The 107,489-nt window shown below is 38.7% G+C and overlaps 4 protein-coding genes, 1 non-coding gene and 1 pseudogene across 8 annotated transcripts in view; 3 read left to right on the top strand and 3 right to left on the bottom strand.

The window, feature by feature from the left end:
* Window positions 1–4,777: 4,777 nt before the first annotated feature.
* KLHDC1 (kelch domain containing 1) lies at window positions 4,778–57,233 on the bottom strand. Its single transcript, XM_004738735.3, has 13 exons — window positions 56,724–57,233; window positions 42,477–42,547; window positions 41,690–41,807; window positions 41,144–41,262; window positions 34,528–34,606; window positions 32,875–32,958; window positions 28,798–28,881; window positions 28,266–28,324; window positions 23,355–23,467; window positions 21,388–21,460; window positions 16,529–16,613; window positions 14,811–14,863; window positions 4,778–6,154 (listed from the first exon to the last, which is right to left on the bottom strand). Exons 1-13 carry the CDS (start codon window positions 56,856–56,858, stop codon window positions 6,031–6,033), a joined length of 1,197 nt encoding a protein of 398 aa, XP_004738792.2. The 5' UTR covers window positions 56,859–57,233; the 3' UTR covers window positions 4,778–6,030.
* A 7,230-nt stretch (window positions 57,234–64,463) lies between these two features.
* Window positions 64,464–92,574, top strand: POLE2 (DNA polymerase epsilon 2, accessory subunit). Of its 2 annotated transcripts, none has more exons than XM_004738733.3 (19): window positions 64,464–64,559; window positions 67,706–67,806; window positions 69,334–69,409; window positions 72,187–72,264; window positions 72,407–72,500; window positions 76,774–76,848; window positions 78,927–79,010; window positions 79,592–79,648; window positions 80,523–80,571; window positions 81,200–81,272; window positions 82,026–82,198; window positions 83,382–83,471; window positions 83,642–83,696; window positions 84,487–84,543; window positions 84,628–84,705; window positions 86,512–86,620; window positions 87,911–88,087; window positions 90,004–90,071; window positions 92,452–92,574. In XM_004738733.3, exons 1-19 carry the CDS (start codon window positions 64,492–64,494, stop codon window positions 92,468–92,470), a joined length of 1,581 nt encoding a protein of 526 aa, XP_004738790.1. In that variant the 5' UTR covers window positions 64,464–64,491; the 3' UTR covers window positions 92,471–92,574. The 2 variants fall into 2 exon arrangements, with proteins under 2 accessions (XP_004738790.1, XP_004738789.1); XM_004738732.3 differs by having other exon boundaries at window positions 84,484–84,543.
* LOC123390623 lies at window positions 69,829–69,924 on the bottom strand (annotated as a pseudogene).
* LOC123390596 lies at window positions 90,590–90,755 on the top strand. Its single transcript, XR_006605143.1, has one exon. It is a non-coding gene; the product is annotated as a U1 spliceosomal RNA (small nuclear RNA).
* Window positions 92,575–98,102: 5,528 nt separating the features above from the next.
* DNAAF2 (dynein axonemal assembly factor 2) lies at window positions 98,103–106,701 on the top strand. 3 transcript variants are annotated; one of them, XM_013055898.2, is made up of 4 exons: window positions 98,103–100,299; window positions 103,652–103,795; window positions 104,422–104,484; window positions 104,595–104,672. In XM_013055898.2, the coding sequence occupies exons 1-3, from the start codon at window positions 98,470–98,472 to the stop codon at window positions 104,437–104,439; spliced, it is 1,992 nt and encodes a 663-aa protein (XP_012911352.1). In that variant the 5' UTR covers window positions 98,103–98,469; the 3' UTR covers window positions 104,440–104,484; window positions 104,595–104,672. The 3 variants fall into 3 exon arrangements, with proteins under 3 accessions (XP_012911352.1, XP_004738786.1, XP_044925060.1); XM_004738729.3 differs by lacking the exon at window positions 104,422–104,484 and having other exon boundaries at window positions 98,113–100,299; window positions 104,595–106,701; XM_045069125.1 differs by lacking the exon at window positions 98,103–100,299 and having other exon boundaries at window positions 103,679–103,795; window positions 104,595–106,701.
* A 297-nt stretch (window positions 106,702–106,998) lies between these two features.
* MGAT2 (alpha-1,6-mannosyl-glycoprotein 2-beta-N-acetylglucosaminyltransferase) overlaps window positions 106,999–107,489 on the bottom strand; it is a 2,548-nt gene continuing 2,057 nt past the window's right edge. The window contains exon 1 of the mRNA XM_004738728.3: window positions 106,999–107,489. This exon is cut by the window's right edge and continues 2,057 nt beyond it. The gene's annotated coding sequence lies outside the window, so the exon portion shown is untranslated.

Below are 107,489 nucleotides of genomic sequence, written 5' to 3'. Positions count from 1 at the left end.
CCCCGCAGAGCGGTTCCTGGCATCTCCGCTCGCTGAGCTCTTCTGGCTCAGCAAAGATCTTAGTGCGGCATCCTTCACCCAGTTTGGAAATTGTCCTCAAAAAGTACATCAGGGGCGCCTGGTTGGCTTAGTCCTTAGGCATCTACTTTTGGCTCAGGTCATAATATCAGGGTCCTAGGATTAGCCCCACATCGGGCTCCTTGCCCTGCGAGAAGCCTGCTTCTCCCTTTCCCACTTCCCCGCTCGTGTTCCCTCTCTCGCTGTCAAAGTTAAAAAAAGAAAAAAATTACATCAAAAACCATTGCTGCCCAGCCCTTCAGGGAGGATGGCAAATCCTGTTTACACACAGTTACTGTTTTGTCTTACATTTTGTAGGATACATTTAAATTAGGTAAAGAAAATGAAGAATTACTGTAACCGAAACTTGATTCTTCACCTGTCAGGGTTGGACCAAAATACATCTTAAATCCCCAGAGTCATGGTGCCTCTTTACTTGGATGTGTTTGGTAGGAGGAGTCTGCTTCATCCTGTCTTTTCCCCCCACTTTCACGCTGGGACCACTACTTGGGAGAAATACTTTGAACAATAACAGAGGCTTTCCTGACTCAAATATTCATAGCCTAAAACTCTTTCCCTAGTCACTGCCCGTATGATTACAATTTATCAAAATTTGTAGGATGAGTGAAAGCAATGCTTAGAGGCAAATTTATAGCACTGAATGCATATTTTAGAAAAGAAGAAAGATCTAAAACCAATCATCTTAAGTTTCCATTTCAGGAAACCAAAGAAGAGCAAATTAAATCCAAGTGGAAGAAAATAGTAAAAATTTAGAGCTATATCAGTAAAAATTAAGAAATAAGCAGAGAAGACGAAAAGCTGGTTCTTTGAAAAGATCAATAAAATCAATAAGCCACTTAGCCAGGCTAAGGAAAAAAAAGAGAAAAGATATAAATTACTAATATCTGATATGAAATAGGGGACAACACTGCAGCTCCCATGAACATTAAAAGGATAGTAAAGAGTTATCTTTGATAACCTAGATGAAATGGGCCAAGTCCTTAAAAGACACAACCTGCCAAAACTCACATAAAACATAGACAATCTGAATAAGCCTAGGTCTATTAAAGAAATTGAATCAATAATAACCTACCAAAACTGAAAACAACAGGCCCACATGGGTTCACTGGTAAATTCTTATAAACATTTAAAGAACAGTTATCAATTTTCTACAATCTCTTTAATAAGTTAGAAGCAGAGAGAATACATTCCTAACCCATTTTGGGGCCAGCATTGCCCTAATATATTTTTTAAGGTTTTATTTATTTGACAGACAGCGAGAGAGGGAATATAAGCAGGGGGAAGTGGGAAAGGGAGAAGCAGGCTTCCCGCTCAGTAGGGACCCTGGGATCCATGACCTGAGCCACCCAGGTGCCCCACATTACCCTAATATTAAAACCAGACACAGACATCACAAGAAAAGAAAATGACAGGCAAATATTTCTCATGAACATAGATGCAAAAATCTTTACCAAAATATTAGTAAATCAAATCCAAAAAATTAAAAAAGAATTATATGCCATGATCAAGTAAGCCTTATCCCCAATATGTAAAGCTATTCAACACTGAAAAAGCAGCTAATGGAATCCACCATATCAGTAAGCTAAAGAAAAAACAAATGATCCTATCAATGAGGCAAAAAATTATTTAACTCCTATTCAGGATAATAACTCTTGGCAAGAGGCGGCTGGGTGATTCAGTCGGTTGGGTGTCCGACTCAGTTTCAGCTCAGGTTATGGGCTCCCTGTTCTGTGTGGAGTCTGCTTGTCCCTCTCCCTCGGCTCCACTCCCAGTCTTGCTCTCCTCTCTCTCTAATAAATAAAAATAAAATCTTTACCAAAATTCTCAGCAAACTAGGAATAGAGAGGAACTTCCTCAACTTGAAAAAGAACAACTACAAAACCTACAGTTCCCATCATACTTAGTGGTGAGAAACTCAAAGTGTTCCTACTAAGATTGGAACAATGAAAGGATGCCTCCTCTCACAGCTACTTTCCAACACCACACTGGACTGTCCTCACTTGTAATTACCTGTGTAGGAAATCCTAAAAGAATTATTCTGGCACATCCAGACAATGGGATATCATTCACTGCTAAAAAGAAAGGAGCTATCTTTTCAAGCCCTGAAAACATACAGAGGAAATTTAAATGCTTATTGCTACTGAAAAACACCAACTTGGAAAGGCTACATACTGTATGATTCCAACTATATGACTGTGGAAAAGGCAACCTATGGAGTAAAAAGATGTGGTTGCCAAGGGTTAGTGGGGAGGGAGAAATGAATGAACAGAGCACAGACCAATTTTAGGGCAGTGAAATGATTTTATATGCTACTATAATGGAAGCTACATGCTGTTACACATATGTCTAAACCCGTAGAATGTATATCACCAAGAGCGAACCCTAATATAAACTTTGGATTTCCAGTGTGTCTTAGCTTGGCTGCTATAACAAAGTATCACAGACTGGATGGTTTGAAAAACAGACATTTATTTCTCCTAGTTCTAGAGACTGGGAAGTCCAAGATCAATGTGCTGGCAGATTGGATTCTAGGTGGGGGTCCTCCTCCTGGCTCACAGATGGCTGCCTTCCCATTGCCTCCTCTTTGCCCCTTCTTAGAAAGACAATAACCCCATCATGGGATTACCCATGATTACCCATCCTTACCCTCACAACCTCATCTAATCCTATTTACCTCCTGAATACCCCACCTCCAAATACTACACTGACTGAGGATCAGAGTATCAACATATGAATTTGGGGGAAACACGAATATTCAGTCTGTAACAGGGTGATAGTAAATGTTCTTGCTGTTCCCACGCGCTGGACTGTGTGAAAACCTCATCGAACCGGAAATTCCCATACAATCACATGAATACACTGAAAAAAAAGTGTGTGCACGTCTGTTCACACACACACAAGATGGGCAGAGAGCATAACGCATCTTAAAACTGCTTTTCTTTTGAAATGCTCTGATGTCAAAAAATTTTAACTTGTCAGATAGTATATACTATCCTGAAAATTATTCTCTTAGTTTATACTATTTCTCTCATACACACATACAATATAAATAATGTATTAGTGAAAGCATTACTTTGTGCCCAGAGAGAAGGCACAAAGTTCTAAAGAATAATTTTATACTTCTGTCCATAGGCTAATCATTTTTTAAAGGTGTGTGCGCAAAGATACTATTTGGGAAAAAATGTACCCTAACTTTGATGTGTTATTGACTATATCATACTAAAGATGGTAATACTCAAAAGAATTATTCCTGACAATGGGAAGAATTTCCTGAGAATATCCATAATATAGATGGCCGGAAATCTTTTCCCTTGAGAACCAGATTAGAAACCTATTCTGTGAACCGTCTGAAAAAAAACAAACCCAAAAACCTCTCAACCCCTGCAGAGTTGTTTTTCAAACAGGGAGCCTGTGATGGGAGCTCAGAGAGGAAGTTAGGAGGTGTTGCTGTCTTGCTGCTGGGGAGATCAGCAGCACAAAAGTTGACAGTAAAGCATCAGCTGGAGAGAAGTGAGGAATTAACACTGCTTGGCTTTGAGACTTCAAAACAATTCTGGTTTAAGCCAACTTTTGGAGCTTGAAGGTAAAGATCAGAATGTTCTGCCCTTCCTACTAATGGGGCTCCTACCTCAGGACATACAAGTACTCAAAGCAGCAAAGTATATTAAGTCAAAAGTTTTGTGTGCCACAGATAATAGATTTCTGTTGAAGCTTAAGTGATAGTTTATTTTGAGGGACTAATCCAACTTTTAACCTTCTAAGTGCGGTCCACATACACAACGGGATATTACTCAGCCATCAGAAAGGATGAATCCCCAACTTTTGCCATCAACGTGGATGGAACTAGAGGAGATTATGCTGAGTGAAATAAATCAGGCAGAGAAAGCCAATTATTATATGGTTTCACACATAAGGAATAGCACGGAGAACATTAGGAGAAGGAAGGGAAAAATGAAGGGGGAAGAATTGGAGGGGGGAGATGAACCATGAGAAACTATGACTCCAGGAAACAAACCGAGGGTTTTAGAGAGGAGGAGGGTAGGAGGGATGGACGAGCCCGGTGATGGGTATTAAGGAGGGCACGTATTGATTGGAAGAATGGGTGTTATACACAAACAATGAATCATGGAACACTATATCAGAAAGCAATGATGTACTGTATGGTGACTAATATAACATTTTTTTTTAAAGTAAATCATTTCAAACCGGAAGTGCTTTTCTAAGAGGCTACAGAAGGCATCTGTATAATCTAGAATTTAAATTCACATGATCCACATTTTAAAAGATGTTCATTCCATTCACTTTCATCTATCACAGTTGAATAGGTTTTGATATTTTTCCCTTAAAAATGCTGATAACAGAAGTTCATATAATAATTAATTCTAAGATGTATATTGCCTGAGAGATTCGTTTTCTAAATCTGTTATTCAGCCTAAAAATAGTAAAGAAAATTAAAAAAAGAAAACTTACACTGAAATAGTTTGCACCATCAACTCTAGTGACTGGTTCACACTAATGAAACTAGGAAAATAGTATATCTATATAGTTCATATAATAAATAAAATGTAAGCACAAAGTATTTCAATACATAAATAAAAGCTTTACACATCCAAAATATGGTGTGTGTGTATATATATATATATATAATATATCTGTAAAATTTAATTAGCTACTATAATTATTATAAATTACATATTATTTCAATATAGAAATATATTCTCTCTAATGTTTTAAATTTTAGGGATAACTTGAATGGTGCTGTTATGGAGAATAATTTCATGTACTAAGCTTTTTAATAATTCATTGTTATTAGTAATTCAATGGAAGGGTATAACTGATAATATGAGTAATTTCTTAATTATGGCAAAAGTACTGGTTGAAGGAATATAAAGACAAAGACAGTGGGCCATTTCCGTAGAAGCAGTTAATACTGACAGTCAATAGAAAGAGAACATATTTCCAATATGGTGGGTCTTTGAGGACCAGCTCTGTAGGATGGTATGGGCCGAACAGTAGGGTTTCTATGCAGGCAAATTATTAGGTGACCATCTCATTTCATTACTTACAGAAACTACTTTAGGAGAATTCTTCCAAGGCAACAATGTATTTTAATGTGTCTGGAAAGTTAATATATCTACTGCTTCTCAATATTTCAAAGTCTGTATGATAAATATACCTTCACTTTAGATATTTTAAAACATGGTCTTTATATCTACCAATTTGGACAAATTAATGACTTACGGGTAATGGAGAGATAGTTGAAGACATTTATTCTGCTCCTCAAGTAAAGGTGAGGAAAAGTTATGGTTATGTTTAACGAGAGACTTTGCTAGGTAAGCACTGAAGGGCAGGAGGCCAGTACTGAACACATACTAGTGTTTGCCCATTTTATCATTTTGCCCAGATGGATCAGTTATTCAGAGAGATGTTTTTAAATAACTGGGCTATTTAATGAGAAGCTGTAGATAATTTTAAAGTGGTTTGAGAAAATCCATTCTTTCTGAAAGTTGATGTATAGTGTTTTTATCTATCTATCTATTATTGTGTTGGGGGATTTCTAGAGTCCTTGGGTTATTATCTCATTCTTGTCAAATTCATATAAACTTTCCGGTAAAGAGTACACCGTGAGTTAAAAATCTCTTACAACTGTACTTACTTTCAGAAAGTATATTTCTTCCTACAGCTTATTAGGAAATTAGTTTACAAATATAAATATAAATTAATTTTCCATTCACATCTTATTCCCATATATTCCATGACATATAATCACTTTAACATAGCATTTTTGCTTCAGATTTTATCTTCTAAATAAAGCCTCCAATTTGGGGGGTAAATATACAGTCTGATTAAAATGTTTACACATGTTAAATATATAGAGTATATAACAATTTAATTGCTAGTGATCCACTGATACTTATTTTCTGTTTCTTCTTTTTGGGCTCTTTGTTCTTCTCAGTGATTTGCTGCAGTCCAAAATGTTATTTTTTTGACTACTTGTTGCAGAAGTTTAGGAGGTAATAAAGATATCTGACTTTCTAAAATTAAAGCATTTTTGCCAATGCAGTCAAGGCATGACCTGTAAACAAAACATAACAGAATTGTTAGTTTTTGAACCTGAAGTTATAAAATATTTATAGGTAAGTATTCTTCATAAAAATGATTATAAAATTTTTACATGATAATGTATTTCCTCTGTATTGTTTGGAACATGAGAAGATACACGTTCTTCCCAGAACACCACAGTAATTGCGTATTTTTATAGCATAGAGGCCATATCTGGCCAAAATCCAATAGAAACAGAAATTACAATTTACCATGGACCGTGCGTAATGTTATTTAAGCAGAAAAGACTCAGACTTAATATCAAAGCAGTGTAGTCTATAGCAGATGTTTTTTTCATTTATCCTTCCAGTCCAATAATCATTTAATCTTCTCTGAGAACTAATCTTTTTCTTCTATCACCCTAAGGTGAATTATCTAATAACCATTTTTATGCCGCAGGACCCGGTCCTCCCCCTTCCCCATTCTGTAACTCACTGCACTGGCACACTCCACTTACACTGACCCAGGGAGAACAGGTCTGAGGAGAGGAATGAAGGGAACAGCAATATAGAAAGAGCCCAAGAGAGACCACCTAAGGTCCACCCTTTCTGGGTACCTCGTTCACTTGTTGCCTTTGATTCTCCTAGACAGTGTGTTCTTCCAAATACAGTTCCCTTTTTATCTTCAGCTATGTTGAAGAGGATTTCATATTTTAAAACCAAGAGAAACTTGCTTGTGAACTATCAAGAAAGCATCTATTTCAATGGATAAACTTTTTTTTAAAAGATTTTATTTATTTATTTGACAGACAGATCACAAGTAGGCAGAGAGGCAGGCAGAGAGAGAGGAGGAAGCAGGCCCCCTGCTGAGCAGAGAGCCTGATGTGAGGCTCCATCAGAGGACCCTGGGATCATGACCTGAGCCTAAGGCAGAGGCTTTAACCCACTGAGCCACCCAGGTGCCCCAATGCATAAACTTTTAATCAAAAAGGTAAGTAAATCTTTTTAAAATCTTGTAAAGATAGATTCATTTGATTCTGCTGTAGGTAACCCCAGTTGTAATTTTATAAGGACTTACACTCTAGATATTTCAATCTTCTTCCTTACTTTCATGAAGCCTTTTTTCTCTACCCTGTGACAACTCTAAGGAGAATGAAAAGCAAATGACACAAATCCTACACTTGACTTAAACTTAACTTAGCCACTCTGGTAACACAAGAACTCCTGCACCCCTACCACGACCATGGGGAGGTGGAGTGGAGAGTCAGATGGACTCCGTCATTACTGTTCATTCACTGACACAACAAGTATTAATTTGTGTACACAACTTAGGAAGAGGAAGCCCAATTTTGAGGAAACCCCCATTTCAACTTTTTTTTTTTTTAAGATTTTATTTATTTGAAACACAGAGAGAAAGCATAAAGGGAGAAGGGAAGGAGCAGACAGAGAGGAAGAAGCAGATTCCCTGAGCAGGAAGCCTGATGCTGGGGCTCCATACCAGAACCCTGGGATCATGACCTGAGCCAAAGGCAGATGCTTAACTGACTGAGCCACCCAGGGGCCCCCGACTATTTCACCTTCCAAGGAGATTACAATTTAGTGAAGATAAACAATGTTGTGACTAGGATAACATGAAATTTCCATGCCAGGTACAGGATTCTAGGGGACTCAGAGAGAAAGAATAACCAGGACAACTGCAGCAAGGAAAACCTTCCAGATGGGACGTCCAAGCTGAGACCCTGAGGGTCTCAACAAATAAAAGTATTCCATGATAGAGGAACCACACCTGCAAAGCCCTAGAAATGAGAAATAAGATTTATTACAGAAACTGCAACTGAGAGGTTCAAATATAGCTCTGGCAGAGTATGAGGGGTCAGGGGACATGCGAAGAAATGAGGTACAGAGATCCATGGAGGCTGGGAACATCATGGTAAGGAATCTGCAGTTAGTCTAAGGGCATCACAGTGTAAAATGTGCATTTGCCTTGATCCACCAACATCCTTTGTAGGAATTTCCTCCTGAGAAGATATGCAAGTTTTCCAAAAGCATATACAAGAATATTATACACATAATTTTTTATAATAGCTCCAAATTTTAGATATCCTGAATACATATAAATAGACTAGTAAGTAAATTATAACTTCCACGAAATAGAATACTGTATAGCCATTACAAACATAAATGTAAATCTGTAACTCACTGAATGATTATATATCTACATAAAATATGCCCACAATCTGAGTTTCAAAAGCAGACTATAAACAGGATGCATAATCTGACCCTTTATACCCAAGTGAGTGCGCACACACACACCCTGTGTATACTGCTTTCGCTAAGGTTTGAGGGACTTCTTAGCATGGTTAAATCAACAACATTTTTCATTTTAAAGTGTGGAAGGAGAAACATCAAACTGCTAACAATGATCATTGTAGCTAACAGCTTTTTTTTTTTAACCATATATTTTTTCATATTGTATGAGTTTTCTTGGTAGACACATTTTATTTTTTATCAGAATAAATAACAGGTATTTTAAAACTATGTATGTAACGGCGTGCGTGTACGATGCGCAGGACCCCCCAGATCCATCAGATCATGTCAGTTCTCTGAGAGGAGGAACCGCGGCGCACCCATCCTAGCCGTCTTTCTTTCCCCCACTGTCTCAACACCGTAAGTGCTAATGTCTTCTGACTGAAATTTTTAAAATAAAGAGAGGGCTCTGGCTGCGCTGCGGGCGGCAGGTTGTGGTGGATATGCCTCACACTAAGCCACTCAATTCCCGCTGGTTTAGTTTTAAATTCAAGGCTTTTAAAACAAAGACTTTTTAAAAGTCACCTCCACACCCGAGGTGGGGCTCCAACTCACAACGCCAAGATCAAGAGTCGGGGCTCCACCGACCTGAGCGAGCCAGGCGCCCCTTTTGCAGTCTAGCTCCGGTGCTGGCCTCGGGGAGATGCAGTGCTGGGGCGGGGGGTGCCCCGGAGAAGCCCGCGGGGGGCCGCCTCCGTCCCAGCCGCCGACACCGGCGCCGGCGGCCTGCGCTCCCGGTTACCCGCGTCTCTCCGCCGGGGCCTCTTCCCCACCACCGCTCCCCGCCCATTCGAGCTCCGTGCTTTCTGGAGCAGCGGCCACACGGCCAACACCCTGCCCGCGCCGGCTTCCTCGGCTTCCTCGCTCTAACTGCTCTCTCGGCCGCGGCTCCGCGCAGCCTTCCGGAGAGGAGCGCAGCCCGCCCGCGCCTCGGCGAGCGCCGTCCAGGGGCTGCGGCCGCTGCTCGCGCTCCTCGGCGGCCCCGGGGCCGCTCCCTCCGCCGGCCGGGCTCGCCTCTGTTAACCGATTGCTTCTCCCCGTCCCTGCGGACTTCGTGTGGAAAACCCGTTTGGTCTTCCGAACCTCACTCAGGACAGAGCCGCCTCCGAGATCTTCCACGTCCATCCTCTACTGCAGCGAGACCGGAGGGAGCAGGCTCCCCGCTGCGCAGAGAGCCCAAGGCGAGGCTCGATCGCAAGACCCTGAGATCGCCACCTGAGCCGAAGGCAGAGGCTTAACCACCCAGGCGCCCCCGGCTTTACCTCTTTTTGCTGCCCGCCCAGTGCGTCTGCACTTCGTGCTCTGGCCCGCAACTGGACCCCTCGCCCCGCGGGCCTCGGTGACACTCAGCTCCCACAGGGGCGGACTCGGCGCCCCGTCCTTCCCGCGCGGCCCACCCCGCAGCCTAGTGTGGCTGCAGCGGAGGCTGTGTGGGCTGACCTGCCCTCCCGGCCCGTTCTCTTCAGCCTCGGCGGGGCCGCGAGTGCTCGGCTGTGTGACCGGGTCCTCGACCACACCTTCTCCAAGCCACCGCGGAAGGGATCTCCAGTCTTCCCCGCGCCTCTTACCTTCGTATGTCACCTCTCCTCCTTCCCCGACGACCTCACTACCAACTACAACTTTCTCAGCGCCCTGTCCCCCACGCCCCAGCCAACAAATTCCTCTGCCTTTATATTCCTACTTCCCTCATTTTAAAGCATTCTTTCCTCAACAACTGATTCAGTTAGCTGCTGACTAAAATCCATCTTCTCAAGACCCTGCTCTGACAATTTTTCCTTCATTTTCTTGCGCTTCCAACAACTGGCTGCTGCTTCCCAGCATATAAACAAATACAGTCACCTTTCAACAGCGACAGGGTTAGGGGCACCCAGGTCCCATGCAGCAGAAAAATCCACACATAACTTTTGACTCCCCCCAAACTTAATTACTAATAGCCTACTGTTGACTGGAAACTTTATGGATAACATACTCAGTTAATATACATTTTGTATGTTATATGTTATATACTGTATTCTTACAATAAAGGAAACGGGGAAAAAAGAAATGTTACTAAGAAAATCCTAGGAAGGGGCGCCTGGGCGGCTCAGTCCTTAAGCGTCTATCTTCAGCTCAGGTCATGATCCAAGGGTTCCTGGAGTCGAGCCCCACATCAGGCTCCTTGTTCAGCCGGGAAGCCTGCTTCTCCCTCTCTCACTCCCCCTGCTTGTGTTCCCTCTCTTGCTGTGTCTCTCTCTCTCTCTGATAAATAAGTAAAATCTTTAAAAAAAAAAAAAAAAGGGAAGGGCGCCTGGGTGGCTCAGTGGGTTAAATATCTGCCTTCCACTCAGGTTATGGAGATCAAGTTCCGCATCCCTGCTCAGTGGAAAATCTGCTTCTCCCGCTCTCCCTCTGACCCTTTCCACTGCTCATTCTGTCTCAAATATTTATTTAGTATTTATTAGTCAGAGAGAGAGAGGAGAGGGAGCACAGGCCGACAGAGTGGCAGGCAGAGGCAGAGGGTGCAGAAGGCTCCCTGCCGAGCAAGGAGCGGATGTGGGACTCGATCCTAGGACTCTGGGATCATGACCTGAGCTGAAGGCAGCTGCTTAACCAACTGAGCCACCCAGGCATCCCTCAAATAAATTAAAAAAAAAAGAGAGAGAAAATCCTAGGGAAGAGAAAACACATTTACAGTGTTGTGTGGATTTATGGGGAAAAGCCTGTGTACAAGTGAACCTGTGCACCTCAGACATGTGCTGTTCAAGGGTCAACGGGCTCCTCACTCTTCCTGTAGCCTTGGTGCTGCTTGGGAGAAATGATCCTTATGATTATGGCCAAACACCATAGCACTTTTAGATCCAGATATTCTGTGACCTCTTTACAGTTAGTAGTCTCTCTGTCTTCAGTTCTTTCCTCCCTCCGTTTTTCATTTCTCATTTCCAGTATCTCTTGGCAGTATCTCCTGGTTCACCTTTCACTTCCCTGGTTATTCTCTTGTACCTCTTTTCCTCTAACTCCTCAGATATTGAGTTCTTAGCGCTCAGTTGTTAGCTTCATCCTTTTTTTTTTTTTTTTTAGATTTTATTTATTTATTTGACAGACAGAGATCACAAGTAGGCAGAGAGGCAGGCAGAGAGAGAGAGAGAGGAGGAGGAAGTAGGTTCCCTGCAGAGCAGAGAGCCCGACATGGGACTCTATCCCAGGACCCTGAGATCATGACCTGAGCCAAAGGCAGAGGCTTTAACCCACTGAGCCACCCAGGCACCCTGTTGGCTTCATCCTTACTCTTAAAATTCTTTTTAGGCAGAGCTACACAAGCCCATTTATAATTCAGTGATTCTTTTTTTTTTTTAAGATTTTATTTACTTCTTTGACAGAGAGAGTACGCACTAGTAGGCAGAGTGGCAGGCAGAGGGAGAAGCAGGCTCCCCAATGAGCAGAGTGCCAGATGTGGGACTTGATTCCAGTACACTGGGATCATGACCTGAGCCAAAGGCAGGTGCTTAACTGATTGAGCCACCCAGGCAACCCCATGATTTTTTTTTTAAAAGTAGGCTCCCTGCACCAACATGGGGCTTGAACTCATGACTCTGACATGAGGACCTGAGCTGAGATCACGAGTTGGATGCTTAACCAACTGAGCCACCCGAGAGTCCCTATCCTCCAATGATTCTTTATGTCTATCACAGATATCTCTCCATATACTTATCTAGTTAATGAATAGCTCCATTAAAGATGCCATAAGTACTTCAAGCTCAAAAGGTCCCAAACCAAATTCATCTTTCTAAGCCATCCCACCTTCATACTCAAACGCATCTTCATAGACTCCCTATTACTAATTCTTCCCTCTTCTTTTCCTACCAAGCCCATTCTACCTCCATCCCTTCACCAGCCCCATGGCCACTTTCAAGATCAGTCCCACACTTTGTGTTTGACCCCTGTAAGACTCTATTAACTTTCCTTACACAGTCATATAACCCTCTAATCTCTTATCCACATTGTTCTCAAAGGAGCTTTCTTATTTGTAATATGATCATCTCATTCCTCTGCTCCAAATTTTTCAGTGGTTCTTGATCTCCCACAAGATAATGTAAATTCATCTGCATGAAACACAAAGGCTCTAGATGATATACGGTTTCTGATTTCTTGTCCAATTCCCTACCTCATGCATATGTCTGGGAACGCTCAAGAATTCAGTTTCCAGGACATATATATTTGTGTATCTTGTACTAACACCCTTGCACTGCTTGTTTGTAGCAAACTGTCTCAAACTTTTCCTCTTCTGCAAAGATTCCCCTACCCCTCACCATCTTAACCACATGGGTAGAAGGTCTTCTTTGTCAGTAGTCCTATTAACTTCGTATATGCTTCTCTTAAAACAATTTTATTTTTCTTTTACAGTTGTTGAACACCTGCCTTCTATATGACTAGCAATTTAAGGGAAAGAGCATGACTTTTCACTTCATAGTATAGTGCCTTCCCATGGCAGGCACTTGAATACTATATTGTTTGGTCCCTGCGTATAAAGAACTTACAGTCTACTTAGTGAAAGTAGTTATGTTCACAGCAAAAGTTAAGTAACAATACAAGACAGTATAATCATGACATCTGCACTTTAGAACTATGGGGCACCTAGGTGGCTCAGTAGGTTAAGCCCCTGCCTTCGGCTCAGGCCATGATCACAGGGTCCTGGGATAAAGCCCCGCATCGGGCTCTCTGCTCGGTGGGGAGCCTGCTTCTCCTCCTCTCTCTCTTGCCTCTCTGCCTCTCTGCCTACTTGAGATCTGTCTGTCAAATGAATAAATAAAATCTTTAAAAAAAAAAAAAGAACTATGTTGGGGTCTTCCAAAAATTCCTAAGTTCAGGCCCTGCCCCAGACAAATTAAATCATAACACATGGGCGGGGAACACAGGCATTACTACTTTTTGAAGTTCCCTATGAGATTATATAACATGCAGTCACAGAAGGAACCATTGCAGTAATAGAAGGAGGGGTCGGTTTCTCTCTCTCTCTCTCTCTCTCTCTCTCTAATAAATAAAATCTTTAAAAAGCAAAACAAAACGGAACAAACTTGGTCACTGAGCAACTTCTACTTCACTCAAATCCTTCCTCCTGACCCTCACAAGAAGAAATGGGATTTTTTAAAAAAGATTTTATTTATTTATTTGACAGAGAGAGAGAGAGATCACAGGTAGGCAGAGAAGCTGGCAGAGAGAGAGGGGGAAGCAGGCTCCCCACTAAGCAGAGAGCTCAACGAAGGGCTGGATCCCAGGACCCTGGGATCATGATGTGAGCTGAAGGCAGAGGGTTTAACCCACTGAGCCACTCAGGCACCCCAAGAAATGGGATTTTTTTTCACTATCTTCCAACTAAACCTCGTATATACTCCTTTTAAAGCAAGAATGTATGAGCGAAGACATCGTAAGTCACACCACCAATTATAACAGCTTTGGTGTTAAAAAAAAAAGAGAGAGAGAGAAATTCTACTAAATTAATTGCATATATATGTGTGTCTATTATTGGACACACTCTGATTTCAGAAGTTAAAATATGGGGACGCCTGGGTGGCTCAGTTGGTTAAGCAGCTGCCTTCGGCTCAGGTCATGATCCCAGCGTCCTGGGATCGAGTCCCACATCGGGCTCCTTGCTCAGCAGGGAGCCTGCTTCTCCCTCTGCCTCTGCCTGCCATTCTGTCTGCCTGTGTTCGCTCTCTCCCCCCCCCCTCTCTGATAAATAAATAAAATCTTTAAAAAAAAAAAAAAGAAGTTAAAATATGAAATATTTCAGGCTTAGAATCAAGGAAATATAGTAAGTTTAATATTCCCATATAAAAAATATGCTTGTACTATATATTTTAATTTTTAAAAATCACATTGGTGTATGGTTCACTATTGTAAGTTTGATTATACTTTTAGGAAGATATAAACATTTTCCTAAATTCAAATCATAAACTACTTGAAAAGTTATCACACTTCTCAAAAAGGAAGATGAAAGAAATTATCATATCTTAATAGCATATACATATCATATCTTTTTTTAAAAAATATTTATTTATTTGACAGACAGAAATTACAAGTAGATAGAGGCAGGCAGAGAGAGAAGGGGAAGCAGGCTCTCCACTGAGCAGAGAGCCCGATGTAGGGCTCAATCCCAGCAACCTGAGATCATGACCTGAGCCGAAGGCAGAGGCTTTAACCCACTGAGCCACCCAGGCACCCCCTACTTATCGTATCTTAATAGCATATAATTACATGCTATTATACCTTAATATAATATATTAATATTTATTTTATATATATAGCATATACTAATAAGATATGATAATTTCTTTCATCTTCCTTTATATATATGTATATTTGTATATAGCATATATATATATATATATATATAATGAATTTACTTACCTGAATAGTGAATAAGGCTGTGTTTGAAAGATCAATAAATCATTACAGTGGCCCTAATCAACATAAAAAAAGAATTACCAAGGTGTTTAAAAGAATAAAAATGCATTAATAATTTAATATTTTTATTTTGTAAATGTAAAAGAAATTATAAGCACAAATAAATCTCTCCCCCTAGTTATTCATACACACACACACAAACCATACATATACACACACTGCTAGCCACACAAACTTTGGTAGGCCACTACCATTTCTCAGTGACCAAGTTTTTACCTAACCACAACATATACAACTGCAAATTTAAAATTCAGATACATGTTTTTCTCTTAGAACAATGAGCTCAAAATGAGAAAAATAGTGATTTTCAAGCTTTTTTGTTTTTAAGGATAACTTTTCTCTTCCAAATGACTCTTACTTTAAAATCTCTTTATCTTGTCTCTATTTTCCAAATGGTCCCAGGAGTCCCTGGGAATTCTTCATTTGGAAATCTCAGATCCCAGAAGATTTTTTGAATAATGATTCTCTCATCTAAAAGTTAATGTGGAAGAATCAACAGAAAAATGTCCCTAATCCTTTCAAATAAGCCTTTAGAAATTCATAATTTATGATCATGATTTTAATCAGGATTCCTGTTTTAATGATAAACTCTGTATCCTACCAATTTCTAGTGCCAAGAAAAAGAAGACAAACCACAAAATTCGCTTTTCAATTAAATGCAAAGTCGTGGTTTTAATCTTTTTGTTGAAACACTGAATTCTCACCCAAAGAAAGTTCTCAGACTTTCAATGTATGAAACGTTTAAATTGGAGGCTTCAAAACTATAAAGTAAACCAAATCCCCTGGAGAGAAGCCAGCTCATTTCAGGGTTCGCCACTTGGCAGGCACAACTCTGGAGATAACTATGTCTAGAAAGATGTCAGGGAGAGTGCTGGCACCAAAATGGCTGGATTCTGGCTGGTGCCTCCTGTCCCTGCCAGTTCTGAGTCCCGCTGTTCCCAGATGTCCTACACAAACCAGAGCAACCAGTCCTGAGCTGCTGTCCCATCACAACACAATAGGAGCGTGGCCACCTTGCTCTGAAATTCCCAAGGTGCAAGGAGTGAAAGAACAATACTCTCCAAATGCTTTTCATTTATTTATTTGACCTTAGTTTTATCAAATTTTAAAACTGCAATGCTTTACTCTTAAATATAAGGTGGGTAAAGCTGTGGCAAAAGACACATAAAGTAAAAAGAAAGTACACTTAAAAATTTCAAGCTACTTTCTTCTTGATGGGAGAAGTTAGCATTGATTTTCCAGTTATTAGGTGAGGTACCAATTTCATGGGGACTTACTACTATACTTAGTAGTTTACGTATACATTATATATATTCTTATGAAATATCAATTATAACTTGGAAACATTTTAATCTAATAAAATTGCAAACACCCATACTATCGTGAGACTCAGGAAAAGAAGGTCACCTTTTAAAAGCTCTTAATAACTTGGCTAATGAGGTTTATCATTAGTCAAACTAATGAGTTTGATTTGTTAACTCAAAATATCCTGAAATACTTCACAAAAGCTACTCATTCTGAAGATTAATCACACTATCAAGTAACATTTCATATTCTCCTATATTTGGCAATGTGGGAATAGCAACAATTCTGCTGAATAGCCATTTAGTTAGAAAAACAAAACCACTCAGAGGAAATAGTTAGATGTGAAATTTTCTTACTGTATCCAAGGAAAGTAAATCATCTTTGCTCCCACCAAATACCATTATTTCATTTTCTTTCCCCAAACAGGCTGTATGCCATAACCTATAATTGAAAATTATAAGCAGAGTAAAATACTATGAAGAAGGAAACTATATATGACATATAAATCAATTTTAAACTGCACAACTTCACATTTAATCTATTTCAAAATGGGCATGATTGAATTTGAACTTTTGGCATATCCTAAAAGAGATTTTGAAGATTCCTCTAGAATCACTAAAGCATTAAATTCTCATTAAATCACATCAATTAAGGAGATGACCCCTAATAATTCTTTTCTATTATATCCCCCAACTTTTTTCTAGCCTCTTTATCTTATAGTTATTATCAGTGAAATAAAATTAATTTAAAAGGAACTGATCATCCTATTGCTGAAAAATGGAACTTTCCCCTAATTTTCTTATTATTATCTGCCACGTTCCTGTTTTCATCATTTTTGGCTTTTCTTTCCTGTTCTCTGTTCCCCATCCCCTAACAAACCCAAGTTGGCCATCCCTTCACGCTAACAGTGTCACACTACTTATCACTCTGGGCACAGAATACCAGAATTGTTCCTTATTTTTCTGTCTCTAGTCTCTCTCAGCTACACTTGGCTGTTAAATAATATTTCTGAAATGTTTTTAACCACGGACATGTCCTGATCAGGAAGCAACTGTGCCATTTTTCTCAGCCTCATATATATGATCAACAATTATTTCTTTTTCTCATAATTCTTAATTCTTGGCCCCTCCCCCTGCAATGAACCCTCTCTTCCTCCCAAGTTCATTATTTGCATCCCCTAAGAGAAAAGCTGATCTGTCTGTAGGCTTTTGCTCACCCCATTTCTTATGCTTAAGATGATAAGTCATTCTTTCAGGGCCTTAAGCACAGGTTCAAAATCTCCAGGAATCATCCAAATACCCAAACAAACCGGCTCGGTTACCCTCCCTGGTTAGCACCTTTGAAGATTTCCATGTTTATTTTATAATCTTCTGACTTACGACAGAAACTGCTCTATATACTACTTTAATTATCTCATGTGTGGATCTTCTAAAGGTCACACGTGAGGTCCTTAGATCAAAACTTGCCAGTGGTGTGCTGGAAGGAGCTTACCGGCTCGGTGAAACCAAGTCTCTGTCCAAATCCACGTTCAGTACCATCTCAGTGGGAGCCTGAAATTGGCCATGGTGGGCACCAGAAAATACTACAAATTAGGGCTTTTTGTTTTGTTTTTCCTGGAAAGCAGTCATTTAAGCCTTTACCAGCACACCACTGCAACTTGGGAAATCTAATTATATGCTTCTCCTTAAAAATGCCTAAATATGGTATTTTGCATCCAGTGGGGGGTCAAAAACTCTAATTAACAAAAGGAAATGCAAAAAAACACTATAATGTATTCAATTATTAAATAAGTTATTTCGTAGGAGTAGAGCATCTAATGTTCTTTCAGAAATGGTCTGATAGTTCATAGTCATCTCCAATTTCACATAATTTAAAAAGCATAAACATATGTTTGATAAAATTCAGTACTTTGGGGAGCTCTAAATCTCAGGACAAAAAGGTACATGTAAAGTTCTCAATTTTAGAAGATAAATTGAGAATTTTACAAAGTCGTTGCTTTGACTCTGAATTTTGATGACTTCCCTTAATAGACCAAATTATTGAAGCAACAGACACCCCAGTTACACATTATCACTTATTTTATTACCACATCACTTATTTTTAGGACATTCATCCTTTTCACTTAACTCCCACGAGTGCAAACAGTAGGATTATGCACAATTGGCTACATCAAGTACTTTCCTCAAACGATCACTCACACATTCAATAACAGTTGCACTCGGCACCCAGGATAGAACTGAGTCATAAGGGATTTTGTTTCGGAAATGCTCTGCCCAATTCTCCAACTTATATGTTAGAACATAAATTGATGTAAGTCTTCACTGACACCCAGATTATGGTGTGAGCTTGGGGACGAGGAGTTGGATAAAGGAAATGGACTACAAGGAACATTTAATTTCTGGGAGAGGAAGGCCGTGTGTAACCTCGGCAACAATCATGGGATCCATCAGGAAGTACTGGAGGCTCCATAAGTCAATGCTATGTTGGACTTCTTCTATAGACATGTTATTAAAAAAGGTCCTTGCTGACAGCTATTTATCCAGGCAGTTAGATATGGCTAGAGAGATGGCCTTTCAACCACGCCTTGCTCTAAGATGCGACCTGGAGAAGAGAGTGCAATGCTACAAAATGATGGTTTTCGACCAGGGCTGATTTTGCCCCCAAAGGACATTTGCCAATATCTGAAATAGTTTGATTGTCACAACTCCAGATGTGTGTGTGAGGGGGGCACAGTACTACTAGGCTTTAGTGGGTGAAGGCAAAAAATGCCACTAAACACCCTCCAGGGCATAGGACACCCCTAGTAACAAAGAATAATTTGGTCCAAAATGTCAATTGTGCCGAGGTTGAGAAACCCTGCTGTAGGATTACAAGAGGAGAATTGGGCCATTTACATTTCAAATTATAACTTGAAACAGCACAAAATGTATTTAGATGTTAATTAAATTCTCACTCATAAAAAATTAGTACACATACATATATATATATATATGTTCTCCTTACACTAAACTGTATCCCACCTGTTCTCCTCCTCACCTCATACCTGAAGATAGATCTGCCTCTGTCTTATCTGCCTTAGGGAAACTCTGGCCTGGACTTCATCATCGAAGAACACTGGAAAGCCTTTCCTGCCTTGATTTTGGTGACATCTAGCTTGCAACCTGATGTTTGTCTATAGACTGATAGTTTATGTCCTCTCACAGCTGCTCTAAACTTATCACCTAAACATTCTAATAAAGCATATTATTTACATGACACATCAGCTGAATTCAAAGAAATCTCTTTACATAGCTCAGTTCTAACTAATATCATTATTAATAATAGTTGTGTTGCTCTAAATACTTATTAAGGATTGAGTTATAAAATAGGAGCAATTTAAAAATTAAACATATTCTTACTAACATTTTGGTCCAAAATTACTGCAGTCATACATTCAAACAACTGAAAGAGAACTAAGAGCTTTTCTAGTCCAACTCCCTCATTTCGCAGCATGAAGAAATTAATGCTCAGTTTTGTTAAGTGACTTTCCCAAAGCCAAAAAGCTAGTTAGCCAAAAAGCTGAGCAAGGACTAGAACACTGGGTTCCCATATTTTAATATACAACTCTTTAAGTTAAAAATGCATTTCAAAAGATCGAAATTGCTAAAATAATACATTTCAATGCATTTTTATACATGAAAATATAAGAATCATGTATGTAATTATGATAAACTCTGTTTTATGCATATTAATATAAATATAGACACTGAAAGATATACAAATTCCTTTATGCCTTTATCTCAAGTAAGTTACTTGTCATTTATTAAACTTCTGAAATGCACATGACTCAGTTAACTTGACACTTGTATACATAATCTATAGCAAAAAAATTTCTGAAATACATGGCATGCAAAAGAGTAAAATCTATTACTAACTGTAATGATTATAATGTGTTGACTCTGAATTTCCTAAGAATTTATTTTTATTATACTATTCTCTCAAATTAGAAAAAAAAGTATTACAATTCTAATATGGTTTTCTTTGTACAGTTGACCCTTGAACAACACAGGGGTTGGAGCAGTGATAGCCCCCAGAACTGAAGATTGACATACGATTTTTGGCTCCTCAAAACGTAAGTACTAATAGTTAACTGTTGCCCAGAAGCCTTACCAATAGCATAAATCCAATTAATACATATTTTGTATGTAATTTGTATTATGTACTGTATTCTTACAATAAAGGAAGCTAGAGAAAAAAAAATTATAAAAAATGAGTAAATAAATAAAAAGCAAAATCAGACCTACAAATACAGAGAACAAAGTGATGACTGAGAGAGGAAAAGGGAGTGGGGAGGATGGGCAAAACAGGTGAAGGGGATTGGGAGATACAGGCTTCCGGTTATGGATGAGTAAATCGTAGGAATAAAAGGTACAGCATGGGAATACAGTCAGTGACACTGTAGTAGCATTGCATAGTGACAGATGGCACCTATAACTGTGGTGAGCATAGGTTAATGTATAGAGCTGTTGAATCACCATGTTATACCCCTGAGACTAATGTAACATTGTGTGTCAATTACTCACATTTTAAAAAAGAGAATGTTATTAAGAAACTCATATGGAAAATACATTTATAGTACTGTGTTTATTTTTAAAAAAATGTATGTAGTAAGTGGATCCATGCAATTCAAACTTGTGTTGTCAAGGATCAATTGCAGTATGATCATTCATTGTTTCTACAACTTTTACTCTATAATATACGACAAATAATTTACATGTCTTTTTTTAAAAATTCATATTAATGACTACATCAGTTAATTAAAATAATAATCTTCCATCTATTTGATCAACATTAAAGTAATCTTCTAATTAAATTGCAAAAAACCTCTTCTAAAAACAAATAACTACTAAAGCCAACCTCATCCTTGTCTACTTATCAAAAATATTAACATTATATGATACTTCCAATTTCTTAGCCTTTTCATATTATCAGGCAAGATTACATTTACATAAAAGTAACATTTTTAAGTATGCAAACATGGATGAAAACAGAATAGACCATATCTAACAATCAGACATAATTAAAATGATAACTACTTAGGTAACATCTAGCTTATTTGAAAGATATCTTTCTTGATTATTTACAATTTTAATGTCAAACACTATAAAATCAGTGCTATATTTTAATACTTCAGAAATTCTTAACTATTTTACTAGTCATTAACTTCTAGAGTTACCTGGGTCTTGTTTTAGGTAAGTGTGTAAGTTGTTTCCAACCATTTGTTATGACATTATAAATCCAACCATCACCTGCAATTATGACAGTTCAGAAAGTAAGATTAGGTCTTTAGTATAAAATTTAAACTTTTTCCTATATGCTATATTTATATATATATGTACATATATATGTATAAATATGCTATATTTATACAACTGTCTTTTTTTGTGTGTATATATATCTTCTCACAAAAATTTTCAGAGATATACACAGGTAGAATGACCATGATAATGCACTCTCACATACCCCAAATTCAACAACTATCCAGGTTTTGTCACACATGCTCCATTTATCTCTTTTTTGTTATTCTTGTGGCTCAGTTACTCTAAAGCAAATCTTAGCTCTCCTGTCATTTCCCCCGTATATACTTCAGTAAACATCACTTTAAAAAATATATCGTTTACAGAACAACAATGCCGTTATCTCATTGCCACAATGCCATTATCATAGTCAACAAAATTAATTCTTGGTATCACGTAATACCCAGAAATTAAGCTGGGTCTGTACAGGAGGTCTCTGACTGCACTAAGTTAGGACAGGGAATTCCCCACATGTCCGTGACTAAAAACACCAAATAGGAATTAAAAACATTAAAGCTCAGGGCGCCGGGGTGGCTCAGTTTGTTGAGCGACTGCCTTCAGTTCAGGTCATGATCCTGGACTTCAGGATCGAGTCCCGCATTGGGCTCCCAGCTTCTTGGGGAGTCTGCTTCTCCCTCTGACCTTCTCCTCTCTCATGCTCTCTCTCACTCATTCTCTTTCAAAAAAATAAAATCTTTTAAATAAATAAATAATAATAATAAAAACATTAAAGCTCAAAAGACATGATATTAAACAACCCCTACTGAAACAAATAGATGTTAGTTTTTTATTAGACTCCAAATCTCTTTTAATTAAAAACCTTCAAATTGGAGAAGCATAATCATTTGCAATACTTAATACCCCTACTAGAAACTCCTCTGTTTCCCTAGCCAGCCTCTGGAATCCCTTTGTTGCTTGACAAATAGTTGATGATCAATAAATTGCTGTTGAAAAATAAAAAGTTGTTTCCAGATCCTATATGGAAGTGTATAAATCAGGTTTCTTATGAAAACCTCTCTAGTCATAGAAAACTGAGTTAAGAAAACACAAAACACCTAACATCAAACTAGAGCGTGGATATTCTTAAGTCATTTGTCTATCCTGATGCACAATTTTACTGCTGGAAAAACAAAAACAAAACCCCAGCATGACAAAACCACAGCCATTGGAATCAGCAATGACAGGAGTTTAAAGTTTCTGGCTAAGCACCTTCCTTTATAGTTCTGGAATAAAAAAAGGAGCAACTGGCCTCCCACCTTATATTTCCAGAGCCTTCTGGGGAAGACTGTTCTTCTAATCCCCATTCCAGGCTACAATGTAAGTATCTGGATCAAAAATCAGGAAGGCACAGAACCACAGAATATTACAGTTGAAAGGGGCTTTAATTCATCTAGCTTCCCACCTTTCCTTTTCTATATACCTAGGAAACAGGAGAACGTGGAGAGCCAAAGGTACTAAAGCAAAGGGGTCTTCTAATTCTTTTTTTTTTTTTAAGATTTTCTTTATTTATTTGACAGAGAGAGATCACAAGTAGTCAGAGTCAGGCAGAGAGAGAGAGGAGGAAGCAGGCTCCCTGCAGAGCAGAGAGCCTGATGTGGGGCCTGATCCCAGGACCCTGAGATCATGACCTAAGCCAAAGGCAGAGGCTTAATCCAATGAGCCACCCAGGTGCCCCAGTCTTCTAATTCTTAATGAAAGCATACAGTTGGGGATAAATGTAAACCAGAAAATGAAAGAAAGAGAGAAAGGAAGAAAGGGAGGAAGGGAGGAAGGAAACTTATATATCAAATACACTTAAGAAAAAAGAATGAGGTAATAATTGTAAGCTAAACTTTAATTGACTTACTTAATGGAATATTGTCTGCACTTAGTCCACCAAATAGAAAAAGTTTATCATCAGCTATTGGTGTTAAAGTATGCCATGACCGATGTTTGGGGTTTTCTCCATTAACAGGAATCCTGTGGTAAGGGGGGAAAAAAATCTAGTTACTGTGTTAGTCAAAATGAAAGTTTCCTCATACTTTTCTAAAAAGCTGCTTTTCCTATCTCCAGCTGCATTAAGATTAAGATTTCAAAAACATTCTTGGGGTGCCTGGGTGGCTCAGGTCAGGATCTCAGGGCTCTCTGCTCAGCAGGGAGCCTGCTTTCCCCTCTCTCTCTGCCTGCCCCTCTGCCTACTTGTGATCTGTCAAATAAATAAAATCTTTTTTAAAAAATTCTTTAATGATGAATTTAAATTCATCTAATTCTTAGATGAATTTAAACAATCTTTTCATTTAGCTCTATGCCACTTGGTCACAGAACACAAACTGAAAATTACAGTCAGTTCCCAGTGCGTGCTTCATATCATGTCGTTTAATCCATATAACTTTTTAAGTTTTTCAACATAATTATTTTTTATGTCTGTAACTTTTTACTGTGGGCCCATGTTTAATTTTATATTTTTAGCTGATTTCCTCAAGGATATTATGGGATTTGGGTGCTGTTGCTTTTACTTTGGTTTACTTCCCTTACAATTTCCCAAAGCTTCTTTACCTGAAAATGCTAGCTACTCTAGCTTCAAAATAAAAGTATGCAGGGGCACCTGGGTGACTAAGTCAGGTAAGCAGCTGCCTTTGGCTCAGGTCATGGTCCTAGAGTCCCAGGGTAGAGGCCCATGTCAGGCTCCCTGCTCAGTGAGGAATCTGCTTCACCCTGTCCCTATGGTCCACGCCCCTCATTATCGAGCTTTCCCTGTATCTCTCTCTCAAATAAATGAATAAAATCTTTAAAATAAATAAATAAATAAATAAAAATAAAATAAAAGTAGGTCTGGGTGGTTCAGTCGGTTAAGCATCTGCCTTCTGCTCAGGTCATGATCCCAGGGTCCTGGGATTGATCCTGGCATTGGGGTCCCTGCTCAGTGGAGAGTCTGCTTCTCCCTCTGCCTCTCCCCCAACCCACCCTGGCTTGTGCTCTCTCACTCGCTCACTCTCTCTTAAATAAATAAAGTCTAAAATACAAAACAAAACAAAAACAAAGACGTCACAAGAAAAGAACATGACAGACCAATATTGGTCATGAACATAGACGCAAAAATCCTCACTCACCAAAATATTAGTAAATCAAATCCAAAAACTTAAAAGAATTATACACCATGACCAAATAAGATTTATCCCCAGTATGCAAGGCTGTTCAACACTCAAAAAGCAGCTAATGGAATCTACCATATCAATAGGCTAAAGAAAAATCAAATGATCATATCAAAAGCAGCAGGAAAATAGAAGCATGGCTTCCTGCTCATCAGGGAGTCTGCTTCTATCTCTCTCTCTCTCTCTTTCCCTCTGTCCCTCCTCACTGCACACACACTTGGAAGTAAACCAACCAAGGCAGACACTCAACGGACTGAGCCACCCAAGCACCCTGGGTTTATAGCATCTCTCTCTCAAATAAATAAATACAATCTTAAAAAAAAAGTTTGCAAGCCATTCCAGGTCCAGGATAAACCTCTAAAAATTTCAAATACTGTCCTATTCTTAAAGAAATAAAAACACAAGTTCAAAAGTTTAACTTGTGAGGTAAGGGGATACGATACCATTCTCCAGCATTCTGGAATGTTCCAGAATAATATGGGCCATTTGTAAAAGATATAATTATTTTTTCCAAAATGGAAGTATTTTCATGGTTTGTGTTGGCTATAAGAATCATTTTGGTTACAAAAGATTCAACAACCACAAAAGTAATTTTTTTCACAAAAGTATTTTTAAAAAGGAGAGTTCTCTTATAATCCTGTCCTCCAGCGATGCGAAATAATAATAATTTGGTATATATCTTTCTAGGTTTTAATGTACATATAAACATATTTATTAAAAAATATAAATGGGGGGGTGCCTGGATGGCTCAGTGGGTTAAGCCTCTGCCTTCGGCTCAGGTCGTGATCCCAGGGTCCTGGGATTGAGCCCCGCATCGGGCTTTCTGCTTGGCAGGGATCCTGCTTCTTCCTCTCTCTCTGCTTGCCTCTCTGCCTACCTGTGATCTCTGTCTGTCAAATAAATAAATAAAATCTTAAATATATATATATATATATATGTATGTGTATACATATATTTTATATATATATAAAAATGGGGGGCGCCTGGGTGGCTCAGTGGGTTAAGCCTCTGCCTTCGGCTCAGGTCATGATCTCAGGGTCCTGGGATTGAGTCCCACATCAGGCTCTCTGCTCGGTGGGGAGCCTGCTTCCTCCTCTCTCTCCACCTGCCTCTCTGCCTGCTTGTGATTTCTGTCTGTCAAATAAATAAATAAAATCTTTAAATATATATATATATATATATATATATATATGGATCATATATTCTGTTCTTCAACTTTTTTCATTCAATTAACATGTTGTAGAGTATTTCTGTAAGTATAACTTCCTTTGGTAATGGAAGCATAGTAGCCACTGCGCAAATGTGCAATAATTTAAACAATCCCCACTTGGAAACATGAGGGCTGACCTCCAGTTCTTGCTTTTACAATAATGTTGTAACACAAATCCACACATGAGCACGCATCCAATTATTTATCTTTGGAGAAACTCTGGATCAAAGTAGAAATTCCATTTTATGTTTTTTTTTTAAAGATTTTATTTACTTATTTAACACAGAGACAAAGAGAGAGGGAGAGCACAAGCAGGGAGAGAGAGAAGGTGGCTGCCCGCAGAGCAGGGAGCCAACAAGGTGGGGCTCAATACCAGTACCCCAGAATCATGACCTGAGCCTAAGGCAGATGCTTACCTAAGCAGGCATCCCTGGCTTGCATACTTGTTTTTTATTTTACATTTTAAACATATTGCCCCCCTCATTTTACATTTTAAATATATTGCCAAACTACCTTCCAGAAAAACTGTACCAATTTATACCCCCACTAATAGTCTTGTTATAAATGAGCACACCTTGTTATTTATAATTATTTTTTATCTGATAATTGAAAACTATTATTTTTAGTTCCATTTCTTTGATTGTCTATAAGGTTGAACACCTTTTAAAAATAATTTTGGGGGGCATGTGGGTGGCTCAGTTGGTTAAGTGTCTGCCTTTGGTTGGGGTCATGGTCTCAGAGTCCTGGGACTGAGCCCTGTTTGAGGCTCCTTGCTCAGTGGGGAGTCTGCTTCTCTCTCTCCCTCCCCTTACTCATGCTCTTTCTCTCTCTTTTAAATAAATAAATGAAATCTTAAAAAAATAAAGTAATTTTTGCCCATTTGTATTTCTCCCACGAGTTGCTCATTTATGTTCTTTGTCCACTTTTCTGTTGGATCATTTGTCTTTTTCTTACTGATTTTTTGTTTTAAAAAAAATTTTTTTTTAATTTTATTCACTTATTTGACAGACAGAGATCACAAGTAGGCAGAGAGGCAGGCAGCGAGAGAGAGGGGGAAGCAGGCTCCCCACTGAGCAGAGCGCCTGATGCAGGGCTCAATCCCAGGGCCCTGGGATCATGACCTAAGCCAAAGGCAGAGGCTTTAACCTACAGTGACCCAGGAGCCCCTCTTACTGATTTTCTAAGTTCCTATGGCTTTAAGCCCTGTAAAATATACTGCAGGGGCACCCAGGTGGCTCAGTCAGTTACTCATCTGCCTTCAGCTCAGGGTCTTGGGATCCAGTCACACACTGGGCTCCCTGCTCAGCAGAGTCTGCTTCTCCTTCTCTCTTTGCCACTCTCCTCACTCATGCTTTCTCTTTCTTTCTCTAGCAAATAAATAAAATCTTTTTTAAAATACTGTAAATATGACTTTTAGTTTTTTGTTTGCATTTTCCAATTTGCCTTTTAACTTTGGTGAAGTTTTTTTTTTTTTTTTAAGATTTTATTTATTTATTTATTTATTTATTTATTTATTTATTTAAAGGGCACCTTTCTGGTCAGTCAGTGAAGCATTTGTCTTCAGCTCATATCATGATCTCAGGGTCCTGAGATCGAGCCCCATGTTGGACTCCCCTTTCTGTTGGGGAGTCTTGTTTCTCCCTCTTTCTGCCTCTCCCCACTGTTCGTGCTCTCTCCCTCTCAAAAATATGAATATTTTTAAAAATAAAGATTTTAACTTATATATTTGAGAGAGAGCACAAGCAGGAGAAGAGGGAGACACAATCTCCCCTTGATCCCAGGACTTGATCCCAGGACTGCAAGATCATGACTGGAAGGCAGACACTCAACGGACTGAGCCACCCAAGCACCCTGGGTTTATAGCATCTTTAAAAAAACTTTCTCCATTGCAAGATTTCAAAGATAATCTGCTATAATTTTTTTTTGGCCATTTCAATTTCATTTTTAATAGTATTTCTATTTTAGAATAATATATAGCTCTGATTCCATCTCATTACACAAACAGCTGAAGTGATAGCTAAATAGATTTATTCTATTGTTAAATATATCCTTTGAACCACAATTAAAATCTGGCTTTTCCCTACTTCGTTATGTTTACTTGTTATGACCCCAATAAATTGTTCCTTCATTTCTTCTTCTGACCAGTTCTCAAGAATACTTTGTACAAAACCAGTACTTTTACATAATCAATTTTCAACTGCTGGTATTCTCATGTTTTATTTAATTTAGTTAAAGAACAAACTCTGCATTTAAATCTGTATATTCCTTGCTTAGACATATGATCTGAAGGAAAAAGATACTAGTTCAGTTTTAGAGACTCAGATTTGGATTATGATCCAAAAGACAGAGAGACAGACAGACACACACACACACACACATGCCTTTTGATTAAAATATACTTAAATCTCATACTTACCTTCCAGACCAAGTCCAGGTATCTAAGTTCAGATAGTGCAAATCATTCATCCTAGTTTGCTAAAATAAAAGTGTGTTAAATTAGTCTGTGTTTTACATCCTTCATGGGCTAAAATTTTGGTTTTAAAATAAGTTCAGATTAAAAATAGACATCTCCATTTTACCAAACATCAGAAATTTAAATATTGGGGAAAAATGCTAAGTGTTAATAAAATTAATCTAGAGCTACTCAATTAATTTATCGGGGGGGGGCGGGGAGGAAGAAATGGGTTTAAACTAACAGGATTTAAAGGTTCAGAAATTTTAAAAACTTTTTTGGTTATGCACTGATATGAAGGATTCTCTTCACTAACCCATGATTCATAAATCATCATGATTCATGTATAGTCTGTTTATGGGATGGAAAATAAAAAGTTACCGAACAGGATTTTAGTATCTTGATAATTTGAATAGTCTGTTGTTCCCCCAAATCAGAAAATAATTTATGTAAGTAGAATCACACATAAAAATACCATTTCCATGAAAACACTAACCAAAACACGTCCGCCAAAGATATAGCCCTTATTTCCAAGAATGGCACACGTGTGTGCAGCTCGGGGCTGTGGAGGAACTCCACCCTGCAAGCAGAGATGAGAAAACAGAATGCAAAACCTTGAAACATGTCTAAGGAAGTCCCACTCCTACGCTCAGTATGAGAAATACCTGACCGCCAGATCACGATTACCTCTGTAATTCAATAAAAATCCTAAGGCAAAATTTCATTCTGAGTAGTAATAATTATAGACAAACAGTGTTCTTCAAAAATGAAATTTAGGGGTGGCCCAGTCTGCCTCTTGGGGGGGGTCTGCCTCTTGGTTTCGGCTGAGGTCATGATCTCAGGGTCCTGAGATGGATCCCTGCCTCCCAAGGGCACTCAGCAGGGAGTCTGCTTGAGATTCTCCATCTTCCTCTCCCTATGCCCCTCCCCCGCTCTTAGGCATGCTCTTTCTCAATAAATAAATCTTAAAAAAAAAATGAAACTTATTTACTCAGAGCTTTACTTTTTAAAGTGTTTTTCTTAACTACCTGACACTATTTAGCAAAATAAAGTTTCACATAAATTTCAGCTTGAACTATAAAGATTTAAAAATCAAATTAAAAAGATTCTCTCTCTCTCTTCCCCCTTCCCTCTTTTCCCACACCCTTTCCCCACAGAGTTCATATTATGAGTGAGTAGTACACAATGATCTCAGAGACTCTAAGAAATTACATCCGCCCCCTCAAACTCTTGGGAGTCTTAAATCCTCAATAAGGACTTCACTCTTCCCTTAAGCCAAACATTGCTTTATCACTTACTAAAACTCTTCCCATTAACTGGTAACACTTTTCTATACTTTATTTTGAAAAAATATAGATCTCTTTTCCAAAGAAGTTTGGATTGGTGGGAAAAGAGAGATATAATGGGTAGATGAATGAATGAGATTTAGAGGAAAAATTTTCTGCATAATTTCCAAGTGTTCATGGTGGGTGCCTTTGTGTATGCATTTCATTCCAAGTTCTGAAAGAACTTTTTCAACATTTTCAGAGCATTGTCTCCTGAATGTGGGCACAGGACATTTAAGCTCTACAGCCAATATCATAACTCTCAAGACTTTTCACGCTTACTCGAATGACTGTCCTGAAGCCAACACTGGAAGAAATAATTCAGATATTAACAATTTAACACTTATATAAGTGAGAAAGAACCTTTTGAAATTTGGTTCTCAGTCATTCCAGCAAAACACAATCATTATTATTACCCCATTCCTGATCTGAAATTTTGGAAAAATTATTCTACTATATACACATTGATAATGAAATAAATACCAAACTTCTGTCAAGTGCATTTATTAGCCACCTAAAGTTTCTGAATAAACTGAGTTCACGTAATTCTAAACAAAAACAAAGAAATGGTGATCCCAGGGTCCTGGGATCGAGCCCCGCGTCAGGCTCTCTGCTGGGCAGGGAACCTGCTTCCCCCGCCCCCCCACCTGCCTGCCTCTCTGCCTACTTGTAATCTCTGTCTGTTAAATAAATAAATTAAAAACAAAAACAAAAACAAAGAAATGGCCTTTGCATTAATCTGTGTGTCTAATTGTTTAAGTAATGCTCAATGCTTATTAAGTTGCTTGAAATAGTGAAAACAACTCGAAGATTACTAGTATATTGCTCTTAAGGGGTAAAAATCCCATATAGAAAAAACACTTTCAACCTTTCCATTTTATAGATGACACACTAAATGGCTTATCTAAAGTATACAGCTCTTATAGGACAGAATTAGAATGCAAACCCAATTATTTTTGACTTTGACACCGATAATTGGTACACCCTCCACGCTGCCTTGTCTTTTGATCCCAATATTGGGAATAATGAAGTATTTTAAGAACATCTCTAAAAAATGAAGAGACATCCAGGCACAGCCATGTGAGAATTTTCAATAAAATATAAATATAAGAACTCATCAATAAAATATAAACAATATAAGAACTCATTTGAAGAAATCATCAGAGAAATTACACTGAAAATCTTGGTAAATATGAACTGAAATAGGGTTAGGTGTGTGTAAAATGTTGAAGAAGGCTATAGACTGAGGTAAGAAGAGAAAGAAGGAGCCCAAGAACTAATTACAAGCTACCTGAGCTCCCTTATCCTCAGGAGCACATTCTACTTTTTTTATTATTATTATTTTTTAAAGTAGGCTCCAGCCCAATATGGAACATGAACTCACAACCTTGAGGCCAAGAGTTGCATGCGCCACTGAATGGGCCAGCCTGGTGCCCTGACAGCAGCATATGCTACAAATATGCCTTCAAGAGCTGCAGACTCCCGGTTTTTCTCTAAAGAAGTAGAGGCAACAGATGCCTGAGAGAGATCCAGGATGAGTTTCAGTAGATCCAGTCTCAACACGGTTTCTTGGCACCAGCTTGCGGACATAAAATTATCTGAATAGAGATAAAATGCTTTTATTTCATTAACAAAAGACATAAATCTTAAAATTCAAATGGATGTATGTCATTTGTGCATTTTTTGTGGACAGTTTTGGTTTTGTCCCTTTAGCACTCCATTTGGCGCAGTTCTGGTGACCTATTACCCACAATTCTCTGCTCTCCTAGGGTAAGCCCGAGACACGGGCCTAGCCTGTCATCTCTTTGGGAATAGGGACCAATGTAAAGAGTGGGAACCTGCCCAAATATGCAGAGTCCTCTTCTAAGACTAATTTATAGACCTTGAAAGAATACAGCACCAGTGGAAAGGACTGCCTGGATAGCCAGGACCATGTTCCCTCCTAAATGAGCTGGCTGGTCTGCAGTAGACAGAATGAAGCTAGAACACAAAGAGAAGCAAAGAGAAGTTGACGAAGAGCTATGGAAACAATGTTGTGATGGTATGGAGTAACTTCCTCTAGCTCCTGAGGCCCTAGTCCCTGCAGTTCTTCCACTATGTGAGCCACTCCAAAATATACCTTCCCTCTATGTAAAAATTCATTATGGCTTAAGCTAATTTGAATTTGGGTTTGCTCACTAGTTCATGAAAGAGAATAATAATGTATTTTTGTCATGCTTTAATTGTATGTAGACTTCAAGAGTATGAAATATGGGCTTTTCAAAATTATGGACTTGACTGTAAAAGGATTTTTAAAAAAAGATTTTATTTATTCATTTTGAGAGAGAAAGAATGGAGGAGAGAGAGAGAGAGCCCGTGTGCATGAGTTGGGGGGAGGGGCAGGGGAGAAGCAGACTCCCCGCTGAGGAGGGACTCTATCCCAGGATCCAGAGATCTTGACCTGAGTCAAAGGCAGACACTTAACTGATTGAGCCACCCAGGTGCCCTAAAAGGACATTTTAAAAGTGCCATCATTACATCATACTTGTGGGTAAAGGACAATGATGGTACCCACTTTGGAAGATTTTTCTAGACAACTTTAGCTAACCTGGAGAAAAATAGGTGATTAAAAATAAAAAGAGTATTAGTGATGGCACTTAAGGGATTATATGATTATTATTATTTTTTGAAAGATTTTATTTAGGGGCACCTGGGTGGCTCAGTGGGTTAAAGCCTCTGCTTTCGGCTTGGTTCGTGATCCCAGGGTCCTAGGATCGAGCCCCGCATCGAGCCCCGCATCGAGCCCCGCATCGAGCCCCGCATCGAGCCCCGCATCGAGCCCCGCATCGAGCCCCGCATCGGGCTCTCTGCTCAGCGGGGAGCCTGCTCCCCCCTCTCTCTGTCTGCCTGCCTCTCTGCCTACTTGTGATCTCTGTCTGTCAAATAAATAATAAACAGAATCTTTTAAAAAAAAAAGATTTTATTTTATTTATTTGTCAGAGAGAGAGAGAATGAGAGCGAGCACAGGCAGACAGTGGCAGGCAGGGTCAGAGGGAGAAGCAGGCTCCCTGCCGAGCAAGGAGCCGGATGTGGGACTCTATCCCAGGACGCTGGGATCATGACCTGAGCGGAAGGCAGCTGCTTAACCAACTGAGCCACCCAGGCGTCCCAAGGGATTATATGATTATAAACTCAAATAACTTAGCAAAAAAATTCTTTTAAGATATCAATGAATATACAAATACAAAGGTAATTTTTCCAATACTTACTTTAATTTCTGGTTGAAACCAATTCTGTGTCTTTGTATCAAATACATGAACATCATTATGCCATCCCCAGAATATCTGTTCTTCCTAAAACAGGAATTTTTTTAAATATTTCAAAGCTTTTGTGAACTCTAGGTTATTGTAATAAATTTCATTGCATATTTACTGGTGAAATAATAAACACCATTACAAAAATAGAGGTTAAATGTTACCACAGTCATAAAGCTAAAGTACACACCCATGACTCATAAAGTGTGGCCTCCGGACTAGTCACAGCAGCCACCTGGCAACTTGTCTTCTCATAGCATTGCTTGCAGTGAGTCATAACTTTACTTGTTGATAATCTTCCAATTCTCTCAAAGAATAATCTCTTTTAAAGTTGCAGAGGACAGAATGACATTTATATTTTGCACTCTGTGTTCCTAGAGTACATGCTCAGAATTCCTAATCTTTACAATCAGGAACTTCAGTGGACCATGGTTCCTTTTTCCAAAAAGCTCCAATCACTTCTACTTAACGAAGCAATTTGTTCTTATAGGTCAAACTTGGGCTTACCCTCTAGTTTGTCTTCTAAGAGACAAAATTGTCAGCAGGGCAACCATTTAGCAATTACACTATATTTAGCATCTCTGGATTGTTGAGATCCTCTATTCCTGCTTTAGCTTGCCTCTGTGTCAGTTTTATGTTTTATGCCAGAAATACATCATTCATTTTTGTCAGAACTTGTCAGGCAATTTAAACACACTAAACAATTTACTTAATTTAAAATATAAATGCAATCTACTTTTACACCCAAAACTATGTGGCTCTTAGCCTAATGGTACTAGGAAAGAAAAAAAATGAGTAAAAATATGTAGATCAAAGTAATGGGAATTTATATTTTTGAAAATTATCAGTAATACTGGAAGTAACAAAATTTTAAGAGGCAAAAGATTTATACAATCTGAAGAGAAACCAGAGTATTAGTAACAAAACTTTAAAGATATTTTATTTTAAAAACGCAAAAATCTTGTAAATACAAAGATCTTTTTAAATACCCATATACAAAAAGATATATATGAAATGTACATATAGGTTTACATTATAATGTACAATAATAATATATGCTAGTAAAAGGTAAAAGCAAAGAGCTAATATATTTGTTGATGCTGGGATCAATGGTTTCTAAAGTTATCTTTTAAAGGGTTTCATTTTCATGTCATGTCTTATTTCATTAGTAACAGTTTATTCTCTAGCCAGTAAGAATAAGTAGGAAAGGTAATATCACTACCAACCTACTCACTGTCAAACAGAGGTCAGCCTGAGCTATGAATAGTTCTGGTGGACACACCTAAAAGGAGATGTATTTCAACAACAGCCGTTCTGGTTATCTGTGAGCAAAGTTTTTCCAAGTTGTGCTAAAATCTCTACTTGTCTAAACAGGTACAAGTGATTAATAAAATAAGAAATTACTCTCCCAGTAGCCATGAAGGCTAATACCACTAGGTGAGAGAAGATGAGAGAAACTCGTCCAACTGAATCTAAATCCAAAAAAGAGAAAACACATTTTTTTTCATAGTGTCAATTGTGGCAAGTTAAATTGAAAAAGACTGGACTCATTATTTCTAAAGACTTTAAAGTGATACTAAATTAGAGGAAAATGTAAACAGTGATTACCCAAGATGCATCATGAACATCAAAACAGTCTTGGAGTTCATTGTGTCTCCTACACCCATAGCCACCAAAATATATTAATCTGAAAAACAAATACAAAAGAACACACTTTAGAATTCTACTTCCAGTCCGTTCATCAAAAGTTGAAAGAGGTCCTCTCTCTCACCCTAATAACCTACACTAGCCAAGTAAACTAAAAAACCATAGTTAAAAAAAAAAAAATCAAAGAGAGAAGGGAACAAAGAAGTCTAAATGAACTATTCCAAAAAGCAATGAACTGTCAATAAAAGGGAAAAGACCCGTGTGTGGCTACTCTCATTCCTGGTATAAGAGCAAGAGGAAGAAGAATCCAGGACAGGTAGAGTTCGTAAAAGAAACCACCCAGATCAGGAGATCTGAAGGAAATACCTCAGAAGCATATTAAGTCATTATAGCACACAGGATGGCTGCCCTCAAAAGACCAAGGGAGGAGGTACAAGGCTGAAAAAGATTTCCCAAGGTACAGAAAGCAAAAGGTGGGACTGGAGAGCAAAGAGAACTTCCTGGTGACCCAAAGACCTCCCAATGAGGCTATGAAACAGGGAGAGATCTTCCAGAGTTCTCAGGGAGGGAACAGTGTGAAGTACAGTTGAACTTCGTTAGATAATCTGCAGTGCTCAAAGGAGAGTCATGACCTTGCCTCAAAATATTTGAAGGCAATTGTACAACAGTTGCAACAGCTGCAACAATTCCAAACACAAATCAACTATGAATGAGACTGACTAAACTACCACTGACTCTAGCAGCCCAAGAAAAACAGAAAGGCCATGTCCTTTTCTGGAAATAAATATTTTTCTCTAAACCTTATTATTCTTTCATAGAGAATGTCTGGAATGTGGTGAAAAAATTACAAGATACATGAAAAGGCAAAAAAAAAAAAGTGACCTATGATTAAGAGAAAGGTCAATATTAGCTGACCCCAAGGTGGCCCAGATAGTGGAATGATCAGACATGGCATCTACAATAACTATGATAAAGATGCCAACAGATCTAGTTTGTAACAAGTGGAAAACATGCAAGAACAACAGAGCAATTTCAGTAGAGATGTGGAACCATGAAAAAGAACTGCTAGGGGCACCTGGGTGGCTCAGTGGGTTAGGCTGCTGCCTTCGGCTCAGGTCATGATCCCAGGGTTCAGGGATCAAGTTCTGCATGGGGCTCCAGTCCCGCATGGGGCTCCATGCTCAGTGGGGAGCCTGCTTCTCCCTCTGCCTGTGCTTCCCCCTTGCTTGTGCTCTCTCTCTGACAAATAAATAAATAAAATCTTTTAAAAAAAAAAGTATCCATATTAAAACAAAGAGAAGAAAAGAGATTGGGTGGGGGGAGTGGGAATCCAAGGAGCCCAAGCTCTGTGGAGCAATACGAAATGGTCTTCTATCATATAACAGGAATCCCAGGAGAAGAGACAAATAAACGTCTAGGAGAAATGTTTGATAATTACTAAGAGCTTCCTGAAACTGATGAAAGATGTAAACCCACCAACCCAAAAAGCTCAGTGCACTCCAAGAAGGATAAATACAAAGGAAACTACAAATAGGAACCTCAGTGAGGAGCAAAAATTAAAAAAACAGATAAAGAAAAGCCAGAGGAAAAAAAATACATACATGGGGGAACAAAAACATGAACGAGAGTGAATTTCTCATGAAGAAAAATGGAGGCCAAAAGCAATGTAAAAAAATCTTTAAAGTGCTGAAAGAAAATAAAAATGTCAACCAAGGGTGGAGGAAAAAAAATCACAAGGGAAATTAAAAATTACCTAGAAATGAATAAAAATAAAAATACAATAAAACAAAACTTATTTTATGTAGAAAAGGTGGTGCTCAGAGGGAATTTTATAGCTGTAAATGCCTACATATTTTTTTAAAAACATCTCAAATCAATAACATAACTGTATACACTAAGGAACTAGAAAGAGAAGAGCACACTAAACCCAAAGATAATAAGAGGAAGGAAATCATGAAAAATAAAGAAGAATAAGCAAAACAGTGAATAGAAAAATAGAGAAAAACAACAAACCAAAAGTTGGTTCTTTGAAAAGAACAACAAAATTGACAAATCTTTGGCTAGGTTGACAAAGAAAAAAGGAGAGAAGACTCAAAGCACTAACACTGGAAATGACAAGAAGGGACATTACTATCAACATTACAGAAATTAAAAGGATTATAAGAGAATACTACAAAAACTATGTCAACAGATTGGATAAGTTAGATAAAGCAGAATAGTTTCTGAAAAGATTCTATAAAAAATGGCTTATGAAGAAATAGGAAAACTGAATAAACGTATATAATTGAGTCAGTAGTCAAAAAAATCTCCCCAAAAAAACAAGCTCAAGGCCAGATAGTTTCAGTGGTGAACTATACCAAACATTTACAGAACAATCAATACCAACCTTCTCAAAGTCTTCCCCCCAGAGAAAATGAAGAGAAAAGAACACTTACTAACTCACTCTATGAGGCCAGCCAACCCAAAACATTAGAACAAAAAAACCCTGCCTATGTCTGATAAGAGATTAATATCCAGAATAATTAAAGAACTCCTATAACTCAACAACAAAAAGACAAACCAATTTTTAAAAACGGGCAAAGGACTTAAATAGACATTTCTCCAAAGAATATATACAAATGGCTAATAAGCATATGAAAAATGGTCAAACCATTAGTCCCTGGGGAAAACCACAATGAACACCACTTCACACCCATTAGGGTAGCTATTATTTTTAAAAAAGAAAGAAAGAAAGAAAGAAAGAAAGAAAGAAAGAAAGAAAGAAGAACAAGTGTTGGTAAGGACATAGAGAAATTAGAATCCACTACACTGCCAGAGGAAATAGGATATGGCACATTCATTGGGGAAAAACAGTTCAGTGCTTCCTAAAAAAATTAAACATAGAATTACCATATGACCCAGAAATTCTACTCTTAGGTATATATCCAAAAGAATTGAAAACAGGGACTCAAACAATACTTGAAAGCCAATGTTCATAGCAGCATTATTCACCACAGCCAAAAGGTGGAAACAAAGCAAGTGTTCATCAGATGAACAGATAAATGCACACAATGCATATAATGGAATGTTATTCAGCCTTAAAAAGGAATAAGTTCTAATATCATACTACAACTTAGTGAACTCTGAAAATATTTTAAGTGAAATAAGCCCAACACCAAAGAACAAATATTGAATGATTCCACTTCTGTGAACTATCCATAATAGGCAAATTCATGGAGATAGAAAGTAGATTAGAAATTACCAGAGGCGGGGAGAAAAGAGAATGGGGAAGTACTGCTTAATGGGTATAGAGTCCCTGTTGGGAGTGATGATAAATTTGGGAACTAAATAATGTTGATGGTTGCACAAAATTGTGACTATAATTAATGCCATTGCATTAGACATTTAAATATGGTTAAAATGGCACATTTTATGTTATATGTATTTTATCATGACTTTATCATGTCATGATAAAGGTGTAGTAAAAAGTAAGTCTCTCTCCTACTCTCAATCACTCAGTCTCCCTATCTAGGGCAAATACTGTTTCCCATTTCTTGTATATATGAACAAGAAAAACTTCAAAAGACCAAAAATACTTTGTAGAGTTGGGATCAACTAAGTCTAAGATACAAAAGAACTCATCATAAAGAAAAGATTGGTAAATTAGACTATACTGAAATCAGATTACATTATTGAGAGAATGAAAAGATACATACCCAATAGAAATATTTACCGTATGTACCAAAATACAAAGAAGAATGTTCATAGTTGTGTTACTCTAAAGAGTCAAAAAGTAGAAATGCCCCAAATGTTTATCAACAGTAGCATGAATAAATATTTTGTAGTATTTCATGAAATAGAGTAATATACAGGAAAGAAAACAAACCATAGGTACATATGACATCATGAATGACTCTCAAAAATATAATTTCAGTAAAAGGATAAATTCTATAGGATGCCATATCTAATATAAAAAATTAAAAAATAACTAATTTAGGATACTAAAAGTCAAGATAATGGTTTCCTTCAGCAAGGAGGATGAGCATAGTGATTATGAGTGAACATAATCAAGGATTCTAGAATATTGATGATGTTGTTTCTTTACTTGGGGGGGAGTTATGTGAGTTCATCTTGTGATAATTATTTAAGGTATACATTCCTGATTTATAGTCATCCTATAAGAATGTTCTGTAAAGCTTCAATATCTACACTAGGGAAGTATTTGTACATTAACCAATCAATGTAACAGAATAGAAAACTCAGATCAACATACCAGTGAAAATTAGGTGAATATATGATAGAAGTAGGGAAATAACTGAGTTACAGACAGGTAGCCATTCAAAAAAAGATAAACCTGGATCCATATCTCATAACTATTCACAGACTAAGTTCCAAATGAATCTACAATTTAAATGTAAAAAATAAGAAAAAAGGGGTTGAAGGCTGGGGTAAATGGGTGATGGACATCAGGGAGGATATGTGTTACAATGAGCACTGAGTATAAGACTGATGAATCACAGACTTGTACCTGTGAAACAAATAACACATTATATGTTACTTAATTTAATTTAAATTTAAAAAATAAAAAAATAAATGTAAAAAATAAAATGACAAAAGTGCTAGAGGAAAATATATAGGTAAATTAATATATAACCTTTTAATCAAGATTTCAAGATCAGGAAGCCACAAAAGATAAAGATAAAAAAGGAAATTACTGATAAACTTATCTAATAAGTTTTAAAAATCTGTTTAATGCATGCAGAACACATTAAGTAAACTCAAAAGACAAATGACAAATTGGAAAAATATTGTCATATCGTATCATGGTCAAACACTAATTTCCTTAATATATAAATAACTCCTAGAAATCAAGTTTATAAAAAGGAAAACTCAAATAGGAAATATTACCAAAGGATACAAACAGTACAGAGAAAAAGAAATAAAAATTGCCCTTAAACATATGAAAATACGTTCACACCCACAAAAAATATTTTTCAGTGAAAATGCAAAAATAAGACTGAGATATTTCTCATCTGTCAGTCTGGCAAACAAACAAACAATTGGAGTTTGCTAGCAAACTCTTGGCAAGACTATGGAGAAACAAGCATTCCATTGTTGAGAATGCAAAATGGCCCCACTTCTAAGGAGGAAAAATTGGCAGAATCTATTGCTATAGATTTGCGTTCTCCTTTCTTATGTTTAAGTCCTAATCCCCAGGATCTCAGAATGTGAACTTATTTGGAGACATGTTCTTTACAGAAGCGATCAAGTTAAAATGAGGTCCTTAGGGGAGGCCATAATCCAGTATGACTGGTGTCCTTACATAAAGGATAAACTGGAGACAGACACACATACACAGACAAACACTCTGTGAACATGCAGGTGGAGGTCAGAGTGATGCCTCTACATGCTCAAGAACATCAAAGATTGCCAGCAAATCCACCTAAGTTAGGGGACAGGCATAGGATAGATACTTCCTCTAAACCTAGAGAAGGAATCAATCATGCTGACATTTTAATCTTGGACCTCCAGTTTCTAGAAACATGAGAAAACACATTTCTGTTGTTTAAGCCACTTAGTTTATGGAATTTTGTTACAACAGCCTTAGCAAACTAAACATTTGCCAAAGTTATAAATGCAATCTCATTTTATCCAAATGGATAGATCTGCAATCATTCATACACACACACACACACACACACACACATAACACACACAGAGTCATTAAAGCATAGTTTGTAATAGCAAAGGAACTGAAATAAGTATTGTTTTGTTTATACCAAATAAACTATGGTATATCCTCAAAGGGATATGCAGCTATTAAAAGAAAGAAAGGAAAGAAAAGAGAAAGACAAGGAAGGGAGGTAGGGAGGGAGGAAGGAAATCAGCTTTCTCACTCAAGATACAGAAAGATGAAGATCTCCATGGTATACCGTTAACTAATGGAAGCAGCAGGGTGCAGAAGAATGTAGAGTACACAGCCATTTGTGTAAGGAAGAGAGAGAAAAAAGGGATACATGCATACAATCTTACGTATTTGCTTCTATTTGCATAAGGTAACACTGATGGCAGTGGTTTCCTATTTGCATCTTGGACACACCTGAGGAGTTTCAAAATATCATAACCCCAGAAATGACTATTTAATTGGTATGAGGTATCACCTAGGCTTTGGAATTAAAAAAAAAAAATCCTCAGGTGATTCCAATGGCAGACCAGTTTGGGAACCACTACTCTAAGAATACAAGATTATTTGTGTATGGTGGAAGGGAACAGAGTGGATGGGGATGGGGTGGAGCCAGACCTTTCACTACCGACTTTTTAATACGGTTTCAATTTTTGAACCTTGTGAATGTGTTAACTATTCAGGAAGTTTAATTAAATGATAAGTTTATTTAAAAAAACAGATAGTTGCTTTCAGGATGCTTATCTTTATGACATGGCTCTTATCCAGGAGGCGGAACTGCTATTACCAACAGGATCAAAACAAGTTTGTAATTATACCTTGAAAAAATATACAGACTTTCAAGTTTTCTCTATTTCGGCCACTGGCGGTAACCCTTACTTAAGTGTAGTTAATGAGATGATTTTGCTGCATTACCTGTCTTTATATACCCAGCAAGAAAGTTTATCACGTGGTGTGGGTGGTTGTCCTTCAAAACTGGTGATTTTTTCCCAAACGTAGGTTCCATCTCTTGTTCGCAAATTAACAAAATAAAGCTTTTAAAAGAGGAGAACACCATTAGCAGAGAGGGCATTTAAAAATTAAGTCTGTGTCTGAGGGATATGTGATCCAAGAATTAATAATATTTCCCTATTCTCTTTAAAAGTAAGATTTTTCATTGTAAAGTTAATAAAATTAGACTGTGTTTTAGAAGCAAAAATGACATGTGAGACATCCTGAAATGGATCCTGTCCCATCATGCTCTGCCCTATAAGACACCAACTAAGCGTGGAGCTAACTACGAAGCAGAAAGACATGGAAGAAGAGAACACAATGGCTGCATATTCCCTCTATTTTTAAAACTCTGTAAGCTCAAGATTTTCTAATTTTATCTTCTTTTTTAAATATGTGGAAACTTGTGAGAATAAGTGACACACTAAATATTACATTTTGCTGCATTCCTGAATTGAAAGAAAGTATTACTCGATTGCTGTATCCTTTGTCATCATATCCTCCAAAAACGTACAGCTTTCCATTAATGCAAGCACCACAACTTCCTGACATGGAGGTAGGCAGTTCTCCTTCCATGAGGTGCATGGTCCTGCAGCAAGAATAACATGCAATTCCATGACTTTTTAGAAAGGCAAATTAAAAATTCCCTTTGAACTCCATGAGTACTCTTTCAATGACAACTGTCACTGACAATTACAATTGAAATGCCATGGTAGCCAATACTGTAAAAACCCTAAGATCCATGGTAAAGATTTTCCAGCCTATTGGAAAAAAAACTGCAGAATCATCTTGTATCACTAGAATTGGGAATTAATTGGTAGAACAAAGCAAAGCCTTCTGGGGCAGTCTCAGCCTTCAGAGGAATGGCAAATGGCAAAGAGCAGAGAGACGAAGGGAGCAAGGGAAAGAAAGAGCCAGAGAGAATAAAGCATTCAAAGAAAAAGAAAGGGAGACAATAAATGTTGCAATATGTTATAAGTTTGGTCTTAATTTCCCTGTAATCTATGAAAATATTTAAAACGATATTAAGATTGGACATTCTGGGGCACCTGGGTGGCTCAGTGGGTTAAGCCACTGCCTTCGGCTCGGGTCATGATCCCAGGGTCCTGGGATCGAGCCCCAAATCGGGCTCTCTGCTCAGCAGGGAGCCTGCTTCCTCCTCTCTCTCTGCCTGCCTCTCTGCCTGCTTGTCATCTCTCTCTGTCAAAAAAAAAAAAAAAAAAAAAGACTGGACATTCTGCAATTGAAAATTACTTACCATAATGCACTATCAATATCATAGGTCCAAATTTCATCATTAGGCAAATATACTTCATTGTCTTCAATAGACTAAAAACAGAATACATAAAATTATGTTTATCAATTACACAACAACAATTAAATAGTTCCTCAGGATGGGAAAACTGCGATTAAGATGCTGCAAAATAGAAAAACATAAACAGGCTCCAAGATGGGTTTTTCAATTTAAATGAAGATAGATCAAAAAAGAAGGGGGAAAAAGACATCTTAAAAAAGAAGGGGGAAAAAGACATCTTCTAAGAACAAGTGGCAAACAAGAAACTTCTAGAATACAAAATAGCAAGTATATGAGTCTCAAGGAAAAGACTCAGGGCAATTAAACCTTACAAAAGGGATTCTGAGTAAGGGAAAATAGCAAAATAATAACATTCTGAGCAGAAAACCAAAGACTACAAAGTCAGGAAGAAAAAGAATATCAAAAAAGGACAATATGTTTTGGATGAAAGGAAGGAATTAAGAACGGAAATTTTTATAAGGTATATTAAGAGCACTATATCAGATATCTTGATTTACTGAACATATTTTTTGAGTGCCTACTATGTGCAAGGCATAGTGTTAGGTATTCATTAAATACAGACTCTAAGGATCAAGATAAATTTACCTAGTCAAAGTGACAACTCAGAATCTGAATAATCTCTAAAGAAGCTGATAACATAAACAGAACAGTACATTCTGACATTTATGATGAAAAGAGAAAAAAGAATAGAGAAACAATCTTATTTATATTAAGTCTAAAAACTTAGGGATTAAAACAAATCCTTATACAAATTCCCAAATTTATTGGTCTGCAAAATAAATCAGAAAAGCTAGTTTTAAAAACAGCAGTTTAAGTATTTTTAAAGCTATATGATGCAAATATTATTTATACACTAAATATTATTTTCTCATTGGTTTGTTAAATTTTAGAAGATAGTATCTTGACTACCAAGTATCTGACTTCTACCACTATCCCACACACACACACACACAGATAGAAAATCATTCTGTTAATTCGAAGGAAAGCTGCATTCATGTCTGGTTGTAGAAGTCATATTAGATGGATAAGTAAGCACATAATTTTAAGAAGGAGTGTAGTAACCATATGATTCTAAGGTTTAACAGCATCAGGCTCCAGTAGCCTCATGAACACACTTTTACAACGGAAATATTACAAAAATAGATTCTGTCACTATTAATCCTTTCAGTGCTTCCCAGCTGCTCCCAGGATAGTCTGTAGTTCTTCTGATTCTGTACTGTACAGCATCTGCTACCCTCCCAAATCTCATCTTGCCTTTCATTCACTATGCTCTAGTCTTCTTTCAGTTGCTAAATTTCTGCAAATTCCTTGCTGCAACAGGGCCTTTATCTGTCGTCTTCTCTCTTCTGGACATGCTTTCCCAGAATTTGCCTGGTTAACTCCTCATTCTTTGGAAATCAGTTTAAATGTAATCTTCTGTAATCTCCTAGAATAAGGGTAAAGGATTAAGGTTCCTATTAAATGCTCTCCTACAGTACTCTATTTGCCCTTCCAAGTCCTTTGTCTGCATCGCATCCACTTACTACCACTAACCCATAGCTTCGTGAGTGCAGGGGTCATGTTTATCTTGTTCAAATTCTGTTCCCAGAGCCCAGCACAATAACTGCACTTAAAAGGCAAATGTAATGTTTGTTGATTGACTGAGTGAATGGATACATGAATAATACTTGTTAAACTGACAGCAGGCTCATCTCAGCCTGATTAAAACAAAACAAAACCTCTTTCACTGATCTTTAAATGGGGTGGTACAAAAGAAATAAATCAAAGAATTGAAAAATTTGGACTTAGATCCTTGTTTTCTGAGATATTTCATTCTTAAATTAACCCCTCTTTTCTACATCATCAAGTTTTCCTTCTCTACTAGATCATTCCTATAGATATCCAAATATGCCTTAATATCACTCACCTTTAAAACAAATAAACCCTCCCTTAACTCCTTCTCCTAATTCTTGGCTCTCTTCACAACAAAACTTCCATTCTTACTATAGTGAATGTCTCCACTGTTTCATCTGTCATTTTCTCATCAATCCAAATAAATCTGGCTTCTGAACCCATCATTCCACTAAAATTGTTCTGTCAAGATGAACCTAAAGAAGAAAATTAGTTAACTGCGTAATCTGGAAATATGGCCCAGAGAGATGGAATATACAAAAAAGAAGTTAAGAGACATGAAGAGAAGAACTTAGTCTAATCAGAAGTTCATTAACATGTAATAGAATGAGGAAGAGGCAATATTTGAAGAAACAAAGGGTGAGAATTTGGGGCGCCTGGGTGGCTCAGTGGGTTAAGCCACTGCCTTCGGCTCAGGTCATGATCTCAGGGTCCTGGGATCAAGTCCCGCATCGGGCTCTCTGCTCAGCAGGGAGCCTGCTTCCCTCTCTCTCTCTGCCTGCCTTTCCGACTACTTGTGATTTCTCTCTGTCAAATAAATAAATAAAATATTAAAAAAAAAAGGGTGAGAATTTAGTAAAACTGATGAACATCATCAATCCTTGAGATCTAGGAAGTCCTAACAAGATCTAAGCATACATAAACAGAAATCCATACCAAGACACATCAGTAAAACAACAGAACATCAAAGAAAAATATATATTCTTAAAAACCACCTGATAAAAAACAAATCACCTTCAAACAAATGGCAACTAATAACTGAATTCCCATGAGTAACAACCAAGGATTAGCCAATGTGTTTAATGAAAAGAACTGTCACCGTATAATTCTACACCCAGTAAAAGAATATATTTTAGGGGCACCTGGGTGGCTGAGCCAGTTAAGTGTTTGCCATCGGCTCAGGCCGTGATCCCAGGGTCCTGGGATGGAGCCCCACATCGGGCTCCCTGCTCAGTGGGAAGCCTGCTTCTCCTTTCCCTCTGCTGCTCCCCCTGCTGTGCTTCCTCTCTCTGTCAAATAAATAAATAAAATCTTTAAATATATATATATATTTTAAGAACCAAGGTAAAATAAATTTTTAGGCAAACCAAAGTTGAGACAGTTGGCCAATAACCCTCATTTAAAGAAATTCTAATAGCTATGTTATTTCAGACAAAAGAAAAATGATCTGCAATTAAAGATCTGAGGTGTGATAAGAAACAGTATGACAAGATATCGGTAAATGTGTGGGTAAATTTAGACCGTAAAAAGGGTTAAATTTTTTTTTTTAATGTTTAATTTAAGGGGAGGGAAACAGGATAAGACTACCTAGGAAAAGGGGTGACTGGACTTGAAATTTTCTAAAGTACTTGAACCGTCTGGGAAGAAAGAAAACTATTACCTTTGAACTTTGCCAAGTATTCATGTTGAAATAGAGTAGCTACTACACAGTTAGAAATAAATCATAATTTCTACACAAAGACAAAAAAAGTGCAAAGAGAACCAAAAAAACCCCTTAAACAATTCTTGAAATGAGAAAGTTGAGAAGGAGGAGGAAGAGAAACAGAGAGAGGTAAATATAAAACATATCTGGGGAAGCTTGGGTGGCTCAGTCAGTTAAGTGACCAACTCTCGATTTCAGCTCAGGTCAGGATCTCAGGTGGTGAAATGGAGCCTCACATCAGGCTCCACACTGGGCATGGCACCTGCTTAAGATTCTCTCTGCCCCTCCTCCACCCCACTCCTGCTACTCTTCTTTCTCTCAAAACAAACACAAAACCAAAAAAAAAAAAACAAAAACCCACATCTGGGGACACCAGGGTGGCTCAGTGGATTAAAGCCTCTGCCTTCGGCTCAGGTCATGATCCCAGGGTTCTGGGATCGAGCCCCGCATCAGGCTCTCTGCTCAGCAAGAAGCCTGCTTTCCTTCCTCTCTCTCTGCCTGCCTCTCTGCCTACTTGTGATCTCTGTCAAATAAATAAATAAAATCTTTAAAAAAAAACCCCACATCTGGTAAAAATAGTATATCAGAATCACATTAAGTATAAATTGGCTAAATAAACTCTTCAGATAAAATATACAGAGTGCCAGGTTAGACAGAAACAAAATCCAGTTATTTTCAGGTTATAACACACACATCTAAAATACAAAGATACACACAATTACCATCAGAAGATAGAAAAAGGTATACCATGCAAACATTAACCAAAAGAACACTGGTGTAAATGTATTGAGAAAACAGATTTTAAGGCAAGTAATGTTTTAAGGCAATACAGAGTGAGGGGATCATTACAAAATGATAAAACATTCAATTACCTAGGTAAAATAATTCTAAAGTCCTATATACATTAAAAGATAGCTTAAAAAACATTAAAGTAAAAACTGACAGGACCACAGGAAGAAACTAACAAATCTAGTCAGAGTAGGAGTTTTTAATGCCTGTTTATAGTCACTGATAGAATAGGAAATAAAATAAGAAGGATATAAGAGATTTGAACCACACAATCAGCAAGATTGATAAAATAGGCATATATAAAACACTTCACCTGATCATTAGAATATATATTCTTTATAAAAACAAAGGTATAGGGGCACCTGGGTGGCTTAGTTGTTTAAGCAACTGCCCTTGCACTCAGGTCATAATCCCAGGATGCTGGGACAGAGCCCCACATCAGGGAGCCTGCTTCTCCCTCTCCCTTTGCCTGTCCTCTCCCCATGCTTGTGTGCATGCTCTAATATTAAATAAATAAAATCTTTGTTTAAAATAAAAGAACTAAGATACATTTATGAAAACTGATCACATGCTAGTCCTGAAAGCAAGCCTCAACATATTCCAAAGGACTGGCAACAAAGATAAGCACATTCTGAGTATAACACAATTAAGTTAGAAATTAATAACAGATACCTATAAAAATAACATAGAAATTTAAAATATTTTCCCAAACATATGGGTTAAATAAGAAATAATAGCAGAAAGTATAAAATATTGGGATTATAAAATAACAAAATACTGCTCATCAAAATGAGGAAGACAGCTAAAGAATTTTAAGAATTTAAAAGAATTTTAAAATCTCAAAAAGAATGAGTTAAGCATCCAACACCAGAAGTTCAAGAACTAACAACATAATAAACCGATAGAAAGTAGGACATGAAAGGCAGACATTAATAAAATAAAGAAACACAAAAGAGAAGATCAAATAAACCAAAGCTGATGGTTCATAAGGCTGATAAGCCTCTGGCAAAATTATTCAAAAAAGGAAAGAAAGGAAGTTGCTATTAAATGATTTTAGGAACAGAAAAAGGATATACCTATAACTACTACAGAGATTAAATAGAGGGTATTATGAACAACTTAGATTTATGCCAAGAAAAAAAATTTTTTTAAAGATTTTATTTATTTATCAGAGAGAAAGGGAGAGCAAGCACAGGCAGACAGAATGGCAGGCAGAGGCAGAGGGAGAAGCAGGCTCCCCGCTGAGCAAGGAGGCCGATGTGGGACTCGATCCCAGGACTCCCAGGATGCCAGGATTATGACCTGAGCCGAAGGCAGCTGCTTAACCAACTGAGCCACCCAGGCATCCCTATGCCAAGAAAATTTAAAACTAAATGAAATAGATAGATTCCTGGGGCTAGTAGTGGGGGGTGAGGGAACCTTACCAAATTTGACTCAAGAAAAAAAATGGAAAATCTCAACAATCCATAGCCTTAAATAGATTGAATCTGAGATTTAAAACCTCCCCTACAAAGTACCAGATTGCTTTACAGATGAGGTCTTCCAAACATTCAAAGAATAATTAACTCTTTCTTACAAAAACCATCCCAAAAATAAAAGAAGGAACAATACCGAATCCACTTACAAAGGGATGTATAAATCCTCCCTCAATGAGACAAACCATAAGAGCCTCTTAATCTCACAAAACAAACAGGGTTGCTGGGGAGAGCGGGAGAAGGGAGAGGGTGGTTGGGTTATGGACATTGGGGAGGATATGTGCTATGGTGAGTGCTGTGAAGTGTGTAAGCCTGATGATTCACAGACCTGCACCCCTGGGGTTATGTGTTAATTTAAAAAAATAAAAAAATTAAAAAAAAATCCTCCCTCAATAATTAGCAAACTGGACCCAGTAATGTATTTTTTAAAAATTATATTAACTTACATTTAACCTAGAAAATGCAATATTGGTTTAGCATTATAATACTATTACTATATATTATCCTGTTAAAAGACTAAAGGAGATAGGGGTGCCTGGGTGGTTCAGTGGGTTAAAGCCTCTGCCTTCAGCTCAAGTCATGATCCCAGGGTCCTAGGATCGAGCCCCACATAGGGCTCTCTGCTTAGCAGGGAGCCTGTTTCCTCCTCTCTGCCTGCCTCTCTATCTACTTGTGATCTCTGTCAAATAAATAAATAAAATCTTAAAAAAAAAAAAGACTAAAGGAGAAAAAATATGTTTATCTCAGTATGATGCAGAAAAATCACTCTCCAAAATTCAACAGCCATTCATCGGAAATTAGATGGAAGAAAACTTCCTCAATTTGAAAATGGTTATCTACAAACAAATAAACAAAACACTAACACAAACATCAAACTTAATGGTTAATAGTTGAAAACTACCCTTCTGAGATTAGAAACAAGAAAAAAAAAACAGCTGCTATTTAACATTGTACAGTGCAGTAAAGAAAATTAAAGGAATAAAATTTGAATGGAAGAAACAAAACTGTCATCATTTGCTCATTATATGACTATCTACATAGAAAATAAAAAGAAAATTAACAGATGAATTATGAGAATTAATGTAAATTAAGAAAGCTTGCCAGAATCAAAAGTATTCAAGGTTGATTGTATTTCAAAACACCAGCAATAACCAGAGAATTTAGTTATAAAAAAATTAACAATAGAAATAAAAAATACAAAGAAATAAATACACAAAAGATATACAAGATCCCTATGAAAACACTGTAAAACGTTATCAAAAGACATTAAAAGAAATCCTGAGTAGAGAGATATACTATATAATTGGAGAAGACTCAATTCCACAACATGTCTGTCACCCTTCTATGATCTAATGATTAAATACAGTAACATAAAATTTCAATAGGGTACTTTATTTGACAATCTCACTCTCAAGTTTATACAGATGAGGAAGCACTGAGAAAACAATTACACAGTTCCTCTAAGAGTTAAATGCAGAATAACCGTGTGATCCAGCATTTCAACTCCTAGGTACTCAAAAGAATTGAAAATAGGGGCTCAGCTATTTGTATGCCAATTTCATAGCAGCATTATTCACAGTACACAACCAATGGCAACAATCCAAGTATCCCATCAACAGATGAGTGGAAAAGCAGAATGTGGTACAGACATACGATGTATCTTATTCAGCTGTAAAAAAGAGTGAGGTTCTTATACATACTATAACACAGATGAACCTTGAAAACATTGTGGTAAGTAAAATAAACCAGACTCAGAAAATACTGTATTATTTCAATTCTTTATAATATCTAGAAAAAGGCAAATTCATAAAGACAAAAAGATTAGAAGTTACAGGGACTGAGGAAAGGAGTATGAGTTATGGCAGAATGAATACAGAGTTTCTGTTTGGAGAAATAAACAATTTTGGAACTAGACAGAGGTAACATTGTATAATGTTATGAATGTAATTAATGCCACTGAATTGCACACTAAACTATGAGCTAAAATGGCAAATTATAAGTTTTACATATTTTACTGCAAAAATAAATAGTAAAGAAAACTACAAAAGCACAAAAGGCTCTAAAAAGACAAAATATTCCTGAAGAAAAGGACAGAGTGGGTATTTAAACTTCTAATTTAACATTTAAACATTTAAGCTTTTAATAAAGCTATTGTAATTTACATAATGTGGTCCTGTCAAAAGAATAAAGAGATAACTGAATATAATAAAGAACCTAAAAACAGATCACACATACATGAAAAGCTGATGTGTGATAGATTGAGTTTGCACATTAGCACGGAAAGGGGAACTATTTAATATATGACACAAGGACAATTGGTTATCCATATAAAAAAAATAATGAAACTGGATCCCTATCTTAAACCAACTAAGCAAACAAAAAATTCAGATTAAAAAAGGGTTGTGGGACACCAGGGTGGCTCAGTCAGTTAGGCCGCTGCCTTCAGCTCAGGTCATGATCCCAGGGCTCTGGGATTTCTCGCATCGGGCTCCTTGCTCTGCAGGGAGCCTGCTTCTCTCTCCGCCTCTGCCTGCTTATGCACTCGCGCTTGCTCTCTCTCTCTCTCTGACAAATAAATAAAATCTTTAAAAAATAAAAAAGGGTTGAAACAACGATGGCAAAACTGAAAACTGTTTAGAAGACAATATAGAAAATTTTATGATCTCCATATTGTTGAAGATTAAAGATGCAGAATGCACAAACCATTAAGGAAAAGACATTAAAATGACGAACTTGTGTTGAATAAAAGACAATCATCCAGAAAGCCCAAAGACAAGCTACAAACTGAGAAGACCTATTCAATTCATATAATTATATACTTAAAGAATTCCTACAATCAGTTTGAAAAAAACAAATAACCCAAATAGACAAATGAGCAAAAGATATGAATCGCCATTTTTACAGAAGAGGAAATACAAATAGTTTATATTAGTTCATAGGAAAAGACACTTAACTGTAATAGTAATCATAGGAAAGCAAATAAAACAATGAAATATGTCACACTCACTGGATTCGAAAAATATTTCAGGCCAGATGGTATCAAATGTTGTCAAGGATGTGGAACAAGGAGGAGGCTGATGGGAGTGCAAATTGATACAAATATTTGGGAAACAGTGACATCTCTGAGTAAATTTGGAGATGTGGATGCCCAGTGACCCAGCAGTCCATTCCTTGGTATGTGCCCTAGAGGGTACGCATGCTCTTGTGCACGTATAAATAGGAGACATGTTATAAAAATGTTCAGTCTAGCACTCATTAACAATACCAAAAACAAAAAAAAAACCCCAAAACATTCAAATATTCAACAATAGTGGAATAAATAAATTGCAGTAAATTCACACAAAAGAATATTGTACAGGACAGACATCAGGTGAGTGAATTCAGGGGTGATTTTCAAGATATTTAACAACCAGGCAGCATGGAAACTGACGAATCAGAATGGACATCAAGTCAAAACTGGTACAGCCATGCAAGGGCACAGTAGCCAAATACAAGCAATGTGTGAATCTAGAACACATACATTTACTAAAAGAATTAAGTCACAAAAGAAAATGTATGCTAGGATTCCAAAACCAAATAATATACTGTTTAGAGATAGACATGTGTGTGGCAAAACTATAAAGAGTGATTAACTAGAAATCAAGATAATGGTACCCTGTTGGGTGGCAGGAGCATTGTAGTAAGTGAAAGACAAACAAAACTTCTAAGGTACTTGTTCTCGTCGATTTCTTAATCTGGAAGTTAAACATGTTTGACTTAAATGATACTTATTTTACATGTCCTTTTTGTACATAAGTTTTAAATTTTAACATTAAGACTCTAAAATTTTCAGAAGTGAATATGAAGTCTCTCACAAAATCCTCAAGGGAAGCTGGAGAACCAGCCTCTGATCTCCATGAGGAAGAGCAAGTTCTGAAATTGAGCCAGAGAACAAGACAGGTGAGCTAACCCATCACTGGGAAGCAACATGCTGCAGTTTGTAGCTCTGCCCTTTAGGTCAGGGACCTCCATCTTCCTATAGATTCTACTGCTGGTTAAGAATCCTCTTCAGGTCCTCGTTCTTACACCTTTACTCCAAGTCCAAATCTAGCAGATTGATCTGAGTCCAAGCCACTTGCCCACAACCTAGCTGCAAAGGAGGCTAGAAAAATGAGTACATGGCACCCAGCCTCTTTTTATAGGTGCCACGTAGACTAGATGCTGGGACTACAACAGGGAACAAAACCTCTATCTTTATAGAATTTACATTCTAGAGAAGTAGGTAGGAGGTAGTCAGACAACTACAACATATATCCCTAACAAGACATTTGATGGGCAATACTACAATAGAGAAAGGAGGTTCAAATTTTGGGCATCTGAAAAGAATAAGTGTCTTCCACATGACATGAACAGCCTATGTCATGGTGTAAGAGTATGTAAAGCAGAACGATTAGGTTAAAGAGAACACATACTTAAGGCTTTTGATACCCATCACTAAACTTCTCCTTAAAAAAGGTCATACAAATCTGTGCTCCCATTATCAGATTAATTAATTTCCTCATGTCTTCTCAAAAATTCTCTTTGATTTTGCAAATTGAAGAAGAAAAGTCTCATTTTCAGTTGGGTTCGTTTGATTCATATTGTATTTCTTCTTGTGTAAGTTGCTTGTACATATCCACTGGTCAATTTTCAATGGAGATACTTTTATTGGTATAGATATTTATAAATCTCTATTTTTGCCCATCATATATGTTGCAAATATTTTCCCCAGTTTGTCATTAGCCTTTTTACTTTATGCTGTTTAAAAGCATTTTTTTTTGCTTTTTTAAAAGTTTGATCTACCAATCTTTTTCCTTCATACTTTTACCCAATTCATTTTTCTTTTCTCAACTTAAGATTTTAAGAGTCACATATTTTCCTCTGATATGATATAGCTTAATTTTCCTACATTAACTCTTCAATCCATGGGATGCCTGGGTGGCTCAGTTGGTTAACCAACTGCCTTCGGCTCAGACTGTGATCCCGGAGTCCGGAGTCCGAGGATCGAGTCCTGGATTGGGCTCCCAGCTCCACGGGGAGTCTGCTTCTCCCTCTGACCTTCTCCCCTCATGCTCTCTCACTGTTTCTCTCTAAATAAAATCTTTAAAAAAAAGAAAGAAAGAAAGAAAGAAAGAAAGAAAGAAAGAAAGAAAGAAAAAAAAACAACTCTTCAATCCTAAGGCTTTAATCTATCATTTTCTCCATTTATTAAATAATTGTTTTTCCAGAATTAAAACGGTACCTTTTAAGTATAAAATAGTTTGGTATGCTAGGCTGTTTATGTAACTTCTTTTCCATTCCATCATGTTAACTCATCTTGCATCAGGAGCACTGCTGTAACTATTACAGTATTATGGTATGTTTTAATATTTGGCACTGTAAGCCTCTCATCTTGATTCTTTTCAGACATGTTCTAAATTGATCTTCGCTTTAAGTCCACATCCAGAACAGAAATACGTAGTTAAGCATATTTATGTACATATTTTTATAAGGAAAATTTCAGGGCAAAAATAATTAAGAGCGATTGTGTTATGGAAATAAAACCCTAAAAGGAAAGCATACCACCTACAAACATGCTAAACCCCTATGCTTTTCCTCCAAAATTTGGGAAAACTACTCAGAAATTCTCAACGTTCCTTGCAGCAGTACTAAAGTTTGCATGATACTGAAAGGATATGGAAGAAGTAGGTGCAAAAGAATATTCTGGCACCAATTCAAATATGCCACTTACTTTTTTCAGCACTTCCACTCTTACCTCTAGAAAGAGGTAGAACTGTTTTCTGATACACTATCCTACAGAATACATCTGACAACAGAGTAATGAGTAATCTAGACAGTTATCTGTAGGCCATTCAAGCTTCAGGATATATATTTATGAATTTTAACACACATTGTTTTTTGTTAGTAAGGACGAAAACTGCAGCTATACAATCTGGAATTATTTGATCACTATTCTTCATTATTGACTACTGGAGGTTACCTCCAGATTCCACGGCCTTTTAGCTATTTTCTGTTCAGAAGGATCTGAATAAAACAGAAGGATTCTACTTTTTCTCATGATATTCAGTGTCTCTTTCTTGCCTCCCATTTTTTCCTTCCACTCATGTCTTAGGCATATTTTAGCAGCTAATCCCTGGAATTTAAAAAGTACAGGCATATCTTGTTTTATTGCACTAGCTTTACTGCACTTCACGGATATTGTGTGTGGTTTTTTTTTTTTTTTTTTTTTTAAACTGAAGGTTCAAGATTTCAGTGGAGGAAGGAACTGCAGACATGATAGAAATAGCAAGAGAACTAGAATTAGAAGTGAAGCCTAAAGAGGTGACTCAGTTGTTGTTATCTCATGATAAAATTTGAGCTGATGAGGAGTTGCTTCTTATGCATGAACAAAGAAAGTGGCTTCTTGAGATGGACTCTACTCCTGGTGAAGAGACTGTGAAGATGGTGGAAATGACAACAAAGAATTTAGAATATTACATTTTCTATTCTTAATCAGGCAGTAGGACAGTTTGAGTACTGACTCCAGTTTTGAAAGAAGTTCTACTGTTGGTAAAATGCTATCAAAGAGCAACACATGCTACAAAGAAATCATTAATGAAAGCAAGAGTCAATTGATAACGCAAACTTCATCACTGTCTTATTCTAAGAAATTGCCACAGCCACTCAACCTTCAGCAACCACCACCTTGATCAGCAACCATTAACATCAAGGCAAGACCATCCATCGGCAGAAAGATTAAGACCTGCTCAATGCTCAATGATGGTTAGCATTTTTTAGCAATAAGATATTTTAAAATTAGAGTATGCATATTTTTTAGACATCTTGCCATTGCACATTTAATAGACTACAGTATAATGTAAACGTAACTTTTATATGCACTAGGAAACCAAAAAAATCATTTGACCTCCTTTATAGTGGTGGTCTGGAATCAAATCCCCAACATCCAAGGTATGCCTGTAGCAGACTCCAGTTAAAGCTGTAAAGCACTTTTCAGAGCAGTTCTAACAGCACTCTACTCATTGGATCAATAAATGGTCTACTCACTTACTACAACCTGAACACCTGGAATCTTATCAATTACACGATTTTCAAGATTAAAAGGAGATGAAAAATGTTCAGACATTTCATTTGTAGACCCAAAAGAAATATACACTGTCACCAGATCTGAGATAGTGGATTACTTTTTTAAACGAGATTTTTTTCACTTAACTTTTACAATATTAAGAATCAATATAACAGAGGAAGTTTGACACCTACATCTTCAAGTGGCAGAGCTCAAAAACAATTAAAATATTTCTTCTGCATAAAACCATCATTATATCTAGGCTCCTTTTCTATAAAGAACAAATGGTGGAAATATTAGACATTGAGAAAGCAGAGTCATCTAATTTATGTTAGTTTATCATGGAAAAAATAGCCTTTGGAAATCCAGTATACCTACCTTGGAATCTCCTGCCCTTGAGGTCAAATGGCCATTATTCATTCTCATTGACTCATTCTCTTTGACTCATCATGCTTATTTTTAATGGGGCTATTACTTACCTTACAGGGTATGGAAAAAATTATATAAGATTAGGGATGTGTAAGTTCCTAGCACATGCCAGGTATAGTAGGCACTCAAAGGTTAGTTCTAATTTTCCCCTCCTGATACTGCACCAAATTAAAAATAAACACACAAACAAAACAACAACAAAAACCGACTTGGATCTGAGAATCATTTAACAGAGATAGTATGTACTTTATTTCAGTGAGTGATTCAGTCATGTTACATCTGTCACATAACAGTATCGAGACAGTCAGAAAATGTAGGTTCTATTTCCAAGAGAACTTCCAGATGGCTTGCCTTTAAAAAACAAAAACAAAAACAAAAACAAAAACAAAAACAACCTGTAAACCGAAGTGGTTGGCATATATTCCTGAACTGTTTTCTGGCTTTAGAATCCTTGGTTCTATAATCCTATGATTATAAAACAAAACAAATACACACATTCAAACCTCTCCTGTAATAAGCATTTAAGCAATTTTTAGTATATTGTTGCTAATATGCCTCTATTTTGAGGCTCGAAAAAACTTCGTAATTGCCCAATGATAAAGGAATGCCACTAAAAATCGCTTAGAAATATTCAAATGCTTCAGTGATTTCAATATTCCGAATCGCGCTGGAGCAATAGGGAAATATTTACAAAATAATAAACAGCACGGCGTCCTCGTCGTGCCTGTAAGTCTGCGCAAGCATTTAGAGATAATTAATCGCGCAGAGACGGACTTAGCGTTGGCCAGACCGGGGGTTACTGGACAGCTGCGGGGAGTCGGGGGGAGGTGGGCCGGAGAGTGGGAAGAGCCCCGGAACGCGGGTTTGAAGGCTTTCAAAGTGGAAGCAACGGCGGGGCGGCGACAAGCCCTGGCGCGGCTGGGAGACCGGCCGCCCGCGGAGGGACGGGCGGGGCGCGGGGGGCGCCGGGCGCGCCGGACCCTGGCCGCGGACCGGCCCCCCGCCTCGGGGCCGGGTGTGGGCGGGCGCTCGGCGTCCGCTCGGGCCCAGAGGCCGGACGGGCTCCCGGCGCGAGTCCGCCCCGTCCCGCCTCTTCCCCTTACCACGTAGCCCCCCCACACGTAGAGGAAGTTTCCGTCCACCACGGCGCAGTGGCCTCTGCGCTTCTCCGCCACGCATAACGGCTGCGAGTCCGCCATCCGCGCCGTCGCCGGGTCCAGCCGCTGGGCGCGCCGCATCCCCTGCCCACGGAGCGGCCTCTCCTCCCGCCGGGCTCCTCCACGCACTAACGGAACGCGTCGAGGGTCGAGATTGGTGGGAAGGCGGAACGAGTGCGTCTGCGCCGTCCCGCAGCCCGCCCGGGAAGCCTGGCCCGGGGTGGCGTTGCCGGTTAGGGATGCTCGGGTCTGAGCAGTGAGGGGGGTGCCTTGGCTTCGGAGTCCTGCCACCTGCTGATTTCTTTCCGCTTGGGACCGCGTTGTTTTGGCAGTACAACCTCACCGTGTATCTTATTCCCTTGATAAATAGACTTCTGGTTCATAATGTTGCTGCTGCTGTGACATAATATATTAACTAATGCTGTGTGTGGGTTTCCTTTTCCATTCAACCTCCAGCAAAGACGGTTATCCACAAGAATGAAGGGTGTGTATCTGTGTTTGCATGTATTTATTAGAAATAAAGTAATATTTAATATATATAATATGTGTCTATGTATGTATATGTATATAATATACTAATTATATAAATCTATATATTATATAGTATATAATAATTACAATAGTGTAATGTATAATACACATATGTATATGACATAATATATTAAAATATAATGTATGTATATATATATATACACAAATATATATGTGTATATATATATATATAATCTCTTTGTTTTTCATTAGGGATTTTCTAAAACGTCTTCCAGCAAACTACAGCCTGGGGGCCAAAGTCACTCTGCCGCCTGCTTTTGTACTGCCCACAAACTAAGATGATTTTACATTTTTAGATGGTTGAAAAAAATCAAAAGAAGAATGCTGTTTTGTGACTCCTGAGATTGAGAAGATCAAATTTCATCATCTGTCCATGATGTTTTATTGGCACACAGCCACCCTAATTCAGTTGAAACGTTGATTATGGCTGCTTTAACCCCACAACCACAGGGTTGGGTGGTCTGAGTTGAGCAGTTGCAACAAAGACCATATAGCCCACACTGCTGGAAATATTGAGGGTTTGGCCCCCTACAGACAAAGATGGTGAACCCTTGTCATTAAATGATGCTATGGCCAGGAAGGAAGATGATAACTCTACCAGTGTCTGTAAATGTGCTTGTCCAGAATCATTCTTTGAAGAGCCTGTGGCTGCTCAAGACTCAGAATAAGTTCATTTATTCATTAGTCGGTATATATTAAGTACCTGGTTAATGTAGAGCATGGGTTTTCAGGCTCTATTGGACTGGAAACACTGAAGGACTCAAGTATTATTGACTCCCCAGAACCTAGTACCATGTAGATACTAAATAAATATTTGTTGACTAAATGAGCAAAAAGACAAAGTGAATTTTAAGATGAATAAAACATAGCTCTAACACAGGGGCTTCTAAGTCCAGTCAGAGGTAAAGATATATAAAGAAATAGATGTGGTGTAGGATGAAGAGTTGTATAGTTGAAATGTGGACAAAATACAGCAGAAAAATGGGAAGGAAAGATGCGATCTATTGAGGAAGGGGGTACACAAAGAGAGACACTTGAGTTTTCTTAAAAGTTGTATGAAGAGTTTAGTATGACTAGAATGATTATAGAGAGCAGCCAGGGATGAAGTTGAGACAGGAAGTCACGCAGTTTTGTTCATTATGCCAAGGAGTCTAAACTTTAACTGTCACCCAAAATGGTCTTAAGTGAGGAGTAAATAATAACTTAATTATTAGAACATTTACTTTGTTGGGGTGCCTGGGTGGCTCACGTGGTTAAGTGTCTGCTTAGGCTCAAGTTGTGGTCCCCAGGTCCTGGGATGGAGCCCTACACCTGGTTCCCAGCTTAGCGAGGAGTCTACTTCTCCCTCTCCCTCTGCCTCTTCCCTTGCTTATGCCGTCTCTGTCTCTCCCTCTCTCTCTTTCAAATAAAAAAAATAAATCTTTAAAAAAAAAAAGAAGAAGAAAAAGAAGACTGCCTGTGTGGCTCAGTTGTTCAGTGGCTGCCTTCAGCTCAGGTCATGATCCTAGGGTGGTGGGATCGAACCCCACATCAAGCTCCCTGCTCAGCGGGGAGCCTGCTTCTCCCTCTCCCACTCCCCGTGCTCCTAACTCTGTCAAATAAAAAAAGTTTTTAAAAAATTGAATTAAATTTTAAAAAAAGAATATTTACTTTGGATTGTGGGGCAAATGGGGGAGTCAAGACTGAAGACAGAAAGATGGGTAACATCCAGCACAGGTCTGGTGTACAGTAGGTACTCAGTAAATAGTGATAGCACTAGTAGTAGTTATTAATATATGTAACCCACATGCTCATGGTGGGTCTTTGTCCCAGGAACTACTTTTCCACCTGCAGTGGAGTTCCAAAGCCCTCTCCAAGATTTCTGTGAATTCTTAGGATTATAATCTCTTAGTCACTTATGCCTTTAAACTCCTCCTGCTACTGGAATAATTCTACTCACAGACTTATGGATCTTCTCCCTATGGAATGTGCTCTATCTCTTCTCTGATGCATTGTTCCCGACATGACACTCAGAAGCCTACTGTACTTTCTTTCAAAACCCACTCTTAGGAGTCATTTGTATTTCTATTAAATTTTACCGACATGAAAGATAAGAGTAAAAAGACGATAGAGGCGGGATTTATATCATAGAAAGAAAATAATTCCAAACAGAACATTATATACCCTTGTTCCTCAAACTCCATTAGCCACACCATCATTGTGGCCTTTGTCAAAGATGAAATCAGACACTGGTTAAGGAGGTAAGGATAGATTTTTTTTTTTTTTCCAGTAATAAACTACCGCCATAAGGAAGGGAGTCCAGTATGACCTGAAATCAACTTCGTGGAAACAGAAGGCTGGAGACTTTTGAAAGGCAGGGATGTGCTTACAGGAAGGCACTGGGGAGCGCTGAGGATGGGGGTGATCCATGTGACTAAGCCATCTGGGCTTGCTAACTGGAGCCTAACCAGGGAAAAAACAAACTTCTATCTTTATGACCAGAACTGGTGGTGCAAGTTAAAACAAGGCCCTCACCAAAGTTAGGCCTTTATCTTCCCACTCAGGAACTGGGATTGAAAGCCATGATTCTCTCCTTGAATGTTTGCATTTCAAAAAGATCTCTCTTCCATCTTCAGAGAAATGGTTTAGGATGGTAGATTTACATCTTAAAGGCAGAGAAAATATAATTGCAAACTTTGTAAAGTAACTGCTGTAAAAAAGGGCTTGGGATCTATCTGCCTACCACCAGAGTTGGGACCGGAACAAACAAAATTCTCCCAGTGGCCTTGACCCCTCTAAGAGGTCCTGGGGTCATTCTAGGGGATATGACCTTGAGCTGTTAGGAACTAAGCTAGTGTTCAAGTGTCTAAGTGTGTGTAGGTGGGAGGTGTGGGGGATGAAACTGTAGTTTGCTGATCCTCAATCTAAAAAATATACCCAGAATTGAGCTTGTTGGCTTATGAGGTATGAACATCTTCAACTTTACTGGATAATACCAAGTTGTTTTCCAAAGTATTTGTAACAATCTGTATGCCCATCAGCAGTAGATAACAAGTCCAATTGCTTTTAATCCTTGATATCATCTACGTTTTAAATTTTGCCAACCAGGTGACTATAAAAAAATGTATTGTCCTGATTTCAAACTATATTATAAAGCTATAGCAATCAAAACAATATGGCATTAGCATAAAAATAGATATATAGATTGAAGGAACAGAAGAGAGAGCTGGGAAATAAGCCCATACATATATAGTTAATTAATTTATGACAAAGGAGCCAAGAATATATAATGGGAAAAGTGTCTCTCCTTAATAAACAGTATTGGGAAAACTGAATAGCATATGCAAAAGAATGCAACTGGACCCTTATCTTACACCATACACAAAAATCAAGTAAAAATGGACTTTACTTAAACATTCAACCTGGGGCGCCTGGGTGGCTCAGTGGGTTAAGCTGCTGCCTTCGGCTCAGGTCATGATCTCAGGGTCCTGGGATCGAGTCCCGCATCAGGCTCTCTGCTCAGCAGGGAGCCTGCTTCCTCCTCTCTCTATCTCTCTCTGCCTGCTTCTCTGCCTACTTGTGATCTCTCTCTGTCAAATAAATAAATAAAATCTTTAAAAAACAAAACAAAAAAAAAACAACAAAAAAAAACATTCAACCCAAAACTGTATAACTCCTAGAAAAAAAGGCGGGGGTTAGCTCTCTGACATTGGTCTTGGCAGTGATTTTTTTGGAGATGACGCCAAAAGCACAGGCAACAAAAGCAAAAATAAGCAAGTAGGACTGCATCAAACTAAAAAGATTCTGCTCGGAGCACCTGAATGGCTCAGTCAGTTACGCGTCTGCTTTTGGCTCAGGTCATGATCCCAGGGTCCTGGGAACCGTCCCATATCACATTGCATCCGGCTCCCTGCTCAGCAGAGCATCTGTTTCTCTATCTCCGTGGCTTCCCCTGCTTGAACTCCCTTCCTTTCTCTCTCTCTTAAATAAATAAAATCTTTTAAAAAATAAAAAAAAAACTCTGCCCAATAAAGGAAACAATCAATAAAATCAAAAGAATGGGAGAAAATATTTGCAAATTATATACCCAATAAAGGTTAATATGCAAAATATGTAAAGAATTCATAAAATTACAAAAACAAACAAAAAACAGACAACTGGATTATAAAATGGGCAAATGACCTGAATAGACATTTTTCCAAAGATGATATACAAATGGCCTACAGGTATATGAAAGGTGCTCAATATCACTAATCATTAGGGAAGTGACAAAACTGCAATGAGATGTCACCTCATACCTAGCAGCACAGCTGTTATCAAAACATCAAAAGATAAGTACTGGTGAGGATGTGGAGAAAAAGAAACCTTCGTGCACAGTTGTTGGGAATGCAAATTGGGTACAGCCATTATGGAAAACATTATGGAGGTGCTTCAGAAAATTAAAAATAGAACTACTTTGTGATCCAACAATCTCATTTCAAAGTATATATCCACAGGAAATGAAATCACTATTTTGAAGAGCTGTATCTACACTCCCATGTTCATTGCAGCATTATTAAGGAATAGCTGAGATATGTAAACAATGTAAATGTCCATCAGTGGATGAATGGATAAAGAAAATGCGATATATATATGCACATGGAATATACATTGTAAATATACAATGGAATATTATTCAGCCTTAAGAAAAAAAGGGGCACCTGAGTGGCTCTGTTGGTTAAGTGTCCAACTCTTGATTTCTGCTCAGGTCATGATCTCGGGGTTGTGAGATTGAGCCCAACATCAGGCTCCACACGGGGCGTGGAGTCTGCTTAAGATTCTCTCTCCCTCTCCCTCTGCTCCCCATTTTGCTTGCATGTGTGAGCACTTTTTCCCTCTCTCTCAAATAAATAAATCTTAAAAAAAAAAAACAAAAACAAAAAAAACAAACCCTCATGGAACTGCATTCTTCCAATATGTGCTAGTGGGTGAAGAGGTAATGAATTAGTGTAGTGAACATGAGAGGAGGAACAGATTTGATGATGAGTTCATTTGGGGGCATACTGAGTTGGATTTGAAGCAGAGAGAAAAAGGAGCTAGATATATTGATTTTGGAGTCACGAAGACTTAGGACTTTTGAGTTAGCCAGCTGAAAGAGATTTGGATGGCAAGTTGGTGCTGGCTGTTGGCAGGAGACCTTTGCATAAAGCTGCCTAACCGAAGAATCAGAGGCTCACGAGAACCTAACCCTGTATTTTCCTGTATTTCCTCTAGTAGCAATGATTAAGTATTTGCTAATACCATGTCAGTGGTGACTTTATAGAACATAACTACCTCAAATAATGAGAATCAGACTGTATATTTCTCTGTTTTTACTTTTCACCTTTCTTACATAAATGTTCAAATTTTCTTTGCAATGTTTTTGTCCTCAGAATATATTTCTTTGGGACGCCTGGGTGGCTCAGTGGGTTAAAGCCTCTGCCTTCGGCTCAGGTCAGGATCCCAAAATCCTGGGATCAAGCCCCACATCAGGCTCTCTGCTCAGCAAGGAGCCTGCTTCCTCCTCTCTCTCTGCCTGCCTCTCAGCCTTCTTGTGATCTCTGTCTGTCAAATAAATAAATAAAATCTTTAAAAAAATAAAAAAAGAATATATTTCACCAAAAATAAACAGAGAACTGTGTTCAATAATCAGTTTTTTTCTGTGATGTTATAGTTTCAATTTAATGCACATTTAGGTGTATTAATCTGGCTGTGCTTTCTATTTTAAGTTTACTTTTTTCTTTTCTATTTTTTGAGTATGTAAAACATAAATAAGTCTATGGTTGAAAGTCTTTCTAGAAAGAAAGCCTCACTCCCATCCTTTTCCCCTACTGTCCTTTACAATTAGCCATTTTGGGGCTTCTGGGGGGCTCTGTCCATTAAGCCTCTGACTCTTGATCACAGGGTGGTGAGTTCAAGCCCTGCATTGGGCTCAAGGCTGGGCATGGAGCCTACTTTTTTAAAAAAAGTGAATATAAAATATAAAAAGTGAATAAAAAAAGTGAATATAGTCATTTTTTCAGTGTCTAGTGTAACATTCAGGTTTTTAAAAACAGAAAATCAAGTAAATACATAGAGATGTATGTATTATTTCCTCTCCTTTATCATACTTAAAAAAAAAAAGATTTGTCCATTTATTTATTTATTTATTTGACACAGAGAGAGAGATCACAAGTAGGCAGAGAGACAGACGGGGGAGCAGAGAGCCTGATTCAGGGCTCGATCCCAAGACCCTGAGATCCTGACGTCAGCCAAAGGCAGAGGCTTAACCCACTGAGTCACCCAGGCGCCCCTATCACACTTTTAAAAACAGTTAATCTTGTACGCTGGAAGTCACTGTATAATCAGTACTTAGAAATTGTCCTCACGTTTTACAAGGCTGCGTGTTCACTTATAAGCACTCGATGGTTTTGTTCAACTCATTGGAGCAAGCGTTTTTAAAGTGCAGCCGATTAACAGTGAGTGCACTCGCTGGAATCAGACCACATCACTTACCGAATGTTTCATCTTGAGGAAAACATCTACCATCTTTGCGTCTGTTTTCTCACCTGTCAAATGAGGGTGTTGAAAAAACAGCCCACCGTCCCTTCAGTTTTACGAGCAGCACTATAGTGCATATATTTCTAGCGCTTATGATTTTACATGTAACAAAGGAAGCCCTCAACTTAAATACAAAGCAGGATGGGTGGGGATGGTGGTGATTTGCAGCAGCTTCAAGTGAATATCGGGGAAAACTCTGTGGAAACACAGACTATTTCCAGAGCCTGTGTGAAGTCGAGAACAGGAGTACATAGGGGCCCCCGGGTCTGAGCCGGACGGGAGTCCCGGAAAATGTGACGGTAGGGCAGGGACGCGCTTGGGATAGGGAAACGCATTCCCTACCAGACACCAGGATAGGACGCTTTCGCTCTCCAGCCTCCGGGCCAAAAAAGAGTGCGGTGTCGTTTTCCCCCTTTAGCCCACAAGATCGCGGGCTACAGCCGACCAGGTAGGCACCCGCGACTGGGAGCTCTCAGCGGCGGAGCCCGGAGAGCCGCGAAACTTGAGGGTTCCCAGCCTGGGCGGGGTCAGGGGCCGGGCGAGCCAGGGCGCGGATAGGGAGGGGAAGGGGGCGGAGCAAACCCGGGAAGGGGCGGGGCCGATACCGTGGCGCCAAAACGCGAACATGGCGCCGGAGCGGCTTCGTAGCCGGGCGGTCTCTGCCTTCAAGCTGCGCGGCTTGCTGCTCCGGGGGTGAGTCTTCCCGGGGCAATTTACGAGACGGGAGAGCCAGGGCCAGGCGACCGCGCCGAGCGCCCGTAGGCGGCTTGGCCTTCAATCTCAGAGACCCTTGAAAAACTTGAAGAAGTGAAATTGATCTGGCAGGGTCTAAAGGCTGCGATTCCTTCTTAGATTTCCCCGAGTCGAAAACGTTTCTCCCAGGTGGGATGTGGCTCTCCTCCAGCATGTGGCCCGTGGAGCCGGAGAAGCGGCGGTCTGTGTCGCGGCAGCGGTTTATTGGCACTGCGACTTAGGCACTTCTCAGCTCCCCCTCCCCCAAGTCTATGCCTTAGCAAAATGGGGGTAATAACAGAGCGACTTCACGTTGTTTGTGAATCATCAGTTGAGCGACGTGGGAAACCCCATAGGCGTGTATATAAATATACCTTATTTTGTGAAAATTGTGAGCCCTCCCCTTTCTCAAATTTGGGTCAGGTATTATTCTTGAGCGAGAATTCCTAGAGAGTGAGTTAAAAAGTGGGTAAGTTTGAAGCACATTTCTAGATCCTCCTCTTCCCCCTTACACATTCCCTTTAGAACTTATTTGATAGGTTTTCTGGCCATAATCATGTTTTCCTGTACTTACAGAACTCACTTTTCTAAGATTTTTCTCACTGAATCTGTTTTGTTTTTTAGAATACAGTATTTTTTTGATACATATTTAAATACCTGCTGGATGGAATATACCTTTTTTTGTCCCAGGTTATGACTGCATTTGCCAGTGTGTGGAGAGTTTTTTGGTGTGTTTTTGAAATAATGAGTTTTATGAGCCTTTTAACTTTGCTTTTGGTTTAGCGGTGAACAAGGGCAGGAGTGGATATGCCCTGGGAGAAAATAATGAATTTTGTTCATTTGATCCCTAACATTTTGCAGATATGAGCAGTTGATCAATTAATGTTTCGTTCTCTTAGAATTTGACCTAATACTCAGCTGTCATTCATCAACTAATTTAGTCAGAAATATGCTGAAATCCTGTCTACACAGGATCTGGGCCAGATCGTGTATAGCTTTACAGGGTTTGGTCCATCCTAAGATCACTGTGCTGAGGCAAGGAGTACAAGAGAGGAAGATACTGTGGAGCTTGGGGAACAGATAGCGTATTATTTATTTATTGCTGTGTAACAGATTACCCCAAAATTTAGAGATTTAGAGGTTGAAAACAGCACACTTTTTATTATCTCACTTTTTCTGTGGGCCAGGAATTCAGGCAGGCTTAGCTGGGTTCTTTTTTTTTTTTTTGACAGAGATCACAAGTAGGCAGAGAAGCAGGCAGAGAGAGAGAAGGAAGCAGGTTCCCTGCTGAGCATAGAGCCCTGTATATATGATGCATGATGCGATGATGCGATGATGCATGATGTGGTGCTCAATTCCAGGACCCTGAGATGGGGACCTGAGCCTGGGATCATGACCTGAGCCGAAGGCAGAGGCTTTAACCCACTGAGCCACCCAGGTGCCCCTTAGCTGGGTTCTCTTAGCTTCTCATAAAGCTGCAGTCAAGATGGGGTCATCTCAAATGTCTGTTGGGCAGGATTTGCTTCCAAGTTCATTCAGTGGTTGGCAGGATTCAGTTCTGCCAGCACTCTTGGACTTGGGCCTCAGTCCTTGCTAGCTGTTGGTTGGAGGCCACCTTCAGTTCCTTGCCATGTGGTCCTCTCCAACATGGCAGATTCCTTCATCAAAGCCAGCAAAAGAAAGAGTAAGTCAGAAGTCACAGTCTTCTGTAACCTAATCAAGGAAGTAATATCTTGTTTTAAAAGTTTTACTTTTAAAATTACAGTACAGGAAAATGCTCCATTACTTCTACTATAGTCTATGGTTAGAAGCAAGTTACTAGGTCCAGCCCATACTCAAGGCGAAGGGCTGCACATGGTTGTGAATACCAGGAGGCATGGATTATTAGGGGTTGTTTTAGAATTCTGTCTACCATGGATATTAAGTAGTTCATAGTTATTTAGTTTCAGTTGTGAAAAGGATCCCAAGAAAGAAGTGCTCTGGTAATGTATAACATTGTAACTACTCTAGAATTAAAGAAGGACTTCATTAAAGAAGTTGTTTGAGCTGACTGTTCAAGGATGAACAGGACTTGAGTAGGTGAAGAAAAGAGCGAGGAGAAATGACAATATAAAGGCCCTGAGGCAGAAGACCACTGGAGGAGCCTAAGGAGATTTGGCAGGGGCCAGATCCTGTATCCTAACAGCTGTCCCACCATTCACCCAAAATGTGTGTGGTTTTCAGGACTCACCAAATATCTGTGGACCACCTTCAGGATGCTTGGCACTCTGCCAGAGGATGGCACAATTCTAGTTTCCAAGGAGCATCATCCATGATAAATTGGAGAGTTGTGATACCCACACATGAAACAATCACTGAGCAACCCAAGTTAAGAACAATTAGTGTGATGACAGTAACAATAACGATAAGTTGAAGTTGTATGCTACAAACAGAATGGCATGCAATTAGTTGATTGTTTAGACAGTGTTCATTCTGAGCCCTATAGGTATTTAAATCAGGGATTCATGTGTTTTTTTTTTTTTTTTTTTTTTTTTTAAGTTCGGTCTTACTGGGTTCTTTTGGAGCAGAGGGATTCTTGTGATTTCAATGAGTGTTGCTTCTATGACTATATTCATATATCATAGTTTTTTTTCTAGTCTAATTTTCTAATTTTAAGAGTGAAAACAACGATGAAATTACTATAATTTACTTTAAGTAAATGCACCAGCAAACCAATAAATATATACTTAAGTGTCTGTTATGTTCAGGACATTGAAGCAAATAAAGTCCTGCCGTAAATGTAAGGCGATAACTGGTACAAAGCTATTGTGATGTGTCAGATCTGAGGTGTATAGGAATTTTAACAATTCATAAGGGAGGAGAGGTTGCAGCAGGTCTAGGAAGCCTTCCTCAAAAAAGATGTGATTTGGGGCTTTAAAAATGGTTATGTTGGCTGGGGAGAAATGGAAGAATTTGTTCAGAAAGGAGTGGAGAGGTGAGCACTGCTTGCAGTGAAGAGTGAATAGATTTTAGTTTCAATGACACATTGATGAGTGTTTGTCAGTTTTGGGCATAAAACTTTGAGCCTCGGTGACCAGTGGCCTGCCATATCTTTTCTTTCCATTCAGGGAAGCCATTAAGTACCTCACAGAAGCTCTTGAATCTATCAGTGAAGTAGAGCTTGAAGATGCACTGGAAAAGATCATCGATGCTGTTGAAAAGCAACCGTGTAAGTGACATTCTCTGATAGCTCTTAAATTGTTAATATAGTTCTATATCCTCGATTACATTTATAGATTTCAGTGGAAGTTGAGGATTCCATATGAAGATATTACAGGGTTATGAGACATACCCATGGTAGCACTTCTTCCCAAGGGGTAACTTCTAGTTCCATTGCAACTTCAGGACTTTCCCCAGAGACTCTTAAAGTTCTTTCCTCTCATGGAGCTGTCTCGGCTAGCTGTCTTGCACTTTTGATCTGATCCTTACAGTCACTTTTGTCTCTCTGCATACCTACAACTTTGTCTTTTTTTTTTTTTTTTAAGATTTTATTTATTTATTTGTCAAAGAGAGAGCAAGAAAAGAACGCAAGCACAAACAAGGGGGAAGGCAGGCAGAGGGAGAAGCAGCCTGATGTGGATCTTTACTTCAGCCAAAGGCAGACACTTAACTGACTGAGCCCTCAGACGTCCCCCTACTACTTTGTCTTACTTAGGTTTGGAACTCCTAAAAATTTTGGGGGGAAAAAGAATAAGTGAGCAGGGCTAATTCTCCCTTCTGGCTTCAGCCTTTCTCAAGGGATCTTTTTATTAAATATTTAACCTTTTACCACAAACCTGGACCTACAAAGAAGGAATGCTCTTCTTCTAGGCACAAACATCCAGTGTTTCTAGAGCACTGAGAGACAGAAGCAAGTGTCCTTGCTCTCAGGCATTATATTGATCTAGTTTCTTCGATTATGTAGGAAGACATACATTCCATGATAGACGAGAAATTACTGTTATGTCTTATTTTCAGTTGTAATGGCAGAATATTAAATATACCTTTGCATTTAAAAACTGCTTTATAGTTGAAAATTTAGAAAATTATTACTTATGAGAAAGTAGTATATATTCCTTTAAGATGGCGCATAGTGTCTTACCTGAGAACATAGCAAATCGTTCAAGGGTGTCCACTCTGGAATCAGGCTGGCCATCTATACTTTCTAGCTGTGTTCTTGGGGAATTTATTCAGTCTCTCAAAGTTGTACTTCTTCCCCTTTAAGATATTAGCATATGAACAACAACCTATCTGTAAGGATATCTAATCTAATGGCATAATGCTTGTGAAGTACTGAGTGTAGTGTCACACATTTAGTAAGGGCTTAAGAAGTGGTAGCTGTTATATCTGTTACTGTCATGCCTGTGGAAACACAGCATTGGTGCTGGAAAGTTCTACTAATGCAACTAACCTTACATATAAAGACTTCTGTAAGTGTTTATACAACTGAATTTATATTATTAGACAGTCTTTAGAAAAGTAAGGCATTTGGCTGTGTATTAGGATATTACAAGTGTATTTGAGTGTAAAAAGATAAAGGTTTTTGAGATATGGCTTCTGTTATTATTCTGACCTAACCCTTTTTTTGTCCTAAAAACTATGAAATGAGAATCTTAGGGTTAGTCTTTGCAGATTATTTTTAGGAAAAGAGCTATCTGTGTAAATAAGTAATTTTTATGCCTGTTTCTAAAATTGAACTTTGAAATTCTCTTTTCAGTGTCATCAAACATGATTGAACGGTCAGTGGTAGAAGCGGCGGTCCAGGAATGCAGTCAGTCTGTAGATGAAACTATGTATGTGGATAAAATGAACTTCCTCCTGCTGGCAATATGAAGTGCTTATTTTAAATGATTTTCTTGGGGAAAGATTTAGTGATCAGCCTTTCTACAGTGGTTATTTCTGAGTGTTTCTTTCTTTCCTTTTATAAAAAATTAACATATAATGTATTATTTGTCTCAGGGGTACAGGTCTGTGATTCATCAGTCTTAATTCACAGCACTCACCATAGCACATACCCTCCCCAATGTCCATAACCCAGCCCCCCTATCCTTCCTTGCCCCTCCACTCCAGCAACCCTGTTTGTTTCCTGATATTAAGGGTCTCTTATGGCTTGTCTCCCTCTCTGGTTTCATCTTGTTTCATTTTCCCTTCCCTTCCCCTATGATCCTCTGTCTTGTTTCTCAAATTCCTTGTATCAATGAGATCATATGATAAAAATATGGAATGTGTCACGAATTTGTGTATCATCCTTGCACAGGCGCCATGCTAATCGTTGCAATTTTAGTATATGTGCTGCTGAAGCGAGCACTCTTAGTGTTTTTCTTTTAAGAGATAGCTTGCATTATAAACCTCATTAAGTGACTCATCTTTACTGTTTTTTTCCTGGAGATCTGAGATTACAGTGTTGTTTATGCCATTAGTAACTTTTGCCACTACCCGTTGGATCTGAGTTTATATTCTGTATGCTTCCAATAAATTGAATTTTCAGAAGTATACTTTGCTTTTGCTCTTAGGAAAGTGCAAGGTTCAAAGAAGTTCAGCAGCTTATGTTGGGTCCCATGGTCAGTGGCAGAGAGGGTAGAACTGTAGTTTATGATACTTTCCAGTAACTCATGCTATGAGAATTTAGGAATTTATGTGGGAATAATTTTTTTTTGTTTCATTTCCAGATGTCCCCCCCCCCCTTTTTTTAAAAGATTTTTATTTATTTATTTATTTGAGAGAGAGAGAGAGCATGAGAGGGGAGAAGGCGGAGCTGGGAACCTGATGCAGGACTTTATCCTGGGACTCCAGGACCACGACATGAGCGGAAGGCACTGGTTTAACCAACTGAGCCACCCAGGTGCCCCCAAATGTCCCTCTTTCTTTTCCTCTTTTGAATAGGATACTTCTTCCCAAATTCACAGGGTTTAACTGAGAGGAAAACAACTGGAAAAATGGACAGAGAGTATTAACTTTAATAGTTTTTTTTCCCTCTTTGGGGCAATGGGGATCATTGACAGGAGTCATTACCATATTAGAGCTGCTTAGAAAATAGAGAAATTGAGGAATATTTATTTATTTATTTAAAAGATTTTATTTATTTGACAGAAAGAGAGAGAGTGAGTACAAGTAGGGGGAGAGGCAGGCAGAGGCAGAGGGAGAAGCAGACTACCCACTGAGCAGGGAGCCTTATATGGGGCTTGATCCCAGGATGCTGAGATCATGACCTGAGCCGAAGGTAGACGCTTAGACTGAGCCACCACCCAGGTGCCCTGAGAAATTGAGGAATTTTAATTTTAACCTTGCAGACTCATTATTTAAGATACTAGGGTACTATGACATACCCCTAAAGCCATCAGTAGAAATTCAAAATGACTATATCGAAGTGGAAAGATTGTAATCATAAGTACACATTAAAGTTAACCGTTGTTTCTTTCTAGCTCTTTATATGCCACAGTTAGCCAGTGCAGAGGTCCAGTGGGACTGAATGGTGAACAGTCTTTGCAATTGCAATTGTCAGGAAATTATTATATTATAGTGTAAGAGAGGCTTTCATTTTTATAGATGAAGAAGTGGCATGAGAAGTCAAATAACCTGTCAAGATTGACCCACTAAAAATGATGGAACAGTATGTGGAATTTAGGTTTTCTTCAAGTCCACTGGTTCTCTGCTATCTCTACTAAATGTTACCACCAGAGTAGCAAGAACATTTTTGACCATATTCAGTCTGGGAGATAAATAGATGAAATTTTAGGGAAGATTTGTTAGATTGGACTATTTATGCAATAGTGCTGTGAATTTTTTAAAAATTTGTTTCAAACATGGTTACTTATTAACAATGTCTGAAAGTAAATTATTTTGTTGAATTTCTTTCTCTAACACTGTGTCAAGGATATGGCCAGTATTTTGAGGGTTCTTTTCAAAATATTCTTTCAAAATATTTGCATAATGTTTTGTATAATATTTTGGATTAAAAACTTGTTGGAAATGAATTGTATTTTTAAGTAATATTTAATAATTTTAATATTTTACATAATATTTTGCATAATATTTTAGATTAAAAACTTGTTGGAAATGAATTGTATTTTTAAATAATATTTAATAATTTAACCCACTGAGCCACCCAGGCACCCCAATAGGTGACATTCTTAATTAGAAGTTAACTTGATTATTATTATTATTTTTGCTTGAGAGTGTTGGCAATACTTTCTTGTCTCTGAGAGGAAAATTTTATCCCCGTATTATGAGACTCCAAGAAATTTTGTATATGACCTGTGGAAAGTACATTCGTATACCATAAGATTATAATACAAGTTTTTTTTTTTTAAAAGATTTTATTTATTTATTTGACAGAGAGAGATCACAAGTAGGCAGAGAGGCAGGCAGAGAGAGAGGAGGAAGCAGGCTCCCTGCTGAGCAGAGAGCCTGATGCGGGACTCGATCCCAGGAACCTGAGATCATGACCTGAGCCGAAGGCAGCGGCTTAACCCACTGAGCCACCCAGGCGCCCTATAATACAAGTTTTTATGCTCACTTAAGATTCTTCTGTTTTAGTAACTCAAGTCTGTTTTTGTGGACTGTTTTTCAGAGAACATATTTTCAATATCATAGGAGCATTTGATATTCCACGCTTTGTGTACAGTTCAGAAAGAAAAAAATTTCTTCCGTAAGTATACCATCTGTTGATTTTAAGCTAATGTCATATGTTCAGATGTATATTTTTCTCAGAAGGCATATAGTCCATGATTCATTTTTGGCCCACCTTTGTGTATTGTGATAGTTATAAATAGGCATTTCTTTTTTTCTAGTCTATTAATGACCAACCACCCTGCCCCAAATTTATTTGGAACAGCAAGAGATAAAGCAGAGCTGTTTCGTGAACGATATACCATTTTGCATCAGGTAAGCTGAGAGGGGAAAATGAGTCTGTTGAAGCTTAGGTAAGACTCAGTGTTAATTAAAGGATAGAATTTTGTAGTCCAGCGCTTGTTATCCAATAGACTCTTACTGGACTCTCTAGGTTTGAAAATGTATGGGGGATACAGAAATAAAAACAATTGTTTTTGTGATGATAAAAATAGCAGCTATCATTTACTATCCACTTTTAATGCGCCGAGCACTGTGTTTAGCATGTTATGGACATACTTACCTCTTATAATCATTGCAATGTCAATGTATGTATAGATGCTATTATCCTCATTTTCCCATTATTTAAAAAAAATATTATTTATTTGAGAGAGAGCGAGTGAGCACAAGGGGGTGGGGGGTGGGTGAGCAGAGGCAGAGGCAGAGGGAGAAGTGGGGCTGATCTGGATCATGACCTAAGCCAAAGGCAGACGCTTAGCCAACGGAGCCACCGAGGTGCCCTACTATTATCCTCATTTTACAGATGAAGAACTGAGACTTAAATTTAAAAATTTGACTGAAGATCACGTATAGTAAGTATAGACAGGATTCGAATCCAGTGTGTCCGACACGGGAGGCCAACCTTTGCCTATAGCACTATACTAGCTTCTAGCAGCTTCCAGTCTGTGACTTTATTTATTTATTTATTTATTTTTAAAGATTTTATTTATTAATTTGACAGAGAGAAATCACAAGTAGACGGAGAGGCAGCCAGAGAGAGAGAGAGAGGGAAGCAGGCTCCCCGCTGAGCAGAGAGCCCGATGCAGGACTCAATCCCAGGACCCTGAGATCATGACCTGAGCCGAAGGCAGGGGACCAACCCACTGAGCCACCCAGACGCCCCCAGTCTGTGACTTTAAAGACCTTTACATGAACAAAATATAAAGTAGAATTTTGTATGTGCTGTAAAAGAGATACAAGCAGAATGTATTTTTTGGGAACAGCAGAGAAGCTTTCAGGGAAATGATGGCATTTGACATGGGCCTTGCCTATTTGGTCTCGTGGAAAGGGTGAAAAGGTGGTGCTAACAGTGTGAAGAAAGACAACAGAGGGAAAGAGTGGAGTCTTCCAGAAATGATGAGAAGGTGGTCCGTTCTGTGTGTAGAAGAAGGCTCATGAAGAAGAGTAGTATGGGAGAGATAGGTTTGGAAAGCAAGTGGGAGCTAGATTGTGGGAGCACCTTGGATGCCACTCTTGGCAGCTGGGACTCTGGTTTCTTTGTACAAGGAACCTTGGAATATCAGAGAGAGACCCAGTCACAGTTGGGTTTTGTGAGCACTTCTTTCCCAGCAGATTTTGGGATGCATTAAGAATGTGAGATAGGGGTGCCTGGGTGGCTCAGTGGGTTAAAGCCTCTGCCTTCGGCTCAGGTCATGATCCCGGGGTCCTGGGATCGAGTCCCGCATCGGGCTCCCTGCTCAGTGGGGAGCCTGCTTCCTCCTCTCTCTCTGCCTGCCTCTCTGCCTACTTGTGATCTCTGTCTGTCCAATAAATAAATAAAAATCTTAAAAAAAAAAAAAAGAATGTGAGAGAAGACTTTAGGGAGTCCATTTTATTAGTCTTGCTAGGAATGACAGCTGTGGGGAGAAGTGGCAAGGGTTGTAGACAGGGGACCGCGCCAGAGCAGTGGAAGCCATCCATTATTCATGGTGACTGAGTGCATGTGAAGAAGAAGGGAGAGAGTGAAGACTCAGATGATTAAGGTAGTAAGTCCAAGAGAGTAGGACAGTAGAATAATATGTTAACAAATAAGAAAAAGGGAATGTTTGGGGAAGATGATGCAGATGACTCAGATTCTGTTTCAAACATTTGAGTTAAGGTTACCAGTGGGATATCAGGTGAAAAGCATACCTAGAGCTGAAGAAAGAGGTCTGGGCAGAGAGAGAGATTTAGGGGGATCTGCAGAGGAGAGGAGGAAATGGAGTAGACCAGTAGACCCTCTGAGAAAGAGAGGCAGCAATAGGGAGGCAGTGGCTGAAGGGAAGAGGAGAGAACTGGGGAGCCAGGCCAGGATGGTGTTAGATGGCAGAAGCAGAAGAAGATTTCAAGGAGAGGATGGACAGTGGGAGGAATCCCCAAAAAAGGATGAAGAGGGTGAGCACGAGGGATGCCTATTCTCTCCTGCTTCCATCACCTACATGATGTTGCCAGATCAGTCTTCCTGACATGAAGCTCTGGTATTGTCATGATTTTGTACAGAAATCTTTCAAAAGAGAGGCTTACTGCCTATTGAATTAAATACAGATTATACTTAGTGGTTGAGATCCTCCTGCTGCATGTTTTTGGCCAGCTCTCTACTTTTCCTCTAAAAGTTCCTCTGTGCTGGAATAAAGAAGGAAATACAGAATTATTGTTCATTTCTTCTTCTGTAACTTTGCTTATACTATTCACTCTGGATTGCTCTTCCCTCTTTTCTGTGCTGCTGAAACCTTCCTAATTTGGAAGGGCCTTCTTAAATTCTTCCTCTTTTCTGAACCTCTTCGTGATCAATTGGATGCAGTCTCTTCCTGCTTTAAACTAGTGACTATGTCAGTATGTCTCCTATAGCATTTACTGCAGTTAACCCTGCCTTGCATTTGGGGTGTTTACCCCTGTTATCAGACACTCCTTTTTATTTTCTCTGCCACATTTGGCACAGTGTTTTCCATAGACAAGATGCTCAAGTAGATACTGCATTTCTTTTTCCTTTCTGCACTCCATCTCACGACCCTGAGATCATGGCCTGAGCTGAAATCAAGAGTCAGACGCTTAACAGACTGAGCCACCCAGGCACCCCTTAAAAATTACATTTTAAAGCCTATTATATTATTTTGGGTGTGTGACTTATCCCTTCTGAGCCTCATTTATTCTTATCTGTGGAAAGGGTTGAATTTTAGTTCATTCACATATTTATTACAGTTATCTCTCTGAAAGCAAATCTGATTTTATTATTATCCCACTTTCAATATCTTTGTTTTCCAATGTCTATACAAAAACTTCCCGCTTGGCATAGAAAGTCCATACTGTCAGGGCTCTTTTACTGGAGATTACAGAAACTCAAACCAACTAAAACAGAAAGAGGCATTTATTGGCCTTTGGAGAGGTCTAGAGGTCCACCAGTTTCAAGCATGGCTGGGTCCAGGATCTTACACGTCATGAGGTATCTACTTCTTTCCATCACCCAGCAATTTTTAAAAATTGATTTTACTTTCAAACAAGTTCTCCCAGCGAGATGACAGAGGCCGCTATAGCCTCAGCAGCACTTGGAGAGGGAGCTGCCCTCTTCCAGTAGTTCTAGCAACAGTTTCTTAGCAGCTCTTAGCTTAAGGCAGTTGGTCAACACTGAACCATTCACTGGCTAAGGGGTGGTGTACTTTGATTGATTAGGTCTTAGTGGCCAGTTTATAGGAAGGGGAGGGGACACCAGCCCTGCCTAAACTACATGGACCACAGTGGGGTGGGGGGATGGTTCCCCAAACAGAGGCTCCAACTCATTTCCTACCTTGTCTGACACTGCTTTGTACACCTCATGAGCCAACTCTACTAAACTTGGCATCACTTCCAAGTATTCTTTTACTCTTGTAACTCTTTCTTGTGACACATCCCTTCCTCCTCCTGAAATGTCTTGTCTCAGCCTCTTTTGGTTTCTAACTAGCAAAGTCTTAATTTATCATTATGGTCTCATTAAGTGCCCTGTTCTGCCTGGGGTCCTTTGTTGTATGGTGGCCCTTGACTTTTCTCTCTCACAAACCCCGTGCCCTCAGGAAGGCACTTGGTTTGTTGTCCTTATATCCTCAGCCGAGAGTGCACTACTGCTAGCTGCACAAATAGAGCTTTTTCTTAAAAATAAATAAATAAATAAATACTTTTTAAATTTCAAAATTACATTGCTAAGTATTTTATATTAAAATATGTGGGCTTTGGGGCGCCTGGGTGGCTCAGTGGATTAAGCCGCTGCCTTCGGCTCAGGTCGTGATCTCAGGGTCCTGGGATCTAGTCCCACATCGGGCTCTCTGCTCAGCAGGGAGCCTGCTTCCTCCTCTCTCTCTCTCTCTCTCTCTGCCTGCCTCTATGGCTACTTGTGATCTCTCTCTGTCAAATAAATAAATAAAATCTTTAAAAAAAAAATATGTGGGCTTTCAGATTTGTTGAGAATAGGCAGTAGTAACATTAGTTTAAGGACAGTGTTTTGTCAGAGTATTACTTTAATGAATTTTAAATTTTTATTTTGATGAATTTTAGTTTAAAATGTATGATTCAGTAATTCATGTGAATCTTTCTTTTTTTATAGAGGACCCACAGACATGAATTATTTACTCCTCCAGTGATAGGTTCTTACCCTGATGAAACCGGAAGCAAATTCCAGGTTAGAACATTACCCTAGTTGTTTAGAGGGTATAATTATACAAGTTAAATATTTATTGCTTAATTCTAATTTATTAAAATTTAAATGAAAATGAATCACCGGTAACTGTTTAACCAATAAACTGACCTGTGCATGCTCACTGTTAATAAAGTCCATGCCCTGGGTATTGGGTGCTACAAATCTCTAATAGAAGCTACCACTCCCTTCTTTGGGACAGGCCCTGAGACGATGGTAGCCCCCAGACAGTCTCTGGCCACTGTCAGGGCCACTAACACAGATCCCTAATCCTCTTGGTCTATTTGCTGGATGTGATATTGGCTTTCTGATCAACTATCAACATTAACCTTTCTCCCCTCACTCAGACTCCAAAATCCTGGTCTTTGTTCCAGCCCATCCCTCTAGTGACCACAACACACTTAGCTAAAACGTGCTTTATCCCTTAAAATGAAAAGTTTACTTAAGGCAGTAAGGAAATAACAATTACAAGATAAATGAGATAGCACAGACAGGCCATAGGGGTGATGGGAGAATGTTTTCTGTCACATGCACTCCTCCCACTTTTAAACTCCTATACCCTTTGTTCCCTTTCATTTCAGCAACATACATAGTCATTTTCAGGGTTTGTGGGGTCCAGCCCCTTGTTGGGCTCTGGGCTTAGCTCAGCATGGAGTCTGCTTGGGACGTTCTCCCTCTCCCTCTGCCCCTCCCTCCCTCAGTCTCTCTCTCCTTCCCACTCTCTCAAATAAATAAATAAATCTTTAAAAAAAAAAAAAGAAAGAAAGAAAGGCATCTGGAAGTTTCCCCCTGGCCCTGCCTTGCTTAAGGAGGGAGAGGGCATGGAGGGGAGGGGCAGAGGGAGGTGGAGAGAGAGAGAGAGAATCTTTTTTTTTTTTTAAATTAAAAAAATTTTGTATAAACATATAATGTATTTTTAGCCCCAGGGGTATAGGTCTCTGAATCTCCAGGTTTACACACTTCATAGCACTCACCATAGCACATACCCTCCCCAATGTCCCTAACCCCACCACCCTCTCCCAACCCACCGACCTCCAGCAACCCTCAGTTTGTTCTGCAAGATTAAGACTGAGAGAGAGAATCTTAAAACGTCCACGCCCAGCACGGATCTCAAAACTCAGATCATGACCTGAGCCAAAATCGAGAGTCAGATGCTTAACCAACTGAGACACCCAGGTGCCTCGGAAAGGATTTTTAAAAAAATAGTATCCTAATTGTTACTGCCTTTAACCTAATGTTAAAAATATAATAGTCAGATTGAGAATGTAAATAATAGTGACAACCTTTCAAAATACTAATATAACTTTTTAAATAGCCTTCTAATTTGCAAGAGGTACTAGTTAAATGAATAAAACTCTTTTCTACATTTTAAAGGTAAGTGCACTTTATCATTATTCAGAATATAGTAGTTTCTCTCTATCCATAGGTAAAATGTTCTAAGACTCCCAGTGGATGCCTCAAACCACAGATAGTACCACAACCTGTATATACCATGTTTTTTTCCTATACATACATCTGTGATAAAGCTTAACTCATAAATTAGGCATAGGAAGAGATTCACAACAATAATTAACAAAATAGAACAATTATAAAAATATAGTGTAATAATTATGTGAATGTGGTCCCTGTCAAAATATCTTATTGTACTGTACTCACCCTTCTTGTGATGATGTGAGATGATAAAATGCCTACATGTTGAGATAAAGGGAGGCGAATGTTGTAAACATTATGATGTAACTTTAGAGGACTACTCACCTTCTGACAATTCATCAGAAGGACCATCTGCTCCTGGGCCACAGTTGACAGAGGATAACTGAAATCACAAAAAGTGAAACTGTGGATAAGGGGAAACCTGCTGTAATATGGCATGAGACTTGAGTCATTGTTAAGTGCCTGAGTTGGTATTTTAGCTTTTTATAGGATAAATTCTATTTTCTGAGTTTTATTTTATTTTCTACTGTTAAGTAGGTATAAATACTAAAATTTGCATTCAAAACTTTCTTATTTATAAAAAGATTGGTTTCTTCAAAAAATTTTAAGAATTTATTTTGTCTTATTTTAAGCTTAAAACAGTAGAAACCCTCTTGGGCAGTACAACCAAAATTGGAGATGTGATTGTTCTTGGAATGATAACCCAGTTAAAAGAGGTGAGTTAAACTTAGTAAGCATCCGACTATTGTTTTCAGCCTCGGGACCAATGAAGTGCCAGTTACTATAGCGTTCCTGCAGAGGTACAGGGCCACACTCCTCGTGGAAGGCTCCTTCCTCTGTTAGCAAGTAGCCTTTGCCTCCACGTTCAGCTTCCTGAGGAGACATCAGGAAGGAGTGTCTCATATCGGCCACCCGTTAGCGTGGTTCAAAAGTAGTCCCCAGTGACCTCTGGTTGAGCCGAGAGGATGGAGGTTGTGAACAAGCAGGGCTGCAGACCACATCCTGGTCCCTCAGGGAGAGACACTGTTGACTCTCTCAGGAGGCCCGCTGGGCAGCCTGCCAGCACTCCTCTTGCCCTCTCTGAATTTGCAGTGGTTTCCACATACCTGAGAGAGGCTATCAGGTGATGAATCTGAGGCGACCAGACAAGCAAATGGAAATGCCTAGACCAGGAATTGCTCATTTTTAAAAATCCACTGTACTCTACTATGTTCTGTTGTCAATGTTGTATTTTATTCATTTTGACCTAGTATTCATTTTTATGTAAATGTGGACATACTTCTTTTAACTTTTTTAGGGAAAATTTTTTCTGGAAGATCCTACAGGAACAGTACAACTGGATCTTAGTAAAGCTATATCCTTCATTATTTATTTGACTTAAGGTTTTCTTTATTGAGATTGATGATAGTTTTTTTAAATTTTTTTTTTTTTTTTAGAGATTTTTTTATTTGAGAAATCACAAGTAGGCAGAGAGGCAGGCAGAGAGAGAAAGGGGTGGAAGCAGGCTCCCTGCAGAGCAGAGAGCCTGACGCGGGGCTCGTTCCCAGGACCCTGGGATCATGACCTGAGCCGAAGGCAGAGGCTTTAACCCACTGAGCCACCCAGGCACTCCTTAAAATTTTTTAAAGATTTTTATTTATTTGAGAGAGAGAGAGAGAGAGATCATGAGCAAGGAGGAAGGGCAGAGGGAGAGGGAAAAGCACACTCCTCCCTGAGCAGGAAGCTCAGTGTGGAACTCAATCCCAGGACCCTGGGATCATGACCTGAGCCAAAAGCAGATGCTTAACCAACTGAGCCATCCAGGTGCCCCTTCATTTTTATTTTTTTAAATCTTTGTTACATGAGTTGGGGATATTGTTTATGTATCATTCTCAAGTTAATCTATTTGGGTTCCCACTGTAACTTACATATGGCAATGACGTAGCAATCAAGACCTAATCCTAGTCAGAGGCAAGAAAATCTTTAATTCACTCTTATTTGGAGAATCCAAACAAATCACCGAGGAAGTTTAGAACGCGCTAAGAATGATCCATACTGTCAGTATTACCAAACTACGTGTTAGAATCAGACATGGGGCATTTAAACCTAAAATTTTTTAAGCTGTCATCTATTCAGTTTCAAGTATGAGGACTTTGAATTTATTATTTAGATAGGCCTTTGGGCCCAGACTGTGTATTGACTTTATCATCACCTCAATCACAGAAATATTTTCCTCAACTGTTGTGTACCAGTTCCACAGTGGCTTGTACACTGAGTCATGCTTTGTCTTAGCAGAAGGTAAGTCAGTATACGTTTTTTCCTGTCCTCCTTATGCTACCATAAAAGCATTTCTGCATTAGTTAAAATATATGAACATGGTATAATTTGGGAGAACATTGCTTATGAGTGCATACTTTTGACAATATTAAATAACTCTCAGGGTGGTAAATGGGCCTGGGGTTTCTTTTTGAGGTGATAAAAATATTCTAGAATCAGTGGTGATGACTGTACAACTTGTGAATATACTAAAAAACCACTGAACTATATACTTTAAAGGGTAAAGTGTAATGACATGTGGATTACATCTTAATAAAGTTGGAAAAAAAAACCAGATTTTATATAGGGTCATAAAATGAAGCATTTCCTAATCTTTGTACCTTATCTGTCTGTACTCCAACATCTATTATGAAGTTAAGTGGGAAGTTTTACATCTGAATCTATTTCTGTTTTGTAACTTTTTAAATATAGAACTAGACTCTCCTGGGCTCTGAAGCTGTCATATAGCTTGATGGGACTGGCAAATTCTATAGTTAGTTGACAAAGAGTGAGACAAGAGTTTAGCATTTGCTTTGTGTTCCACAGTTTCTTCCTCTCAAACAAGAAGAATTGGACAAATAAAAGTGATTTATTACTTACCTTTTTTCAGGTTGGTTTGAAGATCAGGTGTTTCATGTCAATGCCTTCGGATTTCCACCCACGGAACCTTCTAGTACTACTAGGTATAAGATGTTTGACTGCAGTTCTATGGGAATTTTGGAATTGTGACAGTAGTGAATGTCAGATAGGATATCATATCTCAGTTATTACAAGGGCTCAGGCTTTGTGTCAGATGCAAAGAGTAATAGACAGTGAGAGTTAGCAGACTAGGCTGTGTATGTACCTGAAAACTAGCACGTTGATTCCTGATGACTTGCTGTCTCATTTCCATGCCTTGGCTTTTTATGGGAAAGATTTCTAGTCTTCCTGTCTCTCTTATCTATAGGGTTGACGAGAAGTTCAACTGAAATAAGAGACAGGGAAACAGGAAGATAATTTTCATGTTACTCTAAAGCCTTGTTTTGTTTGCTACAGGGAGGCTCCCCACCTGCTAATTATTTATTTTAAAATATTTGCTTTAGTCAGTTTTAAAAGACTCAGATATAACCTATTAAGTATTTACTTACTGTTTTTGTATTTATTTTAGAACATTTAAATAAACTTGTTTGCTTTTCAAGTGTTACAAATAGTGTATTTTCATGGTATTATGTACACCGAGGGGGAAAATAACCTCATTAGAAATAGAAAGAAGCTAAAATTGTAAAATTATTAGAGAAACATCTCCAAAAAGGGGCACCTGGCTGCCTTGGTCAGTGGAGCATGTGACTCTTGATCTGTAGAGATTACTTAAACATAAAATCTTAAAAAAACAAAAAACAAAAAACATCTCCAACAGAAAACAGGCTAGAGGCTAATATTGTATCATAATTACTTAGGGCATACTATGGAAATGTGAATTTTTTTGGAGGGCCTTCTAATACATCTGTGAAGACTTCTGCAAAACTAAAACAACTAGAAGAAGAGAATAAAGATGCCATGTTTGTGTTTATATCTGATGTTTGGTTAGACCAAGGAGAAGTGTTGGGCAAACTTCACACCATGTTTTCTGGTAGGTGCCATTCTTTTCTCCTCTTTTGAACTCAGTACATACAGGGGATCATGTCCTAAATTGTTAAAAAAAACTTATCTTTTTGAGTAGTCTATTTTCTTGTAAATGTTGATTCAGCAGTGAGCTATTTTAAATGAGACCACCTTAAAGACTTAAGTTTTTACATTTGAAAAATTACCCTGTGCGTGTGTAATCATGAAAAATAAGAATTAGTCCTAAGTATAGTATAAGAATGGATAAGAGTTTGTTCTTTGGAGTCTGACAGAAGTGGATTTAAATTGCAGCCTGAGACCTTGGGCAGGTTACTTAATCTCTCTCTTAGCTTATAGGGAGGTTGTGAAAATCAAGCCATTGCAGGGCCTAGCATATAGTAAGTCCTCAATAAAGGGCAGCTTTGCTACTATTATTTAAAAATAATAGTTGTTGGGGCGCCTGGGTGGCTCAGTGGGTTAAAGACTCTGCCTTTGGCTCAGGTCATGTTCCCAGGGTCTTGGGATGGAGCCTGCACCAGGCTCTCTGCTCAGCAGGGAGACTGCTTCCTCTTCTCTCTTTGCCTGCCTCTCTGCCTGCTTGAGATCTCTGTCAGTCAAATAAATAAATAAAATCTTAAAAAAAATAGTTATTAAAATAAGTTATTGTTAAGCTTGTAAGTTTTTATTATTAAAAATTCATGGTTAGGGGTGCCTGGTTGGCTAAGTGGCTTAAAGCCTCTGATTTCAGCTCAGGATATGATTCCAGGTTCCTGGGATTGAGCCCTTGCATCGGGCTCTCTGCTCAGTAGAGAGCCTGCTTCTTCCTCTCTCTCTGCCTGCCTCTCTGCCTTCTTGTGATCTATCTGTCAAATAAATAAATAAAATCTTAAAAAAAATAAAAATAAAACAAAATTTTAAAAACCCCTCATAGGGGCGCCTGGGTGGCTCAGTGGGTTGGGCTGCTGCCTTCGGCTCGGGTCATGATCTCAGGGTCCTGGGATCGAGTCCCGCATCGGGCTCTCTGCTCAGCAGGGAGCCTGCTTCCTCCTCTCTCTCTCTCTGCCTGCCTCTCTGCCTACTTGTGATCTCTCTCTGTCAAATAAATAAATAAAAAATCTTAAAAAAAAAAACAACAACCCTCATAGTTAAAGGGTTTTTAATCGGATTTCTAGACTTAGAAACTGATACTCATTTTATTCTCTTATTTTTAGGTTATTCACCAGCACCTCCAACCTGCTTTATACTGTGTGGTAATTTTTCCTCTGCACCATATGGAAAAAATCAAGTTCAAGCTTTGAAAGGTATTGAAGGTCTACTGAATAAGTGTTTCTTCATTTATATAAACTAAACCGACAAGAAGTAATCTGTAATATTTTAATTTCATTCAAAAGATGTAGGATTGTATCTAATAAAATACAATTTGGTATTTATGTGCATTCAAATTAAATTTTATATCCCTTTAAAATTTTAGATTCCTTAAAAACTTTGGCAGACATAATATGTGAATATCCAAATATCCACCAAAGGTAATGATTTCTACTGCTATTTTTTTAAAGTTTTTTTTTTTTTTAAATAAAAAATGAATTCTGTTTGATATCCATGATTATTAAGAAATGAATGGAAGAGGGGTGCCTGGGTGGCTCAGTGGGTTAAAGCCGCTGCTTTCAGCTCGGGTCATGATCTCAGGGTCCTGGGATCAAGCCCCGCATCGGGCTCTGTGCTCAGCAGGTAGCTTGCTTCCCCCCTTCTCTCTGCCTGCCTCTCTGCCTACTTGAAATCTCTCTCTCTGTCCAAAAAAAAAGGAAATGAATGGAAGAAAAAATTGAGAAAATTAGTATGCTATGAGAGAAAATTATCCTTACATTGTGATAATATGTTATACTGTACTAGAGATTTATAGTGAAAAATATTAAAAGGAAGAGTGATACTTTCAACTATATTTTGAATTTCTTGGTGACATTAAGTATCTAGAGCTACACTCTTCAATATGATAGTTACTTGCCACATGTGTCTCTTTAAATTTAAAGCTATACTATAGTTAAATATAATTTAAAATTCACTCACACTAGCCATAATTCAAGCACTCAGTAATTGGACAGTTTAGATACAGACATTTCCATCACTACCAAAAGGTCTGTTGGACACTGTTAGTCTGGAGACTTTTAGTAATTCATTTATTAAAATGCATGAAATTTAAAAAATATTAAAAATTCATTATTGAATTAAAGGCAATAACTTGTTTTTAGACTGTTGGATAGTGTTACAGTAATTGTTTTTTTTTTTTTTTAATGAATATGTTGAATTTTGCTGTAGTAGTCGTTTTGTGTTTGTACCTGGTCCAGAGGATCCGGGATTTGGTTCCATCTTACCAAGGTAAGTTTTGTTTAGGTTTTTCTAACAATAAAAAAAATTATACAATTCAAAGATATATTCTTACCACCTAAATTGTTTTTATAGACCACCACTTGCTGAAAGCATCACTAATGAATTCAGACAGAGAGTACCATTTTCAGTTTTTACTACTAATCCTTGCAGGTAAATATTACCATTTTGTGTTATACTTTTTTCCCTTTCATTTCAAAATTAAGTTGATTCTTAAACTGTGTCACTAAACTTTGACTACTATGAATAAAGAGAAAATTTTTCTTCATTTTAGGGTTTTTTTTTTTTTTTTAAGATTTTATTTATTGGGGCGCCTGAGTGGCTCAGTTATTAAGCATCTGCTTTCAGTTCAGGTCCTGGGATTGAGCCCCACATCGGGCTCTCTGCTTAGCAGGGAGCCTGCTTCTCCCCTTTTCATTCTCTGCTTGTGTTCCCTCTCTTGCTGCATCTTTCTCTGTCAAATAAATAAAATCTTAAAAAAATTTTTTGAAAAAAAGATTTTATTTAATGTCAGAGAGAGAGGGGGCACAAGAAGGGGGAACAGCAGGCAGAGGGAGAAGCTGAGCAAGGAGCCCGATGTGGGACTTGATCCCAGGACGCAGGGATCATGACCTGAGCCTAAGGCAGAGGCTTAACTGACTGAGCGACCCCGGCATCCAGGTTTCTCAAAACTTAAAAATATTTTTAACATGATTTAATTAATTAATAATGAATTTAGAAGCTGAAAAACAGATGGAGATTTAAAAATTGATATACTCATCTCACATCCTTTAAGAAAAGTTACGGTGGAAAAGTGAAAAGATGATGCATTTACTCTATGTATCGCTCACTGTAATCATAGGTTGTTACCCTAGTCCTTGGTTCTCCTCTCTTTTCTGCCTACATTCACTCCTTTGGTGACCTATCTATTCCCACCTGTATATTGCCATGTCAACTCCCAATCTGTTCTGTACCCTTATCAGAGGTTGTGGCACCTTTATCCTTCCAGTCACTCAGGCCAAGAACTTTGGGTTTCTCTCACATGTAGTTTTTCAGGAAGTCCTTGAAAATTTTGAAGGAAGACTTCAAAGTATATGCAGGACCTGGCTGCTTCTCCCCACCTCCTCCTCTGTGACCCTCTACCATCTTCTCTAGCCTGGATTACTGTTACTAGTTGCTCTGGAGCTTTTCCCCCTGCCCTCCTTTTCTAGTCTATTCTTAACAAGGTGTCAGAGTGATCCTTTGACACACGAGCACATCACATCATCCTTACTGATCCTGAAAGATAGGACCCCCTCCTGCCATTCAGTGACAGCTCACATCCTCGCAGTAGTAGTCAGGCCCTGCCTGATCTAGCCTCCTGTTCCCGCTCCGATTTCCTCTCTTCCTCATTTATTCCAGGCACTACAGCCTCCTCTCTGTTCCTCAGACATGCCATCTCGGGGCCTCTGCTGTACCTGCTCCCCCGACCTGAACAGCATTCTTCCTCTGCGTATCTGCTTGATTGACTCTCTCACCTCCTTCAAGTCTGTGCTCAAATCAGACTCCGTTACCAGCCTACCAGTTTTGATCATCCCTTTTCATAGCTCAGCCCTGTGGCCCTTCTCTCCTCACAGATGGTCCCTAATAGCCTATTTTTCTTTTTCCCATACACTTAATTATTTCCCAATATCCTTATATAGTTATGTTTATTATTTATTTTCTCAGACTGCCCTGCCCCCGTTAGAATATAAACTGCCTGAGGACTGGGATCTTTTTGTTTTGTTCCTTCATCTCTAGAATGGTGCCAGACACATACGAAGAGCTCAATAGATTACTGTTGAATGAGTGGATTAATATATTTTAGCTGCCTTTCTGCTATAGTAAACAATGGGAAGGGAGAATGGCTTTGTATCATGAAATATTTTGCCTTTTAAACTATCTCATGTTTATCATATTTTCTCCTGAGGAAGTCAAATTCAACTATTGTTTTCATTTTAGAATTCAGTATTGTACACAAGAAATTATTGTCTTTCGTGAAGACTTAGTGAATAAAATGTGCAGAAACTGTGTCCGTTTCCCGAGCAGCAATTTGGATATTCCTAATCATGTAAGTTGAGTCTTCTTTATTAAACTATCTTAAGAGTTGCATTATATAAAATCTTGTTAAGTCACTTAATAATTTGCCCTTTTATGTTTATTTATGGTTCAAAGTAATCCGAACATACTTGGTCAGTAAGTTAATTTTTGTTACTAAGTCAGTGTTTCTCAACTTTCTTACTGAAGTCTGCCTAATGAGCAGAGGGAAACCTAGAATGAACAGGAAATTTCTTTGATGCTTCCTATTTTGCTTTTAAAACTCATAAATCTTACATTGTCCTTCAAAATATATGTATATTTGTTTTAAAAAGATGTTTCTATTCCTCACATTCATTAAATGATACGTCCACATTAGGAGGATGTGTGGTGTTTATCTTGTAGCTTCAAGGTTCCCTGACATAAACTTGTTAATCCCTGGTTTCATGTACCCCCCCCGTACCACTTTGAGAAATGTGAAAGTAGATCATACAGAGCATTTTTAGTATTTATTTTATAATATTAATGATTATGTAGGCTGTTTATCTATTCTTGGCATTACTCAAGCTGTGGAATTATTTTTAGATGAACAATAATTATAATTAGTAGCTGAGTTTATTATACAGCTATAAATACAGTTGCTCCAATATGACTGGGGAGTAGTTTTTTTTTTTAAAAAAGATCTTATTTATTTATTTATTTATTTATTCGTCAGAGAGAGATAGAGAGAGAGAGCACAAGCAGGCAGAGTAGCAGGCAGAGGCAGAGAGAGAAGGAGTCTCCCCACCCAGCAAGGAGCCCAATGCGGGACTCGCTCCCAGGATCCCGGGATCATGATCCAAGCCAAAGGCATCGGCTTAACCAATGCCACCCAGGTGTCCTGGAGGGGAGTAGCTTTTATGACATATGGTATTAAATGAAAACTTACAGATTTTTCCTAAAATACAGGATAGTTAATTCCATTTCATTTTCCCCCCAAGATTTTATTTATTTGAGAGCGAGTGAGCAAGAGTGGTGGGGAGGGGCAGAGGGAGAAAGAGAATCATACTCTGCACTGAGCAGGGAGTCTGACCTGGCATTCCATCCCAGGACCCTGAGATCATGACCTGAGCCGAGGATAGACACTTAATGGACTGAGTCACCTAGGCACCCCTTGTTTCATTTCATATTAGTATTTCCTAAAGTTTTGTGATTCAAAGTCTCCCTAATTGTTTCTCAAATTTTCTAAGTCCTTTTGGTAAATGATATTTAATTTAAAATGATTTGTTGGCAATTTTAATTTTTACAAATGAACTGACATTTGTTTTATACCATTCTTTTTTAGTTTGTAAAGACTATCTTATCCCAAGGTCACCTGACTCCTCTACCTCTTTATGTCTGCCCAGTGTACTGGGCGTATGACTATGCTTTGAGAGTGTACCCTGTGCCTGATCTTCTTGTCATCGCGGACAAATATGATCCTTTTACTCTCACCAATACAGAATGCCTCTGCATAAACCCTGTAAGAACATAGTTAATGTTATATAGTCATAGTTTGTCAAGATTAGAGTGTTATTTCTTTAAACTTTATTTTTTAAGTTATTTAGTAAGATTATTGTTGTTTAAAAATGTACTATTAGTGAAACATTGAATTAATTTGGTATATACAGAAAGCTCTTCAGCATTCAGGAAAGCATATGACGGTAAAGTAATGTGACTTAAAAAAAAAAGTACACCAAAGCATATAAATCCAAATGCATATTTTCCCCTTCATAGTTAACTGCCTTGGGATCCCTTTCTGGGAATTGCTTTCAGAGCCTCTGTCTCATTCTCTTTAAATACATTAATGTCCTTTGTGAATGATTTTGATTTTTGGAAATTTGTGCAAGTCCCAGAAATGCGTAAGCCTGATGAATATGGAAATTCTTACTGAGATATAATTTCTACAGAAGTATGATTACCTTTTCAAGTTTTGGGAATAAGTACTGCATAAACATTGTTGATGTGAAACAAAATAGTGATTTTTAATCTGTATGTTTCCTTGATTCTTGTGACTGTAATACTTTTTTTTGTTTCATCTAGGTCATTTCTAGAAACATCATGACTTACTGTTGGTTACCACTTTCCTCAAACACTCATTTATTTTGTCCAACTCCCTCTAGGAAGAGGTTTCTCAACCATGGAACTATTGACATTTTGAACCAAATCATTTTTTTACTGTGGGCCACTGTCGCTTGCATCGTAGGGCACTGTGCAGCATCTAGCCTCTCATCCCTTCATGCCAAGGGCAGCCCCCAGTTGCAACAGACAAAAACCTCTTAGGATATTTGCCAAATGTCCCCTAGGGATGACATTATCTGTGGTTGAGAACTGCTCTAAGGATGAGCACAATGTATTTGGTTTCATGGTTTAAAACTTGTGAAAGTTTTTTTAGAATCTTTATTCACTTTCCAATATTCTTTCACAATGAGGCTATTTCTTTATTTAAATTTAACTCTTTGGCTGTTCTCATAGTTAATGCTTTATTTGATAACACCTTATTTCTGAATTTTTCCACTTCGTCTTCCTGTCAGCCAGTAAACAACCATCTCTTACACCAACATTATATCCTTTTTTACTTCATACCTTTTGAGCAAACCCCAAACTTTTCACATTGCTTCATCCCTTCTTCTTCTTCTTTTTTTTTAAAGATTTATTTATTTTAGAGGGAGGGTAAGAGAGCACGAGTAGGGGGAGGGACAGAGGGAGAGAATCTTCAAGCAGCTCCCCGCTGAGCGCGGAGCCCAGTGTGGGGCCCAATCCCCAGCCCAATCCCACCAATCCCACCACCCAGGAGATCACTTCCTGAGCCAATATTGAGTCAGATGCCCAACTAACAACCTCCCAGGCACCCTGCTTCATCCCTTCTTGATACTTACTCACCCTAAGGAATGCCTGCGATGGGCCAGACATTGAGCTAGTGCCAGGGACACAGAGCCTGAAATGAACAGACCATCTCTGCCCTAGAGTTTAGTAGACACAGTTGTATTACTGCTCAGTTGCTTTGGGGGCACATCAGGGCACCATCAGTGCTGATTTTCACTGCAGAGAGGGGCAGGAAAGCTTTCCTGAATGTGATGTTCAAGTGTCTTATGTGCAGATATAGCATCACACGGTACTGTCTCTTACACTGAGTATTTCTTACTCCTAAGCATTTCCAGTTACATCTGTTAGTATAAGACTCTCTAGCCAACTAGAAAGACTTGCTTTGAGTGGAAACATTTTATATTAGTATCTTCTCTCTATAAAGATCAGGAAAAAAAAAAACCACCTCTCATTACTTTTTAGTTACATCTGACAACTTTATTTTTAAGTCATGACAAAGGAATTTGATCTTAAATATAGGAATTCTTTTATAAAAGTTCAGTATTCACAGGCATTTTTTTTTTTTCTCCAAAGGGCTCTTTTCCAAGAAGTGGATTTTCATTCAAAGTATTTTATCCATCCAACAAGATAGTAGAAGACAGGTAAGTGTACCCCCAGAAACAGCAAGGAGGAGTTGTCTTTTGGCTTTGTATTGCTGAAAATCAGATGTCCTGTAGGTGTGTTGAGGTTTTAAAAAATGTCTGTAATGGTCCTTTGAAAATGTTTCAGGCTGAACTTCTGGTCATACTGTGGGACATAGAATTGTATGTACTTGATAACGGAGATTAAGAAGTGTTTTCTGAGGGCTGTCTCGGGCCAGCCACAGAGGTGGGCTAGTTCTCTCACAGGTTGACTCCTGATGATGTTTGTGTTCTGAGAGGTCAGCCTCACCGTCCACGTGGTTGACTCTCAAAACCTAGGCAGTTGGCCTTAAACTGGCATTAATGAAGTGTGTGGGGAGGGCATGGGATGTTAGTGATGGTGAGAGTTTGGGGTTGGGGTGTTGTCTTGGGGATAAAGAATAATCCATGTTGGGGGCTGGGTAGTGGTTTTCCAAGGGTGATCTCTAGACCACCCTCATCAGAATCCTCTGTGAACCTTGTTAAAAATGTTAAGTTTCTCACTTCACCCTGACAGAGGAGATAAAATGATCATGAATGTGGTTTTCCCAAGGTGAGGCTTATCTGTTGCACTCCCTAAGTGCTGACCCCTACAATTTCCGCAAATGTGGGAAATCTAGCTGTGTAATTTACGGTAGTGGGGGGCTGTGTTTGTGCTCTCTCCTGGGCAGCATTGGGGGGGGAATCCCACTCCAACCTTATCAAATGATTTTCTAGTTGTAGGGCCCAGGAATAAGCATTATTGACACCATTTCTCTTGGATTCAGGCAGCCTAACACGTGATTTCTCAGTTAATCATATTTTGAAAAAGCAGCTTCCCCTTCAGATAAGAACAAGTGACCAAGTAACTGCCTCCCAGGTTCTTACCAAAGAATGCAATCTTGAACACACAGCTTAGTGGTCTTTATTTTTTGGTAATTAACATTTAAATGAAATGAATACAAGTACATGATAAAAATTTCAAACAATGCTCAAGGTATAGAATTGAAAAGGAAAAAATACATCTGCTTCCTAACCCTGAAACTATGATTAAGTTTCCTGTATTTTTAAAAGATGTATTTTTTTGAGAGAGAGGGGGTATGCATGCACATGAATGTGGTGGGGAGGGGCAGAGGGAGGGAGAGAGAGAATCCTCAAGCAGACTCCTGGCTGAGCACAGAGCTTGACTTGGTGCTCGATCCCAGGACCCTGAGATCATGACCTGAGTCGAAATCAAGAGCCAGAAACTTAACCAAATGGATCACCCAGGTTGCCCCTTTTTTATATTTCTTGAAAAAACAATTATGCATTGTTCTTACCACTCAGTACTCATGGAAGATTTAAGTCCATTCACTTTATGAGATATTCTAAGTTTTCCTCTTAAATTTACTCATTTGACATATATATGATTCTTACTGTATTCCACACACTGTTTGGTTTTTGGAATGAATATAACCAGACAGATACTCTCATTAAGGTTACAGATCTTCTAGTCTCTTCTGTAAGCCCCAAACTACGTATGTTTGACTTTACCTAGACCAAGTTGAATCCTAAAACACCATAACTGATTTGGAATGCCCTTAGGTAAGAGTAAGCACTTGCCTCCAGTGTCTCAGCTGCCTGTCCTCACCTGGATGCCCTTGAGGGCATTTGATTTTGTGACCCAGGATTACTAAGGGCTGTCTGCCTGGAGCATATTTTGTCCACCTTTAGATGACTTTTACTGAACTGCAATTTGATGTGAAACTTACTCTGCAAGGAAAACCAATATGGGAACTTTAAGCAGGTCTCAGGCCAAGGGGATTCTGTGTCTGTCCCAAGCAACTGTTTATCTAGGGGAGACTAGGAATCTTCTAATGAACTCCCTTTGCTTTAGCTGCTAGGAAGCACAACCAAATGTGTAGCCCAATTCTCTTGCTGCAGAGGAATTACTACCATAAATGTTGGGCATGGCCCTACTTGTAATCGCTGTCAAATAAATAAACAAATCTTTTTTTAAAAATGTGGGTACTTCTTAGAACTTTTCAAATGTATTTAAATTTCAAAACCTTAAAGGAAGGGATTAGTCTTAAAAATTATAGGTAAATATATTACCAACTGAAAAAAGGTGTAAAATAGTGTGAACTGTATTCTAACACTTGTATATCTTTTTAAAGCATGTACCCCCCCATAGATGCTTATATATGATTAGACTGTCTTTATAAGGACAAATAATTGGTTCCCAGAACAGAAATAGAGTGTGAGACTGATTTATTTTTCACTCTGTCCCCTTTTGAATTTGGAACAATATGCATGTAATGACCTATTTTTAAAATTAAGTACTTAGAAATGTACAATAACTTAGGTTTCCAACATGTTTAATTTTATGAATTTCTATTTTCAGCAAACTTCAAGGTTTTTGAGATTCTTAAAGAGCATCTGAAGAAAGAAAATTCCATCAGTTCTGCTTAATTTTATATTTATGTGATTTTGATAAGTTCCAATAAAATTATGATAAATGCTAGAATGTTCTTAAATTTGTATTTTATGAAATTTTGGTATTAAGTTACAATAAACATGGTACACTTGACAAAGTTTTACAGCAAAAATATTTTCTGTATAGTCTTAATATGAAAATATGCATGAAGATATAATCTGATTTATGCTTAAAAACTGGTTTCATTATTCTAGGCTAATCATATGCTAATATTCATTTTAAAGAAAATACAAATATTTAAAATTTTCTGATTCCTTATTTTGTCTAACTTGAGTCCTAATGTTAGATTTAGCAATCTTCCAACTAAATTTCAAGTCACAGAATTTATTCTAATGCTAGTGAAAACTTATATTACTAAGATAATCATTTCATAATTATATTTTGGCACTGGAGATTTTTTTTTTAAGATTTTATTTAGGGGGGCCTGGGTGGCTCAGTGGGTTAAGCCTCTGCCTTCGGCTCAGGTCATGGTCCCAGGGTCTGGGATCGAGCCCCGCATCGGGCTCTCTGCTCAGCGGGAAGCCTGCTTGCCCCTCTCTTTCTGCCTGCCTCTCTGCCTACTTGTGATCTCTGTCTGTCAAATGAATAAATAAAATCTTAAAAAAAAAAAAGATTTTATTTATTTGACCGGGTGCGACAGCAACAGAGGGAACACAAGCGGAGAGGTGGGAGAGGGAGAAGCTCCCACTAAGCAGGGAGCCTGATGTGGGGCTCAATCCAGGACCCTGGGATCATGACCCAAGCCGAAGACAGATGCTTAACCAACTGAGCCACCCAGGTGCCCGTGCACTGGAGATTTAAAAACACATGGTCACTGTAGGCTTTACATTTAGAAGACACGTTACTTTGAAGCAGCAGGTTTTGTTATTTGGATGTGATCACTTAATACCATCCCCTTACTTTTAGTTTACAGCATTGCAATAATAGCCTAGAAATGAATGTGAGTGACAGACAGGAAGTCGGGGTACAAAGAATATTTCAAATGTAGGAGTAATCTTTTCTTTTTAAAAGATTTTATTTGTTTATTTGACAGAAATCACAAGTAGGTAGAGAGGCAGGCAGAAAGAGAGGGGGAAGCAAGCTCCTTACTGAGCAGAGAGCCCAATGTGGGGCTCGATCCCAGGCCTCTGGGATCATGACCTCATGACCTGAGCTGAAGGCAGAAGCTTTAACCACTGAGCCACCCAGGCACCTCAAGAAGGAGTAATCTTAATATTACAAAAAGCCTGGAATGGAAGACATTTCTTTGAAAGAAGGTTAGACTTTGGGGGAAGAGAGACTGATAAAAAATAAAAACGACACATTGAAGGGAAAATTTCTCAATGAGACTTAATCTGAATGTAGTGAGAAGCGAATTAAGTTAAGGGTGAAGTGGCAATTTGAGAAGTGGTTTGAAGATGGAAAATTTTGGGAGAATGTTAGTAGAGGCCTGATGTTAGAAGAGCAAGATTTAGCTTTAATTTCAAGAAGACCTTAGAGCAAGTTAGAGATGAAATTAAGGCATAAGTTCAAAAGCTGTATTGCTTGGAAAATTTATAATTTGGGCCTTGAAAGTGGTAGTGAAATAAACACTGCAAGGCTGTTGGTTCAGTTATGAGAACCAAAGCTAAATCTGAAAGATGGCAGGTAGGAAGTTATAAATGGAAACTCCTATCAAGTGTTCCCGCATTCATTTCATTGTTTCTATAAGATATGCTTTTTGAGATCTTTTTACATTTAGTGCCTAGAAAGACAGGGTGACTTAGCAAGGTGAAGTGAAACGAAGCAAGGCAGGTAACTATGAGCAGGTAAGTTGCCAGAACCAGACAGTAAGTGTTAGAATAAGACCGGAACCAAAACCAGGTGGGAATCCGCATCGTCCGGAAATACAAAGCAGAAATGCAAAGCAGAAGTCTGAAAGATGGGGCAGCGGAGGAGCAGCACTGAAAGGGCATCCTGGGCTTCTCTTTGGGGGGTGAGAAGCAGAGAGGTGGTGTGCTCCCTGACTTTGGTGCTTCATCAGCTGGTTGACCTCGCTGCCAGAAATCTGGGTCTGAGGCACTGCGCCTTAGAACAGGGGCCAGGTAGATCACACCAGAAGACAGGCGTGGGAAAGACTTCTCTGCCGTGAGAAAAATAACACTTGGTCTCATGGGGGAAACCACAGGAAGTGCGACTGGAACACGCAGGTGCACCTAATGGCTGCACCTGGTGCTGTCTGTTCCAGCCAGTCGTAGCTATGTGGGAAGCCGAGCCTAGCTGGCCATTCTAGAGAACTTTGAATTTTCAGGTTAAGCATCCTGACTTTCCAATCACCGGTGGTTTAAATCAGTCTGCATTAAGGAAGACATGATTACACGCTGGGTTGTGCCCATGAATTGCTTTCTCTGCCTTATAAGCACAGGAACTCAATCTGGTGTTCTATCAAATATACCTATTAAGTAAGATGACTTGGGTCCCAATCAATTACCAAAATCTCTTGTGAAATTTACTATGTCCTCTTAAAGTGGTGGGACTGCTCAGAGCAGGCAGGATAAAATTAAAACAGTGTTTCTGTCTTGACCCTGTGCATATTCCTGTGTTTTCTATGCAGGGGAGCCCCCCCCCCCACACCAGATTCAACAGGCAGCACAGGCTATACAGGAGAGATGGGTGTTCTGCCGGGGAGGCCAAGGTGTAATGATCCAGGGTGTGAGTGTGGAGAGCACTGGGAATCAAGGCATGATGGCCTTGGAGACACAAGTAAGGAATTTGGATGTGGGGCTACTGAAGAGCATTCAGCAGATCTGGCTTTCAAGATCACTGAGGTTACTGTGTGAAGAGACTGTAATGAGGGAAGAGCTGAAGAGACCGGTCAGGAAAGTACTGCATTAGTCTGCAATGGAGATGATGCAGGGGCTCAGACCAGAAATGGAAAGAAGGGGATGTATTCGGGGTGCGTAAGAAGAGACCGCAGGCCTGGGTAACTGAAGACCGATGCAGGATGGGGTAAGGGGAATCAAGGATTACACTTAGGTTTCAGGTTGAAGCACCTGGGTAGACTGTACTATTTACTGAGACTGGGGGCATAACAGGTTTGAGAGGGAAAAGAAATCAAGATTTCTGTTTGGAGGGGTGCCTGGCTAGCATTCAGTCAGTGGAATGTGTGAATCTTGATCTTGGGGTTGTGAGTTTGAGCCCCACACTGGGGCTTATTTAAAATCTTAAATTTTTTTTTTTTTTTTTAAATTTAGAGATGCCTATCACGCATCCAGGTGGAGGTATCTGGTAGGTAGTGGCATGAACTTAGAGCTCAGAGGTTAAGTGTGACGTGTGAATGGAGATAAAATTTTGGAGTCACTAGTCTCATCCCACATGAAGTCCATGAAGGCAAGGATTTTTTTGACAAGTACTTTCAAGAACTTTTAAATTGAAGTGTAAGATACATACATACATATCCCCTATCATCAGGGTACAGCTCAATGAATTTTCACAAACTGCACATCCTGTTAGTAATACCAAGATTAAGAATCAGAATACTACCCCTCACCCCAGAATCTCACTCCTGCTCTCCTCCAATCACAACATTCCACTCCCCCTCAAAAGGATAATCACTAGCCTGATTTCTAGCAGTGAGATTCATTTTGCCAAGCTTTGCCTATTGTAGAATGGAATCATACAGTATGTATTATTTTGCATCTTGTTTCCTTCATACAACCTTGTCACATTTATCCACATTGTTCATTCACGTCCATTGTGTGGATATACACATTTTATTTGTCCATTCTACTATTGATGGAAACTTGGGTAATTTCCACTATTTATTTATTTATTTATTTATTTATTTTTTTAAAGATTTTATTTATTTATTTGACAGAAATCACAAGCAGGCAGAGAGGCAGGCAGAGAGAGAGAGGAGGAAGCAGGCTCCCCGCTGAGCAGAGAGCCCGATGTGGGACTCGATCCCAGGACCCTGAGATCATGACCTGAGCCGAAGGCAGCCGCTTATCCCACTGAGCCACCCAGGCGCCCCTAATTTCCACTATTTAAATGGTGCTACTATAGATAAGCAAATTCTCGTATGTGTCTTTTGATAGGGATATGTGTTTCTATTGGATATATATCTAGGAGTAGAATTTCTTAGTTATGAGATATACATTACAGTCAACAGAAATTTTCCAAAGTAATTGACCCAATAGCTACTTCCAGTATCAGAGAGTGCCAGTTGCTTCACATCCTTGGGACACAATGATTTTGTTTTGTTCCATCCAATGCCTAGAACAGTGCCTTACCTACCCAAGTAGTGGGTGCAGCAGTGTACAATAAATATGTTGAAAGAATGAATTTAAACTTAGATGGCATTTAAAGCTGTGAGCTTGATTAGGATCATCTAGGACAATTCAGTAAGTAGGCTGATGAACAGACTTTGGGTGACTCCTAAATTAGAGGACAGGCAGGAAAGAACAAGCAAAGGAGGAGGAAAATGGGAGAGCATGGAGTTCTTCAAAGCAAGAGTAAAGTATGTTTCAAGGCGGGGGACTCAACTGTTTTGAATATGGCCAAGAGATCATAAGATGAGGGGAGAAGTTGGGAAAGGAGTTAAGATTTTTGGTCATTTCAAACCTGATGGACATAAGCATTAAATCATTGAAATAGAGACCTCAAAAGGGCAACTAGATATACAAGTTTGGAATTTAGAACCTGATATAGAAGTCTGGTATTTGTGAGTGTAAAAATATTTGTGAAGGAGAGAATGTGATTGGAGAAGAGATAGGGTCCCTGTCTTGAGGCATTTCCACTTTGAGGTGGAACAGAGATAAACACCTGCAAAACAGACTATATAGTGTCAAGTGTCTGAGGTAGGAGAGAAATCTGGAAAGTGTCCTGTCACTGAGGTAATCCCAAATCAACTGTGTTAAATGTTGGTGAAAGTTTCAACAAAATGAGAAAAGAAAAACAATCACTGGATTGAACAACTACCAGTTAATAACTCCCTTAGTCAATAAATACTATTCTATAACATCACTTTTGAATGCACAAAATCCCCCTGTACAGCCATAGTAAAATCTGCTCACCCAGTCCCACTGCAGGATTCTTGGATTCTTCCCAAATCTTTAGAATCATGGGAAATGTTGCCTTGAGCATACTCTTAGACTGAGAATTGCTGGATGAAAAGCGTATGTACCTTCTAAAGGCTTTTGATATAGCTACCAAACTACTGTCTAGAAAGGCTTTACTACCACCGCAAATAACAGTAATTGTAAAAACAGTCTTTGTCATTTTGATAGGTAATCTGTGGGATCTTATATTTGCATTTTTATTATTAAAGTCCTGGGGGGCCTGGCTGGCTCAGTCAAAGGAGCATGCGACTCTTGATCTCAGGGTGCTAAGTGTCAGGTTGAGAGTAGAGATTACTAAATAGAAAAATAAATAAGAAACTTAAAAAACAAGTCCTGTATGCTTACTGATCATTATTTATGAATAGCCTGCCCATAGCTCTTGCCCCAAATGTGAGGTGGTATAGGGCAAACCTTATGGTGAAATGTCTAGAAAACTGAAATGTTGGTTTGGTAAAGTAAAACATGTGGATAAGCTTAAAATTGAATTACAGCTCGTGAATAAGATAATGTACATAAATGCTGGAAATTACATTATGATAGTTATTCTGCAGACGTAATTGCACCACGGCACAGGAATCTAAAAAGGTAGTATGTGGTGTAATTGGTTGATTTGAAATAAGAAAGTTATTTGTGGCATTTCCACCAGCCCACTCCAATTCCAGCCCCTCCTCCAGGCTGTCGGCTGTGTCACTATGGCAACGACCACGCGCTGCTCCAGGCTCAGTTCTCCGGCGGTTACCCAACTGGGCCGCCCCACTCTGGGCAGACCCGCGACTCTACGCGCGTCCCACCCATCTTGTCTCGGGTCGCTCTCCCCCGGCCGGAGGGCTGGAGCCCCGGCGGCAGCATGGCCAAGGCGACAGCCTCTTCGCCGCTGGAGGACTTGGACCTGAGCGGAGAGGAGGTCCAGCGGCTCACCTCAGCCTTTCAAGACCCGGAGTTCCGGCGAATGTTCACCCAGTACGCCGAGGAGCTCACGGACCCGGAGAACCGACGGCGCTACGAAGAGGAGATCACCGCGCTGGAGCGTGAGCGCGGAGTGGACGTGCGGTTCGTGCACCCGCAGCCGGGTCACGTACTGCGCACCAGCCTCGACGGGGCGCGTCGCTGCTTCGTGAACGTGTGCAGCAACGCGCTGGTGGGCGCGCCCAGCAGCCAACCCGGCCCCAGGGGTGCGGCGGCCGGCAGCCAGTGGTCCCTGCCCTACAGCCTGGCTCCCGGCCGCGAGTACGCGGGGGGCCGAGGCACCCGCTACACGGTCTACGACGTGGTCTTCCACCCAGAAGCGCTCGCGCTGGCCAGGCGCCACGAGCGCTTCCGCCAGATGCTGGACGCCACGGCACTGGAGGCCATCGAGAAGCAGTTCGGCGTGAAGCTGGACCACAGGAATGCCAAGACCCTGAAGATCAAGTACAAGGGGACCCCGGAGGCCGCCGTGCTGCGCACACCCCTCCCCGGGGGCGTACCGGCCCGGCCTGAGGGGGAGCCGGAGAGCCCTCTCCCTGATTTCCCCTACCCCTACCGGTGCCCGGCGGTGGCCGGGAACTCAGTGGTCCCGCGACCCCTGGCGCCCTCCCCTCCGGAGGCGGTCCTTGAGCCCGCCCCCACCGAGCCTCGTTACAGCGTGGTGCAGCGCCACCACGTGGACCTCCAGGATTACCGCTGCTCCCGGGACTCGGCCCCCAGCCCGGTGCCCCGGGAGCTTGTGGTCACCATCGAGCTGCCGCTGTTGCGCTCGGCTGAGCAGGCGGCGCTGGAGGTGACGGGAAAGCGGCTGTGCCTCGACTCAAGAAAACCCGACTACCGGCTGCGGCTCTCGCTCCCGTACCCGGTGGACGACAGCCGCGGCAAGGCGCAGTTCAACAAGGCCCGGCGACAGCTGGTGGTCACGCTGCCCGTGGCGCTGCCCCCTGCGCGCCAGGAACCTGCCGTGGCGCCGGAAGAGTCCGTCTACACGTCCGGAACTGACGGCGCGGCCTGCGCTTCCGCTCGCGAGGGGGAGGTGGGCCCGGCAGGGGGTTGTGCCGGGAACGGTGGGCCGGATCCCGGAGCTGCGGACGCCTTGATCACCACGCCCGCCGCCGCTGCGGAGCAGCTCGTCTTCGAGCCCGACGAGCGGGACTTGGACGAGCAAGCGGTGTGCACAACGGGCATCGAAGGGGAGCCGCCCTCGGTAGCGGAGAACTCACCTGAGGACGGTGGAGGAGTCTCCCCTGGTACTTCATCTGGGGGTCTTGACAGAGGGTCTGCTGCAGGAAGAGAGAGTGCGCGTGGAGATCTCGGAGCTGAGACTCGAGTGCTCGGGGAAGGCGCGGGCCGGGAGCCCTCCGATCGAGCCATGGGTGGTCCCGGGACCGGCGGCAAGGAACCTTTGTGTCCTCCTTTGCAGTGTAATCAGGATGAAGAATCCCTGACTCTGTTGATTCAAGTGCCTCAGATCCAACCGCAAAGTCTTCAAGGGGATGTGAGTCCCTTCGGGTACAAACTGGGCTTCTCCACCCAAGGCTTAGTTTACTATTCCTTCTTTTTGCAATTTGCTCCGGAGAATAAATTGAGCACCAAAGAACCAGTGGCTAGTATTTCTTCGAACAATGCAGTGATAGAACTGGCCAAATCTCCAGAATGCCATGGACATTGGAGAGAATGGTATTATGGTTTAAACAAGGATTCTTTGCAGGTAACAGTTCTTTCTAGACTCGTATATATTTTTAAAGATGGTATTTATTTATTTGTTAGAGCACGAGCAGGGGGAGAGGCAGAGGCAGAGTAAGCTCCGCAACCCCCCAGCAGGGAGCTCTATGTGGGGCTCATCCCCTCAGGACCCATGAACCGACCTGAACCGAAGGCAGACGCTTAACCAACTAAGCCACCCAGGCGCCCAAAGACTCTTATATTTGAATAATTCTATCCCACTTTTAAAATTTGCTCTTACCCTTGAATAACACAGGTTGGAACTACCTGGATCAACTTATAAATGATCTTTTTTTTTTTTTTTAAGGATTTTATTTATTGACAGAGATCACAAGTAGGCAGAGAGGCAGGCAGAGAAAGGAGGAAGCAGGCTCCCCGCTGAGCAGAGAGCCCGATGTGGGGCTCGGATCCGATCCCTGGACCCTGAGATCATGACCTGAGCTGAAGGCAGAGGTTTAACCCACTGAGCCACCCAGTGGCTCAGATCATAAGTGATCTTTTTGATATGTACAGTATATTATAAATGTATTTTCTTTTATGATTTTCTTAAAAATATTTTCTCTAGTTTATAAGAATACAGTATATAATACACCATACAAAATATGAGTTAATGGACTGTTTATGTTACAAGTAAGGCTTCCAGTCAACAATAGGCTTGTTAATGGTTAAGCTTTGGAGGGGTCAAAAGTTGTAGGTGGATTTTTCAACTGGGGCTGCGGTGTTCCCATAACCCTCCCTGTTGTTGAAAGAGCAACTGTATTTGTTACCTCTTGTGGGCAAGTCCTCGAACTTGGGGAGGAGCAATACCTAGTTTACTTAGGACATAATTTCCATGAATAGTGTGTTCGATTGTAGTTGCTGCTATACTTTTTGGGTTATTGAAGTTCTTGAATTTCAGATTCAGTACTCCAGTATTATGGACAATTAAAAAAAATATTTTATTTTATTTACTGACTTGTGTGGGGGGAGGGGCAGAAGGTGAGGGAGAGAGAAGCAGACTCCCCTACTGAGTGGGAGCATACACTGGGTTCATCCCAGGACCAGAGACCATGACAGGAATGAAATCTAAGAGTGGGTTCCTCAACTGGCTGAGCCAATCAGGTGCCCCTACTGATAATTTTTTTTTTTAAACTGTAAAATTTTAAGTTCTAAGGAACTTTTTAAACTCCTAAATTAACAATTGGTGGTTTTCATTGAGATATGTATTAGTGTTACATGTAATTTTTTTTAAAGCTTTTATTTAACAAATCAAGGGTTAAATTCCCAGAAATAAAACTAGTTGCAAGGATTATGTATTGAAAATTAAGTTTAGCCTTGGGCTTTAACTTGCCAGAACTTTTCATTTCTTCCTGTGATTTTTCCTGGATATTTGCTGATAAGTTACATTTTATGAGGGGTAACTTCTGTGAGAAGTGGTTAATTTGAAACTCTCCGAAAATAAATAGCCAGGGCAAGGTAAGATACTTTGTGAGAATATAATATGAAATTGACTGTCATCAGCAGGGGGAAATTTAGGAAAGGGCAGTTTCCTGTAATTGTTGTATTTATCTATTTATTTTTAAAGTTTATATACATAATCTCTGCCCCTCTACCCTGTGGTGGGGCTTGAACTCACTCAAGAGATAGAGTTGCATGCTCCTCCAACTGAGCCGCCAGGTGCCCCATAATTGTTTTAATAAATGTAAAAATAACAATTGGGAAGAAAGTTTTATGAATAGGCAGTTGAGAGAATACTAAAGACTATTATTTTAATCTGATTTTCTAGAAGGCTAACATTATTTTAGCAAAGAAACTAGAACAAAATGGGATTAGGGCAACTGTGTTTTATATCTTTGATGCTTGAAATGGATTTATAATTACTTCGTTAATCACATTTGCTAAGGCTGATGAAGCCATAATATTCAGTTATTTTTCTTTACATTTTGCTGGACTAGAGTAGAGTCTAAGCATTAAAGTAAAATTTCTTAATATCACAAGAGTAATGGATGGGTAGACATATACTATATGATGATTATATTATATGCATCATATAAAAATAGAGTGATTTGTGACTGTCAAGGTCAGAATTGTTATTTTACACATAAGTACAAAATAGATTAATAAAAGCCTAAATATTCACTGGACATTTTCCTAGAGCTTTAGGACCACTAAATTCAGTTTATTTTAGAATAAAATCAGTCATTAGAATAAAGTGAGTTTATGCACTTTGTTTTAATCATAACCATTTCCATTATATATATTATATAACTTACATATTTATATAATAAAAGTATTTGGGTATTTTTGTGCAATTAATGTGTCTTTACCAGAGGCAGGAACCTTAGAAATGCTTTTAATTGGGGAACGTTTCTATAATACAGTTATTCTGGAACTTTAAAATAATAGCAAGGAAATTACTCCAAATACAAGATTTTTGTGTACCCAGTGTTCATGGTAGGTGTTCTTAAGTTTAAATACTGTTTAATGTAAGGGAACTTTAAAACTAGGCTCTTTCTTGATTTTGCTCTCCTATTTGGACCAAATAATGAACTGTTTATTTGGAAATTTGTTTTTATGAAAGTGCTTTTATTTTGGGCAACATCAAACTGATTTTATGCATTTTAAATATGGTTTTCCCTTCAACACTGTAACTATATACCTGTATTTACTTGACATGAATATGCACAAGTTGCTTTGTGTTTGGGATTCTGGTGAAAGTGATTTATGCATTCCCTAATTATAGTTTGGAAATCTTTCCATGTCAGGCTCTTGAAATCTACCTCATTCTTATAAATAGTTATATGCTACTGTCACAATGGATTATCTATATCACAATAATAGAATATACTTCTCTCAAATATTATATTTGACTCTTATCTGGCCAAGAACTAAAAGGCAAACTGGTCACACAAAATTTGAATAAATCCTATCATATATATTTCTTAGCTCTCTCATTGGGAAGTATTCTAAAATTAAATTACATTTTATAGCTTCGACTGCATTTATAGCTCTAGAGGTGATTTTTTTTTAAAGGTGATATTATTCTTATAAATATTAAGAGAAAAAAAGGAAAGGAAAATACCATATGTAAGTAAGATTAACTCAGATTATTAACAGAGACTTAAAGAAGGAACTAAACTTTTTTCTTTTTGGATCTTTTCTGATATATGTATATACTCTTGCTACTCTTACTGCTCTGTACAATACTGTTTTCTTCTACCACGACAGCATAGGAGTAACATTAAACATTTAAAAAGCATAATCCTGAAGTGTGTAATAACTTGTATGAGCTGTTTTTAGATCAACACTGTCAAAAAAATGACCTATAAAGCAGAATATTTTTTCTCTTTTTATTTTAGGAAAGGCTGTTTGTCAATGAAGAAAATGTTGATGAGGTTCTTGAAGAAGTCCTGAGCCCTCCACTTAATCAGACAATGTCCTTAACCCCACCATTAATTGAAGTTCTTCAGGTTACTGATAGTAAGGTTCAAATTCATGCAAAGGTAAGGATTTGGTTGCCTTTGTAGTGATTTAGGACAAGGTTAAAGCCTGACAGATAACTTAATTTTTTATTTCTTGATGTCGTAACTTTAAATTAAATGTACATAATGGTTGGGAAAACTTAAGAGGAGTAGAGACTTTTTTGCCTGTATTTTCCTATGGACCAAACACTTTGTGATTCATTTTCACATATCTCATTTAACCCCGAAATAACTGTCCAGTGAGGAAGAGGGAAACTAACATGTGGGAAGTTTGAGTACGAGTCCGGGGACAAAGAAGTCTTTTTGACTCTCAAACCATGGAAAGGAGCTATGTTATTCAGTTTGTTCATTCTTTCTAGTTGAACCTTAAGTCTAGTTATTCTTAGTCTTCAATATTGGACACAAATAATTTAGTAACTAGCACAATTGATCTACATATGAATTGGGGAGGAGAATAGCTCTAAAGAATCACAAAAATTCAGGAAAAAGAAATTCAAGAATGCCCTTATAAGAATGAATACTAAATGGTTTTGTAGGCCATGTCAAAGTTGTAGGCCAGGAATATTTTATTCTGAAGGAGGTAAGGGGTCACTGAAAGGAATTACTCAAGAATTAATGCCAGGTTTGCACTGTCTGCATTGCTAAAGAGAACTAGCAGCATTTAGAAGATGACTTTGAGGCAGAAAGCTCGGACGCCTATCTGCATATCTGTAAGCATTATTTCTTCACAACTTACAAAAAAAAAAAAAAAATTCCAGAGAGTACAATTTAATTTTGTTTTTTTTCAAAGATTCTTAATTTGTTGTTTCTCTTGACATAGTTGCAAGAATGTAGTAACTCTGAAAAGCTTCATGAAAAGGAAGAAAAAGGCAATGAAGGAAGTCATCTAACTGAAAAAGAAAATATAGAATATCCTACTACCTCAACAACTGATTCTAATTCATCTCTAGAAGTTAAAGTACTAGAGACAGACAGTTGTGGTTCAGTTGCATGCCTGCGAGGGGCTCCTGATGTTTCACACTTGCTATTTGAAAAGTCTCAGCAACCTGAGTCAAAAATGGAACCTGAATTTATAAAAGAAAAAAGTCCTGCTTACTCAAATGAGGAAAAAGAGGACTTAGAAGAGCCAGTGATAACAGAAGAGAAAGAATCAGATGGAGATGACCTATCTTCATTACTAAACAGAGCTTCAGTTCACAATTTATCTGGTCTTAACAACGTAAAAGAAACCAATATGCAGGACGGTAGTGTGCAGTTTATTAAAGATCATGTGACTCAATGCGCATTCAGTTTTCATAATTCTCTGCTATATGACTTGGACTGATTCTGTATAATTTTAGAGTTTATAAGAGTAAAAAGTGTTTGGTTTTAAAACATTATCTTTCTGTTAACTACTATCTTAAAGTACTCAAGAAAGTATAAAATTAAAATTTGCAGTTTTGAGTCTCATGGGGAAACTGGAGATTGTTTTTTTGTATGTAGAGTTTATACAGTTTCCTTAATTATGGAGACTTTTGTGATTGCTCTGATAGATATATTTTTTTCTAATGGCGAGTTAATCATTTAGTTTTAAAACAACCTGTATATATTTGCTTGTTTTTGGCTTCTTTTGTTTACCATTACTTTAATAAAGTTTCAAAGTAAATATTCACTAAGATGTGTCTGTTACAAAACGTAATTCTTAAGAATGCAATTAACTAGAAATTAATCAGTATGGGGGGGAGGGGTAGAATCTCAAAACTATGCATTTATGTTTCACTAAATATGATTATTTATGCTTGAAACATTCTTAGAACTTTACTAACCAATATTAACCATCCCATTATGATACAGATACACTGAATGAAATTTAGTATTTTTGCTTCAACTCTGTATTTTATGTGTGCCACACACACGCGCGTATATATAGTTATACAGGTTATATAGTAATGCCTTTAAAATTCAACTTCTTAAAAGATGTTTCTGGAAGTTACTATTACAGTATTAAAACATTTCTTGGTTTTATAAATACATTTATGAATTTTTTTAAAAGCTTTTAAGTAATCTCTCTACCCAAACATAGGGCTTGAACTTACAACCCTGAGATCAAGAATCATACACCCCACCAAATGAGCCAGCTAGGCACCCCAACATTTATGAATTTTAGAACAACTAAAAAATCTGGGAATTTGCTCCCATAGCAAATTGTCTTCAATATATTACATGAAAAGAAACCAAAGAGCCAGTGTTTTCTAGTTAGTTTTTCTTGTAATATCTAAAAGAGGGCAATAGCTAATTCATCTTAACAGTGGTTATTAATATTTATATTGGAGGCCAGGAGTTCTCACAAAAATTTTTAGTACAGCATGAATGAAAATGTAGAAAGGAAAATATTTGTTGATCTAATTGCTGACCCCAAAACCATGATCTAGTTTATCAATGATCTTTTTCTGATTAAAAATCAAACTTCAGGCCTACCTTAGTCCTGGACAATTAATTTTTTTAGTCCTCTGAACTGCTGAAAGTCAAATCAGAGCACCAAAAGCTAGTACAAAGCATGACAATTCATCCTGATTGACATAACACCCTATAAAATCTGGAACCAAACTGGGCTGTGAGGGTAAAATAAAGGTAACTCATAAAGCAAGAGAACTATTTGTTCCATATTTAACAACCAAATGCATTTCTCAAACATAATATGACTCTTAATTTGATGAAGTAATTTCAAAATTGTCCATTTAATACACCATCTTCTTAGAATGAAATGTTGTCCTAATACACAGAAATTAGTCTCTGTGTAACTTCTGGTTGAATGCAATTATATACGATTAAGAGAAACTTCCACAAGAAATAAGGAATAAATTTTAAGCATGTTTCCTATTATTTACTGTGTCTATCCTTTTAAAAAGTATGATTTCAGTTAAAATAAAGCTGGCACTGGAACATGTTTCACTTTGGCATGACTGAACTTTCTATCATTTCTGGCTTTCGAAAACAATTTTGGCTGTATTTCACTTACACAGCAGCTTTTTATTGTTCATTATCTATGCTTGGGTAATTTGAAAGCCAGTGTCTTCTAAAGGGAATGCATTGTCAAGAGTGGGGTTTTATTTCAAACTCAGTTATATGATGTACAAACAGTACACACGAAGATGTAATGTAAACTTTAAAAACTTCTAGAATGCCTTCACTGAATTTTGGTGTAAAGAGTAAACAAAATTTATTCTGCAAAATAATTATGAACGTTTTTATGCAAAAATGAGTATTTTATTTTGGCAGCACTAAAAGAAAAAAAAACCCACTGTACTTCTTCTACATTGAGGTGAAAACAGTGTTTAAACTTTCTTATCAATCAAATACATTCCAAAAGAAAGTGTGTTCTATGAAGGCTCCAAAGCACAGGCAAATCTTAACACAATAATACAAGAATCTGTAATACTGAAAATGTCTGTTCTGATAGGGCGTTTAACAAACATAACTTTTGTATTATAAAACCAGTGAAGCAATCCCTTCCTAGTAACCGTGTCAAGAGTGAAACTGGGCTTGTTCCATTAATACTAATAATTCCATTGTAATACTTTTTACCGCTATGACAATTTTAAATAAAGTTTGCTGTACTTAAAATAAGTTTTGAAAGTGGAAAAGTGTACAAAGTTCCAGATAAAAAGATTAATAGATGCAACTTAAATAAAATTTCCCCTTTTCTTTTACCAATTAATAATGATTACCTTTAGCA

The sequence above is a fragment of the Mustela putorius genome, unplaced genomic scaffold (assembly GCF_011764305.1).
Source record: "Mustela putorius furo isolate JIRA1106 unplaced genomic scaffold, ASM1176430v1.1 tig00000129_pilon_pilon_pilon, whole genome shotgun sequence".
Lineage (NCBI taxonomy): Eukaryota > Metazoa > Chordata > Mammalia > Carnivora > Mustelidae > Mustela > Mustela putorius.
The sequence above is the reverse complement of the archived record's forward strand: the minus strand, read 5'-3'. Positions and strand labels throughout refer to the sequence as shown.

What these genes read in the sequence shown, in the direction of transcription:
- POLE2 (XM_004738732.3), top strand. Translation starts at nt 64,492, where the DNA reads ATGGCGCCGGAGCGGCTTCGTAGCCGGGCGGTCTCTGCCTTCAAGCTG. An exon ending in ATGCTTTGTCTTAGCAGAAG is followed by an intron (nt 80,572 to 81,199) that starts GTAAGTCAGTAT and finishes ACCTTTTTTCAG; the next exon opens with GTTGGTTTGAAGATCAGGTG. An exon ending in TTTACTACTAATCCTTGCAG is followed by an intron (nt 84,706 to 86,511) that starts GTAAATATTACC and finishes TTTTCATTTTAG; the next exon opens with AATTCAGTATTGTACACAAG.
- KLHDC1 (XM_004738735.3), bottom strand. Translation starts at nt 56,858, where the DNA reads ATGCGGCGCGCCCAGCGGCTGGACCCGGCGACGGCGCGGATGGCGGAC. An exon ending in TGCTGGGTATATAAAGACAG is followed by an intron (nt 34,607 to 41,143) that starts GTAATGCAGCAA and finishes TTTGTTTTTCAG; the next exon opens with ATTAATATATTTTGGTGGCT. An exon ending in GGTTTCAACCAGAAATTAAA is followed by an intron (nt 28,882 to 32,874) that starts GTAAGTATTGGA and finishes CTCTGCTTGCAG; the next exon opens with GGTGGAGTTCCTCCACAGCC.
- DNAAF2 (XM_004738729.3), top strand. Translation starts at nt 98,470, where the DNA reads ATGGCCAAGGCGACAGCCTCTTCGCCGCTGGAGGACTTGGACCTGAGC. An exon ending in TAAACAAGGATTCTTTGCAG is followed by an intron (nt 100,300 to 103,651) that starts GTAACAGTTCTT and finishes TTTTTATTTTAG; the next exon opens with GAAAGGCTGTTTGTCAATGA. An exon ending in AGGTTCAAATTCATGCAAAG is followed by an intron (nt 103,796 to 104,594) that starts GTAAGGATTTGG and finishes CTCTTGACATAG; the next exon opens with TTGCAAGAATGTAGTAACTC.